General features: G+C 42.0%; 2 protein-coding genes across 3 annotated transcripts; one reads left to right on the top strand and one right to left on the bottom strand.

Annotated features, from left to right (window-relative positions):
- Positions 1-45299: 45299 nt before the first annotated feature.
- pfdn4.L (prefoldin subunit 4 L homeolog) lies at positions 45300-55166 on the bottom strand. The gene is made up of 4 exons (XM_018234946.2): positions 55023-55166; positions 51659-51766; positions 47375-47512; positions 45300-45526 (listed from the first exon to the last, which is right to left on the bottom strand). Exons 1-4 carry the CDS (start codon positions 55044-55046, stop codon positions 45395-45397), a joined length of 402 nt encoding a protein of 133 aa, XP_018090435.1. The 5' UTR covers positions 55047-55166; the 3' UTR covers positions 45300-45394.
- On the top strand, positions 55114-101375 carry cyp24a1.L (cytochrome P450 family 24 subfamily A member 1 L homeolog). 2 transcript variants are annotated; one of them, XM_018234944.2, is made up of 12 exons: positions 55114-55193; positions 78082-78272; positions 80679-80772; positions 81795-81891; positions 82424-82515; positions 83066-83177; positions 84684-84829; positions 86061-86227; positions 86905-86983; positions 95035-95232; positions 96968-97084; positions 100181-101374. In XM_018234944.2, the coding sequence occupies exons 2-11, from the start codon at positions 78118-78120 to the stop codon at positions 97076-97078; spliced, it is 1251 nt and encodes a 416-aa protein (XP_018090433.1). In that variant the 5' UTR covers positions 55114-55193; positions 78082-78117; the 3' UTR covers positions 97079-97084; positions 100181-101374. The 2 variants fall into 2 exon arrangements, with proteins under 2 accessions (XP_018090433.1, XP_018090434.1); XM_018234945.2 differs by lacking the exon at positions 55114-55193 and adding an exon at positions 75468-75707 and having other exon boundaries at positions 100181-101375.
- The last annotated feature ends 37459 nt before the right edge of the window (positions 101376-138834 follow it).

The following is a 138834-nucleotide window of genomic DNA, read 5'->3' as shown; positions in this document are numbered from 1 at the left end:
CAGATACATGGCAGCCAATCAGGAAGCTCTCCCTCCTGGACCACCCCCACACCCCCTGGACCACTCCCCTTCCATATATAAACTGAAGCCCTGCAGCGTTTTTTCATTCTGCCTGTGTGTGCTTGGAAGAGCTAGTGTAGGGAGAGAGCTGTTAGTGATTTGAGGGACAGTTGATAGTAACTTTGCTGGCTAGTAATCTACTTGATACTGCTCTGTATTGTAGGGACAGAACTCTGCAGGGATTTGAGGGACATTTTAGGTTAGGTAGCTTTGCTGGCTTTGCTGGCACTTCTACTGCAGTGCTCTGTATGTAGCTGCTGTGGGCAGCTGTCCTGCTGCTGATCTCTCATCTGCTGCCTGTAACCCAATAGTCCTTGTAAGGACTGCTTTTATTTTCTTTTTTGTTTTTTTACTTTGCTAGTTGCTACTATAAGAGCCCAGTGCTATTAGTATAGCTGTGTTGGGGTGGGGAGTGGGACTGGTGTGCTGCTCCTAGTAGTTCAGCACCAACCAGAGTAATTTTTTTTTTTAATATATATATATATATATATATATATATATATATATTTTTATTTTACTTATCTCACTGTTCTTTAACGTGTCCAGTGCTGTTTGCTGTTCTTCATAGTAGTGCACCAATAGTAGTGCACTTGCAGGCATTATTTGCCCAGTGTGTTCTTCAAACAACGGCCACCTAGCTGTGTGAGCTTGTTCACATTCTGTCTTAATATCAATAATAATAACGTCTCCAGAAACACCACCTGAGTGACGTTTTTCAAGCAGCAATAATATATTCCGTATCCACTGCTGTAGTGTATACATTGACCTTGCAGGCATTGTTTCAATTTGTTTGCCCAGTGTGTTCTTCATTTTTCAAACAACGGCCACCTAGCTGTGTGAGCTTGTTCACATTCTGTCTTAATATCAATAATAATACCGTCTCCAGAAACACCACCTGAGTGACGTTTTTCAAGCAGCAATAATATATTCCGTATCCACTGCTGTAGTGTATACGTTGACCTTGCAGGCATTGCTTGCCCAGTGTGTTCTTCATTTTTCAAACAACGGCCACCTAGCTGTGTGAGCTTGTTCACATTCTGTCTAAATATCAATAATAATACCGTCTCCAGAAACACCACCTGAGTTGTTGTTGTTGTTTTAAAAAAAATGCCAGGCAAAGGCAGGCCGCCACGCAGAGGCACTAGGGGCCGTGCTGCTATGCTATCCTGTGGCCCTAGGAAATTGCCCAGTTTTACAAAGGCAATTACCCTGAACTCCCAAAATGCTGAAGAGGTAGTTGACTGGCTTACACAGCACACCCCATCCTCTACCGTTTCTAACTTTGCCACAACATCCTCATCCTCCTCTGCTATGGGCACCCCACGTAACACTTCCTCCACCACCGGCGCCCCTTCTTCACTGGAGTCAGAGGAGTTATTTACACATGAGTTTTTTGAACTGAGTGATGCGCAACCATTATTGGCAGAAGAAGATGAAGGAGATGAGGACGTTACACCAGATATAATTCTGGCAGACAACACAACAGAGATGGACATAATGAGTGATGAGGAGGTCCCCGCTGCTGCTTCCTTCTGTGAGCTGTTAGAAGAAATTGATGCATCTGAGGAGAATGATGATGAGGAGATTGATGTTTTGTGGGTGCCCAGTAGAAGAGAGCAAGAGGAGGATAGTTCAGATGGAGAGACGGAGAGTCAGAGAGGCAGGAGGAGAATAAGACTTAGAAGAAGCAGGGAGGACAGCTCGCAGGGAACAGTAGGGCAACAACATGTATCGCCACCTGTGGTCAGCCGGCCAACGCACCCGCCATTGCCGCCAACTTCTACTGTTACCGCCAGATTGCCAGCTTCAAATAGGTCAGCAGTGTGGGATTTTTTTAATGTGTGTGCCTCTGACAAAAGCGTTTTAATTTGCAATGAGTGCAGTCAGAAACTGAGTCTTGGGAAGCCCAACACCCACATAGGTACAACTTCTATGCAAAGGCACATGAACGGCAAGCACAAAGCACTATGGGAGCAACACCTCAAAGGCAGCAGACAAACTAAAAGCCACCCTCCTTCTGATCCAGCATCTTACTGCTCTACCTCTGCTGTCCTTGACCCGTCTGAACCACCCTCCACTCCGCCTTCTACCTTGACCACCAGTTCCCAGTCATCTGCCCCCAGCCAAGTTTCTGTGAGGGCCATGTTTGAGCGTAAGAAGCTAATGTCTGCGAGTCACCCCCTTACCCGGCGTCTGACAGCTGGCTTGTCTGCACTCTTAGCACGCCAGCTTTTACCATACCAGCTGGTGGACTCTGAGGCCTTCCGCAAATTTGTAGCAATTGGGACACCGCAGTGGAAGGTACCCAGCCGCAATTTTTTCTCCAAGAAGGGAATACCACACCTGTACCACCATGTGCAGAGCCAAGTCACCGCATCTCTGTCACTTAGTGTTGGGGCAAAGGTCCATATGACTACTGACGCATGGTCCTCCAAGCATGGTCAGGGCAGGTATGTCACCTACACTGCCCACTGGGTGAACTTGCTTATGGCTGGGAAGCAGGGAATGCGTGGCTCAACAACAACAGTGGAGTTGGTGTCACCGCCACGGATTGCACGCGGTTCTGCCACCACCTCTACTCCTCCTTCGCTCTCTACCTCGTCTTCTTCCTCTGCTTCCTCCTCCTCTGCTGCTGGGTCCTCCTCCTACACACCTGTGTACCCCCAGCCCCCCCTAGGCTATTCGACTTGCCAGGTACGCCGTTGTCATGCTGTCTTGGGGATGACGTGCCTGGAAAGCAGAAACCATACCGGATCTGTACATCCTGACCCCACACCAACTGAAGATCGGAAAAGTGGTGTGTGACAACGGAAGCAATCTGTTGGCAGCACTGAGACTGGGCAATTTAACACATGTGCCCTGCATGGCACATGTTCTGAATTTAATAGTCCAACGTTTTATCTCGAAGTACCCAGGATTCCAGGACGTTCTCAGGCAGTCCAGGAAGGTGTCGGCCCATTTCAGACGTTCCTACACAGCCATGGCACGCCTTGCTGACATTCAGCAGCGGTACAACATGCCAGTCAGGCGTTTAATTTGCAACAGCCAGACTCGCTGGAATTCAACGCTCCTCATGTTGGAACGTCTGCTGCAACAACAAAGAGCCGTCAATGAATACCTGTTTGAACTGGGTGGTAGGACTGGATCTGCAGAGCTGGGGAATTTTTTCCCACGTTACTGGGTGCTTATGCGCGATGCCTGCAGGCTCATGCGCCCTTTTGAAGAGGTTACAAACATGGTCAGTCGCACCGAAGGCACCATCAGCGACCTAATACCCTTTGCTTTCTTCCTGGAGCGTGCCGTGCGACGAGTGACAGATGAGGCTGTAGACCAGCGTGACGAGGAGCAGGAAGCGCACGATTTCTGGTCGGAATCACCAGAACGAGCCCAGGCACCTGCCGCAACGCAGGGAGAGGTGTCAGAAGTGGAGTCAGAGGAGGAAGGTGGCTTTGTGGAGGAGGAGGACCAACAGGAGCAGGCTTCCCAGGGGGCTTGTGGTGACCGTTTGGGGACCCCTGGTCTTGTACGTGGCTGGGGGGAGGAGACCGTGGATGATGTAGTCCTTGATAACGAGGAAGCAGAGATGGATACCTCTGCATCCAACCTTGTGAGAATGGGGTCTTTCATGCTGTCATGCCTGTTGAAGGACCCCCGTATCAAGAGGCTTAAGGAGAAGGACCTGTACTGGGTCGCAACGCTACTAGACCCTCGGTACAAGCATAAAGTGGCAGAAATGTTACCAACGTACCACAAGTCCGAAAGGATGCTGCATTTACAAACCAGCCTGCAAAACATGTTGTACAATGCTTTTAAGGGTGATGTCACTTCAGGAACTCATCAACATTCCAGGGGCAGAGGTGCCAGTAATCCTGCCACGAGCGCACCTGCAAGGACAAAGCACTTTGGCCACTCTGTAACGTCAGACATGCAAATGTTTTTCAGTCCAAGGCAGCGCCAGAACCCTTCGGGATCCACCCTCAAAGAACGCCTCAACCGGCAGGTAGCGGACTACCTGGCATTAACTGCAGATATCGACACTCTGAGGAGCGATGAACCCCTGGACTACTGGGTGCGCAGGCTTGATCTGTGGCCAGAGCTGTCACAATTTGCCATGAACCTCTTGTCTTGCCCCGCCTCAAGTGTCCTCTCAGAAAGGACCTTCAGTGCAGCAGGAGGGATTGTAACTGAGAAGAGAACTCGCCTAGGTCACAAAAGTGTGGATTACCTGACCTTTATTAAAATGAACGAGGCGTGGATCTCGGAGGGTTACTGCACGCCGGAAGACTTGTTCTGACTCCCCATGCAGCTGTCCTTCTCTGCACGCCGCATGACTCCACACACAGCTGTCCTTTAGCGTCCTCCTCCCTCCGCCACCGTTACAAACTAGGGTGCAAACCCTACTGGTTTGGTTTCATTTGAATCAAAACTTTTTGGACAGGTAAATCCTGAGTTTTTCTGGCCTCTGTGCTTCAGTGGCTGCGACAAAAAAATGACTATTTTTAGCATTTATATGGCATATTTTTTCTGGCCTCTGTGCTTCAGTGGCTGCGACAAAAAAAATGACTATTTTTAGCATTTATATGGCATATTTTTTCTGGCCTCTGTGCTTCAGTGGCTGCGACAAAAAAAATGACTATTTTTTGCATTTATATGGCATATTTTTTCTGGCCTTTGTGCTTCAGTGGCTGCGACAAAAAAAATGACTATTTTTAGCATTTATATGGCATATTTTTTCTGGCCTCTGTGCTTCAGTGTGTCAGGGAACCGGGAGTTCCCTCTGGGGAGTTGTCCGGATATAGGAGGAAGCCCCTCAGGAGGGATCAGGATCGTGGTATCCAGGGATTCAGCAGAAGGGGTAATCAAGTTCAGGCAACAGGTCAAAAGGCAGGCAGAATATAAACAGAGTCCAAAGTCCAGGCAGGGGGTCAACAACAAGAGATCAATCAATAGAATACTCAGGGAAAACAGCAACAGGGAACCCAGGAATCAAATCAGGAACAAGATCCTATTTTCGGGCGCCATCTTGGCGTCTCGGGCGTCCTTTTAAAGGGGTTTTTTGGCGCCCTTGCGTCGGCGTCAGCACGTCTGCGACCGACGCGCTGCGCCTGCGTCCGTCGCACCATTGTGACGTCTTCGCGCCTGCGCACTTGCGCGCAGGCGTCTCTGCGCCGGCGCCGCTACCCACGTGGCGGCCATGGGCGCCGCCATTTTGGGAGCGGCGTCGGAGGAAGTAGTTGCGCCGCCCGGAGCTCCTGGTCCTGCTCCGGGCGGCGATCGTGACAGTACCCCCCCCTCACGGGGGGCCTCAGGACCACCGAGACAAGGCTTCTGGGGAAACTTGGCGTGAAAATCCCTCACCAGACGAGGAGCGTGAACATCACGATGTCCTTCCCAGGAGCATTCTTCAGGACCGAAGCCCCTCCACTGAATGAGGTACTGAAGGGACCCTCTGGAGATCCTGGAGTCTAGGATTTTCTCCACCTCGTACTCGAGTTGACCCTCCACAGAGATGGCAGGAGGAGGAGATTGACCACCAGAGAACCGGTTGGTGATAGCGGGTTTCACCAGAGACACGTGGAACACGTTGGGGATTCTCATCTCTGGTGGAAGCTGAAGTCTGACAGCCACAGGGTTGATTATCTCCAAGATGGGAAATGGACCCACGAATTTTGGACCCAACTTGGGAGATGGGATCTTCAACCGGATATTCCTGGAAGAGAGCCAGACATTATCACCCACCTTGTAGGGAGGAGAGGATCTTCGACGACGATCCGCGAAAGTCTTATGAACAAGAGCGCTCTTCTCTAGGTTCAACTTGGTAGCAGCCCAAATAGCAGACATATGGGCTGCGGAATCGTCAGCAGCCGGGACGTCAGAAAGTACAAAGTCTTGGGGAAAAGCTTGAGGATGCTGCCCATACACCGACATGAACGGAGACCTTCCTGTAGAGGAATGACAAGCATTATTATGAGCGAATTCCGCCCATGGGAGGAGATCAGACCAGTCATCCTGGCAGAGGGATACGTGGTTCCTCAGGAACTGTTCCAGGGCTTGGTTGACACGTTCAGCTGCCCCATTCGTCTGCGGATGGTATGCAGATGAAAACTGAAGAACAATTCCCAGGTCTTTGCATAGGGAACGCCAGAATTTGGCAGTAAACTGGGTGCCTCTATCGGAGACGATTTCCACCGGGAACCCATGCAGGCGGAAGATGTACTGGATAAATAGCTGGGACAACTCCACCGCAGAGGGCAACTTCTTCAGAGGGATGAAATGGGCCATTTTGGAGAATCGATCAATGACAACCCAGATCACAGTGTTCCCACAAGAGGGAGGAAGTTCGACAATGAAGTCCATGGACAGGTGGGTCCAGGGACGGGAAGGAACCGGCAATGGCTGTAGTAACCCACTGGGGCGGGAATGGCTTGAATTAGATGTGGCACAAACATTACAAGCAGCAACAAAGTCCTTCACATCTTTGCGGATATCAGGCCACCAGACCAGGCGTCGTAATAGTTCAAGAGTCTTAGCTGGACCAGGGTGTCCGGCTTGCCTGGAGCAATGGGTCTGTTGCAGAATAGGCAGACACAGCTCAGGAGGAACAAATGCCATTCCAATGGGAGTATCTGAAGGAGCAGAAGACTGACCAGCCAGGATTTGGTCAGCAAACTGTGGATACAGGGAGGCAATAATCTTGACTGGAGGGATGATTGGCTCTTGTCCCTCAGGAGAGCGGTCCACCGGAGTGAAGCTACGAGACAAGGCATCGGCCTTCTGATTCTTGGAACCTGGGCGATAAGTCAAGATAAAATTAAACCGAGAGAAGAAGAGAGCCCACCTTGCTTGTCTGGGGTTTAGCCTCTTGAGGGACTGGATAAACTCGAGATTCTTATGATCGGTGAAAATCTGAACAGGAATCAGAGAACCCTCCAGGAGGTGACGCCACTCTTCAAGGGCAAGTTTAACAGCCAAGAGTTCTCGGTTCCCGACATCGTAGTTCTGCTCTGCGGACGAGAACTTCTTGGAGAAATAAGCACAGGGATGCAACTTCCCATCAGCGGGATGTCTCTGAGACAGGATGGCTCCGGCTCCGACTTCAGAAGCATCTACTTCGATGCAGAAGGGTAGTTCAGGATTGGGGTGTCGGAGGACAGAAGCGGACGTGAAGGCCTCTTTCAAAGACTGAAAAGCTTCAATGGCAGATGGGGGCCACAAGCTGGGTTTACCCCCTTTCCGGATGAGGGCCAGGATAGGTGCAATGCGGGAAGAGAACCCCCGGATGAACTGCCGATAGTAGTTAGCAAATCCGATAAATCTCTGGATTGCCTTGGTACTCAACGGGATAGGCCACTCCTGGATGGCAGACACTTTCACGGGATCCATCTCAAAACCTTCAGGAGAGATAATGTATCCTAGGAAGGGGATCTTAGACACCTCGAAGACGCACTTCTCCAACTTGGCGAAGAGAGAGTTCTTCCTCAGACGAGAGAGTACCTCCTTCACCTGGGAGCGATGGCTTTCTAGGTCTTTAGAGAAGATCAGGATGTCGTCCAGGTATACGACTACGAACCTTCCTAGGAGATCCCGGAATACATCGTTAACAAACTCCTGGAAGACGGCAGGGGCATTGCAAAGGCCGAAGGGCATAATGAGATATTCATAGTGCCCGTCACGAGTGTTGAATGCCGTCTTCCATTCATCACCCTCACGGATGCGAATGAGATTGTACGCCCCTCGGAGATCCAACTTAGAGAATATCTTCGCCCCCTTCAGCTGGTCGAAGAGCTCTACGATCAAGGGCAGAGGGTACCTGTTTTTGACAGTGATTTTATTCAGGCCCCGGTAGTCTATGCATGTCCGAAGGCCTCCGTCCTTCTTCTCCACAAAGAAGAACCCAGCCCCTGCAGGAGAGGTAGAAGGGCGGATAAACCCCCGCTGGAGATTTTCTTGGATATATTCCTTCATTGCGGAAGTCTCAGCAGGAGAAAGAGGGTAAGTGCGGCCTCTGGGGGGCATGGCTCCTGGCAGGAGTTCGACAGGACAGTCATAAGAGCGATGTGGAGGAAGGAATTCCGCAGACTTCTTACAGAACACATCGGAGAATTCCTTATAACAGGAGGGCAGAGACTTTAACTCGGTTGAGGAGATAGTTACCTTCTTGAGGGGTTTATCAGGAAGGCAATGCTGTAGGCAGAATGGGCTCCAACGAGAAACCTGCCCTGTGGACCAGTCTATGGTGGGATTGTGCAGGCGCAGCCAGGGGAGACCCAAAACAACAGGAACATCGGGACAAGAGATGATAAGAAACGAAAGTCTCTCTTTATGCAGGGTCCCAACCTGCACAAGTAGTTCGCCAGTGGTCATCGTGAGTACAGACTCCAGGGGTTTATCATCTATGGCGAAAATCCTCATGGGAGAAGGCAAAGGAAATAGGGGGATTCCCATGTACTTAGCAAAGAGAGCGTCCATGAAGTTACCCCCGGCTCCGGAATCGAGGAAAGCATTCCCGAAGATGGTCTTATCAGTCAGACGAATCTGGAAGGGAAGGAGAAACCTGTGTGAGTTTCCTTGGGTCTTCCCCTGAGACCAATCTCGAGACTTTTGAGTCGTGCCCCCTACATGAGTTACCATAGACATACCTCGGGGTACAAAACTCTTAGCCTTTGCAGGACAGGCATTAGCGAAGTGGGAATGTCCGCCACAATACATACACAGGCCTGACGTCCGTCTGCGGAGTCTCTCTTGTTCAGTGAGGCGAGTTCTTCCCACTTGCATGGGTTCCTCCTGGAGAGAAATGGATGCTTGGGCAGGCGGGGTGACAGGAGCCTGCAGGAGAGGCCTCTGGAAGCGGGGTGCCAACGTGGGTTGAAACTTCCTGACACGATCTCTCAGGGTTTGATGCTCTCTCAGAAGAGTGTCCACCTTAACAGCCAAGGCGATAAGGTCCTCAACTTGCGTGGGTAATTCCCGGGAGACCAGGTCATCTTTGATGCGGAGGGAGAGACCATTATAAAATGCAGTATGGTATGCGTCGTTGTTCCAACGAGTCTCAGCAGCAAGTGTACGGAATTCAATAGCATACTCCGCTACACTGCGACTCCCTTGGCGGATTTGGAACAGACGGGAAGCAGCGGATGTCACCCGGCCGGGAGCATCGAAAACGATCCGAAATTCTTTGAGGAATGTTTCCGCGTCATCCATCAGTGGGGACTGCTTCTCCCAGTGTGGAGATGCCCACTCGAGAGCTTTCCCTGCCAGACGAGTAATCACAAACCCCACCTTGGCACGTTCAGAGTCAAATTCAGTGGGGTGTAGGGCAAATCGAATCTGGCACTGATTCACGAATCCTCGACAGGCTTGAGGATCGCCATCGTAGAGAGGCGGAGCAGGAATATGTGGACCAGAGGTAGAGGGCTGGGTAGCCTTGGCAGCAGCCGCTTGCGGAGGAGGTGCCGGCAGGGGGGTCGCTGGTGTCAACAAGGAGAGCTTTTCCAAGATCGCCTCCAGCGTGTGTCCCACGTAATTCTGCCGGGCTTCATACGCCTCCATGCGGGAATGTAGGCCCCGAAAGGCCCTGCCGAAATCTGGCTGAGCTTCCTCAGAGGAATCCATGGCCCGAAAATAATGTCAGGGAACCGGGAGTTCCCTCTGGGGAGTTGTCCGGATATAGGAGGAAGCCCCTCAGGAGGGATCAGGATCGTGGTATCCAGGGATTCAGCAGAAGGGGTAATCACGTTCAGGCAACAGGTCAAAAGGCAGGCAGAATATAAACAGAGTCCAAAGTCCAGGCAGGGGGTCAACAACAAGAGATCAATCAATAGAATACTCAGGGAAAACAGCAACAGGGAACCCAGGAATCAAATCAGGAACAAGATCCTATTTTCGGGCGCCATCTTGGCGTCTCGGGCGTCCTTTTAAAGGGGTTTTTTGGCGCCCTTGCGTCGGCGTCAGCACGTCTGCGACCGACGCGCTGCGCCTGCGTCCGTCGCACCGTTGTGACGTCTTCGCGCCTGCGCACTTGCGGCCTTGGGCGCCGCCTTTTTGGGAGCGGCGTCGGAGGAAGTAGTTGCGCCGCCCGGAGCTCCTGGTCCTGCTCCGGGCGGCGATCGTGACACAGTGGCTGCGACAAAAAAAAAGACTATTTTCAGCATTTATATGGCATATTTTTTCTGGCCTCTGTGCTTCAGTGGCTGCGACCAAAAAAAATTCATATTTTCAGCATTTATATGGCATATTTTTTCTGGCCTCTGTGCTTCAGTGGCTGTGACAAAAAAAAAGACTATTTTTAGCATTTATATGGCATATTTTTTCTGGCCTCTGTGCTTCAGTGGCTGCGACAAAAAAAAATGACTATTTTTAGCATTTATATGGCATATTTTTTCCGGCCTCTGTGCTTCAGTGGCTGCGACCAAAAAAAATGACTATTTTCAGCATTTATATGGCATATTTTTTCTGGCCTCTGTGCTTCAGTGGCTGCGACAAAAAAAATGACTATTTTTAGCATTCATATGGCATATTTTTTCTGGCCTCTGTGCTTCAGTGGCTGCGACAAAAAAAATGACTATTTTTAGCATTCATATGGCATATTTTTTCTGGCCTCTGTGCTTCAGTGGCTGCGACAAAAAAAAAATCATATTTTCAGCATTTATATGGCATATTTTTTCGGGCCTCTGTGCTTCAGTGGCTGCGACCAAAAAAAATCATATTTTCAGCATTTATATGGCATATTTTTTCTGGCCTCTGTGCTTCAGTGGTTGCGACAAAAAAAAATTATATTTTTAGCATTCATATGGCATATTTTTTCTGGCCTCTGTGCTTCAGTGGCTGCGACAAAATTTTTTTTATATTTTTAGCATTCATATGGCATATTTTTTCTGGCCTCTGTGCTTCAGTGGCTGCGACAAAAAAAACATAATTTTTCAGGAAAGTACACATGACTAATTTTTCAGGGTTCTGCAACAGTGGCAAAATCGCATCTTTTATGGTCACCGCAGGTGATCAATAAAGTAGACCAAAACTGGGCCCACACTGCAGAATCAGTGTTTTTTGGTTCACTTCATTGTACATTGAATTACCTCTGCCTGACCGTGCACGTGCGCACAAGCACGGTGACTGCTAAACACACCACTACAGAAATATTGCCACCAACAGGACGAACATCCTGGAGGTGACAAGCTCAACTAGTAATTAACAACTATTATTTGCTCACTTGACGGTATCATTCATGAAAGCTCTTTGCGTTTTTTTGCGTTGCAGTAAGCGCCGCGTTTCGTCTTTGCGTGTGAACAGGCTGTAAACTTTACACGACTTGATTGGCATGTAGACGCCGGACGTTTTAAAGCAGTTTATTACACAAGTTTAGAAATGTAGTGTGATTTCTGCCCTTTACAGCACAAAACGCAGCGCTGTGTCAACAATGTATTTTTCAGATACATTTTTGCCCTTGATCCCCCTCTGGCATGGCACTGTCCAGGTCGTTGCACCCTTTAAACAACTTTAAAATCATTTTTCTGGCCAGAAATGTCTTTTCTAGCTTTTAAAATTCGCCTTCCCATTGAAGTCTATGGGGTTCGCGACGTTCGCGAACCGTTCGCATTTTTGACGCAAGTTCGCGAATATGTTCGCGAACATTTTTTCCGACGTTCGCTACATCCCTACTCTGGTGCACTCATCTCGGCACATTTTGCCGTAGATATATGTTTAGGTATTGACATACAGCATTTAGGCTACAGCATACTGACTTGTTGTGCAAATTTATGCCACTTTGAGCTCTCTCTTTGAATAGTATTTTCCAGTATTGACCTTCCGCCTTCATTTTTGGATCTTGAACCTTGTAGCAAACGTGTGCCTGACCTGATTCAGATTTTTGCCTTCTGACATGGATTTGACACCTGGAATCTTTTTCAGCACTCATGACTATTGATAGGCGAATTTCTCCTGAAAAATTAGCAAAACTCGAAATTTGAATTTTATGGGGCAAATTCACCAAGGGTCAAATATCGAGGGTTAATTAACCCTCGATATTCGACTGGGAATTAAAATCCTTCGACTTCGAATATCGAAGTCAAGGGATTTTAGCGCAAATAGTTCAATCGAACGATCGAAGGTATAATCCTTCGATCGAACGATTAAATCCTTCGAATCGAATAATTCGAAAGATTTTAATCCAACGATCGAAGGATTATCCTTTGATCAAAAAAACTTAGGATAGCCATTCGATGGTCGAAGTAGTCCAAAAAACCCTTCGAAATTCGAAGTTTTTTTTACTTCGAATCCTTCACTCGAGCTTGGTGAATTGGCTCCTTAAAGTCAATGGGCTTCCAAATAGTGTTGACGCGCTATGGTTTTGACGCAATCGACTTTTCCAACGCATGTCCAAATTTTTTAGACGCAGACAAATTTTTGTGGGAGTTTGGCAAATTTATTCGGTGCGTATTTGTGCCTGGTGAATTTTTTCACCCATCACTACTCTTCCACTTGGTACTGTCCTGTTTCCACCTTCAGTGGATGTATACCCCTAAGGGGCTCATTTACTAACAACCGGATTTCAATTTTTTCCCACAAATTTCTAAAAAGTCATGGCTTTCTCATTATTTTTAAAAGCTCTAAAAATTTGAGATTTATGAAGTGTAAAAAAAAAACAAAACCCACCAAAACTTTGCCAGGTAAAAGTTGTTGAGGTTGCGTTGAGATCCTATAGAAGTCAATGGGAACTCTGCTGATCTTTTTGGACATCCATCAAACAATTTGCTAGGAATTGTCATGACATTCGTAGTTTTAGAGATTCTGAGTTTAGTCATGTTTTTAAAAACCATGAAAATTAGACTGTTAATAAATAGGCCCCCACATGTTATTAGTGGAAACAGTTTCTTAAGCAACCAATACTATATAGAATTTTATGAGTAAGACCATTCTCCTTCAATGAGACATTATCATAAAATGGGGTCGATGGTTCAATTTCATAGACAGGATATACAATGTCTACACAATGCTTAGTTCAAAAGTTATTACTTCATAAAGTACTAATATTTTGATTAATTAATGTATTCCATTAGAAGTGCTGTTTATCAAGGCTATGGGGCAAATTCACTAACCAGCGGAAATTCGCCAGCGACGGCTTCGCTCACATCGCCACACTTTGCCAGGCGAAAATTTGCCAGGACAACGCTAATTCACAAAAATGCGAAGTTGCACCCAGGGCACCAAATGATGGCGAAGTTTCGCTAGCGTTAATTCGGCAAGCAAAGTGAAGTTGCGCTAGCGTTGGCTAATTTGCATATGGTTGAATTTCAACGGACGTATATGTTGCAGCAAATACATTACACTACACAAGCCCAGGGAACCTTAATAAAATAAAGTTGTTATATTGCCCTACACATGAGCCCAGTGTATAGTTTATGTGCCATATGTAAGGAAATGTACCCTAAAAAAAATGTACAATCTTTTTCAGCCTATCACCCTCTAAAAAGTAAACTTTTTTTTGAGGACCTCCTATCTACTCTATTGTACTTCGACTGGTCTGAGGTGGCGAAGCCAAGTCTGGCGCAAGCGGTAACATTCAGTAAAATCTGCATCTTAGTGAATTTGCGTAGTTACGTCCATTCGCCAGAGTGAAAATTCGCCTGCCGTTAAGAGTGCGAAGTAGCGCTAGAGTCTATCTCCTTCGATAGCAAATTGACGCCAGCGCACGTTTGTAAATCAGCAAAGTTCCGAAATGACGTCACGCTTTCTAATTTTCGCCAGCGTTCACTTCACCCTTTAATAAATTTGCCCCTAAGAGTGCTAGCTGAAACATTAGCTTTCTGCTCTTATAAACACAAGAATTTTTGCATTAAGTCCTGTGAGTGCGATCCCCTGTTTACATTATATAGTGAATAAAGTACCCCCTCTTGTAAAATATAAGGATATTATAAGTTACCGAGGAGTCATGACCATATAAAAACACGAGGCCGAAGGAACCCCGAGGTAACTTCCAATATCCTCATATTTTACAACTGGGGGTACTTTATTTATTATAATACACAAGTTTCAGTGAGTCATTTGACAGAAATGACATCAGAACTCACCGTTTATAACTGATGACATCAGAACTCACCGTTTATAAGGATGTAATTTACATGATATTCATGGCTGTTGTGTATTATATATATACACAGAGCTCTACAAAGCATAAACACACACAAGGTATAATTATTATTATTAGACATTGTGAATAAATTAAGTGCCAGGAGTTTCAATACACAATTGGAATGAGATCCGTGCTCTATAGAGATAACAAGCTATTGTAGCAGTAACCCTATTGCACTAGGAATAAAATGGCTTCCAAGTAATGCGGCAGCACTAAGTCTTCTTCTCGTAGGAGCAAATTAATTGATACTCAGTAATGATAGTGATGTGGCTCTAGACAGCTCAGTTAATCATTTTTGTCTTTTTCTCTCCCTGAGATGTTGATTTACTGTGTGGTGTTAAATAAAGAGACATGAGCAGAGGATAAGGACAGAGTATATATTTGTTCTGCTCTGTTCCTTCATTTGATTCACAAATAACTTAATTCAACAGAACTTTGCAATTGTTGCTGAAGTGTAAAGTGCTAATTATGCTCATTGTTCATTCAACTGGATCAGTTGTAAATCTGCTAAACTCAACTCTAAAATATAATAGGATACGAATAATCTTAATCATGTAGTATTTTACAAACTGGCAGGTCAAGAAAGCTGCCATAATATTTTTCAATTTAATTTGCTAATTGTATGCAATGTCTTGTGCCCCCCATTATCCAGATACCCATTATCCAGGAAGCTCCAAATTAAGGAAAGGAACCCCTAAATTTAAATCTAATAGTCCTGACCCAAAAACTGGAATGGAATTCGAATCAAGTTTTCCTCTGGAAAAACTAAACTTTTGTGCGTCAATTTTTTTTTCTTCCATCGGAGTCTATGGGGTCATTTTTGCAGCAAAAGTTTGGCTCAAAATTTTCATATAGTTTAAGGGACCTCTGCCATTGACTTCTACGTGACTCGGCAGGTTTTAATTGGAGAATAGTCGAATACGAATTTTTGAAGGGTCTGATTGTAATAAATCTCACAATCGAATTTTTTACCAAAAATTTCAACTCAAAAATATAAACCTTATTAAATCTGCCCCTAAATGATTTTCAAAGTAGGAAGTAGAGCTCTGTCTATTATATTAGACATCTGTTCACTCCAGTCTGTATAGATTAAATTTTTGGCTAACTAACTATATTAGAAACATTTTTTATTTTGCACAGCCTGTCTATTTACACAGTTTTTATTTTTACACTGAACAATCCGATCATTTGGCCTTCAGACAATGGTAGATGCAGGTCACTCAATTGAGGACAGTATCAAAAAGCTGATGTGGACCTCACCCTGATGGGATTCAAAACCTTCCAGATAATGGTTGGGTAGGCCCATCAGAGGAACGTATACATGACCCAATAAGCTGCTGACTCAAGTAGGAAGGTCTGAATCAGCTGCTCCTTTATTTGAAAAACTTGATGGCCATTCAAAGTCGCCCTACTGAAACAATAAAAAATCACGTGAGTCGCAACCACGTTAATGCTTTAAAAGAAATGTATAAAAATAAGTGATCTCGCTTGAAAATAGCGCTCTTCACATGCGCTTACCCTGGAGGAGAGTTTATTTTCGGAATTTCCGCAAGGGCTATATTTCTATAGGCATATTTTCTATAGACATTCATTAAAGGGTGAATTTTCGCCTGGAATGGCTTTGCCACACTCTGTCAGACGTTAATTTGCAGTGCATACGCTAATGTGAAGTTGCATCACTGTATCCGAACGCTGGCAAAGTTTTGCTAGCATTAATTCGTCAGCGCGAGCATTTCATAGCAAACGTTAGGCTTATGCATGTCCTAATAAAGCTTTTTTAATTTTATAAATATTTTGGCTACTACTTTACTATTGGATGGCCTCTACCATATTTGAATTTTCTATATATTGCAAAACTGGTCGGCCAATCCTTGGACTGGGGGTTACCTGGGTAAGAGACCACCTCATAAACGACACCATTATTATTTTATTTCTTTTCTTTGATTAATACCAGAGCCACATACCATTGTCTATGCGACTAAAAACATATTCACTTAAGCCATGAGCAATCTTAAGAACAATCCACACTGACAATAAGAGGGTAAGGGCACGGTTACAAGAGGCACAAATTACTTACTTTTAAAGGATTTCTTTAAAAAAACAAAACAAAAACAAGACAAAGACGAAAAATTGCTGTTTTATCAAGCAGCAAATTAACAGTCATCAGAAGCAATACACGTTATGGAAGGCATTTATTTTTACCTTCAAACAGTGATTTGGGTAGAGGCAGAATGGCGTGAGAATACAAATGGCTGCTGTCTGTTTTCTTTTAAGTTTATATTCTTAATTGTCAGCCACAAACCCATTCTCTCCTCTCTGGGGATGATATATATAAAATCGAGGGAAGGGTGGCACTTTCTTATATTTGCCCAGACCACTTGGCATTTCATTAAACAATAGAGATTTTACCTTTTGGTTTTTTTAATCCTAACTTTTAGGGGCAGATTTATTTAGGATCGAATAGTAAATTTGAATTTTTACAAAATTGTTTATGGTGTCAAAATTCGCACATTAGAATTTTAATCCCCCAATTCCAATGTAAATTAGAATATGAGATTGATCCAACTTCGACAATGTTCTTATTTGAATATTTGCCACCCAAAACCTGCCGAGTTCAATTACAAGTCAATGGTAGAGGTCAGTTGAACCATTTGAATATGTCAATTGCTTTCCTGACATTCGAGTTTTTTTCAGCGGGAAAACTCGATTCAAATTCGATTTGAATTCGATTTGAATTCAATTAAGAATTTCAGAACGGTTTGATCAAATATTAGATGTTTACATTTTTTCTTAAATAACCTCCCATTCAAATTGTGAGCATATTCGAATTCATTAGAGTAAAAAAAAAAATTCACATAAATTCGAAATTTGACCTTTGATAAATCTACCCATTAGACTCATGGAGAAGAACATAGGGAATAAGCAAAATTATTTTGTACGATTTCAAAATTTTAAGAACTAGAGCACGTTATCATGGATCTGCTAGCCATGTCTGTAGCTACCTGGACCCCTTGGACTTTTACAGCAGAAGAAGACATTGGATAGACTTTTAGGAGTAGATTTATCAAGGGTCGAAGTGAATTCAAGGGAATTTTCGAAGTAAAAAAATTCGAAATTCAAAGTATTTTTTGGATACTTCGACCATCGAATAGGATACGTTCGAATATTCGACCATTCGATAATCGAAGTACTGTCTCTTTAAAAAAACGTTGACTTCAATACTTTGCCAAATTAAACCTGCCGAAGTGCTATGTTAGCCTATGGGGACCTTCTAGAGCATTTTTCTAAGTCTTTACACATCAAAAGTACAATCGTTTGATCGTACGCCAAAATTGTTCGAATCGTTTTATTTCGATCGCTTGATGGCCAAATTCGGTGAAAAATACCTCGACTTTGATATTCTAATTTGAGGTATTTTAATTCGAAATTTCAAAGTATTTTTTACTTTGAAATTCGACCCTTGATAAATATGCCCCTTACAGTAGAAGAAGACCTTGGATAGACTGTTACAGTAGAAGAAGACATTGGGTAGACTGTTACAGCAGAAGAAGACCTTGGGTAGACTGTTACAGCAGAGGAATGATCTGTTTTCCTGCAGCAGCAACAGAGAAAAATCTGGCTAAAGACAAAGTTGCGCCCAGGGCTCCTATTAGAAATCACGGGGGCTTCTGCTGCTACTTCAGTGACTCAAGGGGGAGCAGCTAATTTGAGAAGTGCAGTACCAAAGAGACCATAGAAAAAACCACCAAAGAGACCATAGAGCTTAGCTGTCTGAAAAGGGCATATAGGAGATAATCATAGGTTTCTACAATATTTTTACCAGTATTCTAGGCAGGACTTTGACATATAACTACATAAAAGTGGCTGCTATGGGATCTGTTATCCAGAAAGCTACTAATTATGGGAAGGTTGTCTCCAATAGACTCCGTTTTAATCAAATAGCTCATAGTTTTTAAAATGATTTACTTTTTTTCTGTAATAATACAACAGTACCTTGTACGTGAGCCCAATAATGAACCCATATTGATGGCAAAACAATCCTGTTGGGTTTATTTAATGTTTCAGTGATTTTTTTAGTATGGTTATCCAAATTACGGAAAGATCCATAAAACGTCATGCCCCGAGCATTCTGGATAACTGGTTCCATACTTGTATTGTATGTTGCCTATATAGGGGTTGACATGTCTTCAAGTGATGACCTTTTTGAGTAAACTGGCAATGGCTAGTGATGAGCGAATAAATTCACCAGGCTTGGATTCAAGTGCGCCGGAAATTCGCCGGTGAAAAATTCACTGCGACAAAAACAATTGGCACATGCATAAAAATTGATGAGCCTTGAAATTATTCGGATGCCCATTTCCTTTAATACATTTGGACAAAATAGTCGTACGTATAAAAATCGTTGCTCGCGTCAAAATTGTCAACTGTCAAAATTATTTTGATGCCCATTGACGTCAATGCATTTTGCGAATTTTTAGCTGTTTCACAAATTTTTAGCTGTTTTACGAATTTTTCCACCGTTTCCCGAATTTTTTGGCAAAGCAAAATGGATTCCCCCATCCCCCCAATACAGCTTCCCCCATCACTACCAATGGCATATTGTCTGCCTTATTATAGAATAAAGATAATATTCCCTGTGTCTATTTCTATGCTATTTTATATGGAGGAGCAATGGTCAGTAGGCACCAGGTCCCTGGTTCTAAACCAGGGAGTTCTTGTAATCATGCTTTGTTGGGCTGGAGAGGTGGGAAATCATGTTTTCTTAAAGCGTTGTTCACCTTTAAATACATTTTTAGTATGATGTAGATGAGTGATATTCTGAGACAATTGGCAGTTGGTTTTCATTGTGTATTATTTGTAATTTATTTAGCTTTTAAGTCAGTAGCCCTCCAGTTTGCAATTTGAGCAATGTGGTTGCTAAGGTCCAAAATTACACTATCTACCGTGCATTGATTTGAATAAGAGACTGATATATGAATAGGAGAGAAATGTGTAGCCTTACAGAGCATTTGTTTTTAGATAGGGTCAGTGACCCACATTTGGAAGCTAGAAAGAGTTAGAAGAAACAGGCAAATCATTAAAAAACTATAAAAAAGAAAAAAACGAAAAGTTGCTTAGAATGAGCCATTCTATAACATATTGAAAGTTAACGGAAAGGTGAAATACCCTTTTAAAAAAGAAAAAAATCAGATGTTTATGAAGAATACTATTCCATTAAGATAGTAATAATGTTTACAGTAATAATGTATTACTATAATTATAGCCATGAATACCCTGTAAATTATAAATGGTAATGGTGCTTAGTTATAAATGGTGCTTAGTGATGTCATTGGTTATAATCGGAGCTTAGTGATGTCATTTCTGTCACATGACTCAATGAAACTTGTGTAGTGATGGGCGAATTTATTCGCCAGGCGAGAATTTGCGGCGAATTCCCGCGATTCGTCGCCAGCAAATAAATTTGCGTCAGCGTCAAAAACCGGAGGCCGGCCTAAAAAAAACGGACGCCGGCCTCAAAAACGAGCCGCTGGCACCGTTTTCAAGAATTTTTCGCCGTTTTTCACTGTAAATTCGCTAATTTTTCAGAGAAATGCCCCATATTCTCCTATCACTAAACTTGTGTATTATAGTAAATGAAATATCCCCTGTTGCAAAATATGAGGATAGTAAGAAGTAACCTTGGAGTTCCATCACCTGGAAATGTTGTGGACCTCCTCTGTAACTTATAGTATTCTTTTATTTTACAATAGCGGCTACTTTATTTACTGTATAATAATGTATAATAATCATACATTATTATACTAATACCTTTAGTAATCATTTCTAAAATTCTTAAGAATTTTTTTACTTAAAGGATTAGGAAAGCTATGGAGGCATTTAATTGCCAACAGATAGTGCAAGCTAGAATGCTATATTTTTTCTGTAGAATGTTTTACCAAACCTTAGAAAAAAGCTCTCTGTTTGTTTAGGATAGCAGCTGCAGTATTAGCTTTGTGCCACATCACTTCCTGCCTGTCTCTCCCTGCTCACTTATAGCTCTGGACTCAGATTACAGCAGATAAGGGAAGGGGGAGGAAGAGAAGCAAACTGAGCATGCTCACGCCAAGGGCAAGGAGGTTTAAGCTGAAAACAGGAAGTCTGATAGAGAAGCCCATGTGTACTCAATAAAATGAAAGAAATGCATTTTTTCTTCTGACAGAGGACTCAGAGCAGCATTACTTTAAGAGTTTACTGGTATATTTAGGTGGACCTTCTGATGAGGCTTTCTCAGTTTTAACCTTTCCTTCTCCTTTAATAATGTTATTTTCTCGCATTCTCTTTTATACACCCAACCTGCCACTTTAACAATATATATATATATATATATATATATATATATATATATATATATATATATATATATATATATATATATATATATATATATATATATATATATATATATATATGACAGGCTTGTGAATATCAAGTGGATATTAATTTCTTAATTCGTTTGGAATGCATTAACCTTCAAGGGAAATTAAACCAATTAAGAAAACTTACAAGGTCTCGTCTATCTGGTTGTGCTGGTAATTTGGCGTACTGTACATTATGTGATGGGAATTTACAAGGCAAATAGTCGGGATTGATGACACTTTATTTATTGTCCACATTTTCTTCAATGTGCCAATGTTATTCCCCTGCATAAAATCTTGCAAAAGCAGGAAAACGAAGGGGCGAACTAAATATAAGTCATCATATTCCGCCAGAGCTGAAGTGGGTATTATGTGATTTGTTGCCCGATGCAAGCATTACGATAGGAGAAGCGTATAAATTGGCCACCTTTGCTGTCAAGTCAATTTGGCTCTCAATATTTGTGCTATCTAGCGCTGCAGCTGATTTTAATAATTAGGAGGACGGCACAGTTTTAGCATCAGAGGCACCGGTGAAATAAGCCGGCTTCTGAAAATCAGTTCTGAATAATAAAATATCGTTCTACTTACAGAGTCCCTACGAAATGTATGCAGTGCTGGTAATGGAAAATCATAAACAATTTAAAGGGAAGGTGCACGCGGTAGCATAGTGTGAGACATACTAATCAGGTTTGGTGCATCTTAAATTAATGGGCTTTTTTACCCTACATAATTTATATTATGAGAATAATATCATTATTATGAGACTATACGAAATAATTATGAGAATAATTTTTAAAATGAGAATCAACTGCATTATTTAATAGAACATCAATATAAATGATAGTTTTAAGGTGAGCTTTTTGATTAAACCTTCCTGTGGTTGAGATCCACCAAGAATCCTGAGGTCAGACTACTCACCAAAATATTTTCCTTACCCCCATTCACTTATGCTATCCATTCTCTCTTCTCCACTTATTATTCTCTATCTACGGTAAAGAATAACAATGACCTAACAGAAGCATGCCTGGACCCTGAAAAGCAGTGATCCCCCAACCAGTAGCTTGTGAGCAACATGTTGCTCTCCAACCCCTTGGATGTTGCTCTCAGGGTCCTCAAAGCAGGTGCTTATTTTTGAATTCCAAGCTTGAAAGCAAGTTTAATCGCGTAAAAACCAAGTATAGTGCCAAGTAGAGCCTCTTGTAGGCTGCCAGTCCACATAGGGGCTACCAGATAGCCAATTACAGCCCATATTTGGCACCCAAGGGACTTTTTCATGCTTGTGTTGCTCCCCAACTCTTTTTTTACATTTAAATGGCTCATGGGTTAAAAAGGTTGGGGACCCCTGCTGAAGAGTAACCATGTGGCATTTTTATCTCTTTCATTTGTAAAGCCCAATGGTAACACAGCAGCAAAAAAATATTCTATGCAAGTAGAATAGAAATAGAAACGATGTGCAGGAGTCCTTTCTTCTCTCTATGAAGATTCACCTCCAAGTCTCACCTTGTGGCTATTTTAATGCCCCTATTGGCCCAGCCTCCCAGCATGTCCCCAGAAACTTCTTAAACCCTGGGTGCCTGGATTATCTCCCTTCTTTCTATTGTTCTCATTCTGGCATATGCAGACTTGTTGCAGCTACTAGGCATTGAGTTATTATCTCATTCCAATTGTCTATACAGACATACCTTGGACATGTTTCTCTTTGAAAGACATCAGATCATTTGTAGTTTTCACATATCTGTCAAAAGCCCCTTTTGTCATTCCCTTTTCTGATTTCCCAACCTTCCCCTTTATTAACTTTTTCCATTTATGTTAGATTGAAAGTTGAAAGAAGAAGTAGTAGTAGTATAAGCAGGAAGAGAGGAAAGATGGGTATTCCCCTTAAGTCCTACAATGATTTAATATTTGGAACACAAACCCAACTTCATGGAAAATTAAAGGATTTGAATGTGTCCTACACAACTTGAGCTGTGACCTAGGCTTGATACTTGGTTCATCCATAATGGCAGCACATAAAATAAATTATTTCACACTTGAAAATTCTTTCATGAAGATGCAAGACTTTTCCTCAAACTACATAATAAGTAGAAAACATTTACAACTCTTTATATTTTTGTGTTCCAGTTGTAAAGTCAGGGTTGACTTACCCTGTCACTTTAAGTTGAAGACCACAGTTGACCTTTCCAGGGTTCATTTACCTCCATTGCAATGACGTATCCTTGATGGATGATTGAGGGATATTGGTCCTGCACTTCTGAGTTCAATAATTACCCCATGGGTAGACACGTATTTAAGTAGTAAATGGTTGCTCAAAAGCGCAACACCATCTTCACACAGTTGTGAAACAGGTCAGTGTACTTACACAATCCGACCAAAAGACCCAAACAGAAAGATAAGTTATAAAGAATAAGGATCGAAAGAGTCTTCTTTGTGATTTACAGAATATGGCAGGTTAGAGAGTTGCACAATAGAAGGACATATAATTCATAAAAAGACCAGATGGCCCTACAGTATCAAAGTCATCAGAACAATAAACCTAAGATGAACTCCTTTTTTCAAGAATTGTTTGGGAGGTGGTATCTGCTTTATATGAATGAAGAGATAAAATATTAGAATGGGTTTGATGATTTTAGTGAGCTGCCAATAATTCATTGCATCCCCGCTCATCAATTATTTCTGGTTTTCTGTGACTTACTGCATTTCTGTAGCAGGGAGCAATCACTTACCTTGACATTTCTATGGCAGGAGAATTGACACAGAATTATGACTTTAATCCCACGTAAGCTCTAAAGTACTTAATAGAACTTAATATCAGTAATCAGGAGCGATACAGACCGGACTTGCAGAGAATTTCTCATCTCGTTATGTCTCATAAAGCAGCCCCGAGTGTATCGTTCCACAAAGCTCTGGAGGCTCCCATTCTGTCTGATGAATTCACTGTTCCCAAGTTAAAAGGCAAGAAGAGAATAGATTAAATTGGTTCTTCTACTGCAATAAACTAGAAGAAATGGCACCTTTGAGAATTAACTGTTTCTTTTTTGAGGAGGAGACCATGAATAAGCACTAAAAAGACTGCCAAGTGCATTGTGACCGTCGGACAGATCGTCGTTTAGGGTAGTGAAAAAGAAATGTTTTTATCTGTTTCAGGCTATTTTGAGGTTAGAACTATAAATTAAGATTCACATCAGACCAGCTGGAAAAATGTACTGATTTGATAAATAATTAACCTGGAGCGGAGAATTAGATTTGGCATCAACTGAGGGTGAATCGGTGTCACACTGATTTAACTCTACTATTGCTTAATTATTTCTCCTATGTGCACGTAAAATTGAAATATTTAGAGGTGAATGTGTAGTCATTTGCCTTTTCTTCTCCTATTGCTGATATGAGTTTATAACCTTGTAATTTTATCTTTGCCAATGTCTATAATCCTATCACTGTATTAGAATTGCAAAAAGCTCACTGGGGTAGTGGCCTTCTAGGCATAGAAAAGTCGTATGATGTGATTTAGGTTGTAGTCAGTCAGAAAAGATCAAAGCAAGAATTTTAGAGGCTCGGTATTAACAGGAACAAAACCCAAGGTTACTGATTCTATTCTATTCTACTATTCTACTGAGTCTAGTCACGGAGAACATAAATATATGGCAGCATAGTTATTCCCCTGTACTAACGTTTCCTTATAGCCTGTACAGAGAGAAAAACGATACCAAACAAAATGATACTAAAACTTATTACATAGTAAATGAGGTTGATAAAAGCCAAGTTCATCAAGTACAACTTTTTGTCCAAGTGAAACCTGTTTAACCTCTAGATAAGTGATCCCCAACCAGTGACAACATTTTTCCCTCCGACTCCTTGGCTGCTGCTGCCAGGGTCCTCATTTTTGAATTCTAGGCTTGGAGGAAAGTTTTAGTTGCATAAAAACCATGTGTACTGCCAAACAGAGCCTCCACATGGGGCTACCAACAGCCAATTACAACCCAGGAACTTTTTACATGATTATGTTGCTTTCCAACTTTTTTACATTTGAATGTGGCTCACGCGTAAAAAAAAGGTTTGGGACCCCTGCGCTAAATAATCCAGAGAAAGGTACAGAAACAGTATCCATGTTGCAGAATGGAATTTTAAGTGCCATTTGCTAAGCTCTTTAACAAGCATTATATATTAAAATGGACATCCTACTAGTGTCTACATCAAAGGTGGTTAGCACCATAACTAAGACACTGAAACCAACCACCATCTTACCAACAGCTGTCTCTGAAAGAAGACTTTCTTTCATCCTAAGGAACTGCGCTACCAAATTCTGTTCATCTGACCATGGAGTAGAGTCAACGATTCTCCAACATTCATCATCAAAAATGGAGCACTGTTGACAATAACCTTGATCTCCTAGTCCACACCCAATACAGACTCTTCCACCTTATCAGAAGGAAAACTGTGAACAGAGATGGTAATTGTGAAGAAATAGCAATGTAAGTAATATTGCAGTTGTACTTTATTAGTTTTGATTTTATATTTGCTTTTGTTTTCTACATTGTACACCTCTCTACACTGCTAGTTGCATTGCTATGCAGGTGTTCGAGCAACTGTCCTTTAAAACCATAAAATTGTATAAAATAAATAGTTCTTAATCACTAAGCTTCTGATTTAGTCCTTTTCTTTTGGCATTTAAGTCTCTATCGGGTTGTTTTAATTTTACTTTAATTTAAAATGAATAAAACAGTTAAAAGGAACACAAAAAAAACCCAAAAGGGCAACTAAGTGTGTGTTATAATGAATCATTGCGTATTATGTGGGCTTGACTTTTGGCATAGTCCCTGCTTTTTAATTAGAAGTTGTCTGTAGGCTTTAATAGGATAGTTAAGGTCAAGACCAGACAGGAAACATTTCTTACAAAGTTTTAACACAATAAAAAAATTATAAACGTACCTGGTCGGGTGCCAGTATGGCCAGAAAATGCTGTTGCTCGAGAAGGAGTCAGTGGACACCCTAGTGGGAGGCTAATCTTCATAGATGATCATAGATCATGAATGGAGATTGCAATAAGCTTCTTTTTTTTCTGCATCCCCTACAGGAAGTCTTCTCCATGCTCCGTGATCATGCAGTTCACTTTTGTCAAAAATTGGCCGAAAACCCATGTGTGGTTCTGGCTTAAGTATATGTTGTTATTTAGCGATCACCCAACAGAAAAAAATATAGTGCTTAAAAAAGATCAGATACATGAATAAATTCAATATAACTTGAATAAATTCAATATGTGACTTTCAAGCCAACCGCAATGAATGGACAAATCTGTATACAGAAGAAGCAAAACGTGAATCGATTGGTACAGAGCAAATGTCTTCAGTCAATGCATTATACCTCAGATCATAAATTAAATTAGAATTCATACAAATTTCACCTGTAATTATGTTTTTGATGCTTTAAAGATATTTGATCCAGCAAAAATGTAGACACATTTTGATTTCTCCTAATCAGCTAATGGAACACTACAGAATTGAGATCTATCTAGAACAATGGAATCCGTTTCCGGGAGTCCCTAGTATTTCTCTGATTTTCAGCATCATTAACGATACAGCATTTTCTAAACTAATTCTAATGACAAACCCTCTCATTTGTGTTCCTGATGGAAAAGTAAACACTACAGCATGGGATAGACCAAATGCTCAAGACTTCTCTTTATTTGATGAAAAGCTCAGCCTAGAAAAGATGAAGTTGGGGCGTGAAACTGCTTGTTTGCTGATTTGCTCAAGGTCCATCAGGAACAGGAATGTTTGTCCTTGTCAACTGAAACTATTGCTTTATAAATGGCCAAATTTGTCCTGCCAATAAGCCAATAATGTGTTCATGATAAATTGCAGACATGAGAGAGCTACATTAGTCTAAGAACTGAGATTCCAACCAACCTATTCTCAAAAGGTGTATGAACATGAGATATGTTCATTCAATAACCTAAACACTTTATACTCTCCACCTATGAAAAAACATGGGTAGTCCAGAAGAATAAAGCTTTACAGCATTCCTCCATGGAGATGAAAAACCTGCTGAAGAACGTCATTTGGCAGAGCAAAAATGCAGTAATTCAGTTATAAATTATGTTTCACCTCTTGTTCCGATGACCTATGATCTCCTAAAGCTTTTTGCCACCTTTAAAAATAGGTCACGAGCAATGCATTTAACACTCTTGTTTTCTCAGCAAAATACATTAACATGTAGAGCCACCACAGCAAGCCTCGTATAGCCTATGCCACCAAAGAGGAACCCATCACAATGATGCGATTGTAGTTTGCAGGTTAATTCACTAGAATTTACTGCAAAATAGAGATGCCGCCAAAGCGTATGTAAAAAAGATTGGAAATGATTAATTTCATACCTAGAAAAATGAGGCACCTCAGCAGTATGCATTCTTTTGACAGCACAAATATGTTCTTGTCAGGCGATCAGGATTTGACATGGAATATAACAGACGGATGATGCATCTGAGATTAACGCAACACATCAATCAGGTTACATTAAGTGCCATTATCTATCCATTTTCAGTAAATACCTGGCTCTGCTGGAAACCTTGCTAATACTGCAAAGCCTTCTTAGAGGTGCATTGGAGCTTTGTTTGGAAACATTCTGATGTGATTTGAATCAATAAACCCCAAGATATTCAAAAATGTGCCTTGTGTATATACTGAATTACAAGTGACACTTCAATAGCTCTTTGTACACACAGTGTGTATAAGAATTTCATATTTCATTCAGTCTCGACGATTCCTCCATACTTTTGTCAATATGATGCTTGCCAAGGCTACCATATTTTGTTTAAAGGTCCACATCAAAGGTCCACAAACAAAGGTTTGACATCATGTTATAACCACATCTTCATAAATTCATAATTTTCATAGACAGGGCTGCTCTTCTTGAGCCAGAAAGGGAAAAGAGGCAGTTGTTCAAAAACCTAGACAAACTACGATCTAACGTGTGAAAAGAAAAAAAAGAAAGTTGTGTGGAATTTGGAACACCCCTAAAGATTGGATATGGACCTCCTAGATTGTATTCATCAGGAATGTTGGGAAGTATGCTGGTATATGTCCAAGAGTGGTTATTGCTCCTCACAGTTTTAGTCATGGTGCTAAGAACGAACATTGAAATAAAAATACAGCCACTGGGGCAGGTTTACTAAAGGGCAAAGTGGCTATCGCGAGTGAATTTTGGCCAGAAATCACATCCGCAGGGACATCATCAATAGGCACAAGCGACAATTCGATAGCGAAAGAGGTCTGTCAGGAGCTGCCCGGAATCAAACTCTGAACTGTACGCTTGCAAGATCCTGCATTGCTTCATTGAGCCACTGGAGACCTTTGGAGTCTGATCCTACTTGCATGATTAAAAACCTTATACCTTATACATTTGCTCACCTCCTCCTTGCTCTACCAGGTGTTTGAAATTTGCTAATCACGGGGCTTTATACGCCTGTTGCAAACGATACCCCAATGCTTGATCATTGAAGCTCCCGAGCTAGATCCAGTGTACTACTTATTCCTTTGACGCCTTGTTCTTGTGACTTCTTGTTGCTGTGACTCCTGTGCCTGATTCCTGCCTTGTTCCCTGTTCCTGTCCTTGTCCTGCATGGTTCTCCGCTCCCTGCTCCCATTAACTATTGGATTTCCTGGTATTTGACCCCGACTTGTCTCTTCGACCATTCTCTGCCTTCAGCTTGCCCCTGACCTCAGCCAGTTTACCGGACTCTTCAAGTTTGCCGCCAGTCCTGACCTTTTTGCTTATTCTTCGGATCACTCTTGCCTGCAGCCTGCCTCTGACCACTGACCCAGTAAAAGGACTTCTGTTTTTCTTGCAAATAACCAGTTGTGTTGCCTGCACTTCACTTTAATAATTCTTTCCATGCTACAACATGTTTCCTGTGAATCAGCACCTTAAATACCTGCTGTTTCCATGTTACACAGCACCTAGGCTCTTACCTGTAAGCCACTCACCTGTGGCCCAGCCTGACAAGGCTGTTGCTAGCGTTCGTTCGCACTCTATCGTTCGCACTCAATCGTTCGCACTCTATCGTTCGCACTCTATCGTTCGCACTCTATCGTTCGCACTCTATCGTTCGCACTCTATCGTTCGCACTCTATCGTTCGCACTCTATCGTTCGCACTCTATCGTTCTGGTGAAAGGTCATTGCTCCTCATATTCACAATTGCGAATTTTACTGAACGTTACCTATTTTGTCAGAGTTTCCTTCATAAAAGTCATTAAAAGCGTATAAAACACTGGCGACTTTTCTATTTTTAAAGCGGGATTGCCTTCAAAAGTCCGAACTATTGAAGATTTTTGTGTGAACATTTTTTTAACACATTTTATGGGCCACATATATTTCTATATGTCTTTATCAAGCTCCATTGGACATTTGTAATAATAAGTGGCCACTTCAAGCATTTAAACCAACATCTCTTAAAAAGACGCGTATACGACTTTTATACGCCTCCCCTATTCAAATTGACCTAAGCGTAAGATTACTAGCGAATTTTCACTAGGCACAAATGAACACTATTGAATCTTCGCTATAAAATGCTCGCACTGAAGAAGTATCGCTATCGAAAAGTCGCCTGCGTTTTCGGCTCCCAGGACGCAACCTTGCATTTTAGTGAATTAGCATAGTGGTAACGAATTTGCGCCTGGCGCAGTGTGCGAAGCGGTCGCTGGCGACAATTTGCCCTTTTAGTGAATCTGCCCCACTGTGTCTACTGGCTTCAATTTATGGACCCCCTGGGCCCACATATCCTGGCAAGGGACTAAATACCATGGTTAAAAAGGTTTATTGTTTTAAGAATTTAAAAAGTAGAATTTCATATGGCTTATCTGTGCTTTTGAGCCATAGACCACAAAGTCATCTACCACTGTTCAAGATCTTACAGTTATAAATCAAGGTTGTCCTTCTTGCATCTGTGTTTGAGCCAACCACAGAGCTGGAGGCCAACCATGTTCTTAAATGATACCAAAGTCTCTGAAGGAAAAGGATCAGTGAATTTATTAGATTTCAAAAGAAATGATTAGTGGTGTTCCAAAGAAATAAAAAAAAAATTGATATTAATGTCATCAAGAAAATATGGAAATCCTCCTATTTCACAACACCCACATTTCATTGTTACTGTTTTTTAGGGAGCTGTTTATTTAGGCAGCGACTCTGGGATACTAGGCATCGAATTTTTTTTCCCTTCTTGATTCAGAGTGATATGAGACAAATGAGATGCTGGTGGAGAGAACTGAGTTATGGAATTTATCTTGGAAACCTCGTTTACACAAATCTCAGAGTTTATATTTTTCAAAAGTCATAGGAAATTGGTTTCATACAGAACACTGGGAATCACATGTGTTTGCTTAGCAAACTTCTAAAGATGTGCTATTGTAGCACGATGGAGCCAAGTCATAAGAATTACAGTTTCTTCATAATAAACAGTAAAGAGCCATCAAGGGCATGAAATTTATTAATAAGCCAAGGGCTCCAATAATTCATAGCTTTGCTTTGAAAAATGTCATCAAAAAAAATATTTCCAGATTCCTGCACAATCAAAGGAAAATACTTAATATCCATTTCTTAAACAAATGTTTATTGACTTCAGGTGGCCTGTTGGAAGAAAATGTTGGTCAGTTTTAGCCTATATTTGGGCCCCTTAAGAGGCAACATTGTGATTGATAAATCCATTGGCAGATGATGTGTTCCCAGAATATTATTTATATTTATACATATGCGGAGTGCCCATATTGTTTCCCTTAGACAGTACAGTATGAGGGTATAGCTTATTGTGTGCCCAGAACATTCCTTCTCTGTATATTTGTATTTATACATATGGGAAGGAGGTGCCATATTGTTTCCCTTAGACAGTACAGTATGAGGGTATAGCTTATTGTGTGCCCAGAACATTCCTTCTCTGTATATTTGTATTTATACATATGGGAAGGAAGTGCCATATTGTTTCCTTAGACAGTACAGTATGAGGGTATAGCTTATTGTGTGCCCAGAACATTCCTTCTCTGTATATTTGTATTTATACATATGGGAAGGAGGTGCCATATTGTTTCCCTTAGACAGTACAGTATGAGGGTATACCTTATTGTGTGCCCAGAACATTCCTTCTCTGTATATTTGTATTTATACATATGGGAAGGAGGTGCCATATTGTTTCCCTTAGACAGTACAGTATGAGGGTATAGCTTATTGTGTGCCCAGAACATTCCTTCTCTGTATATTTGTATTTATACATATGGGAAGGAGGTTTCATATTGTTTCCCTTAGACAGTACAGTATGAGGGTATAGCTTATTGTGTGCCCAGAACATTCCTTCTCTGTATATTTGTATTTATACATATGGGAAGGAGGTGCCATATTGTTTCCCTTAGACAGTACAGTATGAGGGTATAGCTTATTGTGTGCCCAGAACATTCCTTCTCTGTATATTTGTATTTATACATATGGGAAGGAGGTGCCATATTGTTTCCATTAGACAGTAGAGTATGAGGGTATAGCTTATTGTGTGCCCAGAACATTCCTTCCCTGTATATTTGTATTTATACATATGGGAAGGAGGTGCCATATTGTTTCCCTTAGACAGTACAGTATGAGGGTATAGCTTATTGTGTGCCCAGAACATTCCTTCTCTGTATATTTGTATTTATACATATGGGAAGGAGGTGCCATATTGTTTCCCTTAGACAGTACAATATGAGGGTATAGCTTATTGTGTGCCCAGAACATTCTTTCTCTGTATATTTGTATTTATATAAATGGGAGGGAGCTCTTTGATTGTTTCCCTTAGAGACAGTAAATGAAAAGACACTAATAAAACATAAAAATTAAACGTTGAGGTAAAAGGAGGATGATAGCATCTCTTTAATACTACTCCACAATGCTTAAGTAACAGTTACCATTAATATGATACTTAACATGCGAATCGCCCTAATGCTCCATGTTGTATGTCAATAACCGCATCAACTTTCAACCACCAGAAACGTCTCATTGTTTCTTAATTTGCGTTCACTAAGGCGAACAGCGCTCTTTGTGCAACGATGGAAACTGGGGATGCTTAGCTGGGACAAAATGAAAAGTGATTAACTGAATTTTAATGCAGACTGGGAGACCTATTGATTCTCAGTGCAATAAAAATTCTATCCCCGGAGGGTCGTGCATTAGGCAAACACCGAATATCACTCGGTGTGTTCTCTCTGCCTAAGGAAATCTGCTGAGCCTAGCGACATTTCACTCAGTATTAATGCGGGAATGTGATTTTGTTCTCATCATTCTGACTTTTATTGGCAAGTGTAAGCATTACAGTATTGAGTGTATAATATTGCCATTAAACAAGCACCAATAACTGCACTGTGCTCAAATTCCTCGCCAGCTTTTATTTCTCTACTGCACAAAGATCTGTGAAGGCGCCCGATTGTTGCAGGATTTAGAATAGCGATTATTTCAGGACTAGGGTAATTTATGGCATTTTCTAAAAGATGATGATTACAATACACAAATTGCAGCAGTGGGTAACAAAGTCGTTGCTAGTAATGGATAGGGATTGTGGGAATAACAAGTGTGAAGAGCAAAGCCAGAGGCCCAGAAACCCTGGAGCGTATTAAGGAGCCCATTTAGTAAACCTCGAATTTTCTCGTCGAGTTTTTAAAAGGGAAAACTTAGGGGCCGATTCACTAAGGGTCGAATATCGAAGGTTAATTAACCCTCGATATTCGACTAGGAATTAAAATCCTTCGACTTCGAATGTCGAAGGATTTAGCGCAGATAGTTCGATCGAAGGATCGAAGGATAATTCCTTCGATCGAACGATTAAATCCTTCGAATCGAACGATTCGAAGGATTTAAATCCAACGATCTAAGGAATATCCTTCGATCAAAAAAAGTTAGCCAAGACTATGGGGACCTTCCCCCAAGGCTAACATTGAGTTCGGTAGCTTTTAGATGGCGAACTAGGGGGTTGAAGTTTTTTTTAAAGAGACAGTACTTCGACTATCGAATGGTCGAATAGTCGAACGTTTTTTACTTCGAATCCTTCGATTCGAAGTCGTAGTCGATGGTCGAAGTAGCCCATTCGATGGTCGAAGTAGCCCAAAAAAACCTTCGAAATTCGAAGTTTTTTAACTTCGAATCCTTCACTCGAAGTTAATGAATCGGCCCCTTAAAATTTTTAGAGGGAAAAAAACCTCACATTTTTAGTGATTTATTTTACCCCAAATCTGAAAAACTAAAACCTGTCAAGGTCATGTAGACATCAATGGCAGATGAAGTTGTTACTCAACATCGTGGTCTGCGCTGGATAATAATAATCTGTGTTTTTGCCCGATAATCACATAAAGTCGAGTTTTCGCAGAGACAATTGACTTTTTCGAGAAGAATTATTGATAAACGAGTTCAATTCGTGGTTATATAATAATAATCTGGGTTTTTGCCCGATAATCAGATAAAGTCGAGTTTTCGCAGAGACAATTAAATAAAGTTGAGTATTCAGAGCGTCAATCGTACGATTCAAATTGACGCTCGTTTTTTTCGTTTTTACTTTTTCTAGAAGAATTATTGATAAATGAGTTCAATTCGTGGTTATATAATAATAATCTGGGTTTTTGCCCGATAATCAGATAGAATCGAGTTTTCGCAGAGACAATTAAATAAAGTTGAGCATTCAGAGCGTCAATCGTACGATTCAAATTAACGCTTGTTTTTTTTTCATTTTGACTTTTTCGAGAAGAATTATTGATAAATCAGTTCAATTCGTGGTTATATAATAATAATCTGGGGTTTTGCCTGATAATCAATCGAGTTTTCGCAGAGACAATTGAATAAAGTTGAGCATTCAGAGCGTCAATCGTACGATTCAAATTGACGCTTGTTTTTTTTAGTTTTGACTTTTTCGAGAAGAATTATTGATAAATGAGTTCAATTCGTGGTTATATAATAATAATCTGGGTTTTTGCCCGATAATCAGATAAAGTCGAGTTTTCGCAGATGCAATTAAATAAAGTTGAGCATTCAGAGCGTCAATCGTACGATTCAAATTGACGCTTGTTTTTTTCGTTTTGACTTTTTCGAGAAGACTTATTGATAAATGAGTTCAATTCGTGGTTGGGAGTTTGGATGACTTTGTTTTAATAAAAAACTAAAAAAAACTCGAGTTTTAGTAAATAATCCCCTTAATGTCATAGACCTGGCCATTTTGCATAATGTTAGTTGCTGTGCTATGTTCATACGTTGGTTGCACTTTATATGCATGACTGTACTGACTCTTGCAGACATATAGAGGGTCTTCTATATAACTTTTACCTTTCTTCGGCCTTTGAAGTCCTGTGTAGCCTTTCAGAGAGCACTGCTATTTGAACTAGAACTTTATGAGTATCTCAAGCAAAAGACCCTGATCTACCACTAAGGTAGTTGGCAATACTCAACAGTCTCAAGAATCACTACTCTCTAAAACTGTAAATTTCTTAAAGCTTGTAATGTAATAGGTAAAAGTGTCCAATTAAGACTTATTTTAAAGAAGGAAATGTCCAATCAGTGAGGGTTGCCAAATATTATGGCACCCCAAAACCCAGAAAAGCGCACCAGCCGTGCAATCCTCTTCTTTCCTTCTTTACTAGGGCGTGCAAGTGCAATAGAGTTAAACGCCAGACTTTAACAAAAAAGACAGTTTCTTTGCTCTACTGTGCATGTGTCAGTTGCTGGATATTGAAGAAAGAAGGGATGAAGAGAAGAAGTCATTATAATCCTTGGGGGTGTCCTAACATTTGGCACCCCCATGGGTTGGTCCTTTCCTTTTCCTTTTAGTAGCTGAAAAATAGTTAGAGACCAAATCAAATCACACTGAATATGATTCCATATCATTTTACTATAGTTGGGAGTTTTGGAGGAATCTTATGTTCTAAGTAAATTTAGGACTAGAACATAGATCCCCAACCTTTTTACACATGAGCCACATTCAAATGTAAGATGAGTTGGGGAGCAACACAAGCATGAAAAATATTCCTGGGTGATGCCAAATAAAGGCTGTGATTGGCTTATGGTAGCCCCTATGTGGACTGGTAGTGTGAGAACGCACGCTTGCGTCCTGTCCGGCGCAGGCGCGGACGCGCTAATGCGCGTCTGATGCGGGACGCTGGCGACGGTCGCGGACGCGGAGGCGCCGGTCGCGGGCGCAAGGACGTAGGCGAAAACGCCTGTGACGGATGTGCTGGCGTCAGTTCCGCGACGTCAGCGCAATGACGTCAGTTTGGCGCCAAAACTTCTGTATTTAAACCCAAACCAGATTAACATGCATTGCCTGGTTATTAGGTTATTTTGACTGAAACCCTAGCGACTCTGAACTTGGATTCCCGATTATTGACCCTTGCCTGAACCCGGACTTTGATTACTGCCGCCTGTCTCGACCTTCTTGCCTGTTTATCGATTACGAATATTGCTGCCTGCCTTTTGACCTCGGATCTCCTGACTACGACTCTTGCCTAATCCCTTGTACTTCGCTGACCGTCTCACTGGCTACTCTCCACAACCCTGCTCCCTGTTCCACTCCAGGTGGGTAGCGGTTGTGTGAGGCGCTTGTGGGTTCATTAACTTCTGCTCCAGCCTCTTTTACGTCTGGATTATACTGGTAAGTCCTGACAGTATAACCAGGCCAAAAGATGGATCCAGCTGAAGGGGCGTCCCCGTTTGCAGTCCTGACGCAACAATTATCTTCTCTTACGCAAGCCGTCCGGGAGCTGCAAAGTGGCTATGCTCAGCTACAGGAGCACATTAGGACCCAACCACCGGTTGTTCTCCCTTCCACGGCCGCTGCAACTCCTCCGGTTCCAGCGGAAGTCCAGGTGATAACTTCTGAAATTTTGGAACCTAAGGTGGCCTTTCCGGAGAAGTTTGCGGGTGACTGAAAGTTGTTCCGGAATTTTAGGAGCAATTGTAAGCTACTGTTTACACTCAAGCCTCATACCTATCCCTCTGAGCAGACCCGGGTCGGGGTGATTATCTCTTTTCTGACGGGAGAACCACAGACGTGGGCCTTTCGTCTTATGGATCGCCACAGTCCTGCATTGGCCACAGTAGACTCCTTCTTTGATGCCATGGCAGTTCTTTTTGACGATCCGCACAGAGCCACTACTGCTGAAGCCGCCCTTCGTGCCTTGAAGCAAGGTAGCCGCCCAGCGGAAGACTACACCCTGGAATTCCGGCAATGGGCAGATGACACGGAGTGGAATCCGGCTGCGCTTAAGAACCAGTATCGCTTCGGCCTTTCTTCTGAACTAAAAAATGAATTGGCCCGTACTGGCATTCCCGACAGTCTGGAAGACCTCATCTGTCTGGCCATCCAACTCGATCGGAGGCTCAGGGAGCGCAGAGAGGAGGAAGAGGCAGAGAGAGCAGGTCTTCCACCTCAGTCTTGGATGTTACCAACCGCTCCACCTCCTATCCGAATGCCTTCCACTTTTCCTCCAGCTGTTCCGCCACCCGTCTTCAGTGCAGCCCCAGAGCCGATGCAGATTGGAGCCATTAGATCTACGTTAACTCCAGAGGAACAGATCAGACGTCGCAGACTCAACCTCTGCCTTTATTGTGGACAAGCAGGTCACTTGCTTCGGGGTTGTCCGATTCGTCCAACGGGTAAGAGGATTTTCGAAAGAGACTTTTCCAGTTGCCATGTTCCCGTGCCTCTCCTGACTGTCTCTTTATCTTTGCAGTGGGGAGACAAGCGGGTAGAGCTTCAAGCAATCCTTGATTCTGGGGCCAGCGGGTGTTTCCTGGACAATAAAGTGGCGCTACAGTTCCAGATCCCACTCCAGTCCAAAAAGAACCCCATAGCCCTCCGTGTGGCAGATGGTTCTCTGATTACCTCGGGCCCTGTGGTGCAAGAGACCGTCTCACTTTTTGTTGTGTTAAATAAAGGGCATGCTGAAGTCATGAACTTTGATGTGGTTTCTTCGCCTCTATTTCCCGTCATTCTGGGTCTACCCTGGTTGCAGAAACACAACCCGTCCATCAACTGGACTACCGGTGAAGTGAACTTTCTTTCAAATTTTTGTTCCTCTCAATGCATTTTCTCTTTCAATAGAGTCTGTTCTTTATCTCCTGCTTCCGAAATTCATAATCTTCTTCCTCAAGCTTACTGGGAGTTTACGGACGTTTTCAATAAGAAAGGGGCAGACAAGTTGCCTCCTCATCGTATTTATGATTGCCCTATTAACCTTCTTCCAGGGGCTCAGATTCCTTTTGGACGAGTTTATCCGTTGTCCGAGTCTGAACTATCGGAACTTCGTTCTTATTTAGATCAGAATCTAGCCAAAGGCTTCATTCGATAATCTTCTTCTCCAGCAGGGGCTGGGATCTTCTTTGTTGAAAAAAAAGATCATTCTTTAAGGCCGTGTATTGATTACCGGGATCTGAACAAGATTACTGTTAAGAATCGTTATCCACTTCCTCTTATTCCTGAACTTTTTCAACGTTTGGCGGAGGCTAAGATCTTTTCTAAACTGGATCTCCGTGGCGCATACAATCTCGTCAGAATAAGAGAAGGTGATGAGTGGAAGACGGCTTTTCGTACTCGTTATGGGGATTTTGAATACCTGGTCATGCCCTTTGGTCTTTGCAACGCTCCTGCAACGTTTCAACATTTTGTCAATGATGTTTTCAGAGACTTCCTCGACATATTCGTTATCATATATTTGGATGATATCCTTGTTTTCTCTAATTCTTTGGAGGAACACAGATCACATTTAAAAAAGGTGCTGGCTCGTCTACGTATTCATCAGCTTTATGCTAAGATTGAGTAATGTGTCTTTGAACAAACATATGTGGACTTTTTGGGTTTTCTCCTTTCTCCGCAGGGAATTCAGATGGACTCCAGGAAGATCTCCGCAATTCTTGATTGGCCAATTCCTTCTTCCTAGAAAGCTGTCCAACGTTTTATTGGTTTTGCAAATTTTTATAGGAAATTTATAAAGAATTTTTCCCAGGTTATTCTTCCAATTACTGAGTTGAATCGTAACAATCAAAAGTTTTGTTGGTCACCACAAGCTCAGGCGGCCTTTGAGAAATTGAAGGCACTCTTCACTTCAGGCCCAATTCTTCATCATCCTGACGTTTCCCTTCCTTTCATCCTGGAAGTTGACGCTTCAGAGCTTGCGGTGGGTGCTGTGTTATCGCAAAGAGCTGGGTTTCAGGAGGATCTGCATCCTGTTGCTTTTTTTTCTCGTAAACTGGCCAAGAGCGAATGTAACTATGATGTTGCCGATCGTGAACTACTTGCCATTAAGTTAGCACTTGAAGAGTGGAGGTATCTCCTTGAAGGATCTAAACATCCAATCCTCATCTTTACGGATCATAGGAATCTGGAGTATTTACGTTCGGCCAAGAGGTTGAGACCCAGACAAGCAAGGTGGGCTTTATTCTTCATGAGAATCAATTTTCATCTCACATATCGACCTGGGTCTAAGAATGTTAAAGCAGATGCTTTGTCCCGTATGTTTTCATCTGAAGACGAGTCTTCCTTGGTTCCTGAAACAATTTTAAACTCTAATAATTTTCTCCTGCTACAGTCTACCCTGGTTGATGGAATTAAAAACGCTTCCTTAAATCTCTCTGAACCATCGTTAGTTTCCAAGGAGGGTCTTCTTCTTCATCAAGGTAAAATTTTTGTTCCTGAACCTATGCGCTTAGAGGTCCTCAAGAATGTTCATGATTCTAAATTGGCAGGTCATCCAGGTATCAAGAAAACTATTATCCTGGCTAAGAGACTATTTTGGTGGCCTGGGTTGGCTAAGGACTGTTTTCAATTTGTTACTTCTTGTGAAGTTTGCTCTAGGTCCAAGGACTCTCATTCTCGGCCTATTGGTCTTCTACAACCTCTGCCTGTGCCTTCTCGTCCATGGGGTTCGGTTTCTTTGGATTTCATTTCTGATTTGCCATTGTCTTGTGATTGTTCCACTATTGTCGTTTTTGTGGACCGTTTAACAAAAATGGCTCATTTCAAGTCGTTACCTAGACTTCCTTCTGCCTCTGAGACTGCTGATACCTTCATTAAGGAAGTAGTAAGGCTTCATGGTCTTCCGGATGAGGTGGTGTCGGATCGAGGACCACAATTCACTTCTCAGTTTTGGAGATCGTTGTGTGGAGCACTCAAGATTTCGGTGTCCCTTTCCTCTGCCTTTCACCCTCAGTCCAATGGTCAGACCGAACGAACTAATCAGACTCTCGAGCAATATCTGAGATGTTATTCTTCATACCTCCAAGATGACTGGGTGAATCTTCTTCCTTTAGCCGAGTTCGCTTATAATAATTCCCATCATTCCTCAATCAATCAGTCCCCTTTCTTCGCAAATTATGGTCTTCATCCAGTAACTTTTCCCTCTGCCATTGTTTCTGACATTCTAGTTCCTGCTGTCAAAGACCGATTAACTTTCTTATCCAATAATTTTCAAAAGATCCAGGAAAACATGAAGCAGGCCCAACAAAATTTCAAGATTTATGCCGATCGGAGACGGAGAGGTGACCCAGAGTTCAAGGTGGGTGACCGTGTTTGGTTATCAACTGTTAACCTTAAGCTTTCTTGTCCCAGTAGGAAGTTGGGTCAACGTTTCCTGGGGCCCTTCCTTATTATTCGCCAAGTCAATCCTGTGGCTTTTCAACTTAAACTTCCAGCTTCCTGGCACATCCATCCAGTGTTTCATGCTGTTCTTCTAAAACCAGCCTCAACATTCCGATTTCCTGGGCGTTCGGCTCCTCCTCCGCTACCTGTGGTGGTCAACGGTCAGGAAGAATTTGAAGTTGAGGAGATCCTGGATTCCAGACTAAGAGGCAAGCGGCTCCAGTACCTGGTGAGGTGGAAGGGTTACGGTCCAGAAGAAAATTCCTGGGAACCAACGTCTAATATCCACGCTCCTGAGTTGCTGGAGAAATTCCATAGAACTCACCCTGGTAAGCCTTCTGGTGGTCGCGTCCTGAGGCCGCTCCTTGATGGGGGGCAATGTGAGAACGCACGCTTGCGTCCTGTCCGGCGCAGGCGCGGACGCGCTAATGCGCGTCGGCGTCTGACGCGGGACGCTGGCGATGGTCGCGGGCGCAAGGACGTAGGCGGAAACGCCTGTGACGGACGTGCTGGCGTCAGTTCCGCGACGTCAGCGCAATGACGCCAGTTTGGCGCCAAAACTTCTGTATTTAAACCCAAACCAGATTAACATGCATTGCCTGGTTATTAGGTTATTTTGACTGAAACCCTAGCGACTCTGAACTTGGATTCCCGATTATTGACCCTTGCCTGAACCCGGACTTTGATTACTGCCGCCTGTCTTGACCTTCTTGCCTGTTTATCGATTACGAATATTGCTGCCTGCCTTTTGACCTCGGATCTCCTGACTACGACTCTTGCCTAATCCCTTGTACTTCGCTGACCGTCTCACTGGCTACTCTCCACAACTCTGCTCCCTGTTCCACTCCAGGTGGGTAGCGGTTGTGTGAGGCGCTTGTGGGTTCATTAACTTCTGCTCCAGTCTCTTCTACGTCTGGATTATACTGGTAAGTCCTGACAGGTAGCCTACAGGAGACTCTGTTTGACAGTACACTTGGTTTTTAAGCAACCAAAACTTGCCTCCAAGCCTGGAATTTAAAAATAAGCACCTGCTTTGAGGCCACTGGGGGGTTGGTGAGCAACATGTTGCTTGGGAGCCACTGGGCTAGTGCATCCTTTATCCAAGAACATATTAGTGTTAAACTAACTTGTTACCTAGCACACAGTCCTTACTAACATAGTGATGAAGATGTTGTGGTGGTGGAAGAAAGTTCATATTAAAAGACTTGGCTTGGCCAAGTATAGACAAAAGTTTTGGCCGAAACGAACACCCAAATGTGTATGTCTGATCAAACATAGATGGTGCACCACGTGATTATCTATGAGCAAAATCCAACCATTAAAACCATAGAGAAAAGACATTTATGTCTAATTCTATGCTTCCACCTTAAACGTACACATGGATATTATTAGCAGCAGAGTGGTCTTGTTCATAATCTTATTATTGCATGCCCAAGGCAGATCTAAATAACATGACTTCTTAAGACCACAAAGAGCCTCGATTTGTATTGAAAAAAAAAAAAAAAACAGGATCATCTACTCCGAAGATGATTACTAGACTAATCCTTCCAAGTAGCATCTTCAACACTTGGGGGCCCATTTACTTAGCTCGAGTAAAGGAATGAATAAAAAAAACTTCGAATTTCGAATGTTTTTTTTTGGCTACTTCGACCATCGAATGGGCTACTTCGACCTAAAAATTGTTAGACTATTCGACCATTCGATAGTCAAAGTACTGTATCTTTAAGAAAAATCCCCATAGGCATCCTAATCATTTTTTGGTCGAAGAAAAATCGTTCAATCGATGGATTAAAATCTTTCGAATCGAACGATTCGAAGGATTTAATCGTTCAATGGAACGATTTTTCGTTCGATGGAACGAATAGCGCTAAATCCTTCGACTTCGATATTCAAAGTCAAAGGATTTAACTTCGACAGTCGAATATCGAGGGTTAATTAACCCTCGATATTCGACCTTAAGTAAATTTGCCCCTTGCTCTCTTGACCGACCCATAATGGTATTTTCTCTCAATTCCTCAATTTTCCACAATTCTTATGTCTGTTGCTTGCATATATTTACAGACGACATATATTGGAGGAGGGTTGACCACCTAATCAGCAAACTCTCTTTGTCTAAAGCAAATAGCTTTTTGTCTCCAATCTGACACCATAATTAACATCTTCTCCAGACTCCAAAATGCAGCCATGCCTCTAAGAATTCATGGAACTCTCTCGTTCGTTACGAAATAAAGAAAGTAAAACAGAAATCCCAAAAAAGTCATCGGCATTCCCCCCTATGGAATATGATACAGAAGAATTCAGGGCTGTCTGCAGGCAAGAATTGGTAAATGGTTCTGCTCGGGACTTTAAACAATTTCATGCTGTGGGATTCTGCCGTCTCGTAGGCTTAACATATGCACTTAGTTATTCGCTGTGGTTTTTCTTTCCCTTTTTTCCTCCCCAGCCCTTGTTGCTTGAAGCCTTTTAATGTCAGAACCAATGTAATCACAAAGCGAATATGCTAAAAATGAGATCTGAAAACGATTCCTGGAGAAATACGACGTCTCAACGTAGATTATACAGGCCCGGCGGCTGATTATGACCCCGTGTCTTTGTACATTAGAAGCGCCACTTAAAAGGAAGGGAGTCGTAGAAATATAAAGCTGGGGAAGGAGCTGGGCGATGACTGTAAAGAGATATTTCACTGGAAGGTAGGAATGTTATGGATAACACAGCGCTGGGTATAAATAGGGTCTGATGATGTGATTGGTGGTGATGTAACCTAAGTCAGTTTTGCAGTGACTTAAAGCAATATTTTATATTAAAGGGGAACTTCACACAAACATAACTTTTTGAAAAGTAAACATAATGTCAAGCAACTTTCCAATATTCATCAATTTAAAAATATGCAGACTTTTCATGATTTTTAATGGTTTGGAACAGTTCCCTAAGCCTAGCCCCCTGCTGACTACTTTGCTGAGCTGGCTGACTACTGTTACTTTGTATCAACAACCGTCTGTCCTCAGCCTGCATCCTCCAAACCCCACAATTCCCTGCACAAGTAATTTGAATAGGGTTAGGAACATCACGGTGCAATGCATTGTGGGTTATGTAGTTCCTGCATGCCGTCTGTAGGCTGTGGAGCAGTTGTTACAATTTGTTATATCAGTGTTTAGTCCCTCCTTCCCTGCCAGGATTTCAAATGATGCAGAAAGAGCAGAACTGTTAAACAGCCGGATTTCAGCATAGAAAATGGCATTTATTCATACTTTTTGAAGGAACAGGTAAGTGTGATGGGTATATTAGGGGTTTCTGTGTTATGTGGGCCTCATTATCAAATTTGGGTTTGGAAGCAGGAGCCCCTTTAAGAGCCTGCAGTCATGGTTTATTAAATATATATATAATATATATATAATCGGAGGTGCAACAAGTGTGACCACAACATTCATAAAAGGACAAGAAATCACCCGATACCCCCTTCTATCAAAACAGGTTTTGTTTGTACATATATTGCACTACAGTCAATGTACAGCATATTTATTAGTTTCAGCAAGGATAGGGGTAACCTACCTGCCGGTTTTCTCCAATCAGCTGCAGAGAGAGTATTTTTATAGAAATTTAATTATTTGATTAAAATAGAGTCTGTGGGAGACGGCCTTTCCGTAATTCAGAGCTTTCTGGATAATAGACTGGATAATAGACTTTCTTCCAGAATCGCATAATTTTTTTGGGCTTAAAACCCAGAATTTTTCGGAACATCGGGCTAAACTCAGCTCAAACCACGATATCTTCAAACTGGGATAGGGACATCATTGACTTATACGGGACCTCGACAAGTCTGGGATGGTGGATTTTCGAATTTTGGCTTTTTGCAGCGGGGTATAATAGATCTCAAAAAATGTGAGTTTTCGTTTTCCACAAAATAGTTTTTTGCCCCAAAAAGCCAGAACAGATAAATGTGGTTTAGTAAATAACCCCCGTAAATGTAATCCCTTTAGCCCCTCATGTCACCCTCCAGTCATTACCCGAAAAAAAAGTATTATTTTTCATACTAAAATAGGAATATGAGGCTTTGGTAGGCTGTGAGTAGGAATTGTGGAGGCCTGTAAGGGTATATTTTGCAGGTCTCAAAGAAGAAAATAATCTACCTGAGCCCACCTTCAGATGAAATCATATCCTGGTTTATCATCACTTCATAGGTTATATTGAGTAGCCGGTTTGAATGGTTTAACATAGAGGTTGTGGATCAAATCTACTTGATTACCCTGCACGGGTGACTAGTTTATGCAGAGGGTAAACACTTTTATACCACAGGGCAGATGAGCAATCTTCTACCATCCTCCTACTGCTGCTGCTTCAGTAGCTACTGCCATTACTTATTATTTTTTATTATTTTTTGGGGACCAGTAACATCAAAAAAAAAATGTAAAAAATTTGTTAGTAAACATTGAGAAAAAAAACCAAGACAAATTAAACTTTAAAATCGCAAAGTTTTTATTAAGAAATAACTTACCAAAACTCCTCTTCAGAAACCGATTGGGCGATCCATCGTGCGGCGATCGATTTCTCCTCCCTGCCTTCTTTATAGGCGATAGCCGGGGAGGCGAAATCGAGCGCCGCACGATGGATCGTCGCCGTGTCACATTTTCTGAAGAGGACCGGAAGCAGAGTTTCGGTGTTATTTCTTAATAAAGACATCACAATTTTGAAGTTTCATTTGTCCATCTTGGTAGGTGTCTATGTATACTAACAATATTTTCAAAACATTTTTTGGATGTTACTGGTCCTTTAACATTTAGAGGTTATTTATCAAAGTTCCAGTTTTTTTATACCTTGAATGAACTCACAACTTGAATGGTTTCTTATTTAAAGGGATACTGTCATGGGAAAAAAAACATTTTTTCAAAATGAATCAGTTAATAGTGCTGCTCCAGCAGAATTCTGCACTGAAATCCGTTTCTCAAAAGAGCAAACAGATTTTTTTATATTCAATTTTGAAATCTGACATGGGGCTAGACATATTGTCAATTTCCCAGCTGCTCCAAGTCATGTGACTTATGCTCTGATAAACTTCAATCACTCTTTACTGCTGTACTGCAAGTTGGAGGGATATTACCCCCCCCCAGCAGCCAAACAAAAGAACAATGGGAAGGTAACCAGATAGCAGCTCCCTAACACAAGATAACAGCTGCCTGGTAGATCTAAGAACAACACTCAATAGTAAAAACCCATGTCCCACTGAGACACATTCAGTTACATTGAGAAGGAAAAACAGCAGCCTGCCAGAAAGCATTTCTCTCCTAAAGTGCAGGCACAAGTCACATGATCAGGGGCAGCTGGGAAATTGACAAAATGTCTAGCCCCATGTCAGATTTCAAAATTGAATATAAAAAAATCTGTTTGCTCTTTTGAGAAATGGATTTCAGTGCAGAATTCTGCTGGAGTAGCACTATTAACTGATGCGTTTTGAAAAAAACACGTTTTCCGATGACAGGATCCCTTTACGAAAAAACTGAAGTTCAGGGTAAACAACCCCAAAAAAAACTTGTTTTCGGCAAAACTCTCTGAAAAAAACTCAAGCATCTTCAAATGGTTTAAGGCTCTGCCACTGACTCCTACATGACCTCGACAGGTTTTAGATGGTGTACTTTTGGATTCAAGCTATTTCCAGGGTCGGGGTATCATAAATTTTGAAAAACGTGAGTTTTTTTTGAAGGATTATGCTGCTAAATCTCTGTATGCTTAGTAAATATGCTGTGGCTTGCTTCCCTGAGCCTGGCTTTGTAAGTAAATCTTAATCTAGGCAGTCAGTAATTTCAACGTTTCCTGTCCAGGTATCTGCCAGTTAAATTCCGCCAGTGCCGATTTAGGTTTAACGAATGGCCAAGAAAAACTCCCTGTGGAAATAAGAAACATGGCAGCAGCCTATTTTGCAAAGTACTTTGTATTGTTTTGATATCCATATAATAAAGCAATTTGTATGTTGCTTAACCACTACCTTACCCAATCAATGTCCTAAGTGGATTTATAGGTTGAAATCTTGGTAGGTCCCTTGTTGCCGACCTACAACCCTCCTATACTGTTACATCACCATTTGCATCAGAAAAAAAAAATCACCACACTTCAAAAGATTTATTGCTGGAACAAAAAAAAGTTCATTTTATTTTTTTTCCAATCAATAAAATTAAAGAACAAAAATTCGAATAAATTATTTAATTTTCATCTGCCTCCAGGTTTATGTTGTTCCCAAACTTGGCATACAGCTGGACTTTAAGGTCGGAGAGCACTTGATGGATGGATTCTACGCGCGACTGTAAACATTCGATTTCTTCCTCCATTTGTTTCTAGTGATGGTGAGAAGAGAAAGATTCAGATATAACCTACCCTGTTGCACCAGTTAATAAGTTGAGGGTTCATTTATAGAAAATTGTGTGCCTTGCACCGATCGATAAACCAATCTCGAGTTCCCTTGAATGTGCCGATTTTGGAAATATCTTGAATGTGTGCATCGCAATCGTGGTTGATCAAAGAGACTATGCTCAAACGTTTGTGGCAATCCTAGAATTCCTTGCGCCATTCCACTGAAGATGGCAGTTTCAAAAAAACGGAAATATTCAAGTTTTTGAGAAGCAAAAAATTGAATATCCAAATTCCGCAAGAAGAATATCCAGTTCCCATTTCTTTTAAAGGAGAAGGAAAAGCGCTCTTTTTATGGTGCCAAAAGTTAGGCACCCCAAGTGATTGTATTTACTTACCTGACACCCCAGACCGATGCCCTATCAGCAGAAAACGACACCGGCCCAGGGTTATTCCAGCGAGCACCACAATACGATCGGCTTCCGGGTTTTCCTTTCTACGCACAGGTGCGCATGTGTGGTAGAGCTCATTCTACTGCGCATGCGTCTGCCCCGGGAAATTTGAAGAAAGAAGACGATCGATTTGTTGTGAACCCGCCGGACTGGTGCAGTTTTCTCCTGATAGGAGCACTAGCCCGGAGTGTGACGTAAGTATATATAATCACTTGGGGTGCCTAACTTTTGGCACTCCAAGTAACGAGTGCTTTTCTTCTCCTTTAAAAGAAATGGGAACTGGATATTCTTCTTGCGGGATTTGGATATTCCATTATTTGCTTCGCAAAAACTTGAATATTTCCGTTTTTTGAAACTGCCATCTGCAGTGAGAAGGTGCAAGGAATTCTAGGATTGCCACAAATGTTTGAGCATAGTCTCTTTCATTAACCACAATTGGGATGCACCCATATTTCCAAAACTTTGGGCACCCCCAATTAAATATGCCTTTTAAGGTACCTCTGCAGGCCTCGGCTAGAGCGAGGAAACTTCTGGATCAATTTGAGTTTGTTATACAGGTATAGGACCGGTTATCCAGAATGCTCAGGACCTGGTATTTTCTGGATAAAGGATTTTGCTGTAATTTGGATCACCATATTTTAAGTCTACTAGAAAATCGTGTAAACATAAAATAGGCTGGTTTTACCTCCAATAAGGATTAATTATATCTTAGTTGGGATCAAGTACAGGTATGGAACCTGTTATCCAGAATGCTCGGAACCTGCATAATTTGGATCTTGATACCTTAAGTCTACTAGAAAATCATATAAACATTAAATAAACCCAATAAGCTGGATTGGCTTCCAATAAGGATTAATTATATCTTAGTTGGGATCAAGTACAAGCTACTGTTTTATTATTATAGAGAAAAAGGAAATTGTTTATAAAAATGTGGATTATTTGTATAAAACGGAGACTTTGGATAAAATGGGCCTTTCTTTAATTCAGAGCTTTCTGGCTAACGGATCCCATACCTGTATCATCAATTTCAGGATTGAGAAAACTGAAATCCCATGACATCAATTGGCAAATCGTTCATAAATCAAGGGGAAACTCGATGAGTTTGCATTAAACATGCATTTCTGTGCCTCTACATTTTTATAGTAACAGTTGGCTGGAATGTTCTAATGGCTACAAGCAGCGGTGATATCTGCTGTTTAAAGCGATTATTTCTAAAATCCAAACTGTTCCTGCACCTTTATTAATTTAAAGGGTGAAAGTCAACCTCTACAAACCAACAGAAGAAAAAAAAACAAGACCACGCAAGGGGTATTTGGTGCCTGAACTGTTTTGACCTTTCCCATATTAAATGAGGGGATTCTGGCTGCTCCACTTCTTACGGACCTTTGCAGCTTCCAGCATCTCCTGAGTCTCCTCCTGGGAGTGACTTATGAACACATCTCCAATCTGGTAGGGAACCAGCAGGGAATCTTCAAGCATCATTATCTCCTCGCAGGCGTCTTCCAGGTTCTGAAGCTGTTTCTATACGAGCCGGGGAGAAAAACAGAACAAAGCTTCTAACTCCGGGCCGGTTCCAATTATATTTGTTCTATAGACAGTTACACGGCGCCATTTTATTCAGTTGGACAATAAAGAAGCTGCTTCATGTACAGCGGCTCCATAGGGGACTCGTTTCACTTTCGAGGGTCAACAGAGAGAGAATAATAGGGGCAATGTTTATAGAACAAGAAAATCTGAGGTTTTTAGGAAAATATTTCCATTGAGCTGTTATTTTCTTTATCCTAGTATCGGCAAACCTTTCCTGTTTTGTTTTGGACTACAAAGATCAAATAGATCAAAATTAGAGTTTCGGCCAAATCCCGAATCCTTTGTGAAGGATTCACAGAATACCGAAGCGAATCCTAATTTGCAAATTAGGGAAAGTAGGAGGGAAAATAATTTTCTGACTTCCTTGTTTATGTGACGAAAAGCCGCGTGATTTTTTTTGGAATCGCCAGGCATTTAGATCGATACTGAAACAGATCGAATCCGGAACCAAATCTTGGATTAATCAAAAAATGAAGCAATGGCATGTAACGTTTTACTATTTCAATAGGGTTTCCATTTTGATATTAATAACCGTAACAATTTTTATGGATACGCTTACATGCCATATAAACAGGCCGTTCTATTTTCTCAAAACCCATCAGCGGGCATTAAAATCGGTTTCTGTTCTAGGCAGCTGTGCGCCAAATCCATTATCTCTTGATCCTGAAGAATGCAAAAGCCACCACAAAGACGCAGGCAAATACAAACCTTCATTTACATGAAAAAAAAAATCGCCAAAACTTGGTGATTTATCAATCTAAACAATTCTGAAAATGGGAAAAGTAATTTCAACAATTAAATCAGATTTTTTTAAGTTTTTTTTTTTAAGAGACAAATTTGGGAATTGGGTTTAACCCCTTCACTGCTAATGCTTTCCACACTTGTCGGACATTGCTTCTGCTTTACTTTAAATGATAAGAATGCCAGCGCTGCATCATACAGGACTTTCAGAAATCTCTGTACATTCCCAGGAATTCAAAGGCAGACAAAATAAACTATTTTCCCTTTGAATTTGTGTAATGGAAATATTACACATAACTATTTCCCCCTGCTATGTTCCCCTGACTTATATTAGAGGAGTTGTTCAGCTTTAAAGGGATACTGTCATGGGAAAAAAAAAAATTCAAAATGAATCAGTTAATAGTGCTGCTCCAGTAGAAATTGTGCACTGAAATCCATTTCTCAAAAGAGCAAACAGATTTTTTATATTCAATTTTGAAATCTGACATGGGGCTAGACATATTGTCAATTTCCCTGCTGCTCCAAGTCATGTGACTTGTGCTCTGATAAACTTCAATCACTCTTTACTGCTGTACTGCAAGTTGGAGTGATATCACCCCCTCCCTTCCCCCCCCCCCAGCAGCCAAACAAAAGAACAATGGGAAGGTAACCAGATAACAGCTCCCTAACACAAGATAACAGCTGCCTGGTAGATCTAAGAACAACACTCAATAGTAAAAACCCATGTCCCACTGAGACACATTCAGTTACATTGAGAAGGAAAAACAGCAGCCTGCCAGAAAGCATTTCTCTCCTAATGTGCAGGCACAAGTCACATGACCAGGGGCAGCTGGGAAATTGACAAAATGTCCAGCCCCATGTCAGATTTCAAAATTGAATATAAAAAAATATGCTTGCTCTTTTGAGAAATGTTTTCCGATGACAGGATCCCTTTAAGTTACTTTTAGTATGACATAGAGAGTGATATTCTGAGAGCATTTGTAATTGGTTGTAATTTTTTTATTATTTGTGGTTTTTAAGTTGTTAAGCTTTTTATTCTGCAGATCTCCAGTTTGCAATTTCAGCAATCTGATTGCTAGGGTTTAAATTACTAGGGATGCAACGAATCCACTTTTTTGGATTCAGCCGAACCCCCGAATCCTTCGTGAAAGATTTGGCTGAATACCGAACTAAATCCAAACCCTAATTTGCATATGCAAATCAGTGAGGGGCAGGGAAAAATAGAGCCGAACGAAGTGCGCGGCAAAAGTTTTTTTTGCTTCCTTGTTTTGTGACGAAAAGTCACATGATTTAAAGGATTCGCTTCGGCCAGGCACAAGGATTCGGCAGAATCCGAATCCTGGGCCGAATACTGGATTCGGTGCATCCCTGCTCAACCATGCATTGATTTGACTGAATAGAAAAATACTCGCCTCCATTGTTCCCTAAAAGGTGGACCATAGTCCTCTTGTTGTGTTACAATTTCCTTGCAAGAAGGTCGGAGGAGAAATAACAGAGCCGCCCACAACTCAGGGGAAACTCTACCCCCTGATTCCATGATGCAAAGCTTCTAAAAGGCTATAGAAGCAGCTATATGTACGACTGGCTGACCTCTGGCAAGGAAAAGGTGCTTTAAATGGGAAAACAATATCTGGAAACCACAATGAGCACAAAAGCACAGTAATTGTCATTTTATGCAATACAACTGCATTAACAATCATTACTGCCGCCATTCCTCGTTTATGGAGGGAACCCATTTCAGGCTAATTGGCCCTTCAGCGCCTTTACAAAGGGGACTGATGTAATTTAAGTGCAGAGCAGATGGATAAGTGGGACTGCGCTTTTATCCGCGCACGCATTTCAAGTTGCTATGGAACCGAGACATAAAATTATTGTTGGAAGTTGCCGTTTCTCGATGATGTTTCATTTCAATGTTAGTGCTGCTCAGTAAAGTAGCTACACATCGCGGGGCCCGGTTGCAGGCCGTACAGACCCCTCCAGAAATGATCTTTGCGGCATATTCGTGTGAACCACCAGCAGGTTCTGAGAGGGGTGCGGACCCTCCACCCCCTGTTAGTTCCACCACTGGTGTTGCGTGAATTCGTTCACCTGCAGTTCCCCTCTGTTTATAGACCTATGCCGACAAGCTGTGATGTCACAAAAGGGATGGGGGCGAGTCTATAAATTTAGGGGCCGAAAGTAGGGATGTACTAAATCCTTCGCGAAAAATTAGGCCGAATACCAAATCAAATCCTAATTTGCATATGCAAACATTTTTTACTTCTTTGTTTTGTGACAAAAAGTCACGCGATTTCCCTGCCCGCCACTAATTTGCATATGCAAAATATAGATTTGGTTCGGCCGGGCAGAAGGATTTGGCTGACTACGAATCCTGCTAAAAAAGGACGAATCCTGGTGGAATCCCAAACTGAATCCTGGATTCAGTGCATCTGTAGCCGGAAGTACTGGGTAGTGGGGAGAGCAGGAGTAAAGCTCATCCCAGACCTGTCCACAACCCGAAGATTTTGTGCAGGAGCCGACCCGAAACTGCCCGACCCACAGATCACTAGCTTGAATTTATTCTATATGACATTTACTTCCCTGTGAATTGCATATTGCTGCCTCCAGCAGGAAGGAAATGGTACTGCATGTCGCATAGTGATATGTGAACCAGAGTAACACAAGACATGGCGTTTCTGTTTATTAAAGGAGAACTAAACCCTAAAAATTAAAATGGCTAAGAATGCCATATTTCATATACTGAACTAATTGCACTAACCTAAAGTTTCAGCTTGTCAATAGCAGCAATGATCCAGGACTTCAAACTTGTCACAGGGGGTCACCATCTTGGAAAGTGTCTGTGACACTCACATGCTCAGTGGGCTCTGAGCAGCTGTTGAGAAGCTGAGCTTAGGGGTCGTCACTAATTATCCAGCAGAAAATGAGCTTCCCCTGTAATATAAGCCGATGCTACAGGTTTGCTGATTATTAAATTCTGATGCTAATTGCACTGGTTTCTGTGCTGCCATGTAGTAATTATCTGTCTTAATTACTAATCGGCCTTATATTGTGACATTTCTATTCTACGTGTACTGTATATTGTGAGTGGGTCCCTAAGCTCAGTAAGGGACAGCAGCACAGAGCATGTGCAGTGAATCAGCAGAAAAGAAGATGGGGAGCTACTGGGGCATCTTTGGAGACACAGATCTTGACTGCTAAAGGGCTGTGGTTGCATTGGGCTGGTACAGAAGCACAAAACATCATGTACAATATTTCTACCTACTTCTTTAGTTATCACTTCCCCTTTAACAAAAGCAAAACCTTTTCCTAGTAAACTTTGAAGTTCATTTGTTGCTTTACCTTTTTGACTTCGATTTCATCCTTCAGCTCCGTCGCTCGGTTTGTATTTCTCGCAAAGATGTTGATTTTCTGTTGGTCCTCTAAAGTGACGTTCACATCTTCCGCAACCTGGAACGCAAACAGGACAGGTTCTGATGCCGATGCATAAAGGCCTCTTATTCTCGTATCAGCAAATGTGAGGATCTGCTGGCCGTCAGTTTTATTGATCGTGGCCGTATTTGTAAAGACCATTCTAGTTATTTATAAAATGTTAAACGTTGCCCTTTAGCAAATTCAGCTGATTTAAGCGACGAGTTCGAGGGATTCTGGCTCATTAGGGAGTCTTCCTCAATAACAAGAATTCTAGTAATCATATTCATTTAGCGGCAGCAAATTATCGACATGTAACTGTCACCCACTGACCTCTCAGGACATCATTAAACAGCCAAATTGTTTCGGGTAATACTGTTCCATGTCTTTATCTGAATCAATTGGCTGTTTTCCCTATTTTTTTCCCCCATTGGGGATAATTAATTCAGGATTTGATTAGCAGCAAGTAAAACTATAGACTGTGTCAACCTTTTATAATATTAAAAATACATATACGGGAAGGCCATCCCCCATAAACTCCATTGTTATCAAATAATTACTACAGGTACTGGGCCTGTTATCCTGAATGCTCAGGACCTTGGGTTTTCCGGATAACAGATCTTTCCATGATTTGGATCTTCATACCTTAAGTCTTCAATAAAATCATATAAACATTAAATAAACCCAATAAGCCGGTTTTGCTTCCAATAAGGATTAATTATATCTTAGTTGGGATCAAGTACAAGCTACTGTTTTATTATTACACAGAAAAAGGAAATCATTTTTAAACATTTGGAGTATTTGAAAGTCTATGGGAGACGGCCTTTCGGTAATTTGGAGCTTTCTAGATACCGGGTTTCCAGATAAGGGGTCCCACACCTGTTATTATTCATTTTTAAAATGATTTCCTTTTTCTGTGTAATAATAAAACAGTAGCTTGTACTTCATCCCAACTCAGATATAATTAATCCTTATTGGAAGCAGAACTAGCCTATTGGGTTTATTTAATGTTTACATGATTTTCTAGTAGACTTATGGAGATCTAAATTAGGGAAAGATCTGGTACCCAGAAAAAACCAGGTCCTGAGCATTTTGGATAACAGGTTCCATACTTGTAAAATAAAATAATAATAAAAATAATGATTTTATTTTTGTAATTCATTGTTGGCATTTGAGTCAGGGCCATGGGATTATAGGAAAGAGATTCTTTGGGAGGATGTATTATTATTCAGAGCAGCCTGCACCCCTGTAGAGTTAATTTAATTTCCCAATGGCAGAAACATATACACAACCAAGGGACAATTATATCAGGAACTGGGATTCTGTCGGTGTACAGGAGATGGTGAGGGGCATGTGGTGAAATTGACATTAAAGGGATACTGTCATCGGAAAACATGTTTTTTTTCAAAACACATCAGTTAATAGTGCTACTCCAGCAGAATTCTACACTGAAATCCATTTCTCAAAAGAGCAAACAGATTTTTTTATATTCAATTTTGAAATCTGACATGGGGCTAGACATTTTGTCAATTTCCCAGCTGCCCCTGGTCATGTGACTTGTGCCTGTACTTTAGGAGAGAAATGCTTTCTGGCAGGCTGCTGTTTTTCCTTCTCAATGTAACTGAATGTGTCTCAGTGGGACATGGGTTTTTACTATTGAGTGCTGTTCTTAGATCTACCAGGCAGCTGTTATCTTGTGTTAGGGAGCTGCTATCTGGTTACCTTCCCATTGTTCTTTTGTTAGGCTGCTGGGGGGAAAAGGGAGGGGTGATATTACTCTAACTTGCAGTACAGCAGTAAAGAGTGACTGAAGTTTATCAGAGCACAAGTCACATGACTTGGGGCAGCTGGGAAATTGACAATATGTCTAGCCCCATGTCAGATTTTAAAATTGAATATAAAAAAATCTGTTTGCTCTTTTGAGAAATGGATTTCAGTGCAGCATTCTGCTGGAGCAGCACTATTAATAGATTCATTTTGATTCATTCTACTCCTTTCCTTTCAGTCCATTACTGGCTTTCAGCTCTGCTCAGTGCTTGAGATGTAATGAGCAGGGCCCTCTAGATGACTGCCAGAAAGTGATTAAAATGCAATTAGCAGGGTACCAGGCTTGCAAGGTCTCATATAATCGCTGCTATTTATAATCCCAACTCATTGCATGTCACCCAGTGCTATATTTGAGTTCCGGTGCTACCCTAGGCCACAGGCCTAAACATCCTGACCCCCAGCAAACTGTGCATGACATCACTTCCTCCTAGACACACGCTATTCTTCACCCCCACCCCAAGCTCCACTGGCAGACTAAGGAGTAACGAAAATAAGTTGGTGGAGGGCACTCCCAATATTCACAATAGAAAAAATACTTTTTTAAGATATATGAGGGGCAAATAACCCCAGGTAATCCCACAGTCAGTTGCCCAAAACAGTATATAGAAATGGAGAGGGTTGCACACTCAATGAGACTTAGTAGACAAAGGTGGTATTAAAAAAATGTTCTTTTATAGTAAATGGCAATTTTTTTTTATATCAAATACAACAGTATTAGCAGAAATATATACATACCACCAAGTAACAAGATCGAGGCAAAAAGAATTCCCCTTGACAAAGACTTTAGTGCCGAAACGTTTGGTTGTTCTCATTTTTGGCAAGTGTATCTGCTCCCTGTGGTTTGTCTCTTTTTGCCTTGATCTTGTTACTTGGTGGTATGTATATATTTCTGCTAATACTAATAATGTTGTATTTGATATACCAGCCTGTCTGATGTACAAAACCATCTCTGCTACTTGTGTCTCACACCCCGGTCTCCTTTTAGAGTGCAAGCTCTTTTTAACTTCTCTATCAGCCATTTCTATACAATCTATACGATTGCTGGACACATCCTCTTGTTGTACAGATCTGCTGAATGTATTTATATATCAGAATTATATATACTGGCTCTTTATCAATTGATAAATAAAGCTGCCAGCAAACACCACACCCCATTCACACAGCCCCACTATCAGGGGATCCATAGGAATAAGACATGACCCTTAGACAAACAATATCCCCATGTGTATAGTTATAAGCTTGTGGTTGAATTCTGATGTATAGAAAGCAGTAGAGTCTGCAGCACATGGCAGCCTGACACAATGCTCCTACAGGGATGGATGTGAGAGAGGTAAATCTAATAATATTCACCCCTAACATTCCTTCCCGACCCCACCGTAACCCTAGTCCCCTATATATCACACCCCATGACAGAAACTCCCTGTAACACCCCTAATTTCCCTCGGCCCGCCGCACAATGCAGCATTACCGCTTTCTTCATGGTGGCCGCCATCTTGGGATAGAACCAACTTCCGGGCGGGGGCGGTGCCACTCGACTTACTTTTACTTAATTAGGCTAACGGGGGAAAGATACAGTCCCATTCACAGAACCGTGGCGCATCCAGCCCTGAAATTCACGATCATTACAAAATAACCGAAGGTAACGAAGGGTATAGAGCCATCTGCATTTTATGTAATAAATGGTACGGTCCAAAGCGGAAATCAATGTTGTAGCTAGAACTGGAAGGAAACCAATGTTGGTTCTAAAAGGCCACTAGATGGTGCAAGAGGATGGGAGTGTAGTGCTTAGTGACAGTGATTAAATAGTGCTGCTGCTGGGAGTTGTAGTACTGACACAACTAAATATTGTGTAGCATCATAGTATATATTTTGTAATATCAAGTGGGGATTATATTAGCGAGCTGCATTCCTGATACACCCAGTAGTATGTTTAATATTGCCTTGTGCCTTTATATGGTCACAGAACAACCCCTCAGTGACTTCTAATATCCTTATAATTTACAGTAGGGGGTACATTATCCCTTATAATACATGAGTGATACTCAGAGTTCCCTGTATAACTCAGCCTGCAGCCTTGTGTCTTTATATGGTCACAGAACCCCTTTGTGGCTTCTTATATCCTTATCATTTACAATAGGGGGTACATTATCCCTAATGGCATTTTCAGCTTGGTTATAGGAATATAACATAAAATCTTGTGATAGTGAAGCAATACCGTGACTTCACTGTCCTAATAATTACCCCTTACCCTTCATCTTCTCTCAGTCAATCATTTCCCTCTGTTTATTAATTGCCTTTTCGAGTAGAAATACCCTGTACTTTCCAGGATAAGGGTGGGAGGGGGTTATTGTTTTCTGTCTCCTCGTCTACAAAATACAATTTATTATGTTCCCAGAAATCGTTCATGGAGAAGCAACTGACCTGTATATATGGGTAAATCACAAGGAAACCATAGGATGGAAATCACCTTTTATTCCGCATTTCTAACTTTAAATAATGATATGCCGAGGCAAGCAAAGCCCAGTTGAGTGCCAGCTGTTGGGTGCTACAGGAGCCTTACAGTAGGCTGACAGGATTCCCATTGAGCTGCTAACTGTATGATTAGTTAGTAGCCTTACAGTAGGAAAGCCGGAGCATTCTCCCTATGAACAGTATACAAATACAGCGAGGAGCTCAGGACACAATTAACAATTAATCATGTTTATCATATCCAGTTCCAGATTTAGTTGTCTAATATCTTACAGCAGCCGCAGACTAAACATTTTGTCGTTCTGCCAAAGACAAAACCTCTTTTTTAAATGCCTCTCCCCTCAGCCCCCCAAGTTGGAACCACATTGTGGTAAATAAAGTAGTAGCTCCAGATGAAAAGAAATCCACCCCCATGCACTGAAGTGATTCCTGGGAACCAGCTGAGAGATTTAGACAGAAACCGACATTGTTCTGCCTGTGAATTGGGTCAGAATGGTTCCGGCTAGATTCTTATTCCAAGAACATATTGAGCCCTTGTTCTTGATGAGTGCCAGCACCAGGGCCGAGTAGGAGGGAGGCTTCAGTGTAGGTGGGAGGATTTAGTGTAGGAGTACCAGGGGCCCCCCATTATTAGACCACTGATCACCTGGATAAACTGGGTAATGGGCTCTCTCAGCAAGTAGAATGGTGCCCAATGAAAAAATATGCCCTACACCCACCTTGTCTTAACCTTGATCCACCACTGCCATGAGCCATTATGTGAAAACCCCCATCGGTGGCTTGCAACTTACATCTTTGGTGTCTCTGGGGTCCCTCACTCAGGGCCACTAAACTGAGTTCTCCCTGTACCCCCCTGCAAAGCCCTTTGCCCTGGCATAAGGGTTGGTCTGGGATTTGCAAGGCCCACTGGGGCTGCTAGGATCCCAGGGGCCCCAACACCCCCTCTGAGGACCTCCAGCCCCTCCACAACCATGCATGTACCTTAATGTACTTTTTACAAGATCAGGGATGGGAGGACAGGCAGAAATTAGTGCTACGCAATATGTCCGCGCTATATAAATACATGTTAATAAAAATGGGCAGGGCAGAGTCGGATTGGGGGGCCCAGGGCTCACCGGGCCGGCAGCCTCAGGGGCCCGACACTCCTTCCCCCCAGGGCCCCTAGGGTTGCCACCTGTCTGGATTTCACCCGGATAGCTCGGTTTTTGGAAGGGCTACCCGGGTGAAAAGTTCCTGTTCCAAATAAGGACTTTGAAGTGAATGACATGGCGATCAGCTTATCGCTGATTGCCGCATCATCAGTCCCACCTCTGACGTCAAGCACCCGCCTCCCTACGTCACCCACCCCTGATGTCACCACCCTGCCCCCCAATGTCACAACCAACCCCCTGCTCATGTTCGTCCAAAAAAAGTGGCACCGCTACCAGCCCCCCAGCCGCATCCTCTCTGCCGCGTGTCAGCACGACCCGGTCAGGGAGGGAGGTAAGGAGAGGGAGTGCTGACCAAAAGAGCCGGGGTCCACCAGGTTTTTACCGGGTTCCCGCAAGCCCAGTTCAACTCTGGGTCTGCAGGGCCTACCGTTTTTTTTCTCACACGCTTACTTTACTATACACACATGCCTGTGGTTCAAGGCCTTCCCCTTATACCATTTTGTCTTATACTGTACATTATTGCACATTTATTGCCCCTGACTTACTTGCCTGTCGATCACAGCCCTTTCTGTGTGGCCCCACGGAAAATGGGCCAGATGTGATCACCCTGATTTCCCTTTCCAAAGGGACCCCTCTGCATATGGAGGGAGAATACCGAAAACAGACACTGATCCTCCCACTCCCAAGAATGGCCCAATTGCTTATATAAACCAAGTGCTTTGCTTGCAAGAAATCCCTGGCACCTGCACGGCTGATGGAATCTCCCAAAATAATTGTTATTCTCAAAGGAACCAAATTTGCCAAATGAGTTTCGGGAAAAGTCTGTTTTTTAAATGTATTTATTTACGTTTTATCAGCAAGTTCATTACTAGGGGAAACTTGATCAATTGCACAACAACAGGGGTTATCAACCCGTGAGCCAAACTCCTACACGTTCCCAGGCGCTTTCTAGTCTTCAGTCTGAGTTTCATTTTTTTCCATATGCGTAGGAAGGAGCCAAAACTGCCTCCAGTGGCCTCAGTCCCAGGAAGTAAGCACATTTCTGGCCAAAAAATGCTTAGTGCTTAGTACAGGGAATACCTATACTGCCATAGTTTTATGGTATCTCTCTCTGTACAGACTATGAGCAAACTTAGGGGGCTGTTCCTGCTGAATTGTGCTTAGTACAGGAGAATATCCAATTCTGCCATAGTTTTATGGTATCTCTATGTACAGACTATGAGCAAACTTAGGGAACTGTTCCTGCTGAATTGTGCTTAGTATAGCGGAATACCTATGTTGCCATAGTTTTATGGTATCTCTCTGTACAGACTATGAGCAAACTTAGAGACTGTTCCTGCTGAATTGTGCTGCGTACAGGGGAATACCTATGCTGCCTTAGTTTTATGGGATTTCTCTGTACAGAGTATGAGCAAACTTAGGGAACTGTTCCTGCTGAATTGTGCTTAGTATAGGGGAATACCTATGTTGCCATAGTTTCATGGTATCTCTCTGTACAGACTATGAGCAAATTTAGGGGGCTGTTCCTGCTGAATTGTGCTTAGTACAGGAGAATACCTATGCTTCTTTTGTATTGTTCTATGGTATCTCTCTGTACAGACTGCGAGCAAAGGAAAATACCTATGTGGGTATAGTTTCATATTAGTGTGTGCTTTATACACAGAACTACTGTACCTTGGCTTATTGGTTGGAGATACTATAGATTTTGCTGAACTACAGTTCCCAGCATGCTTTCCCAAGAACCAACTAATATGGGAAGCTGCTGTATTAATATAAGGATAAGCACTGGTGTCATATTCCCAGTACAGAGGACAGGATTAGGACATGTACAGAAGAAGTGCTGCAGGATCTTAGGTTTGGTTCCATATTTCCGTAGGGCTGTTCCCTCTGTACATTTAGCAGACAAGTGCCTATTATCTCATAAAACTTCATATGTCTTGTGGTTAAATAACAATTATTAGGGCACAGTCATTATCTATATCACACCCCTCATTTTTTGTTGCATTCAAGTAGGTACACATTTCCCGGAGGACAATCACAAATCGTTAAAGGTAAAGCTAAGGGAATGGGCTGCAGTTCTTCTCATTGATTGATCTGGGTGGATTCCTGTACTGCTTATCTCTAACAAACCTTATGCTAAATTAGTTTTCCTTTAAAGAGACTGTGCAGTGAGTGTGTTTGATCTGTTGGTTTCGCCTATACAGCCTGGTTGTTAGGACAGCAGGGCGCTAGCAACCCCATAATTTAGCAGCTAAGATAAAAAATAATAGCAGGCGCTCACAGGTTATTATAGAGCCTCGACTCTCACCTTAATATGAGGGTTCCAGCTATTGGATATGGTTTTTGGCAAAAGTTGGTTGGCGGCCACCCACTCTCCCAATTTTCTATGGGATAAGGGTAACTGTTAGTTCCATAATATTTTGCATATCCCACTCTCCGTGGCCCTGCATTCAGCTGAGGGTCCAAACATACAGGCTTGGAGTGAGATTTCCATTTTTGCATGAAGCAAAAAAAAGTCACCCTGTACTGCTGTTTTTGTTTATGAGTCAAGAACACAGACGTATAGACACGTCCAAGTCTGCCATAAATTACATTTACCTTTTACCCATAAAACTACCCTGCCAGGTCTTCTGTGCCAGAGGAGATCAAAATAGTGCCAAGCCAGCACCACCCTTTGTTTGCCCAAGGTGCAAATGTTACAGTCTGAGATTCTTCTCTTTCTTGTGTTAATACGAAGTTTTAAGGGCCATTACACTTCTACTGTTCTCTGTACAGACTATGAGCAAACTAAGGGGGCTGTTCCTGCTGAATTGTGCTTAGTACAGGGGAATACCTATGCTGCCATAGTTTTATGGGATCTCTCTGTACAGACTATGAGCAAACTTAGGGGACTGTTCCTGCTGAATTGTGCTTAATACAGGGGAATACCTATGCTGTCATAGTTTTATGGTATCTCTCTGTACAGACTATGAGCAATCTTAGGGGCTGTTCCTGCTGAATTGTGCTTAGTACAGAGGAATACCTATGCTGTCATAGTTTTATGGTATCTCTCTGTACAGACTATGAGCAAACTTAGGGGACTGTTCCTGCTGAATTGTGCTTAGTACAGAGGAATACCTATGCTGTCATAGTTTTATGGGATCTCTCTGTACAGACTATGAGCAATCTTAGGGGCTGTTCCTGCTGAATTGTGCTTAATACAGGGAATACCTATGCTGCCATAGTTTTATGGGATCTCGCTGTACAGACTATGAGCAAACTTAGGGGACTGTTCCTGCTGAATTGTGCTTAGTACAGGGGAATACCTATGCTGCCATAGTTTTATGGGATCTCTCTGTACAGACTATGAGCAAACTTAGGGGACTGTTCCTGCTGAATAGTGATGGGCGAATTTATTCGGCAGGCGCGAATTTGCACGATTCGCGGCAGGCGAATAAATTCGCGAAACGCCCGCGAAAATTCGCGGGAAAAATTCGCCGGCGTCAAAATTTTTTTTTAGAAAAAACAGACGCCGGCGTAAAAAACGGGCGCCGGCGTCAAAAAACGGGCGCCGGCGTCGAAAAAACAGGCGCCGGTGTCAAAAACGAGACCCCGGCGCCGTTTCGCGAATTTTTTGCCGTTTCGCGAACAAGCTATGAGCAAACTTAGGGGACTGTTCCTGCTGAATTGTGCTTAGTACAGGGGAATATCTATGCTGCCATAGTTTTATGGTATCTCTCTGTACAGACTATGAGCAAATTTAGGGGACTGTTCCTGCTGAATACCTATGCTGCCATAGTTTTATGTTCTCTCTCTGTACAGGCAACTTAGGTATGAAGTTGTATTGGTTTCTCTTTATGGTTCTATTAGGAGCCCAGGCCACATGGACCCGCTCACCTAAGTCTATCATTATTTTATTGCCTATTGCAACAGATGAATAGATAAAAGCAAGTGCTTGGAATAAGACATTTATTTTATTCCACTACAGAAAGTTTATAACTTCCCCTTAACTCTGTCACCTTCAGCCACATCACCCGTCACCTTCATCCTGTGACTCAGGAGAGAACCATTAATAAAATACATTGACTTTCTCACGAGAGACAGTCTGTTCAAGTGACTGCTGATGCCTTTTTTAGCACTCAGGGCTCTAATGGGAATGGAGGAAAGAGAAACAATTTCTGCTTTGTGCTCTTCATCTTTATCTTATAAAGGCTCAGATTCCCCCCAGCACCCATGATAAATGAGTAGTGGGTACCCCCCTTACAGCAAAGGCAGAAGGTAAGGTGGGAGGGCGCTATATTTATAGGGTTGACTTACATTCCTTTTCTATGTATTGAGAAAAAGATTCAAATGAATAATTATTGCCTTCTCCAAGTGTCTCTGAAGATTAGAATTATCTTTTATTTATGGTTATAGATCTTCCCCATCAGCCCCTGCCCCAGTGGAGCTTACAATCTAAGGTCCCTATCACACACGCACACACACTTTATCAGGAGCCAATTAACCTGCCCATGCCTGAGAATGGAATTTGGAAATGTAAACGTTAATAAAAGTTTAATAAAAAGTTTGGTTAAAGGCTAAAGGTTAAAGTTCAGCGATACTTTAGTCTATTCTGTACCAGTTATAAAATACATGTACACTAAGGGGGTTATTTATTAAAGTCAGAATCCCAAAAACTTGTTTTCTATAAAATCTGGAAAAGCTAACATTTTTCAGAATTTATTATACCCTAGGATGGAAAAAGTCAAAATTCGAGAATCCGGCATCTCAGACCTGCTGAGGTTGTATATAAGTCAATGGGAGAAAACCCAAAGATATCCTCATCTGCGTTGGGATCCGTGCAATAATCTGAAGATTTTGTGGTTTTCGGGCAAAAAAATCTGAAAAAAATGAATTTTCGGGCGAAAAATACGTACAATCCGATGATTTTTTTGAATTCTTTCCCGCACATGAAATTTTCGGAAAAATTTATTTATAAATAAGGGGGAAAAACCTGTGTGGATTTGTTCAGAGTAGTTTTCCGAAAATACTCCGATTTTTGATAAATAACTCCCTAAATTTTAGTTCTGTTTTATACTCAGACAGAAGCTGTTAAATGTCTGGAGTCAAGCTGTAATTGGGTAGTGAACCATAGCAGTACAGGGTGTTTGCCAACTGCCTTTGCCTTTGAACAGTCAATCCCTCTGGACATTTTCCCCGCTTTAATTCTAGGGATGGGCGCCAGCCGCCTATTATTTGCTTGTTATTATTGTGCTTGGGTCTGACAGCCTATCTATCACAGAACTTACCAGAATCCCCAGCTTTTCTCCCATACTCCGAGCAACGAACCAACTCAGCTAATAACATCCACTCCTAGATTAGTCTAAACTGCCGGAAATTTCAGCAGGATAAGCCCATTCCTTGGCTTACCTAGTGCAGAACCTCGACCACATAAATAGTTTTCCTTTGTCTCTCAAACCTTGTTTTTATGTTATCCAAGCCAAAAAGTCTATTCCATCTGATACATAGTCTTAGTCAACCCAATAGATATAAATACAGTATCATAAGGGGTTTCTGCATAGTTCCAGTCCTGTTTTGAACATTGGAAAAACTGTGGATCATAAGCCAATGCTATAAATTAGCTTCCATCTATCACTTTTTCGTAGAGGATGAAGCTCGCCCAATGGGCAGAAATTGATTTTTTAGAATTTTCATAAACCCAGGGTGGTGGGGAAGGATCTTGGGCATCTTGGATGACCTTGAGCCTATAAGGTATTCCATGGAAAAGGACAATTTTAAGAATGATTTACCAGCATTCCTTCAATCTGAGTTGATGACATGAAACTAATATTGTCAAGACTAGTATTGAGCCATAGTTAAGAATAATTTCAAGAACCAGACTGGTGACCTCCTCTCCATCTTGTATATTCAATTATTTCTCCATCTTGAATAGGGATGAACAAAATATTATGCTGCAAAAAAAAAAAACGCCTATAGTTGCATGAAAAAAACGGCATTGACTTCAATTTTCGGTGACCCGCCCTTGGACCTTCACTAATAGTAAATAATTACAACCCAGTATCAGATAAGACTGATATGCAGGTTTAGACAATGTTTGCCATTATGAGCCTCAATAAGTCGTTGTCATGATGAAAAGCCAACTTGCTTTTCTGTCCTGTTGGTATCAAGTTTAATAAGACCCTGGCCTCAACTGTTAGACCTGCTTGTGGGAACTTGCCAATATCAAAGTTTCTTATCACCAATCTCACCTTTCTGCTACCCTGGTCTAACATAAAGATCGACCCTCCTAGTCTTTGCCTTGATGTGGTTTTCAACATGGCATGGTCTTGAGCCTCCTAGGTTTCATTACTTGACTTCTAGTCAAGTCAAGTAAACTCTCTCACTCTGTTTTCTTGCTAGCAAATCCAATAAGGCCATCAAAGTCTTGGTCTTGTAAGCTTACTTCCAGGACCATGCTGTAACATCCTACCTGGAGTTGAACCAGGGAGCTGGCATTTCTGATTTGTCTGCATTGCCACTGCTCTATGTGAGCACACAGCTAAGGCCCTGGTTCACTCCTATTGCTATCTTTGTAATTGCACGTAGGCATGCCTTGATTCACTTTTTGCCAATCTGGCCACAGGTGATCTGTGTAAGACATTAGTCTGGCTATAAAACCCGTACAATGCACTGGCTCATTGCCCAACGTAAGTCTATTTCCTGAAAGTTCCTGGGCGTGTTTCAGGTCTGTTTATCTGTTCCTGACCCTTGCCTGTTTTTGACCTTTGCTGTATCGCTGCCTGAACTAACCCTTGCCTGTTATTTACCACTCTTCTGGATCCTGACTCTGTACCATGTTATCAATTGGTTTTGACCCCGGCCTGTTTATCCTGACTATGCTCCTGGTTCGTGATCCTGTACTCTACTGTACTGTACTGTCCCAACCCATTCCATGTCTTTGTTTCCCATCCTTCCTGTATATGTTACAGTTCCTTTGCCTGCCCAGAACTCCCCCCTTGGTCCTCTCACTTTAAGACCTGGTGGCATCCGAGAAGTGAAAGTAACAAAGCAAAAGGCATTTGTTAGAGGCAGAAGTGTGAGCCGAGACCAGGACCTTGGGGTTTGTTCTGGGTTTTGGGATACCATACGTTACACATGCAAGACTAATACAATATTATTTTCAGTCTTGTTATGGTTTCTGCCACCAGTTTTAGTCTACCCTCCTACTCTCAGTCTGGCTGTTGATCTTGTCTCCAACATGGACTTGGGTCTCATCACCTATCTTTGCTTCTGACTAGGTGGTATTATGTGAAATCAGTCTGGGTTAAAAGCCTTAAAGCCCTTTGCTCTACATTAGTGAGAAACTCATAAGCCAGAAACTACAAGTCACAGTTAGTATTTGAACCCATATCTTAAACTCCATTCATTATTAGTTGAAATACAGTAGACCTGATGGAGCTAATCTTCATTTAGCCGTCGTCGTCTTTTGTTCCCTTACTCAAAGCACAATTAAAGTCTTACACAAATACTACTCCTGGTACAACCTATATAGAAAAACTACTTATTATACAATACACACACCAACACTACCCATGATACAACCTATACGCAACTACTACTTATTATACAATGTTTTATTTGCTAAAAAAACAAGAACTTTCTTCTGTAAAATAGAATAACCACACTTCTCGTTATGTGCATTCATATCACTTCCCAGAACTATGCCTGAAATGGAACCCTTTAATCCTTTGTGAATATGTGGTTATTCATTATACTGAATTGCTGGCCTCGGAAGTCCATTTCTTTATTTGCAGAGCATTTTGTTGGGTAAGCCAAGTTATTGTCCAAGGATATTTGGCTGAAGACGAATCGCTGTCTTCACTCCACAGCATTCAAGCTAAGTACCTCTGATGAGTGCTTATTGACAAAGGAGATCTTTTCTTTTGCTTTAGAAGATCTGGTGGTTACCCAGAATTCTTTGTGATGGGTCAGCATGTTGTTTCATCCAGAAAATCAGCTTTTATCAATAAACAGCCAGATTAACTGGACTGTCCCCCTCAAATTAATGTCTTTGGATATGAATTTGTAATAGCTTTAGGTATTCATACACTATGGTATGAGGCAGAGACCTTAGTAGCTCCAATGACTTAGATACTATGATGTTACTGGTATACACTTCATATGTTCATAGTCTGTTTCTATAGGCAGGCATTTGTCTTTCCAAAGTAATTAAGCTATTGCAGTCCCGTTATGACTAGGGCCATGTACCATGGCCAGAAGAATAGACTCCTGGTGTTGGTGGACTGGTGGAAAGCTTAAAAGGTGATAGAGTGTTGAAAGCCAAGATGGCCACTACAATGGCTGCATTGATGAAGATGCACAAGTAACAGTGGTTAAGGCAGTGAGTACCAGACTATGGAGCTAGTCCCATTGGTAGTGTCTTCGAGCTTTAGCATTGCTTTAACAGAACAAAGAACAGTTAAGATCAAAATTGGGGAGCATGGCCATTTTATTTCCTAGATCTGCTTGAAAGCCCACATTGAAGATCATTTACAGTGAGAAGTCCTAGAAATTCTTGCCAGGCTTTGAAGCTGGCCCCATCATTCCAAACAAGCCCTGCCACATCTCCAAGACCTTACGTTCTTGGAGCCATGTCAGGATTTACTGAGAACGAGGGACAGTTAGGAAGAAAATAGGGAGCATGGTCATTTTCTTTCCTAGATCTGCTTGAAAGCCCACCTTGAAGATGATTTACAGTGACAATTGAGTCCTGGAACTAGGGCTGAAAGACTTGGTACTTATTTATGGAAAAATAACTCTGTTTCGTTGAGGTTACCGAGCCAAGCACTGCACCCAGTTTACAACTACATGGAATTTAATTATTTCATGTAAATATAAATTGGACAAGTACTTTCTGTTCTCTTCTCTGTTACAAATCTATAAAATACCATCAAGTATTTGTTTTTTAAAACCTATGTTGCCATGGAAATGACTCTTGCGCGTCTGTGCGTACGAGGGGCGGGACTGCATAAAAGTGACGCTAACAAGCTCCACTTACTCCTATTACCTGGGAGACATTTTCCACCATAGTTGTTGTTGTATCTCAAAATTCCTTTCAGTCACGTTACAAATGTCTGAGATAAAATAAAAACGCAACGATAAGATGTAAAAGAGAGAAGCAGAAAATGTACAAATTCCTCAACACATAGTAACTCGGAATGTGTGACAGCAGATAAGGACGTCATGGTCTGTTTAATCTGCTCTTAATTAAGGCTAAAACAATAATTCATGCTTGACCTTACTTTCTGCTCCAGAAAACTACACTCCTCTTCCAGAAATGCCCTTTTCCTTCCTGTACAGTTACTGCATATATTGTTTCCTGCTCTCATTACACGCTATTCTATCCCCCACAGAGCTTACAATCTATGCATGGCATATTAGGTACAGAGATATTTAGGGTGATTATAGGGAAATTCTCCTATTATTATACTGCCCATAATAGCCAGGATGCAAGAGAATGCACCATTATAATGGAAAGCAGGTCCGGACTGAGAATAAAAATAGGCCCTGGCATTTCTGGTACACAGAGGCCCAATCAGCCCACATAGAGGCCCAAACAGCCCCCACCAGCCCACTAGCTACTGATTTTCTATTGGACATTATAGCAGCCCCTCTGGCATTTGCCAGAACCCACAGATTGCCAGTCTGGGCCTGATGGAAAGGTACTTTTGCCTTTATTAACCCATCAAAATCAAGCAGGGGGTACTAGGTATAAATAAGGTGAACACCTCATTGATGTTGGGACATGACTGAGTAATTATGGCTTTATTTGTGATACTGTTATAAAAATCTAAATTAATACTGAAAAAAATGAACTACCCTAGAGTACCTCTCTGGGGACCACTTTGGCACCATTTTTCTTCACCTTTACCCCAAGTGTTTTCAGGTGTTGGTTTGGGGAGGGACAGGCATGCACAGTACACTCCCCTTCTAACAATTTTCTATACTGCACGTGAGCCCAACTCAAACACGAGAAAGAGTTGCTAAGGAACTGAAGAAACATGGTGCTCCCCATGCAAGTAACAAGGTTCTTTTTTTATTAAATAGGCAGGCAGCCTGGGGCAAAAAGTAAGCAATTCTTCTTAACTGGGGGTACCCAACAAATTAGAGCCCCAAAATGATATACTCTTTCAAAAGGAGCAGGTTGATAACAAATTAAATTGAATATACGTTGGATACTTTTCTCTGCAGAACTTCCTATTTTACTACAGTTCAAACAATGATATCACTAGAGCAATCATAATTGCACCTCCTTCCCATATGTATAAATACAAATATACAGAGAAGGAATGTTCTGGGCACACAATAAGCTATACCCTCATACTGTACTGTCTAAGGGAAACAATATGGCACCTCCTTCCCATATGTATAAATACAAATATACAGAGAAGGAATGTTCTGGGCACACAATAAGCTATACCCTCATACTGTACTGTCTAAGGGAAACAATATGGCACCTCCTTCCCATATGTATAAATACAAATATACAGAGAAGGAATGTTCTGGGCACACAATAAGCTATATCCTCATACTGTACTGTCTAAGTGTCAGGCCCTTACCGTTTGCGCAGGTCCGTGCGTTCCAGCGTGCGTTCCAGCGTCATCATGGAGGACGCGCGTCGACGCGGGTGCGCGTCCGTCGCGACGTAATGACGCCGACGCAAGCGCGCCAAACGTGCGCAGCGTCTGACGCTGGCGCTGGTATTTCTTTCCGCTCCGAATTCCTCTCAGTGCTCGGACATCGCTCTAAGCTGTTGTTAAGAAGCCTTTGAATTATTCTACTTGAAATACTGGTTTTTGACCCTGCTACTGCTTTCGACTCCTCTTTTGTGACAACCCTTGGAATTTCGCTGGATCTTCTGACTCCCTGTTGCCGACTTCTGCTTCTCGTTTGACTAACGCCTTTGCTTGAACCTTGGTGCCTCGCTGAACTGGATACCTGTTGCCAACCCCTTGCCTGTCTCTGATTACGGTCTGTGTTTAACCCTTGATTGACTGTTGCTTTTGAAACCTCTGCCTGCCTATAACTAAAGCCGTGTTTAATTGACTAAATCTAACCTACTTACTCGCTGGCAATTCTACTGCTGTCTACACTTCGCTAGCTGGGAAATACCAACTCCTGTGGCATTAACACCTAAACCGCTGTGCCATTATCAACGTACTGTTGTATCCTGCATCTCTATCAACGTACTGTTGTATCCTGCATCTTCGCTCACAGTACATCCAGGCACAAGTCTTTACACTTCACTAGCCACAGGCTCCCATACTACACCCCCATTGGTCTCCCTAGTTCCCAGCCAAGGGTGTATTAGTGGGGGAGCCGTAAGGGTTGCCTTCTTACCACGCCAGTTTCCAGCTCCTCCTCATCCGTGGTTCCGCCTGGTTCGGTAAGTCTGACAGTATGTCCGAGCCATATCAACATGAACCACTGGAGGAAGCTGGCATTCTAGAGACTTTGTCCCAGCAGATGTCGGTTTTGACCAGAGCTGTACAAGATTTGCAAGGTGGTTACCAGGACCTCCGTGCCCGCTTAACCGATCTTCCTGCTGATGAGGCTGGGGCATCCTCTCCCGGGCGTCTGGAGCCGAAGATTTGTTTACCAGAGAGATTTGGTGGGGATCGCAAGCAATTTCGGTCCTTTTTAAATAGCTGCAAATTGTTGTTCGCTATGAAGCCTAGAACCTATCCCGATGAAAAAGTCAAGGTGGGAGCAGTCATTTCTTTTCTACAAGGCGAACCCCAAACTTGGGCTCATCGCCTTCTGGAGTTGAATAGTCCCCTCCTGAAAGATGTAGAGACTTTCTTTGCCACAATGGCATCCTTATATGATGATCCGCAGCGTCCAGAGACCGCAGAAGCTGCCTTACATGCCCTTACACAGGGGAAACGTCCAGTGGAAGACTATGCGGCTGAATTCCGAAGATGGGCGGTCGACACGACTTGGAATGAGTCTGCCCTCAGACACCATTACCGAGTGTGGCTCTCAACTCAGTTAAAGGATGAGCTAGCTCGAGTAGGTGTTCCGGTGGCTTTAGATGAATTAATTCTACTCACCATTCAACTCGATAGACGCCTAAGAGAAAGAAGTGCTGAGAAGTCTCCTTCATCTGTATCTCCTGTATCCTGGATGGTCCCTAGGGCACCCCTTCTGGGTACCTCGGTTGCTCCTCCCTCTGTTTCAGCAGCCGAGCCAATGCAACTTGGTTTGACTCGTCCCAGCTTGACTCCTGAGGAAAGGTTAAAGAGAAGACGCCTGAATTTGTGTCTTTATTGTGGTGCTGCTGGACATTTGCTGCGGACTTGTCCCCTTCGTCCTGATGGTAACATTTTTTCTACAGACTGTGGTACTAAAGTTTCTGTTCAGTCTAAAGATACACACTTTTCACTTTTGCTCTCTCTGCAGTGGACAAGAAGACGAGTGCAAGTCTCGGCGATCATTGATTCCGGGGCTAGTGGTTGCTTTATCGATTCTACCTTTGCCCGCAAGCATGACATTCCCTTGCACCCTAAATCCAGATTAGTGATGGTTCGGATGGCGGACGGCTCACCCCTCAGTTCTGGACCTGTTTCTCTAGAGACTGAACCTCTAAATGTGTCAATAAACGGGTCACATCATGAAATCCTTAGTTTTGACGTGGTTCCTTCGCCTCTGTTTCCAGTTATTATTGGGCTACCGTGGTTAAGGGTTCATAACCCATTTATTGACTGGGGCTCTGGAAAGTTATCTTTGTCTTCTTCCTTTTTGTCAGGCCCGTAGGCGCAGTTTAGGTGAGGACCAAGGAGGAAGGTACAGTTCGTGGTACAGGAGGGAGTGGCAGGAGAATGGTCGAAGACAGGCAGAGGTCGGTTCAGGCAGCAAACAGGCAAAGTCGTAATCCAGGCAGAGGTCGGTACAGGCGGCAAACAAGCAGAGTCGTAATCCAGGCAGAGGTCGGTACAGGCGGCAAACAAGCGTAGTCAAAATCAAGGCAGGAGTCGAAACCAGAAGTCAGAATAACAATATAGCACCCAGGAACTTGACAAGAAGGAACCTATAAACGGGCATAGGCTGAATCTTGCAGCGCCCTTAAATAATCATATCTTCGCGCCAAGATGCGCAGGATTGCGTCAGACGCCGAGCGTCAATACGCTGCGTCGGCGTCAGCGTCATCACTGGGCGCGGACGGTACGCGCTGGCGTCCGGCGGCCACGTGGCTTCCCGTGGGCGCCGCCATCTTGCCCATGCCGTCGGACGCTCCTTACACTTTTGTGTTAAGAATTGTGTCCAAGTGAAGTCATCCTCTCCTCAGCAAGCCTTAGTTTGTGTGACCAAAGATAATCGAGACATATTAACTTTGATTCCAGCTGCGTATCATGAATTCTTAGACGTCTTTAATGAAGAACAAGCTGACATTCTTCCTCCTCACCGGCCTTACGATTGCCCTATTGACTTGCTACCTGGTTCACCCATTCCATTTGGTCGCATTTTTCACCTTTCTGAACCTGAGCTTAAGGTATTACAGGAATACATTGATGCAAACCTCGAAAAAGGGTTTATCAGACCCTCTACTTCTCCAGCTGGGGCAGGAATTTTTTTTGTGGAGAAGAAAGACAAGTCGTTGCGCCCCTGCATTGATTATCGGGAACTGAATAAGGTCACCATCAAGAACAGGTACCCGCTTCCCCTTATTCATGAACTTTTTCAAAGATTACGTTCTGCTACTATTTTTTCAAAACTAGATTTGAAAGGGGCCTACAACTTGATTCGTGTAAGAGAAGGGGATGAGTGGAAGATGGCTTTCCGAACTCGATATGGACACTACAAGTATCTGGTTATGCCGTTTGGGTTGTGTAACGCGCCCGCAACGTTCCAACACTTCATTAACGACATTTTTCGGGACATCTTGGACGCTTATGTTGTGGCATATTTAGATGACATTTTGATCTATTCTTCCTCTTTAGAAGAACACCGCAGACATATGCGGGAGGTTTTTCTTCGTCTTCGTGCACACTCTCTGGTGGTTAAAGCAGAAAAATGTGTGTTTGAGAAAGAACAAATTGAATTCCTGGGCTTTGTCATCTCTACTGGTGGTGTGGTCATGGATGCAAAGAAGGTTTCAGCTATCCTGGATTGGCCAATTCCAAAGGATCGCAAAGCAGTTCAGAGATTCATTGGGTTTTCCAACTTTTATCGTAAGTTTATACGAAATTTTTCTGGTATCATCAAACCTCTTACTGACCTTACCAAACAAAAGATTAAGTTTCAGTGGTCGGTGGCGGCACAATCAGCCTTTGATCGCCTGAAGGAAGCGTTCACCTCAGCTCCAATTCTCGTTCATCCGGAACCATCTCTTCCTTTCATTGTGGAAGTGGATGCGTCAGAAGTAGCAGTTGGAGCTGTCCTATCTCAACGATCTATTCCACAAGGGTCGTTACATCCAGTAGCCTTCTTTTCAAGGAAATTGTCAGGAACGGAACAAAACTATGATGTGGCTGACAGAGAATTATTATCGATCAAGTGGGCCTTAGAAGAATGGAGGCACTTTCTGGAAGGTGCGGCGCATCCAGTTTTGGTTCTTACCGACCATAAGAATTTAGAGTACTTACGCTCCGCCAAAAGACTCAGACCTAGACAAGCTCGTTGGGCACTTTTCTTTTCACGTTTTCAGCTCCACATAACTTATCGTCCGGGATCAAAGAACATTAAAGCTGATGCACTGTCTCGGATGTTTTCGCAAGAGTCCTCCCAGCCTTTGGAAGCAGACCCGGTTCTTCAGCCAAAATTTTTTCTTTTGCTGCAGAATTCTTTTCTTCAAAGGGTGAGAGAATGTTGTACTCCGAATTCTATTCCCAGTAACCCGATATTAATAGCCCAAGATGGGTTGTTTTATTTCAAGAACAGACTTTTTGTGCCATCGACTCTCAGGGTAGAAGCTTTAAGTTTGGTTCATGATCTTCCACTTGCAGGACATTCTGGGTTTCGTAAAACTCTTGATTTGGCACAACGTCATTTCTGGTGGCCCACGTTGGGAAGCGATTGTGCAAGATTTGTACGCTCCTGTGAGATCTGTGCTAGATGCAAAGGAATCTCCTCCAAACCTTCAGGTCTCCTTCATCCTCTACCTGTGCCAGATCGTCTTTGGAGCTCAATTTCAATGTATTTTATCACAGATCTTCCACATTCTGAAGGTTGTTCTGTTATATTTGTAGTCGTTGATAGACTGTCCAAAATGGCTCATTTTGTTCCTCTCTCTAGCATTCCTTCAGCTTCTGCATTGGCCAAGACGTTTATTCAAGAGATCGTCCGCTTGCATGGAATTCCGAAGAACATCGTCTCAGATAGAGGGGTGCAATTTACATCAAGATTTTGGCGAGCACTATGTGAAGGTTTACGCATTGACCTGTCCTTTTCTTCTGGTTATCATCCCCAAACGAATGGACAGACAGAGAGGACGAATCAGACGCTGGAACAATACCTGCGATGTTTTTCGTCTTTTCTTCAGGATGATTGGTTCTCACTCCTTCCTCTAGCAGAATTTGCCTACAACAATTCCATACACTCCTCCACCAAACAGTCTCCTTTTTTTGCCAATTTTGGGTTTCACCCAACGATGATTCCCGGGATTTGTCAGACGGTTTCTGTTCCGGCGGCTCAAGAGAGACTTCAGTTTTTTTCATCTAACATTGAGACCATTCGCCAAAATCTGCAAAAGGCTCAGTCAAACTATAAATTCTTCGCTGACAAGAAGAGAGCTCCGGATCCAGGATTTAAGGTGGGGGACAAGGTTTGGCTTTCAACTAATAACCTCAAGATTAGTTGTCCCTCTAGGAAACTGGCCCAACGTTTCATTGGTCCTTTTAAGATCATTCAGAAAATTAATGCTGTTGCTTTCAAACTTGCTCTTCCAGAATCCTTGAAGGTTCACCCTGTGTTTCATACAGCATTACTAAAACCTGTGGTTCCGAACCAGTTTGTGGGGAGAAGATCTTTTGCTCCTGATCCTGTTGTCATTTCAGATCACGAGGAATATGAAGTTCTGGACTCCAGGGTTAGAGGCAAGAAGCTTCAATACCTAATTAAATGGAAAGGGTATGGGCTAGAAGAAAATTCGTGGGAACCCGCTTCACATCTTCATGCTGCTGACCTTGTAAAGGATTTCCATCGAAGATTTCCAGCCAAGCCCTCTCAAGTTCAAGTCCAGAGGCCGCTCCTAAGGGGGGGGCAATGTCAGGCCCTTACCGTTTGTGCAGGTCCGTGCGTTCCAGCGTGCGTTCCAGCGTCATCATGGAGGACACGCGTCGACGCGGGTGCGCGTACGTCGCGACGTAATGACGCCGACGCAAGCGCGCCAAACGTGCGCAGCGTCTGACGCTGGCGCTGGTATTTCTTTCCGCTCCGAATTCCTCTCAGTGCTCGGACATCGCTCTAAGCTGTTGTTAAGAAGCCTTTGAATTATTCTACTTGAAATACTGGTTTTTGACCCTGCTACTGCTTTCGACTCCTCTTTTGTGACAACCCTTGGAACTTCGCTGGATCTTCTGACTCCCTGTTGCCGACTTCTGCTTCTCGTTTGACTAACGCCTTTGCTTGAACCTTGGTGCCTCGCTGAACTGGATACCTGTTGCCAAACCCTTGCCTGTCTCTGATTACGGTCTGTGTTTAACCCTTGATTGACTGTTGCTTTTGAAACCTCTGCCTGCCTATAACTAAAGCCGTGTTTAATTGACTAAATCTAACCTGCTTACTCGCTGGCAATTCTACTGCTGTCTACACTTCGCTAGCTGGGAAATACCAACTCCTGTGGCATTAACACCTAAACCGCTGTGCCATTATCAACGTACTGTTGTATCCTGCATCTCTATCAACGTACTGTTGTATCCTGCATCTTCGCTCACAGTACATCCAGGCACAAGTCTTTACACTTCACTAGCCACAGGCTCCCATACTACACCCCCATTGGTCTCCCTAGTTCCCAGCCAAGGGTGTATTAGTGGGGGAGCCGTAAGGGTTGCCTTCTTACCACGCCAGTTTCCAGCTCCTCCTCATCCGTGGTTCCGCCTGGTTCGGTAAGTCTGACACTAAGGGAAACAATATGGCACCTCCTTCCCATATGTATAAATACAAATATACAGAGAAGGAATGTTCTGGGCACACAATAAGCTATACCCTCATACTGTACTGTCTAAGGGAAACAATATGGCACCTCCTTCCCATATGTATAAATACAAATATACAGAGAAGGAATGTTCTGGGCACACAATAAGCTATACCCTCATACTGTACTGTCTAAGGGAAACAATATGGCACCTCCTTCCCATATGTATAAATACAAATATACAGAGAAGGAATGTTCTGGGCACACAATAAGCTATACCCTCATACTGTACTGTCTAAGGGAAACAATATGGCACCTCCTTCCCATATATATAAATACAAATATACAGAGAAGGAATGTTCTGGGCACACAATAAGCTATACCCTCATACTGTACTGTCTAAGCGAAACAATATGGCACCTCCTTCCCATATGTATAAATACAAATATACAGAGAAGGAATGTTCTGGGCACACAATAATCTATACCCTCATACTGTACTGTCTAAGGGAAACAATATGGCACCTCCTTCCCATATGTATAAATACAAATATACAGAGAAGGAATGTTCTGGGCACACAATAAACTATGCTCTTGTACTGTGAAAATGAAACAATGTGGCCACGTTCATTTGCAGAAATATGCAGATAATCTATGTTATGTGCACCCAGTGCCCTTTACATTCTGCATGCAGCCAGTGCAAGAAACATGGATAGAGAAAGCTGGTTGTAAATGGGTTAATAGCCTGGGGAAGCTCGGGCAGCCTAGGAAAGAGCAGTGGGGCAGAAGTGACAGAGGCATTACACACCAGGTGACAGAGTTCAGCGTGTCTGCTTGTTACCTTTCAGTTCCAAACAATGTGAAAAAGGAACAAAACAAACCACGAAACTTGCAGCAAAGTCCAAACCTATAAGCAGCAAGTAACCCGTGCAAGTTCACTTTAACCTGCTTTTATCTAGAATTCTGGCTGAAGCTTGTGATTCTCATGCCAAAAAAAATCTCTTTAATGAACTCTGAGTACTACAGCACCTTCCGGCACACTGGATACACACCAGCAAACTGAGACTTCTCATTGGCCAGGGAAGGAAACTCCAGCAAAGAGAATTAAGGCGAGGGCTATATAAACCTCTGCAAGATGCAGCCCTTTACAAACCCACTAACTACTCCTGACCAGAGGGGTACAGACTCTCCCACTTCTCAATATGACTTCCAGAATAAAGAGAGATTTCTTGGGGATGCTGCTGAAATCCAGATCGATCAGCGTTCAGCACAGCATCCCCACTGCAAGTGCTGTCTGCGATTTTAAGGAAAAAGAACTCCCAGCACCCTCCTCCTGCCCCCATTCACTGGCATCCCTGCCTGGACCAACCAAATTGCCCATACTGGGGAGTTTGCTAGATATTTTAAGGAAAGGAGGGTTGAAAAGGCAACATGAAGCCCTGGTGAGTATAAATGTACTGGGGTAAATGGTCAATCTTAAGAAGGATACCCCCCCCAAAAAAAATTGCCAAATAAAAATAATTTAATTCTAAGCAATTTTCCAATATACATTCATTAGATTTATTTGTAAATGTGATACCTATTGCATGCTGTTTTCTTTCTGCACTGCTGCTCTTTCTCACCTGCTCGCCTCGCAAAAACCGCTATTTGGAAAACTGTGTGTGTGTTTGTGTAGTTAGTCATACTTCTGATTCATTGGGTCAAGAATATCTGGCATAAACGTGATCCAATAACACCTCCCAGAATGGCCAAACAGACCCTAGCTGTCTCCTGCATCAACACAGCACTAGCTTTAGATGCTGTAAACGACACTTAAAAAGCATTTAAAGCTATTTATTTTGTGCTAGTCAGTCATATGTAACGAAAAATTTCTTTTTGTACACTTTTAAATGTACTGTGGTTTTGCTAATCTTTCTTATCTGACTCTGCTGTTAATTCAATTAAGAGATCAATATCCCACAATCATGTAAACAGAAGGTTTAAGAAAAGAGCTTGGACCTTTGTGGTCTGAATATTCTTTTATACAGATAGCTAGAATCTCAGCCATAAAGCAGGACAGGACTGCTGCTTACAATGGGGATCAGCTAAGATCTGTGCAGCCACTGGGACAGAATGCTCTTTTATACAGATAGCTAGAATCTCAGCCATAAAGCAGGACAGGACTGCTGCTTACAATGGGGATCAGATAGGATCTGTGCAGCCACTGGGACAGAATGCTCTGTTATACAGATAGCTAGAATCTCAGCCATAAAGCAGGGCAGGACTGCTGCTTACAATGGGGATCAGATAGGATCTGTGCAGCCACTGGGACAGAATGCTCTGTTATACAGATAGCTAGAATCTCAGCCATAAAGCAGGGCAGGACTGCTGCTTACAATGGGGATCAGCTAAGATCTGTGCAGCCACTGGGACAGAATGCTCTTTTATACAGATAGCTAGAATCTCAGCCATAAAGCAGGACAGGACTGCTGCTTACAATGGGGATCAGATAGGATCTGTGCAGCCACTGGGACAGAATGCTCTGTTATACAGATAGCTAGAATCTCAACCATAAAGCAGGGCAGGACTGCTGCTTCCAATCGGGATCACATAAGATCTGTGCAGCCACTGGGACAGAATGTTCTGTTATACAGATAGCTAGAATCTCAGCCATAAAGCAGGGCAAGACTGCTGCTTACAATGGGGATAAGTTAGAATCTTTGCAGCCACTGGGACAGAATGCTCTGTTATACAGATAGCTAGAATATCAGCCATAAAGCAGGGCAGGACTGCTGCTTACAATGGGGATCAGCTAAGATCTGTGCAGCCACTGGGACAGAATGCTCTTTTATACAGATAGCTAGAATCTCAGCCATAAAGCAGGACAGGACTGCTGCTTACAATGGGGATCAGATAGGATCTGTGCAGCCACTGGGACAGAATGCTCTGTTATACAGATAGCTAGAATCTCAACCATAAAGCAGGGCAGGACTGCTGCTTCCAATCGGGATCACATAAGATCTGTGCAGCCACTGGGACAGAATGTTCTGTTATACAGATAGCTAGAATCTCAGCCATAAAGCAGGGCAGGACTGCTGCTTACAATGGGGATCAGATAGGATCTGTGCAGCCACTGGGACAGAATGCTCTGTTATACAGATAGCTAGAATCTCAACCATAAAGCAGGGCAGGACTGCTGCTTCCAATCGGGATCACATAAGATCTGTGCAGCCACTGGGACAGAATGTTCTGTTATACAGATAGCTAGAATCTCAGCTGCCATAAAGCAGGACAGGACTGCTGCTTACAATGGGGATCAGATAGGATCTGTGCAGCCACTGGGACAGAATGCTCTGTTATACAGATAGCTAGAATCTCAGCCATAAAGCAGGGCAGGACTGCTACTTTGGAAAAAAAGGAAGCAGACATAGAACTAAGTACAGTTTGGATACTAGCACAGAATTTTCTGACTACACTAAAATTTACACTAAAACCAACTCTGAGTACAATGTCCTTTTAAATTGGCCTATCACTCTATATACCTTCCATTGCTCCAGTGTTCCAGGGATATGAACTTAATTTGACTGAATCTCTGAGGGAACTGAAGAAAATGGCAAGACGTGAGATGAAATGAGAGGAAGATTGTCACGGAGACTAAACCTTCTCCTTTATGTAACTTAATTCGACACCATGAGGAGCAAGTGAAACTCCTGCTCAATGATAGGGTTAATCTGTAGAGGTTAATCATTATTTTAATTTCCATGCAGATTTCTACTACTAGAAATTGAAATGACCTTTAATAGATAAATATTGAATCAGCTCTGGTTTATTTCTCAGGCAAGTTACCACAAGCAGTTTGGCAAGATCTTCCGTATGAAGCTTGGATCCTTTGATTCTGTCCATATCGGCGCTCCTTGTCTCCTTGAAGCGCTCTACAGGGAAGAAAGCAATTACCCCAAAAGACTAGAGATAAAGCCATGGAAAGCCTACAGAGATTATCGTGACGAAGCTTATGGATTGCTAATACTGTAGGTGACCTGATGATCAGTTTTCATTTATGTTGAAAAAGGTCCACAGTTCCTAAAACTCTGCAACCCTCAGCAAACCTGCTATTGATTAAACGTTGATGGGTGCTGGGTAATCCTGCAACAGAATTTGCCCCTTCCTTATATTCTACGGAGTTAAAATAGACCTAGAATCATACACATATTTTCTTTCTTGCTAAAAATTATTTCAACCCATATTGAACCCCACTGGTAAATGCCATGACATTCTATTCGTTGGTATCGACCTCCATAACAAGAATACCCACCCTGTTATTTACATGCTGATGCTGTACTTTACATTCTTCTAGTCCCTATGAATGTCCTATTGGCACCAATTCCATACAGATTTCTACTTTGATATCTGCATGGACATGTGCAATATAAGTTAGGTCTTAGGAAAGATATTAGATCTAATGACCTACACCAATGATCTCCATCCTGTAGTCCAGGAGTCCCCAACCTTTTTTTTACCCATATCCAAATGTAAAAAGGAGTTGGGGAGCAACACAAGCATCCTGGGGGTGTTAAACATGGGCTGTTATTGGCTATTTGGTAGCCCCATGTAGACTGGCAGCCGGAAGGATGCTCTGTTTGACAGTACACCTGTTTTTTATGCAACTAAATCTTCCCTCCAAGCCTGAAATTCAAAAATAAGCACCTGCTTTGAGGCCACTGGGAGCGAAATCCAAGGGTTGGTGAGTAACATGTTGCTCATGAGCAAATGGTTGGGGATCAATGCTGTAGTCCAACAACTGTTACCAAAACCCTGCCCACTTACTTGACCTGAAGCTTTGCACCATTTGGTAGGTCTCCACTCTAGTAGTTATGGATGTGTTGTTCCACAATTCTGTTTCTAGAATGTAAATCGCCGGCAGGATGGCACTAGGAGTGATTCATTTTCTGAAGTTGCTTCACCAGGTGAAAAGACAAAAAAATTGCCTTACAAATAAAAAAATTGCCTTACAAATAAAACTGGTTGATTTGGAAGAAAGTCAGCCTATCAAGGCAGGTTTTTTCAAACATTTAATGTATTGTCTAGAAGGATTTTCTGGTGAATGAGTTCAAGGAGATTTTAAAGGTATTTAAGCTAATACCCTCCAGCTGCTTTAGTCATCAATGTATCTTCCCAACGATTACTCACTTTGGAGTTTTGTAATGTTATCTAGTGAATTATGACACTTTGTATAGCTCTGGGAGATCTTTGAGTGGTCCAAAACTTGGTCGTCAGAGAATGCACATAATCCTTTTGTTAGCTGCTGTCTAGTAACTAATGACATGTGTTAGCATACATGTTCTCCAGTCCCTCCAGTGGTTGATGCGAGGCTGTGCTGGGGTTTGAACCAGGGACCTCCTGTTGGTCGGCTGTTCTCCCTGATCACTGGAGCAGAAGGACAATATAACCCACCCCTCCGATCGGCCATCTAATCTTACCTCCAGACACGCTGACCGGTGGGTTCGGGTGGAGGTGCCAGTGGCGAATTCTCTTCCGCACTTAGGCGTCCAGCAGTGATGCGCTCAGAGCACTTGGGTTCACAAATTGGTCCCCTTTAATGTCCATTTCTGATTCCTGTCTCCAATTAGGCCCTTTTGCCTTAAAGGAGAATTCAACCCTTAACTAAAAAAAACCCTACCCCCCTACCCTACGTAGGGGTGACCTTGTTCACTGAAAGGTAATTTTTAGCGGTCTCCTTGGGTTCCTTGTCAACTACCATTACAGACAGTTGATGATTACGAAAGACAACTTCTCTTTATGCAGAGTAAATTCAAGAGTAATTCCCCTGTCATCTCAGAGATGATTTAGAGCCCTGACTTCCAAAACCATCTCTGAGATGATGGGACAATTACCCTTGACAGTGGGGTCTCTGCATAGAGAGAAGTTGTATTCCCTCATCATCAACTGCCCTACTGCTTCAGTGACCTACCGCTGTGTCAAAAAAATTGGCTTGTGTCAAAAGTTTTCGGACGCCCATTGACTTTAATGCATTTGGACCAAATAGTCACGCGTATAACAATTGATGCTCGCGTCAAAATTGACACCATTGAATTCAAAAACATTTTTTGTAAATTTGCAATTTTTTGGCGAAGCGAAACTGAACAGATTCGTCCATCACTACCACCCACCATTGTGTATGTAAGAATCTAACAGCTTCTTCAAAAAAACAGGTATCTTCTTTACCCTGCATATCTTATCATTACTGATAAATAATAATTGTTCTGTATTTGAAGAGAAGAATTTCAATGAATTGTTCATTTTGGGAAGGTTAACAAGTGACTAATAGAGCTCTTGGCTGACTGAGATATTTCTTTTTCATTCTGCTAATTTAATTGAAGGGTTATAAATATAATGGTTCTTTTTTTTCCTCTTCCCTTCCTATTCATTTTATGTAGAGAAGGAAAGGACTGGCAGAGAGTTCGAAGTGCCTTTCAGCAGAAGCTAATGAAGCCAACAGAAGTTGGGAAATTAGATACTAAAATCAATGAGGTAATAGGATTGATATTCTTAATGTGTGTTCCTTCTGTCTAATTGTGCTGTGATATATTCCGTTAACATCTTCCAACGAGATATCATTTTATTTGATGGTCAAATGTAATTATTTGTGAATGTCTCGTGTCAGAGAAAAGGATATTCAAAGTCTGGTTTGCCATAGTCGTGGTGGGATTATATGTGTGTGCACTTAGTTGGGTTGGGCATTGTAATTGATGGTTATGGTCTAGCTTCTCTCAGCCTGTTGCAATATGACCTTCATATTATACACGGACCTAAAGTAGCCATAGATCTGCAGTCCATGGCTTTAATAAAATATGTAACTACAGCTCTATGTAGTCTTTACAAGTCAAAGACTGGAGCTATAGTAGATTAACACTTATAGATATATCCAACTTTGGGGTTGGGGTACTTTTTATAGATTGCAAATAAGTGAATACTTATCTGGAACATTCTGGCAACATTGGTTCTTGATCTAGAGCAGTGTTTGCCTTGTTTTTTAAGTTCAACCTCTACTTGAAGGTCCAGCCGTTGGTCAGGGTCTCTTTGAAGGTCTAGTCTAATGAGTTATTCAGTAATAGAATAATAGAATATTAAAAATACATATTAACCCCAACTGACCTTCAAACTGGGCTTTTAGATATATCAAAGAAAGCAAATGGCCACTCTCACTATAACTGACCTTCAGACTTAGCCTCTCCTGCCATATCTCCAAGCTCACCCTGGTGGGACAGCCCAACAGTTCAATATCTATTGGCCTAGAGTGTCCAACTACGGACAACTCGTCATAGAGAAAGAAAACAGAATAACTATACACCTTCCTCTTAATATTTCCATTATACAAAAGAAATATAGTCTAACTGAGGGTGGGGAACTGGTTAGTTACCCATCAAGATGCCACTCAATGTCCTTTGAAGATGACTTGTATTAGAAATAATATATCATCAAACATCAAGGCAAGTCAAATATTTTCCAATTGTTTTAAACTAAAGATTTAATATCATTTCGTGTCTTTTCAGGTTTTAGTGGACTTTATGCAAAGAATTGACAGTGTTTGTGATGAGGATGGAACAATAGAAGATTTATATTGTGAACTTAATAAATGGTCACTTGAAAGTAAGATCTCCCACTGGAAACATTTTCTATCACTTAATAAGGACTTATTTTCACCTGGTCAGAGCCAAGCCAATTTCCAAGGTGGGATTTAATATCCAGAATGCCTGGGGTTTTTCTGGATACCTCTTATTGGGGACACCATGCTTAAGGCCACAAAAAATGTAACATGTTGCGGTTGGACACACTGTTGGGTTATCGTCCAAATTAATGCTTCCTAAGGGCAGAGATACAAGTGGAGATTTGGGGAGATTCAATCGCCCGGTGACAAATCGCCTCTTCTTTGGGCGACTAATCTCCCCGAACTGCAGGATGGCACTCAGAGCGATTCGTTTTCCGAAGTCGTCCAAAGTTGCCTCACACGGAAAGGACGAAGAAGGGACGATTTGTTGCCAAGCAAATTAATCTCCTCTAACATTCCTACAATTGTTATTTAACTACACTCCCAATATCTCCTGGCATCTTTTTCAGCGTCTCCATATAAGTAATGATACCTGGGTATTTATTTTACTTTTTCCAACTTTCTCTGTTTCAGGTATTTGTCTTGTGCTTTATGAGAAAAGATTTGGATTTCTACAAGCAAATTTAGGGGCGGAGGCCCTGAACTTTATTACAGCCATAAAAAAGGTACAGCCAATCACAGCCTTGCATACAATCAAAAGTAATTCAGACAATAAAGTTCCCTTGTTATCCTCAGGGTCTAATGTATTGGGAAGGGCATTGTGTTTAAGAAAAATTACAAAAAAAAGGGGCCTTTGGCAAGTTAATTTTTTTGCAACTTTTCTGAATTTGGAAATTAAGTTGAGCAAATAAGAAGAGGCTAGTGAGTAAATTATACAGGTATGGGACCTGTTATCCAGAATGCTCGGGACCTGGGGCTTTCTGGATAATGGATCTTTCGGTAATTTGGATTTCAATACCTTAAGTCTACTAGAAGATCACGTAAACGTTATATAACCCCAATAGGCTGGTTCTGCTTCAATCAGGATTAATTATATCTTAGTTGGGATTATTACAGAGAAACATTAAATAATTTTTAAAAATGTGGATTATTTGGATAAAATGGAGTCTATGGGAGACAGCCTTTCCATAATTCAGAGCTTTCTGGATAACGGGTTTCCAGATAATGAATCCCATACCTATAATAAGAATGTGTCTCTTTGTAACCAACCATCAGATGTTGAGCACCTTTGGACTGATGATGGTGACACCAGTTGAACTCCACAAAAGCCTGAATACTAAAATATGGAAAGACCACACTCACGCCTGGGATAGCATCTTCAAAACTGGTATGAGAATAAGCGTTATAGAAACCTATCTGAGACGAAAATACAAGAAAGGAGATCTCTTGGATTTCAGAATATTGTTGGTGGGGTTTTGCTTCCATTGAGCTACAAGAGCATTAGTGAGGTTGGTCCCGGATGTTGGCTCACATTGGGTTTCTAATTCATCCCACAGGGGTTCAGTTGGGTTGAGATCATGGCTCATGCAGTCACGTTCTTCCCATCTCAGCAAACCCATTCTGTATGGACCTGGCTTTATGCATTATTGCGCTTTAAGGCCTTAAATGTGATTATTCTGTAATTCACTGCATTCTAGGTAAATTCATTCTGCAGATGCTTGTTTTTATTACTGGAGGAACTCCACTACGTACACAAACCTCATAAAAAGGGCTGACTCACCACTTGGTGTTATGACATACTGTAGTATACATATTTATGATTCAACATTTTTTTTTGCTTTAAGATTTAGAAAAAAACGATCTTCTTAGTTTCTGCTTTGTCAGTTAATAAAGCAGCACAGGCGGCCGTTTGTACATAACCCAGGAAACTGCCACGAGGCTCAAAAGTCAAGATACTAAAAGATAGGAAAAAGTCAACATCAGATGAGATATTTTTTACCTTCACAAATACTTCAGATATTTTCTGGCTTTTTTATAAAAAAAAAAAAAAGAAAACACATATGACTGAGACAAAATATGTACAAATTAAACTGTCTGCCAAAAGATTAAGAATACATGTAAGTTTGAGTTACTGGGTTTCTCTCAGCCCCAGGCTATTGCCTGTTACAAACTCACTGTCTTTCCGACTGTAAGCTGCCATCAGAGTGTTTTAGCCTCACCCACTGCTTGAGTCACAGACTCCCTGCCCCTCCCCTGTAAGTTTCCATTCTGATATGTCTTAAAGGAGAAGGAAAGCTCCAAGACAGTTTATTGCCAACAGATTAGCCACAATAGTGCAAGCTAGAACGCTATATTAATTCTGCAGAATGCTTTACCATACCCGAGTAAACAGCTCTAGACACTGTCTCTTGTTTAGGATAGAAGCTGCCATATAAACTTGGTGTGACATCACTTCCTGCCTGAGTCTCTCCCTGCTCACTTACAGCTCTGAGCTCAGATTACAGCAGGGATGGGAGGAGGGAGGGGGAGAGGAACAAACTGAGCATGCTCAAGCCCTAGCCCTGGAGGTTTAAGCTGAAAACAGGAAGTCTGATACAGAAGTCCATGAGTACACAATAGAAGGAAAGAAATGCTGTGTTTCTTTTGAGGACTCAGAGCAGCATTACTTTGAGGATTTACTGGTGTATTTATTTATACCTTTATGATAAAGCTTACTTAATTTTAGACTTTCCTTCTCCTTTAAAGACTCACTGCCCATCTTAGCTACAGTAATTCTTTCTCTCAGATTTAGTCTTACACTAAACTGAAAGCATCAAAATTTCCTTTGGTAAGTCCTTCTGTAACCCCTGTTGTAGCTTAGGGTTTTCAAAGATAATCTTTCCATTTGTTGCAGCAAAATGTCACATTGACAGGAGACTAACAAAACAGTCATCTGAAAGCTCAGAAGATTTTCTGTGCACCATCTACAATGACAGCAAGTTATCCAAAAAAGAAATGTACGCGACCATCACCGAAATGCTCATCGGGGCAGTGGAAACTGTAAGGAAAATAAATTCTTCCACTCATTTTTTATTCATACAGTCACCTATGCTGTGTCTACACAGAGAGCTACTATAAAACTATGGCAGCGTAGTTACAGTATTCCCCTGTACTAAGCACAATTCAGCAGGAACAGTCCCCTAAGTTTGCTCATAGTCTGTACAGAGAGATCCCATAAAACTATGGCAGCATAGGTATCCCCTGTACTAAGCACAATTCAGCAGGAACAGTCCCTAAGTTTGCTCATAGTCTGTACAGAGAGATCCCATAAAACTATGGCAGCAAATGTATTCCCCTGTACTAAGCACAAATCAGCAGGAACAGCCCCTAAGTTTGCTCATAGTCTGTACAGAGAGATACCATAAAACTATGGCAGCATAGGTATTTCCCTGTACTAAGCACAAATCAGCAGGAACAGCCCCTAAGTTTGCTCATAGTCTGTACAGAGAGATACCATAAAACTATGGCAGCATAGGTATTCCCCTGTACTAAGCACAAATCAGCAGGAACAGCCCCTAAGTTTGCTCATAGTCTGTACTGAGAGATACCATAAAATGATGGCAGCATAGGTATTCCCCTGTACTAAGCACAATTCAGCAGGAACAGTCCCCTAAGTTTGCTCATAGTCTGTACAGAGAGATCCCATAAAACTATGGCAGCATAGGTATTCCTTTGTATAAAGCAAAATTCAGCAAGAACAGAAACCTAAGATTTCTCATGTTTAGTGCAGGAGTTACATTTACTTTATGATTTATGATACTGCTGTGAACTAAGATTCCTTTGGATACGTTTAATAGATGCCTAATGATTCACTGAGCAACATTCGCTGTGTTCTTCTGACTTGTGCCTATGTGATTTACAACTGCTCTGATTTCCAGCTAATAATTAGGTATTTAGGTGCCCATCTCGGCACTGCATATAAAAGCTGTCATTTCAAGCCAATTTAGGCTGAGTACACAGAGATCAGAATTAAATGAAATATGCAGAGAGCATACCGTTCTCACTAATGGGAATATGCCCTTGACTTTATTATATCCTACACTTTGTTGGAACTGGTGTCTCAAGGCTTATTTTGCCATCTGTGACTCAAGTTCTATTTGATATCAAATTTTATTGTCGCCGTACACTGGTCGACAGTCCTTGGTCTTTTGTTTTTCTAGTTCACAGAAATATAGACATTTCCCTTTGGATTCATTTCAATAATACTTTTTCTGGGTTCTATGTCTTCTAGACAGCCAACAGTTTGCTTTGGGCAATATTCAACATCTCCCGTCACCCACACATTCAGAAGAAACTTCTAGAAGAAATTCAGAGCATATTGTTACCAAACCAGATCCCCACAGCAGATTCTATCAGAAACATGCCATATCTAAAGGCCTGCTTGAAAGAGTCAATGAGGTGAGTGTCCTCTGAGAATGAAAAATCAATAATTTGATATAACATACGTTTATTTTTATACTGTCCACATAAAGACCTTAGGGGAAGTGGCAGTAGGGCAAGATGGAGAAAGAAGGACATTATGGTGACAGGTGACAGTAGGGCATGATAAAGACAGAGAAAGTAGGGTAGATAAATCAAGATTGTAGTATGAAGGAGAAACGACAAGTAGGGAAAACAGAAGGTCATGATGGAGACTATTGGGAACGTTTGAGACCGCAGGGGAAGATGGCGAAAGTAAGTTAAGATGGAGACAGTAGGGGAAGATGGAGAAAGTAGGGTAAGATGGAGAAAGGGCAAGTAGGGAAAACAGTAGGGCAAGATGGAGACAATTGAGGAAGATGGAGACAGTAGGGTAGGTTTGAGACAGTTGGGGAAGATGAAGACAGTAGAGGAAGATGGAGACAGTAGGTAAAGATGGAGAAAATAGGGCAAGATAGAGAGAGGAGAACAAGACAGAAACAATAGGATAAGCTCTAGATCATAGCGCAAGAAGTCAACAGCTAAAGGGTGATAGGATGGATAATCTTGTTTCATATAAACAATGTGGCCCCACAATATTGGTGTTACCTCAGGCCAGAAGACTAAAAAAAAACAAACTCGTTTGGATAATTTCATATACATCTTCATCTTCACAGGATTACTCCATCGGTTCCCTTCACAACCCGAACCCTGGATAAAGAAACTGTTCTTGGAGATTACAAGTTGCCAAAGGGGGTGAGTCGTGGGTGAAAGGATTAAACGGACATTGTACAACTGAGTAGAGATGTCGCGAACTGTTCGCCGGCGAACTTGTTCGCGCGAACATCGGGTGTTCGCGCTCGCCGGAAGTTCGCGAACGTCGCGCGACGTTCGCCATTGTTGGCGCTTTTTTTTGCCCTCTCACCCCAGACCAGCAGGTACATGGCAGCCAATCAGGAAGCTCTCCCCTGGACCACTCCCCTTCCCTATAAAAACCGAAGCCCTGCAGCGTTTTTTCACTCTGCCTGTGTGTGCTGAAGAGATAGTGTAGGGAGAGAGCTGCTGCCTGTTAGTGATTTCAGGGACAGTTGAAAGTTTGCTGGCTAGTAATCGTTTTGATACTGCTCTGTTATTGGAGGGACAGAAGTCTGCAGGGGTTTGAGGGACATTTAAACTTAGGTAGCTTTGCTGGCTAGTAATCTACCTTCTACTGCAGTGCTCTGTATGTAGCTGCAGTGGGCAGCTGTCCTGCTTCTGATCTCATCTGCTGACTGCTGCAATAACAGTAGTCCTTGTAAGGACTGCTTTTATTTATTTTTTTGTTGTTTTACTACTACTACTACTACTACTACTATAAGAGCCCAGTGCTATTAGTCTAGCAGTGTTGGGGAGTGGGACTGGTGTGCTAATCTGCTGCTCCTAGTAGTTCAGCAGCACCAACTTTAATTTTTTTTTTTAATATTCATTTTTTTTTATTTTACTTTTTTTTATTTTACTACCGCTGTAGTAGTGTATAAGTTGACCTTTTAGGCATTATTTGCCCTGTAGGCATTATTTGCACAGTGTTTTCTTCAACCCGCCATCGAGCTGTGTGACCTTGTTCACATTCTGTCTAAATATCCATAATATTACCGTCTCCAGAAAAAACACCGGAGTCACTTTTTTCAAGCAGCCATAATATATTTTACGTAATCCGTATCCACCGCTGTAGTAGTGTATACGTTGGCCTTGTAGGCATTATTTGCACACTGTTTTCTTCAACCCGCCATCGAGCTGTGTGACCTTGTTCCCATTCTGTCTAAATATCCATAATATTACCGTCTCCAGAAAAAACACCGGAGTCACTTTTTCAAGCAGCATTCATATATTTTACGTAATCCGTATCCACCGCTGTAGTAGTGTATACGTTGGCCTTGTAGGCATTATTTGCACAGTGTTTTCTTCAACCCGCCATCGAGCTGTGTGAGCTTGTTCACATTTTGTCTAAATATTGATAATATTATCGTCTCTAGAAAAACCACTTGAGTTACTTTTTTTCAAGCAGCATTCATATATTTTACGTAATCCGTATCCACCGCTGTAGTAGTGTATACGTTGACCTTGTAGGCATTATTTGCACACTGTTTTCTTCAACCCGCCATCGAGCTGTGTGACCTTGTTCCCATTCTGTCTAAATATCCATAATATTACCGTCTCCAGAAAAAACACCGGAGTCACTTTTTTCAAGCAGCATTCATATATTTTACGTAATCCGTATCCACCGCTGTAGTAGTGTATACGTTGGCCTTGTAGGCATTATTTGCACACTGTTTTCTTCAACCCGCCATCGAGCTGTGTGACCTTGTTCCCATTCTGTCTAAATATCCATAATATTACCGTCTCCAGAAAAAACACCGGAGTCACTTTTTTCAAGCAGCATTCATATATTTTACGTAATCCGTATCCACCGCTGTAGTAGTGTATACGTTGGCCTTGTAGGCATTATTTGCACAGTGTTTTCTTCAACCCGCCATCGAGCTGTGTGAGCTTGTTCACATTTTGTCTAAATATTGATAATATTATCGTCTCTAGAAAAACCACTTGAGTTACTTTTTTTCAAGCAGCATTCATATATTTTACGTAATCCGTATCCACCGCTGTAGTAGTGTATACGTTGACCTTGTAGGCATTATTTGCACACTGTTTTCTTCAACCCGCCATCGAGCTGTGTGACCTTGTTCACATTTTGTCTAAATATTGATAATATTATCGTCTCTAGAAAAACCACTTGAGTTACTTTTTTTCAAGCAGCATTCATATATTTTACGTAATCCGTATCCACCGCTGTAGTAGTGTATACGTTGACCTTGTAGGCATTATTTGCACACTGTTTTCTTCAACCCGCCATCGAGCTGTGTGACCTTGTTCACATTTTGTCTAAATATTGATAATATTATCGTCTCTAGAAAAACCACTTGAGTTACTTTTTTTCAAGCAGCATTCATATATTTTACGTAATCCGTATCCACCGCTGTAGTAGTGTATACGTTGACTTTGTAGGCATTATTTGCACAGTGTTTTCTTCAACCCGCCATCTAGCTGTGTGTATTATCGTTTCCAGAAAAACCAACTGAGTTTTTGTTGTTGTTGTTGTTTTTTTAAAAATAATGCCAGGCAAAGGCAGGCCGCCACGCAGAGGCCGTGCTAGGGGCCGTGCTGCTATGCAATCCTGTGGCCCTAGCAAATTGCCCAGTTTTAAAAAGCCAATGACCCTGAACTCCCAAAATGCTGAAGAGGTAGTTGACTGGCTTACACAGCACACCCCATCCTCTACCGTTTCTAAACTTTACCACAACATCCTCCTCATCCTCCACTGCTATGGCCACCCCACGTAACACTTCCTCCACCACCGGTGCCCCTTCTTCACTGGGGTCAGAGGAGTTATTTTCCAATGAGTTTCTTGAACTGAGTAATGCGCAACCATTATTGCCAGAAGAAGATGAAGGAGATGAGGACCTTACACCAGATTTAATTCTGGCAGAGAACACGATAGAGATGGACATAATGAGTGATGAGGAGGAGGTCCCCGCTGCTGCTTCCTTCTGTGATGTGTCAGAAGAAATTGATGCATCTGAGGAGAATGATGATGAGGAGATTGATGTTTTGTGGGTGCCTAGTAGAAGAGAGCAAGAGGAGGGTAGTTCAGATGGAGAGACGGAGAGTCAGAGAGGCAGTAGGAGAATAAGACTTAGAAGAAGCAGGGAGGACAGCCCGCAGGGATCAGCAGGGCAACAACATGTATCGGCACCTGTGTTCAGCCGGCCAACGCACCCGCCATTGCCGCCAATACCGCCAACTCCGCCAACTTCTACTGTTACCGCCAGATCGCACACTTCCAAAAAGTCAGCAGTGTGGGATTTTTTTAATGTGTGTGCCTCTGACAAAAGCATTGTAATTTGCAATGAGTGCAGTCAGAAACTGAGCCTTGGTAAGCCCAACAGCCACATAGGTACAACTTCTATGCGAAGGCACATGAGCGGCAAGCACAAAGCACTTTGGGAGCAACACCTCAAAGGCAACAGGCAAACTAAAAGCCACACTCCTTCTGGTCCAGCATCTTACTGCTCTACCTCTGCTCTCCTTGACCCGTCTGAACCACCCTCCACTCCGCCTTCCACCTTGACCACCTGTTCCCATTCCCAGTCATCTGCCACCAGCCAAGTTTCTGTGAAGGCCATGTTTGAGCGTAAGAAGCCAATGTCTGACTGTCACCCCTTGCCCGGCGTCTGACAGCTGGCTTGTCTGCACTCTTAGCCCGCCAGCTTTTACCATACCAGCTGGTGGACTCTGAGGCCTTCCGCAAATTTGTAGCAATTGGGACACCGCAGTGGAAGGTACCCAGCCGCAATTTTTTTTCTAAAAAGGGAATACCACACCTGTACCAACATGTGCAGAGCCAAGTTACCGCATCTCTGTCACTTAGTGTTGGGCCAAAGGTCCATATGACTACTGACGCATGGTCCTCCAAGCATGGTCAGGGCAGGTATGTCACCTACACTGCCCACTGGGTGAACTTGGTAATGGCTGGGAAGCAGGGAATGGGTAGCTCAACAACAACAGTGGAGTTGGTGTCACCGCCACGGATTGCACGCGGTTCTGCCACCACCTCTACTCCTCCATCGCTCTCTACCTCGTCTTCTTCTTCTTCTTACTCTGCTGCTGGGTCCTCCTTCTCCTCCTCCACACCTGTGCACCCCCAGCTCCCCCTAGGCTATTCGACGTGCCAGGTACGCCGTTGTCACGCTGTCTTGGGGATGACGTGCCTGGAAAGCAAAAACCATACCGGATCTGTACTCCTGTCATCTCTGCAGTCACAGGCCGATCGGTGGCTGACCCCACACCAACTGCAGATCGGAAAAGTGGTGTGTGACAATGGAAGCAATCTGTTGGCAGCGTTGAGACTAGGCAATTTAACACATGTGCCCTGCATGGCACATGTGTTAAATTTAATAGTCCAACGTTTTGTCTCCAAGTACCCAGGATTCCAGGACGTTCTCACCCAGTCCAGAAAGGTGTCGGCCCATTTCAGACGTTCCTACACAGCCATGGCACGCCTTGCTGACATTCAGCAGCGCTACAACATGCCAGTCAGGCGTTTGATTTCTGACAGCCAGACTCGCTGGAATTCAACGCTCCTTATGTTGGAACGTCTGCTGCAACAACAAAGGGCCGTCAACGAGTACCTTTTTGAACTGGGTGGTAGGACTGGATCTGCACAGCTGGGGATTTTTTTCCCCCGTTACTGGGTGCTTATGCGCGATGCCTGCAGGCTCATGCGACCTTTTGAAGAGGTGACAAATATGGTCAGTCGCACCGAAGGCACCATCAGCGACCTAATACCCTTCGCTTTCTTCCTGGAGCGTGCCGTGCGACGAGTGACAGATGAGGCTGTAGACCAGCGTGACGAGGAGCTGGAAGCGCACGATTTCTGGTCGGAATCACCAGAACGAACCCAGGCACCTGCTGCAACGCAGGGAGAGGTGCCAGAAGTGGAGTCAGAGGAGGAAGGTGGCTTTGTGGAGGAGGAGGAGGAGGACCAACAGGAGCAGGCTTCCCAGGGGGCTAGTGGTGACCTTTTGGGGACCCCTGGTCTTGTACGTGGCTGGGGGGAGGAGACCGTGGATGATGCAGTCCTTGATAATGAGGAAGCGGAGATGGATAGCTCTGCATCCAACCTTGTGAGAATGGGGTCTTTCATGCTGTCATGCCTGTTGAAGGACCCCCGTATCAAGAGGCTTAAGGAGAAGGACCTGTACTGGGTCGCAACGCTACTAGACCCTCGGTACAAGCATAAAGTGTCAGAAATGTTACCAACATACCACAAGTCCGAAAAGATGCGGCATTTACAAACCAGCCTGCAAAACATGTTGTACAATGCTTTTAAGGGTGATGTCACTTCAGGAACTCATCAACATTCCAGGGGCAGAGGTGCCAGTAATCCTGCCACGAGCACACCTGCAAGGACAAAGCCCTTTGGCCAGTCTGTAACGTCAGACATGCAAATGTTTTTCTGTCCAAGGCAGCGCCACAACCCTTCTGGATCCACCCTCAAAGAACGCCTCGACCGGCAGGTAGCGGACTACCTGGCATTAACTGCAGATATCGACACTCTGAGGAGCGATGAACCCCTGGACTACTGGGTGCGCAGGCTTGATCTGTGGCCAGAGCTGTCACAATTTGCCATGAACCTCTTGTCTTGCCCAGCCTCAAGTGTGCTCTCAGAAAGGACCTTCAGTGCAGCAGGAGGGATTGTAACTGAGAAGAGAACTCGCCTAGGTCACAAAAGTGTCGATTACCTGACCTTTATTAAAATGAATGAGGGGTGGATCTCGGAGGGTTACTGCACGCCGGAAGACTTGTTCTGACTTCTATGCAGCTGTCCTTCTCTTCAAGCCTCATGACTCCACACACAGCTGTCCTTTAGCGTCCTCCTCCTCCCTCCGCCACCGTTACAAACTAGGGTGCAAACCCTACTGGTTTAATTTTTTCTGGCCTCTGTGCTTCAGTGGCTGCAACCAAAAAAACTGGGCAAACAATGTCTACAAGGTCAACGTATGGCAAAAAATGACTATTTTCAGCATTTATATGGCATATTTTTTCTGGCAACTGTGCTTCAGTGGCTGCATCCAAAAAAATGCATATTTTCTGCATTTATATGGCATAATTTTTCTGGCCTCTGTGCTTCAGTGGCTGCAACCAAAAAAATGCATATTTTCTGCATTTATATGGCATAATTTTTCTGGCCTCTGTGCTTCAGTGGCTGCAACCAAAAAAATTTATATTTTCAGCATTTATATGGCATAATTTTTCTGGCAACTGTGCTTCAGTGGCTGCGACCAAAAAAATGACTATTTTCAGCATTTATATGGCATATTTTTCTGGCCTCTGTGCTTCAGTGGCTGCGGCCAAAAAAACTGGGCAAACAATGCCTACAAGGTCAACGACGTTGACCTTGTAGGCATTGTTTGCCCAGTTTTTTTGGCCGCAGCCACTGAAGCACAGAGGCCAGAAAAAATATGCCATATAAATGCTGAAAATAGTCATTTTTTGCCATACGTTGACTCAACGTATATGGCAAAAAATGACTATTTTCAGCATTTATATGGCATATTTTTTTCTGGCAACTGTGCTTCAGTGGCTGCGACCAAAAAAATGCATATTTTCTGCATTTATATGGCATAATTTTTCTGGCCTCTGTGCTTCAGTGGCTGCAACCAAAAAAATTTATATTTTCAGCATTTATATGGCATAATTTTTCTGTCAACTGTGCTTCAGTGGCTGCGACCAAAAAAATGCATGTTTTCTGCATTTATATGGCATAATTTTTCTGGCCTCTGTGCTTCAGTGGCTGCAACCAAAAAAGTTTATATTTTCAGCATTTATATGGCATAATTTTTCTGTCAACTGTGCTTCAGTGGCTGCGACCAAAAAAATGCATATTTTCTGCATTTATATGGCATAATTTTTCTGGCCTCTGTGCTTCAGTGGCTGCAACCAAAAAAATTTATATTTTCAGCATTTATATGGCATAATTTTTCTGGCAACTGTGCTTCAGTGGCTGCGTCCAAAAAAACTGGGCAAACAATGTCTACAAGGTCAACGTATGGCGAAAAATGACTATTTTCAGCATTTATATGGCATATTTTTTCTGGCAACTGTGCTTCAGTGGCTGCGTCCAAAAAAACTGGGCAAACAATGCCTACAAGGTCAACGTATGGCAGTTGTTTAAAGAGAACAGCAGATTACTAGCCAGCAAAGCTACCTAAGCTAAAATGTCCCTCAAATCCCTGCAGACTTCTGTCCCTCCAATACAGAGCAGTATCAAGCAGATTACTAGCCAGCAAACTTACTATCATCTGTCCCTGAAATCACTAACAGCTCTCCCCCTACACTATCTCTTCCAAGCACACACAGGCAGATTTTTCAGATACATTTTTGCCCTTGATCCCCCTCTGGCATGCCACTGTCCAGGTCGTTGCACCCTTTAAACAACTTTAAAATCATTTTTCTGGCCAGAAATGTCTTTTCTAGATGTTAAAGTTCGCCTTCCCATTGAAGTCTATGGGGTTCGCGAACCGTTCGCGAACCGCTCGCGTTTTTGCGCAAGTTCGCGAATATGTTCGCGAACTTTTTTTCCGACGTTCGCTACATCCCTACAACTGAGTTATGAATTTCCTGAGCAGAATAAAAATGATTTTAGTAAGAAGTAGTTTTAATTTAATATTAAAAATTTAAATCTTCCTTTTTTAATGCTACATTTGGAGAATTTTTATCCTTAGGCTTTTGGTGGTCTACAGGGTTAGTCTTTTAGTTTCTCTTGGCAAACTCACGTGGCAGAAGCAGTAGTAGGGCTGACTATGGGTATTTTGGGAAATATTATATAACTGCTAAACAAGGATTAAGAAAGATATTGGGCTCTCTGAAGCCTCAGGGAAGGAATTTGAGACAAATATCAAATTACTCATATGTCTTAGTTTCACAGACTCCTTGGCCTACAGCTCATATAAACTCACTAACCTATCCAGGTCTTGACTAGACCAGACACTTGAGTTTTTATAAAAAGTTAAGGTATATTGCCAGAATAACCAGGGCAGCCTCATCTCTTCAAGCCACATGCAGAGTGCACAGAGAACTTCTAGACGTTATGACTTTGTGACTTTATATTTGTGCCCAAACTCGGTAGTGGTTATTTAATAAATAAGGCACCATGGCTAAAATAAATTTTTGGAAGTTTATATACAATAACCAAGAAATGTGTCCTTTTTTAGACTGTACTGACCATAAACAGTCATGTTCTGGGATCGAACCAAGAATGCTTTGATGACTGGAACCAGTTCCGACCTGAGCGTTGGCTTGAGGAGAAGAACTCTATTAACCCCTTTGCTTACATCCCATTTGGCATCGGGAAAAGAATGTGTATCGGACGGCGACTGGCTGAGCTGCAGCTCCAGTTAACACTGTGTTGGGTAAGAGCTCATCATAATTAGCTGCGTATCAAGTTTGATAGCCAGAACTGTCAGCAGTTGTGTCTTTATGATATCTCTAGGCAAACCCCGCGAACCCCTTGCTTTTCTTTAGAAAGTGTTGAACCTAATGACTTCTTTAAAATAAACAAAGAGCTGTATGTGCTTCTCAGATCTCATCATGGCACAACTGCTTCTGAGAAACATTTTTGTCATCATTTTTTTGAAGGGATCCTGTCATCGGAAAACATGTTTTTTTTCCAAAACGCATCAGTTAATAGTGCTACTCCAGCAGAATTCTGCACCGAAATCCATTTCTCAAAAGAGCAAACAGATTTTTTATATTCAATTTTGAAATCTGACATGGGGCTAGACATTTTGTCAATTTTTCCAGCTGCCCCCAGTCATGTGACTTGTGCCTGCACTTTAGGAGAGAAATGCTTTCTGGCAGGCTGCTGTTTTTCCTTCTCAATGTAACTGAATGTGTCTCAGTGGGACATGGGTTTTTACTATTGAGTGTTGTTCTTAGATCCACCAGGCAGCTGTTATCTTGTGTTAGGGAGCTGTTATCTGGTTACCTTCCTATTGTTCTGTTGTTTGGCTGCTGGGGGGGAAAGGGAGGGGTGATATCACTCCAACTTGCAGTACAGCGGTAAAGAGTGATTGAAGTTTATCAGAGCACAAGTCACATGACTTGGGGCAGCTGGGAAATTGACAAAATATCTAGCCCCATGTCAGATTTCAAAATTGAATATAAAAAAAATCTGTTTGCTCTTTTGAGAAATGGATTTCAGTGCAGAATTCTGCTGGAGCAGCACTATTAACTGATTCATTTTGAAAACATTTTTTTTTTCCCATGACAGTATCCCTTTAAACTATTTCTAAATGTTATTTTAACAAATTCTTTTTTTGTTTTTTTTTTAAATGACTGTTCCAACCTTGTTAATGTTTTCAATAAAATGACATTTGTTCTCCAGATATGGGCAAAAACACTATTTTCTGTAGGGAGATTAATTGTTATTTTTGACAAAATGGAAGAAAAAAACAGCCTACCCTATAGTTATCCATGCAGTTCCATTAGATGTGAGGATAGGTTTGGTTTAATTTATAATGGGTGGCAAGAGCCCCGTTGAGTTGGAGGCATACCCTAGGATGTTAGGGAGGTCCTCATTGGTGAACCACCTCTGCATGGAGGTGGTATACAAATAAGTAATTAGCAATGTTTATTCTCTTGGATAGTCCACTTGGAAGAGAATAGATGATACAGGGAAGTTCTGGTGAAGAACCCTGGAGTAAGGAAAAAGATTCCAAAAGGGGGGGGCCATATGAACAAGGACTAGACTTGATAGTCAGGGCTATTTTCTAGGGCAGCATGCAGCTTCACCAAGGAGTGTAGAGGGTCAATACCCTGCACAAGAATCTTGTGTGCTGTGTGACTATTATTTCACTGCGTCTTTAATGAGCTATTAATTAATAAGCATATGGCAACATTTACCTTTACAGGATACATTGAAACCATAAAAATCCCATTCATGTTACACCACTTTGATGATATCAATAAAGTGTCCCCATCAAACTATGGTTTTAACACATTTTAATACATTCAGCTGGTGTTTTCTGCTAATTTTGCTAAATTGAGAAATTTATGGGCCTCCAATAGGCAGGAGATATTTTTTTTCCTAGCAAATTGTTAAGAGGAGGAAGATGGACAGTAATATTGCTTCAATGTCCATTTCAGCTGATTAGGAAATACAACATTGTGGCAACTGATAGCGACCCAGTGGAGACACTACACTTGGGGACGCTGATGCCCAGCCGAGAGCTTCCAGTAGCGTTCCACAGGAGATAAAGGAAGGTGAGTTCATTATTTTCAATTAGCCTTGACTATATTTTGACTTCAAATGACAACCTAAAGGTTCTAAATGTTCTCCAAACAAGCAGATCAGTTCTGAATTTGATTTCCAGCTAATCTAGGTTGCAATCTGATTGGCAGAACCTACTGGCTTTAAACTCTTTATTTACATTTTGATTACTCTCAATGCTAGTATGCCAGATCGATTTCCAACTGCACATCAGACCTAATGCCCTTATGCCCATTATATCTGTTATACAGCTATGGGATCTGTTATCTGGAAACCCACTATCCAGAAAGCTCTGTATTACGGAAAGGCCATCTCCCTTAGACACCATTTTATCCAAATAATCCAAATTTTCTCTGTAATAATAAAACAGTAGCTTGTACTTGATCCCAACTAAGATATAATTAATCCTTATTGGAAGCAAAACCAGCCTATTGGGGTTATTTAATGTTTACACGATTTTCTAGTAGTCTTAAAGTGTGAAGATTCAAATTATGTAAAAATACATTATCCGGAAAACCCCAGGTCCCAGGCATTCTGGAATTCAGTTCCTATACCTGTAGTAGAATACTTGAAAGCATTTTCATGACTTCAGTTAAGAGGTCAGTCTGATGCTAAATAAGGGTGAGATTTGGGGTGAGTGCTTATTTGTGCCCTGGGTACCCCTGGAACTATAGCAGGGTGACTGTTACCCCAAAGTTTCTATATATCTGTAACCTTGTTATGAGCTAAGGGGACCCAGTCTGAAGGTCAGTTAGGGGGAGATTTGGGGTGAGTGCTTATTTGTGCCCTGGGTACCCCTGGAACTATAGCAGGGTGACTGTTACCCCAATGTTTCTATATATCTGTAACCTTGTTATGAGCTAAGGGGGCCCAGTCTGAAGGCCAGTTAGGGAGAGATTTGGGGTGAGTGCTTATTTGTGCCCTGGGTACCCCTGGATCTATAGCAGGATGACTGTTACCCCAATGTTTCTTTATATCTGTAACTTTGTTATGAGCTAAGGGGGCCCAGCCTGAAGGTCAGTTAGGGGAAGATTTGGGGTGAGTGCTTATTTGTACCCTGGGTACCCCTGGAACTATAGCAGGGTGACTGTTACCCCAATGCTTCTATATATCTGTAACCTTGTTATGAGCTAAGGGGGCCCAGTCTGAAGGCCAGTTAGGGGGAGATTTGGGGTGAGTGCTTATTTGTGCCCTGGGTACCCCTTGAACTATAGCAGGTAACTGTTACCCCAATTTTTTTTATATATTTGTAATCTTGTTACAAGGTAGTGGAGCCCAACCTATATATATATAGCACAATTTTTTATGATTTTTTTTTTTTTAGATCTGTAAAATTCTAGAAGATTCAGAAGGGCAACTTTTTAGGGAACAAATGAATTGAATATGAATTGTAAAGCTACCCTAAATCATTTAAGTTCCCCTTTACACACAGCTGTTTTGGCACAGTAATAGAGAGAGAGAAAGAGAATATAACCTTTATTTCTGGGAACCAATCTATTATATTGAGCTGCTGGACAAGCTGTACCGTGAAGGTTCAGTAGCTGGGAGCACGTCGGATCACTTGTAGCTTTTATTTAAGGATCATTTTTCAGGTTTATGACTTATACGTGTGCTTGTATCATAAAAGCATCAGGGGCATCAAGGTTCGTGAATGGTTCCTGGAATCCAGATTTGCACTGAGCCCTCTGTGAACTTGTTGTGCGGAGTTTTATTTGCAACAGCAGATTTTGGTCATTTCCAGTATTGCCCTTGGATGAAGTTACCAACACCAGAACATGCTGTAATTGCTCTTATCTTTCTCTTTCCTTTTTTTATACTTTTTTTTTGCTTGTGAAGAGAAACAGATTATAAACCAATGGACTAGTTTTATTTTGCATACAGAATATTTGTTTGTCTGCTTTAAGGGAAAATATGCCCCATGTTGACACGAGATCATTCATTTGAGGTTATGCAGGAACCTGATTCTACAGATTGAAAAGAAACCATGAAATGTCTGTCTCTGCTAACTGGAACCAGTTCCCCACCCCCTTTAGCTCACAGTGTAATGCAACCCCTTCATCAGCTTCTTCATCTTGAACTGATGGATTCTGGGACTTGAAGTCCTTCTGCTTTCAATAGTGGGTGATGCACAGATTCTCTAGAAAGCAGAGGGACCTCAAGGTGCATAGGGTCGGACTAGGCCGACGGGACACCTGGAAAAAATTCAGTGGGCCCGGCTCTTGGGGAGTCCTGCAGCGGGTCCGCAGTAACCCGTGGGTTACCCGCAAAAACCCATCGGTACCCTGCGGGTTGCGGGTAGAAGTTCCGGTGCAGGTAAAGACACGGGTCGGCGGTTCTGCAGGTTTGTGGGCAGCAGGTCTTCTCAATATCGATATTTACTCCTTTTTTCTGGTCATGTCTACTTCTGATGACGTCACTTTGGGTTTACAATGACAGCACTTCCTGTTTTACTCATTTTTTTCTGATCGGTACCCTGCGGGTTGCGGGTAGAAGTTCCGGGTGCGGGTGAAGACGTGGGTCGGCGGTTCTGCAGGTTTGTGGGCAGCAGGTCTTCTCAATATCGATACTTACTTCTTTTTTCTGGTCACGTCTACTTCCGATGGGTTTACAATGACAGCACTTCCTGATTCTTGATGGTCAGCGGGTCGTAGGTCCAGGTTGCGAATAAGGTACTTGCGGGTCGGGTAGTGGCTCTAATCGGATAAGAATGCGGGTTGCGGGTCCGGGTTACGGATCACAGGTTGCGAGTACGGGTGCCAAAAAATGGACCCGCGCAGGACTCTACCAGAGGGCCCAGACCTGCACCCTTTAAACATGAACTTCAGGTCTCGAAAAAAAATAGTACGCTTGTACATGTGTAATTGCGACAAAAACCCAGTAGAGGGGAGAAGAAGCTATTACGGGTTGAATTCTCCTTTAAGGGCAGCTCTTCTGGCTGCCACTACCTCCCTGAAAACACCAGTATGATGGATATTATTTAGGGGTACGATGTTGATAGACATTTATGCAATTTGCCACCATTGTGACACTGGCTATACAAACTCCCTATTCCTTTTCCACTAACTCACTATTTTATTGTGTATTTGCAGGTGAGGAATGAAGGGAATTTGTTTACACGCGCTCCTATACTCTTCGGCACTGACGTTCATGGACAATAATGTTACCAGGCTTTAAACTGGCGAGCAGGATATGTTTACAGGCAGTCACAATGCTGAAGTCAACTGATGGCACTGACGGGAAAATGGGACGGTCCATGTGTAAAACCACGTAGCACAACTATGCAACGTGTTTGCTAAAAAGATATGCATGGTATTTGCTCAGCTGAAAGTAGGCCAAACTATGTTGTCGAAGGCTACAGCCGTTCACATTTGCTGCAGAGATAAAAGGAGCCCTCTACCTGCCAAGTGATTATATCTAGAGGGCAACTATAATAAAACAAACAAACAGCCACCCAACCCTTTTATGAGAACTCGCTGGCTGGTGTTTATTGTATATTGTGCTCAGTTTACAAAACCATATTTAACATACAAAAATGAAATCATGTTTTTGGGACACTGCTCTTTAGATTTGCCACTGGCTTATTTTTAACAGAATTTCAGAGCAGAGACCCTGAACTGTAGCCAAAAAGTTGATTATTTGTTAAAACGATGTCGTGGAACAGAAACTGCTCTTCTGGCTATATTTGTGGCTCAATCTGGTGATCTATAAATTTGAACTTTGCCTGAAGTGTGATGTCTTTCCACACCAAATTGTTGACTCTAAAAAGGTTAGATAAAATGGCAAATTGGCTGTGTTTTTACATAGTTTTAGGGTCAGGGCACACGCTCAGGTTCGGGGAGATTAGTCGCTTAAGTTGCACAAAAAACCATGTGTACTGCAACGTAATATAGGGGCTACCAATTGCTAATAACATTCCACATTTTGCACAGCCAAACTTTAATTTTTTTTTTTAAATGACTCAAAATGCTATGGTCTCAAATTATTTGTGAAAAAACAATCATAAAATTTTCCAGAATTAGTCCCACTTCCAGTTCACTGGCTTAGGTGGCATTTGAAAGAAATGGGAATTTGTCTTTTTTGGTCTTTGTATTAAAAAAAGCATGAAAAATCATTATTCCTCAAAAAAAAAAAAAAATTAAAGCGAATCATGCAAATTGCTCATGTAAAATGACCACACGATTTGGTTAAGTTTTTTTTTTAAACAACTGTATTTGTATTGTAATTCGTATAGAAAAACAAATAAGATTAAGGGGGTTATTTATCAAAGTCCGAATTTATCTCAATATTTTCTGCTTCAAACTCGGGTTTTTTACGCTTATGTATTACATTTTACCGAAAATTTTGATTCGATTTTCAAGATTTTTTTCGGATTTTTTACTCGAAAACTCAAATTTTTGGCCTAAAACTTCAGGATATTGCACGAAACCCAGCGCACATCAAAAAATTATGGGGACTTCTCCCATTGACTTATATACAACCTCGACAGGTCTGAGATGCCAGCTTTTCTGATTCTGACTTTTCCATCCTCAGGATTTAATAAATTCCGAAAAATTCTTGATTTTTTAAAGCCCAATTTTATAAAAAAAAATTTTTTGCATTCGGAGTTTAGTAAATAACCCCCTTAATCTTTTTCAACAATATTTATATGGACTGACGTAACTCTGGCTTCTGCATGTTTAGAATGACTTTTCAATTGGACTTTGTTGTTACGCTGTAAATATGTTTATGTATGTTTGATATTGTGCTCTGAATAAAACACTTATTTTGAACTTTGTGTAAACTGCGTCGAGAGGTTGTGCAAGTACTGGTTGTATGAAAACTGGCAACAATCCTATATCAATTTCTGTTGAAAAGTCAAATAGTTTTCCCAACTATTTCTCCCTAAATTGTGCTTATTTAAGGGGAATACTTGTGCTCATATAGTTTTTATAGTATCTCTCTGTACAGGGTATTAGCAAACCTCTAGAAAAGCTGCTATTACTCTTGAGGCTTATTCTATGTAAACATATCAATTTGCACTTCCCTTACCAAGGAACTTTCTGAGATTTCTCCTGGTTGCTAAGATAGTACATATTATGGCTGATATGGGGAACTTTAGGGGTACATGAGTATAATGGTGGCAACATCGAGCTTCCACTATTATGGGAGAACTGTGTTTATGTTTGGAGGCAATGCATTTGTATTTCTGAGTTGCCTAATAGGACTGAAAGACCCATTAGTGTGAGACATGGCACTGAATGTGTATTTACTGTTAGTTAAGTGCCCAGTTAGGGTGAGATATGGGATAAGTGCAGATGTGTGAACTGGGTACCCCTGGAACTATAGCAGGGTGACTGTTACCCCAATGTTTCTATATATCTGTAACCTTGTTATGAGCTAAGGGGGCCCAGTCTGAAGGTCAGTTAGGGTTAGATTTGGGGTGAGTGCTTATTTGTGCCCTGGGTACCCCTGGAACTATAGCAGGGTGGATGTTACCCCAATGTTTCTATATATCTGTAACATTGTTATGAGCTAAGGGGGCCAGGCCTAAAAGCCAGTTAGGGTGAGATTTGGGGTGAGTGCTTATTTGTACCCTGGGTACCCCTGTAACTATAGCAGGATGACTGTTACCCCAATGTTTTTTATATATCTGTAACCTTGTTATGAGCTAAGGGGGCCCAGTCTGAAGGCCAGTTAGGGTGAGATTTGGGGTGAGAGCTTATTTGTGCCCTGGGTACCCCTGTAACTATAGCAGGATGACTGTTACCCCAATGTTTTTTATATATCTGTAACCTTGTTATGAGCTAAGGGGGCCCAGCCTGAAGGTTGGTTAGGGTGAGATTTGGGGTGAGTGCTTATTTGTGCCCTGGGTACCCCTGGAACTATAGCAGGGTGACTGTTACCCCAATGTTTCTATATATCTGTAACCTTGTTATGAGCTAAGGGGGCCCAGTCTGAAGGTCAGTTAGGGGGAGATTTGGGGTGAGTGCTTATTTGTGTCCTGGGTACCCCTGGAACTATAGCAGGGTGACTGTCACCCCAATGTTTCTATATATCTGTAACCTTGTTATGAGCTAAGGGGTCCCAGCCTGAAGGCCAATTAAGGGAGATTTGGGGTGAGTGCTTATTTGTGCCCTGGGCACCCCTGGAACTATATCAGGGTGACTGTTACCCTAATGTTTCTATATATCTTTGTCATGAGCTAAGGGGGCCCAGCTTGAAGGCCAGTTAGGATGAGATTTGGGGTGACTAGGGTAAAAGTTGATAATGAATGCTAATTTGCCCTCCACTTCAAATATGCTTTGATAAGGAATTTGATGGAAAATAATTATTATAAGTACCATGGTCACCTCAGTGAAACGCTTTTGTTTTGCTGTTTTGTACAAGTATCTCTGAATTACAGGCAAATAAGATCTGTTGAAACATTATCCTGACTAACAGAGAGGACAGCAATTAGCAATGATCCAGTTAAATCCGTTTAATATTTAGAAGTAGAAGTTTCCAGTCCACACCATTAAAGGGACTAAAATAGCACTAGTAGGAAATGAATAGGTGTCCTGGAACTAGGGGTTAAACAGTGAAGGGTGAAATAGCTGAGCTCCGTAATGAGAATTTTGGATTTGACTCCGAGCACACAATACTTGTGTTTTGTTTTCAGAGTTTATTAATAGAAAATCAAAGTAAACACATTGTATGGCCATTCAGCATAAGGAGTTTGTTCTTACCTATTAATAGGTAGTGACGCACACTACCTATTAGGTGGTTAAAAAATGAATAGAAGTTAAGGCCTTCAGGGCACGTTTAGCCAAAGAAGTGCAGCACATTCCTTCCCCATTATATAAATGATTTGTGAACTCAAGACCTTTTGGGTTTTTTTTAAAGCAAACATAGACAATGATCTCAGTGAACCGTGGTTATTTACTATTTTAAACTTATTAAAATGTCAGTAGGTTTAAGGGTGGGAGGGTACAGTAGGCAATGGCTTTCTTAGCACTGGGTTAACATTTTTCTGTTTGACGTATCCTTGTAAGATTATTTGCTTATAGGAAAGGTAGGGGGCGCTAAGTAGGAAGAAGTATGGAAGGCTAATCCTTCAGATAGGAGCTGATACTGTGTAGACAGGATAGAAAAGGATGGAGCGGGTGAAGAATCTGTGACTGGACAGAAAGGGATGAAGAATATGTGGTTGGACTGAAGCAGGGTGAAGAGTCTGGGATAGAACAAGATGGTGCAGGATAGTGATGTGCGGGCCAGCCCGATACCTGCGGAACCCACGGGTTGGAAGGGTTCGGGTTGACCTTGCACTCTTCTTCGTGGGTGGCCACAGTCAAATGCCAGCTTTCCAACTTCCGGGTTCGTCTTTTAAAGACGCCTGCTGCATCGCCGGGGTGGCGTGAGTCTTTAAAAGCAACCCGGAAGTCATATGCGTGTGGTTGTGGGCTAAGGTAGGGCGGGTTATGGTTGGGTCTGGGAAATTCCAACCTGCACATCACTAGTGAAGGAGTAGAACCAGAACAGGTCTAGATGTAACAAAAAAGAATGGAGCAGGAAGACAGAATGGGACGGTGCGGGCGTAGAAAAAGATCAGGATGGGGGTGAGCAGGAGGACTGAGGCAGGACAGACAGGAACAGAACTAGGACAGGGTGCAAGAAAAAAAAAAGCAGAAAACAGGATAGGAACTAGGCAAGGCATGGCCAGAGGCCAGAGCATTAAACAAAAGGCAGGGACAGTGCCTCAGTGCTCAAGGAAGGCCAATCAGGAATGGTCTGTGAGGAGGGCTGGGCTTATATAGGACAGGGTCAGCCCTAATTGGCTGATCCCAACACGACAATAAGTATCCTGGGGTGAAATAGCTAAACCCGAGACCCATATGACAAGGGAATGAGACTTGCTGACTGCTCTCCTGGCCCGGTTAGGGTGCGCAACCAGGAATTCCCAGGATCAAACCCCAGCAAAGCCTGACATGTTGCTCCTTAATGTGCCTCAGTGGATAAGTCAATAGACCCCAGACCAGTAGAGAAGAGTTATTTCACTGTGAATGGATTGTGATCTGTATGTAATTTAATGTTTCTACAACTCATTTATTTGCCATATTAACTCTACCTAAGAAGCTCTATATTCTTTCTCTTTACAATCAATGACCCATTTAAGGGGTTGTGTTTGTTCCCCATTGCCTACTCTCTATCATTACTTGTCCTTAAGATTTTGATGACACTGTCATTATGGTGTTTGCCTGAGTTGGTATGATGTATGAATATTAGGTATTTCTGTTTTCAGTACCATCAAAATATGTATAGTGTTTCAAACTTTGATCTCATAAACAAAGAACATGGAACTGGAGGTACATGAGCAAACAGGTTCTAATTGGAGGATCCGCTTGGATTGCACCAGAGATTTGTGTCCCATTCTAACCATGAAGCTTCAGCAATCCATTTCAGATATTGCCGGACATCTCCCTGAATACTTTAAAGGAGAAGGAAAGGCTTTGTGCACTTGGGGGTGGCAAATGTTATGCACCCCAAGTGATTGTATTGACTTACCTGAAACCCCCGGTGCTCCTTTCAATAGAAAACTGAACCGGCCCGGGATTATACCAGTGAGCACCAGTGAGTGATCCTCTTCCGGCTTCTTCTTTCTTGAAGTTTCCCGGAGCAGACGCATGCGCAGTTGAACGAAATAGCTGACTTTTTAGTTAAAGTTCAGCTCGTTCTACTGCGCATGCGCAGTTGCACGAATAAAGATGAAGATAGAAGACGATCGCTCCGTGGTGCTCACTGGTACAACCGTGGGTCGGTGCACTTTTCTACTGTTAGGAGCACCTGCCCGGGGTTTCAGGTAAGTCAATACAATCACGTGGGGGTGCCAAATGTTAGGCACCCTCAAGTGCACAAAGCCTTCCCTTCTCCTTTAACTCTTAATAATTTGTTGGGGTATTCGGAAAACTGTAGTTTGTTAAGGATTGGACAGTTTATGAATAAGCAACATTACAACATCACATCTGAGAGCTAAGTGATACTTCAAAATGTTAAAAGACATGACCTTAAGTAAGAGACGAGGTTAGAGCCTCGGATAATGATTGTCAGCGATGCCTGACCTTACAGGCTCATTCAGTCTTGTTTATGTAACATAAAAAAACAGGTTGCAGCTACTTTCAGAGGCCAAAGCACTAAAAATAACCGACACTGAACAGGGAGTGACTATAGTTCAGATGGTAGATCACTAGTGCACTTTGAAATGAAGAAGCCAATAAGACCCTGAGATATATCTATGGTCATTAGTTCCAAATCCTTATGATTTAGACGAGGATGTTCAACTGAAAATATTACAATATGTTGTACACAGTGATGAGGTGCAATTGCCCTTTAATGTGCTCAAGGTGGCTTTTCTATCAATAAAACTATGTCTGGTGTTGTAGCACTAAGATGTTGTGTGGTTCTTCTAAGACCAACAAGCATTCCTTAAAGTGCTTGAAAAACTGCCTTTTGTCTCAAGTATTTTTGGCTTCATCAAGGTAGAGTGCAGAATACTTCATTACCCTGGTATCAATTTCTAGTTACAGGTCATCCTTAAAGAGATTAACTTTCTTTAAGACACTCACATTGCACTGCCCAAATATCCAAAGTAGATGGCCAAAATGTAATTAGAGATGCAACGAGAAATCACCGCAAGATTGTTGTGCAATTTATTCTCCGCAATCTAGTACCGGAATGGGAGACATCATTTGGATTTGGAGGTACAAAAATGTAATTAATGCACAAATAATGAACAAATAATGGAGATCCAGGAGGCGCCGGTCAGATTCTCAAAAGGGGCTCTTTGTGCATTAAGGGGCCTACGATTGAATCTCAATTGCTCCAACGTTTGCCTAAAATTTCAGCTTAAATTCTGAATTTCAATTCTGATTTCAAGCCTCTGCTTTTCCAAGAAATAGAAAACTCTATGTATAGAAAGAAAACATATATAAAATGCACGTTCCTAGCATTTTGCCAAAATCTCAGTGGAGAATGTTTTTATTTCAGCAACGTACGTTTAATAGGTAATAATTAATATGACACGCCTGGCCATGCGAAACAGCACATTTCTGAGTCATTCTACGCGGAGTACAGAACAGACATTAGCACCTGTAGACATGTTTTATGTCAAGACAAAGTTTTAGCCCGAGGGAGAGAGAATTGTACTGGGGAAAAGGAAGAGGAATTTCCAACACATAACCTTGTTTTTTTTTAACCTAGGTGGTTAGAAGAATTTATTTGTGCAATACCTCTGCAAATAAGCTGCAAGCAAATCCACTGGTATAAATGCATGGCGGATTTTAGAATTCTTAAAACTTATTAAAATTTTAGGAGATAGGTTTGCTGGTTTATTCCTTGGTACCTGCCTGAGCTATTAAGTTCTTAATTAACTCAGGTATTTAACATGCAAATTATTATTATTATTTAATTTCCGTTTCTTAATAGGATCTTTGATTTCTCTGCTCTTTCCAGTTTATTACTTAATTGCTTATATGAATATAACTAATTATATGGCAGCATATACTGTATGTACGTCTCACTTTATTGCGCTTCCTATTTACCATGATTAGCAATGGGCGAATTTCGCTTCGGCGAAAAATTCTTGAATTTAGACGTCAAAATAATTTTCTGCTCCTGCAACACGCTCCTATTTTGTCCAAATGCATTAAAGTCAAGGGACGTCCGAATGATTCGGACAATTTTTATGCGTGTGACTATTCTGATGCGCGGCCACATTTATTTTTGACGCAGCGGATTTTTCGGTGGCCAATTTTCTCCGCAAATGTATTCGCCGCCGGCGAAACGTGGAAATTCGCTGCAAATTCACACCTGCCGAATTTCTTCGTCCATCACTAACCATGATATGTTTATAGCCTGAATGAATCAGGAAATAAGTGACCACTGTCCCATTTTAACATCCCTACTCTTTATTATTCAAGGCTTCTCAGGATTTCAGGCACAAACAACAACAACCTGTTATTTCTAAGATAGTCCTCCCACCTTTGAACCTTTTTCCCCTTAATTCTCCAAAGCAAGCATAATATTTATGTATATATATATTGTGAGAGAAATGCTGGATTAGAGGTGGAAGGGTGTATTAGCAGGGGAATCTGATGAGGTAGACCCGTTGGAGGAAGACAATGACATGCCTGACTTGGAGATTAGGAGGGATAATTTTGCTTCAGAGCAGTTAAAGGATCCCACACTGTCTAGAGCAAGGGCCAATGTAAAAATGATAGATGGGAAATCTATAGATTCTGACTCTAGACCCTCTTGTCCCTACTTAGCCCTCCAAAATGACCTACTATATCAGGTAGTAGAAAAGGGAAATGACCGGGTAGAGCAGCTGCTTGTCCCAAAACCATACCGGCGTATGGTACTTGACCTCGCACATAAACATGTGATGGGCGGACATTTAGGTGTAGAGAAGACCAAAGAGCGAATTTTGCAACGGTTTTCTGGCCAGGAATACATGGTGAAGTCGAGCAATACTGTAGTTCCTGTCCAGACTGTCAGTATTCGGCTCCTAAGCCGCATTTTCGGAGCCCTTTGGTCCCTCTCCCTGTGATAGAGACACCATTTGAGAGGATAGCCATGGATTTGGTGGGCCCAATAGTAAAGTCTGCACGGGGACACCAACATATATTAGTAATAATGGATTATGCTACCCGATACCCCGAGGCCATTCCTCTACGTAATACCTCCTCTAAATCCATTGCTAGAGAGTTGGTACATGTCTTTAGCAGGGTAGGAATCCCAAAGGAAATACTCACTGACGAAGGCACCCCGTTTATGTCCCGGGTCATGAAGGATCTGTGCAAGCTGTTTAAAGTAGTCCAACTTCGCACTTCAGTATACCACCCCCAGACTGATGGATTAGTGGAAAGGTTCAATAAAACGCTCAAAAATATGCTTAAGAAGGTGGTAGACAAGGATGGGAAAAATTGGGATTACCTGTTACCCTATTTGATGTTTGCCATAAGGGAGGTCCCTCAATCCTCTACGGGATACTCACCGTTTGAGTTGCTATATGGTAGGCACCCTAGGGGCTTGTTGGACATAGCAAAGGAGACTTGGGAGGGACAACCCACCCCCTTTAAAAGTGTCATTGAGCATGTATGCCAAATGCAGGACAGGATCACCGCGGTGATGCCCATAGTAAGAGAGCACATGGAGCAGGCGCAAGAAGCTCAACAGAGGGTGTATAATAGGGGTGCCAGAGTACGCAATTTTTCCCCTGGTGATCGTGTACTTGTGTTAATACCCACGGTAGAAAGCAAATTTTTGGCAAAGTGGCAAGGACCCTTTGAGATCCTTGAAAAGATTGGTGAAGTAAATTATAAGGTTCGCCAACCAGGTAAAAGAAAACCCGAGCAAATTTACCATGTCAATCTTATAAAACCCTGGAAAGAAAGAATGTCATTGTTCACCAAACCTACTTCATCTCTAAGGGCAGAACCCTTAGTGCCAGAGGTTAACGTATCAGACTCCTTGTCAGACACTCAGAGGAAAGAAGTACAGACCTTTGTAACCCAGAATAGGGATGTTTTTTCTGAGAAACCTGGACGAACCTCTTTGGTAAAGCATGACATCATAACTGAACCTGGGGTAAAGGTTAACGTAAAACCTTATAGGGTGCCTGAAGCTAGACGAGAAGCCATATCTCAGGAAGTTAAAAAGATGTTAGAGTTGGGAGTCATTGAGGAGTCGCATAGCGAGTGGTCCAGTCCCATTGTTTTAATACCTAAACCGGATGGGAGCTGGCGCTTCTGTAACGACTTTCGAAAATTAAATACGGTCTCCAAATTTGATGCCTACCCTATGCCTCGTGTGGACGAGTTAATTGAGAGATTAGGGACGGCTAGATACCTGACAACCTTAGATTTGACCAAGGGCTATTGGCAGATTCCCCTGACGGATCAAGCCAAAGAGAAAACTGCTTTTAGTACTCCTGAAGGTCTGTTCCAGTATGTAGTGTTGCCGTTTGGGTTACATGGAGCCCCGGCAACCTTCCAACGTACCATGGACCAAATCTTAAGGCCCCATAGGCACTACGCAGCAGCGTACCTTGATGACGTCGTTATCCATAGCTCGGATTGGCAATCCCATCTACCTAGGGTACAGGCCGTGCTTGATTCCATACGAATGGCCGGTTTGACGGCTAACCCAAAAAAATGTAGCATAGGCCTGGAAGAAGCCAAGTATTTGGGGTATAACATTGGTAGAGGGCTAGTTAAGCCTCAGCTTAACAAGGTGCAGGCCATTCAAGAATGGCCTAGGCCAGTCACAAAAAAACAGGTTCGAGCTTTTTTGGGGATCACTGGTTACTATAGACGGTTCATAGCTAACTTTGCTACTATAGCTGTCCCTCTGACTGACCTTACAAAAGGGACCAAGTCCATAATGATCAAGTGGAACTCTGAGGCAGAGCAGGCCTTTCAGACCCTGAAAAAAGCCTTATGTAGCCAACCAGTACTGATAACCCCAGACTTCACACAGACATTTATTGTACAGACTGATGCATCCGATGTGGGGGTCGGAGCAGTACTATCCCAAATCAGAGAAGGTGCAGAGCATCCTATAGTTTTCCTGAGTAAAAAGTTGAACATCCATGAGAGAAACTATGCTACAGTAGAGAAGGAATGCTTAGCAGTGAAGTGGGCTCTGGAGGAGCTTAGATACTATCTGTTAGGCCGCCAGTTTACATTAATTACTGACCACGCCCCCCTTAAATGGATGTGTGAAAATCGTGAAAAGAATAGAAGGGTGACAAGATGGTTCCTGGCCCTTCAGAACTACAAGTTCACAGTGGAGCATAGACCGGGGTCCCAGCTGGGAAATGCAGATGCCTTATCCCGGGTACACTGTCTTGAGGCTAATTGTGTTCCGACCCCTACGTCGAAACAGAGGGGGAGGGTGTGTGAGAGAAATGCTGGATTAGAGGTGGAAGGTGTTTATATTTCTCCCAGATTTCTCTCTTATATATACTAAGCTCCAGGGAAAGTATGTCAGCAGTGAAAGAGTGTTCTTTCACTGCATTTGGCTTTTGGAAAAGCCGGTAAAAAGGGCCCTGGAGTGAATGGAAGTGAGCGGGTGGGACTTCCATTCACCAGGCTATCCAGGTTTTGGTGAAGCCTGGCTAATTAGTGGCCTCGTTAGACTTCAGGGGAAACCCCTTTAAACAGTGTGTCTCAAAGTTACTCTCTCTCTCTCTTCCTGGGGAACTGCCTGCATGCAGTAAGGGGAGAGCCGGACACAGTGAGTAACCAAACAAACAACTGTTTTTTGTAGAGTTGGATGCTAGATCCTCTCTATTGTATAGAGAGGGAGCGACTGTATGTTAGTTAGAGCCGGACAGGCTAGGATTTCTTTTTATGTTTTGTTTTCCAATATGCTCCTGTGTGCCGGTTATATGTGAATAAAGCTGATTGCGGTCAGCCTAATGAGTGTGAACTGTGGTTTTCTGAGACCAATCCGATCCCTGCAATCTACCTAAACCCCCCGAGACGGCACCGTTTGGACGAGTGACGTTACAATATATATATATATATATATATATATATATATATATATATATATATATATATATATATCCCCCAAATTCCCAGCACTCACGATAAATGTCATTTCGTTGCCTGGGTGCATCCCTCAAAATAACTTCATACGATCCTCTCCAGAAGAAGCCGCACAACACAGGACTTATAATAAAGTGTTAAATTTATTTGGACACACTAACGTTTCGGCTGCCACACCAGCCTTTGTCAAAGTAACAAACATTTCAAATTTTACCCTTAAATACCCCAGCTATGGCGGGAAAATGATACAGACCCTCCCCTTTCTAACATGCAAACGTGTAATTACGCTAATAGAGAACACACATGTCGTAAGATAGATAAAGTGCATACAATATACCTCAAAGATGATCAAATTAAACTTTGTAGCATAAACTACTTCACCAATCAGGTGAACAATGTAGCAACCATCAAGACAATCAGTAACATAAAAATCGCATCAGTATCAGAGCGGCTGTCATCTGAATAGCAATCCGTTACATTGTGAGATCAGTATTCAAACCCGAATGTGCAAAGTGACGACTCTCCTTGGAAAGCCTAAAAAAACCATTAAAACACCAGCTTAAAAATAAATCCAAGGAGTTAATCTGATCCGTGTGCCACCACCACCAGCGTGACATCGTAGCGCGCTACTTACTGTCAGTGAATACAAGGATAGCCACCATTCTACCTGCTGCGTGATCGCTGTGAAAACAAACTCAATCGGATCGCCCGTCAGTGACAGTGTCAACGTAGCTTACCCCCGTTGTCTTGGTGAGTGGACAGTGCGCACAGTATATACGTCATCCCAGTGTTAGCGTGCAGCAAGTTAACGTGATTCGTTCATCATTCCCATGTGGTGCATGTGAGAGGCAACCTTAACCCCTTCATGTGCAACATAAAAATATTAAAAAGTGTTAATACTGCTGACGTCCTGTGTGTGTCATACATATTAACGTCACTGCGCTACATAATCACAGGACTCCCTGTGTTAGGTCCCTCAGTGAGGACAACTATAATAATGAGTCTGTCAATATACTCATAATTCTTTCGGAAGCCACTCCACTGTACAACCTCATGTCAAGGGATCTTGAGAGCAACTCAGAGGTAACCTAAAAAGAAAAAGAAAAAATACACACTAACAAAAAACATTTTATGTAAGGCAGTTATATAGGGTATAAACTTACATATAATTAGTATCGGGTCCTGAGGTCTTAAAGCCATATTAAACCATCCCCAATTAAAACTCAGATTAAAATTACTCAAATAATTAAAAACAATCACCCAATTCATATGTTATACGTGTTAGACCACGCAGCATATAATCCAGAGAGCACTATGCCTCTTAAGTATTGGAATAAGTAGAAAAATGACAAAAGCATATAATAGTCTCATATCCTTTACATACTTTAAATACTGAGTCCTAGATTATCAAAATACCCCTTTAAGGTTAAACTCCACTCATTGAATCAACTCGACATATTGTATTCTGACACCCCTTAATAAAAAGGGGAATAAGACACCATTTCATTGAGACCTCCTGGGCTGATCGTGTTAAGTCTGTGGATCCATCTCAGTTCGGCTTGTAATAATAATTTTTCTCGATCACCACCTCTCACTGGTATAGGAATGTGATCAATGATCATACAGCGGAAACTCGCTAATGTATGTTTGTGTTTTAGGAAGTGCGTGGCCACAGGGGTCTCAGCCCTGCCCGTCTCCAATGCTTGTCGTATTGAACTTCTATGATTAGCCATACGATCCCGTAGATTGGTGATTGTTTTGCCCACGTAAAAAAGTCCACAAGGGCACTTAATGAAATAAATCAAGAATTTAGATGTACAAGTGAGTCTATATTTTATTTCAATCTTCTTCCCTGTATGTGGGTGGTTGAATGAAGACCCCACTATCAAATGACTACAGGTGATACATGAGGGGCATCGGTAACAACCGTTCTTAGCTACCGACAGCCACGTACTGGTTCCACCACTCTGATAGCAATGAGTTGGATCAGTCTTAACTAGAAGATCACGTAGGTTCCGTCCCCTTTTATATGAAATCCGAGGTTTGTTTCTGAATATAGGAGGTAATGTTCTGTCCCTCTCTGAATATGGCAAATTAAGAAACTGTTGAAATGGTGAAACATTGGCCTGGTGGGATCATTAATGGTCATAAAGGTTTGAAAAGGTCTTCATGGTCCATGGCACAGATTAATCTTCTGCTCGATCCTTTACTCTCCACATGGACCAATCATGAAAGAGAAAAGGACTAATATAGTGCATGGTGACCTTCACCAATTTCAGCAGCTCAAACTAACATTATGTAAGACTGGAGGTTCTCCATCTCTCCTGCCTGATGTGATGCTTTTTGGTGTCCCCCTCTGCTCCCCTATTCATGGAGGGGTGCTGAAACTAGAACTAATTTAGGTTCCCATTACTGGAGTGAAGCCTCAAAACTCTGGAATTTGGACACATTTTCTCATTTTTTTATAAAAATTGCCACAATTGGCCATGCTTTTACCCCCAATGCAACATTGCCAGGGACACTTATACATACCTCCTGGCCAAGGTAAGTGTTATGTAAAGGACATTGTTGCATTTAATTTTTCATGCACCAAAGTGAGTGCAACAGGGAAAATATGGACAATTCCCATATTTTAATTAATGGGCTCAATTCAAGGCCATTTTTGTCAATGCCCCAATTGTTTATAATATAATAAGCCCAGTGTTCTCCTCCTCACAACTGAGAAGATAGCAATAGGTGGAGCCAGTTTATATTAATTAATAAAGCTTTGCTAATTTCTTACAAATTCTCATACCCACTAACGACTGCTGCAGTCACTGGGGCTCATTTATCAACACTTGGCAAAGTTGCCCATAGGCAGTTACCTATAGCAACCAATTAGAGATTAGCTTTTTAAAGCCAGCTGCAGGTAGGACAATGAAAGCAGCAATCTGATTGTTTTGCTATGGGTTACTGCCCATGGGCAAATTTGCCCAGTGTTGATAAATGACCCTCAGAGTGTGTGTGGTGTCAATTTGTACTGGTACACATTGTGATCAGAAACTATACAAGTTCAACGACCTTGGAGTAGATTTCCCCATAAATAATGGCATTATTTAATGCCCGGGGCTGCCATGCTTATACTTATATTTACCCATTAAAGAGGAAAGAAGTCAACTATAACCTTGACATTGTCAACTTGATTTGCAGCCCTATGAATCTGAATTTACTAGAATTTTGCCGCAGTCACGGTAAAAAATGTAGGCGTATTTAGGTGGTCAGTTCAAGAGTAACAGGGAACTGGGTCTACAGAGAACAGGCAGGATTCTCATTGGAGGAACCTCTTGAATTAATGATGTCACTGGCTCTGGAACAATGTTGCTGTATCAATCCATCCCTGGTGTTGCTGAACTACAACCACTACAGTGTTGGTGTATGCTGGAACTTTTGCTTTGGCAAGGTTTACGATAGCAACTTTTGAGGGAATCAAAGATGTCATGGAAGGTCTACCTTGCCTTTCATTACCATTAGCCCAGCAAAAAAAGATTTGTGTTTGTGTGTACGAGTGTGTGAGAAGGTGGATCTTATTTACCCACTAAGATTAAAAATACAAATGTCAGGAGCTTAAGCCTTGATCCATAGCAGTAAGACCAGTGACATATCGCCAAACTGGAGGCAGGAGAATCAATAGGAAATGACCGAATGCATGTGAAGAGATTAAAATATCAATAGCTCAAAGGCGGTCGGCTTTCATCAAGTTATTTATTTCCACAGTCACTTTGGAGTTGGAGAGGGCTGAAGAGTTGCATATTTAATCCTTTTTTATTGATGTACATTTAATCCTGCTTAAAAAAAAAACACCGAGCTAGCAAGAAATGATCAGTCTGTTCAGAACAGATGAAACTGAACACCTTTTAGCCCCAAAACTTTGAAGATGTGGAAAGTTAAGAAATACATTCTGCTGCTGCTGAACAAGTGAAGTCTCGGAGAGAGAATTGCAGTCATAGGTTTTGTTATTGTGAAACGCTAAAACAAGATTTCTTATTTACCTACAGTAAACATTCTATTCTATTTGACCGAAAGTAACCAGAAAGCCAAAAGTGCTGTATCTGAACACTCCATATAAAATGTCCTCTGATGAAACACATGCTGTCCAGTAGAGGAACTCTACGTAGGGAATACAGGTATAGGATGCCTTATCCGGAAACCCGATATCCAGAAAGCCCGGAATTACGAAATGGCTATGTCTCCCATAGACTCCATTTTATCCAAATAATCCAAATTTTTAAAAATGATTTCCTTTTTCTGTGTAATAATAAAACAGTAGCTTGTACTTGATCCCAACTAAGATATAATTAATCCTTATTGGAAGAAAAAACCAGCCTATTGGGTTTATTTCATGTTTCAATGAATTTCTAGTAGACTTAAGGCATGGAGACCCAAATTACAGAAAGATCCATTATCCAGAAAACACCAGGTCCCAAGCATTCTGGATAACAGGTCCCATACCTGTATGGCATTTTTAAGGATTATCAGAGGCAAACAAATGTGCCAAGCGTCAGCTGGGGTGGTGAAAAGGGCATTGACACTGGACTTTGGAGCAGTGAAAATAAGGATAAGTAGCATTTCACAAACTGGCAGTCCAAAGGAAAAGTTTGGGTTTAGCAGATGCCAGGAGGAGAACATAATAAATGGTTGGGGTGTCTCCATGTTTTGGACCTGTGGTTCCAATAAAAACTAAAGGCTACAGTGTACAATGACAATACTGACAATTCCATGCTTCCTACACATTTTTTTCAGTTGAGGAACAATAATGTCCACATGCACAAAGCCAAGTCCATACAGAATGGGTTTGCTGAGATGGGAAGAACCTGACTGCACAGAGCCCTGACCTCAACCCAACTGAAAATCAGCGGGATGAATTGGAACCCCAACTGTGAGCCAGTCCTTATCCCTAACATTAGTGTCCAACCTCATGAATGCTCTTGTGGTTGGAAGCAACTCCCACCAACAATGATACTACAACTAGGGTGCCTAGCCGGTAAAATACCTGCCAAGGCCGGAGCCGGTATTACAAATTTACCGGCAATGTAACTGCCGGTAAATTTGTAATACGATCAAAAGGAGCCCTTGGCCTGCCCCCAATCCCCTGCAATTTACCTTTTCTTTTGCCTCTTCTATCGTCCGTGGTGTCTGTGGCGTGGCCCCACCCCTTTTGACATCACGTCCCGCCCCTTTTGACATCACATCCCGCCCCTTTGAGGCCCCGCCCCCCAGCAGCCGGTAATTTTTTTATAAAAGGTGGCAACCCTAGATACAACATCTAGATTAATCCTTCCAAGAAGAGTAGGTGTCCCAATACTTTTGCTTAAACCGTGTAATTTATTTAGTAAGAACCTACAAGGCATCTGTTTAGTTCCCTTCCAAGTTATCTGCAAAAAAACATTCGAATCCAGTTACCCTTTAAAATAGGCATATCGCAGAATTAGAACTGGATTTATGTTACACCTTTCTCCCCAAATTCATGTATTTCTTGTTGGATCTCCGTTCCCACCATTAGAGAGTCAACTCAGGAACATGGTCTTATCACTGTGGTCAGGTCATGTTATTGCTGACGGATGGTGGCCTGATGATGTTGTTAATTGAGTTTTGTTGCTGGGATGGTTCATAAGGAACGAGAAGTGGAAGAGCTGGAGCCATTCTGGCAAGAACAAGGAGGTCTACACTTTACATATTCGTAAAAAGACAAATTGGATAAACTTGGAGCATTTTAACTCCTCCTCCCAAGTAAATGAAGCCAAAATAAGGGCAAGGGATCAAGCTGGTGGAACCTCTTATTCTATTGTTTACTCAAAAATGTAGCTTTGTTTTGGAAAAAAAATGAAAGCCACAAATTGGACGATGAGCTTTAGTACATCAACAATCTGTTCTGTTGATCTGCACCCGCTGACCTCTCATAAGCTTCTTTATGAGTTGCAGAGCAAGTTGTTGCCAGCTTTTGATTGAGGACAGATGAGAACGGTTCCCCAGTGTGCTTCCCCATGGAATGTCTCATTCAACAGCGATGTATTATTATGTACTTATCCAGAATCTTTACAAGAACACGTTCCATGCTATTGAAACATGTTTCCTCCTGCACAGCAATCTCGTGGACAGACTTCTGCAACCATGTTTATATAATAAAGAACACATTTAAATATAGATGTACTTTCAGTTTTAATCCCCCAACTAGAAAGTTATTAGGAAATTGCATTCAGAGTTCAACAGGTTCATATAAGAAATAGTTGTTGTGTGAACTTGTTTTCCCCATTTGCTATACAATATGCATAACCTTGTTATGAGCTAAGGGGGCCCAGTCTGAAGGCCATTTAGGGGGAGATTTGGGGTGAGAGCTTGTTTGTACCCTGGGTACCCCTGGAACTATAGCAGGGTGACTGTTACCCCAATGTTTCTATATATCTGTAACCTTGTTATGAGCTGAGGGGGCCCAGCCTGAAGGCCAGTTAGGGGGAGATTTGGGGTGAGTGCTTATTTGTGCCCTGGGTACCCCTGGAACTATAGCAGGGTGACTGTTACCCCAATGTTTCTATATATCTGTAACCTTGTTATGAGCTAAGGGGGCCCAGTCTGAAGGCCAGTTAGGGGGAGATTTGGGGTGAGTGCTTATTTGTACCCTGGGTACCCCTGGAACTATAGCAGGGTGACTGTTACCCCAATGTTTCTATATATCTGTAACCTTGTTATGAGCTAAGGGGCCCAGCCTGAAGGCCAGTTAGGGAGAGATTTGGGGTGAGTGCTTATTTGTACCCTGGGTACCCCTGGAACTATAGCAGGGTGACTGTTCCCCAATGTTTCTATATATCTGTAACTTTGTTATGAGCTAAGGGGGCCCAGCCTGAAGGCCAGTTAGGGGGAGATTTGGGGTGAGTGCTTATTTGTGCCCTGGGTACCCCTGGAACTGTAGCAGGGACAATGTTACCCAATGTTTCTATATATCTGTAACCTTGTTATGAACTAAGTGATACCAACCTGAAGGCCATTTAGGGTGAGATTCGGAGTGAGTGTTTATTTGGTACTCATAACATTTCTAATCCACTGCCTTAATGAGATTGGTTTGGATATATGTATCTTAAAAACAAACAACACTGGGCATTTATTATTCCTAACAATTTCTCACTCCTAGTGTCTGGGAAGCATGATATCTGCAGATAAGGACTTTCTTTTATTTATGGGAAATAATCTCTCTGTACACATTGTCAGGGATACAGGAGAACATAAATAGTTGTATTTATATCATGTCAGATGGTAGGGCTGCACAGGTAAGCTCTTGTCTTTGCAATAACTAGAGAAAATAAGCTGGGATGATTTATTGTTGGTTTCTACAAGGCGAATGCTCTCACAGCGCTGGAGATTCCAAAGGAAATCTGATTGTTTTAATAAAAGGAGGATTTGAGTATAATAATATTTGTTTGAACCTTCTGCAGGCCAAGGTAAGTAACTGGCAAAGTGGACAGTTCACATACATGAGAAGTTTCTGTACCCGTTTGCCCATCTGCCATCCCTCTGCAACACTATCAGTGCTATCTCACTCCGGGGATTATAATTATATAAAGAGGATTTAGACATTTCATAACAGCAGAGAATCATATGCTGGACGGTTTTTGGGTCAGCTTTCCCACTCCCTTAAAGTCTCAAAGTCATCCACTGCCTTCCCAATTCACTGACAGGCCAGCACAGAACTGTGGGTGCCCCTTTTGTTTATTATAAATATATATATGAATATCTTGTAAATGATATCCTTATAAATGGTGACTAGTGATGTCATCAGTTATAAACGGTGAGTTCTGATGTCATTTTTGTCACATGACTCACTAAAACTTGTGTATTATAATAAATAAACTCAGTGGTGTAACTAAATATCACTGGGCCCCACAGCAAATAATTTTATAGGCCCCAAAAATGTCTAGAGATTGACTTGTTTTACCAAGTTTTATTGAATTTGTATATGAATTAGAGCCTCATGGGGCCCCTATACCTTCTGGGCCCCCTGCAGCCGCAGGGTCTGCTTCCTCTATAGTTACGCCCCTGAATAAAGTACCCCTTGTTGGAAAATCTGAGGATATTAGAAGTAACCTGTATAAGGTCATGAAACTCCTCAGTGACTTATAATATCCTTATATTTTACAATAGGGGGTACTTTATTCACTATATACTGTAAATGGTAAAGACCACTGTGCTGGCTCTACTTCAGTGATTCTTTAACTGCAGTTACATGGAACAGAATGCCAGGGTCAGACTGGAGCATTGGGGGCTCACCGGGTTCCAAACCTTCGGGGCATAAGCAAACGCCGGTGAGTGGTGCCGCACATTATTTTTTGGGGGGGCTGGCAGATCGGGGGAGCAGGTCTGGGCCGGCGGTTGACCATGAGCGGGTGAGATTTCCCTGTGTATCGCCCCGAGGCCGCAGGGTTCTGACGCCCAATCGCTGTGAGCAGAACCAGTGACGTAACTACCAGGGGAGCAGGGAGTGTGATTGAGCCAGGGAGGCTCAAGGCAGAAAATAATGTAAGGAGGGGGGCGGGGTCTGGCTGCACGTCTCTCGCCAGTGCCCGCCCCTCTCTAGTCACGTTACTGACCAGAAATCCCCCCACCCAACCCCCGTCGCAATCGCACATGCATCATATCGAAGTGATACTCAGAGTTTGGTACTCAGAGTTCCCAAGTTAGATTAAGATGCATGCTGCACCTAAAATTGTGCCACCCTAGGCCTGAGCCTTTGTGGCTTCGCCACTAATCCGGGGCCGCCCATGAGGGCCAGGGCCCACCGGGTTTTTTCCGGGGGTCCCGCAGGCCCAGTCCATCCCTGCAGAATGCTGTACTGGTCCAAGTAATGTTTACATGCACTGCCTGACTTTATTTGCCTTGTATGATGTGACATTTAAAGGGGATATGAACAATCCCACTGTTGCCCTAACTTATTAAAAGAGGTGCGTTTAACTAATTAAAGATGCAATCATTTTTGCCAATGAGAATCCTTCTTACCAGCACTATTTCGTCTTGTTGTTATTTAACATAGGGAGATAACTGTAATCAAATATGAGAAAGACCTCTTATAACGCAGCTTAGGTGCTAAATCGGAGCTCTGGTACAGGTGAATTACCAGCAAAGTGTGGGGTTGCTTCCATCCACACAGATGGACCAAGACATATGGCCCCTACTCTACATTGAGTTTATCACTCACTTTGAAAGGCAGGACTGCATAACCGTCCAATGACTGATGCCTCATCTGCTATCAGACGTGCAGGTCCTGAGCATTCTGGATAACAGAACTAAACCAATCCTTCTCCTACATGGGGTCAAATTATATACCCGCCAGCGATTTTCTGTGGATGTTGGTTCAGCCAAACCTATATGAGAATATATATATATATATGTTTGAGCTCACTTTTTTAGCCAACATTTAAAAGGGGTGGTTCACCTTTAAGTTAACTTGTAGGGGGTTATTTACTAAACTCTGAATGCAAAAGTGTTTTTTTAGTATAAAATTGTGATTTTAAAAAAAAAACGAAATTTTCAGAAATTATTAAACCCCAGAGGATGGAAAAGTCAGAATCCAAAAATCCTGCATCTCAGACCTGCCGAGGTTGCATATAAGTCAATGGGAGAAGTCCCAAAGTTGTTTTTGATCTGCGCTTGGTTCGCATAATAAATAATCCGAAGTTTTCGGGGTTTTTGGCAAAAAAAAATTCAGGAAAGTGTATTGATAAATACGAAGAAAAACCCCATAAAGATTTTTTTTCAGTTAATGTTGAGATAAATTCGGACTTTGATAAATGGGCCTCCCAGTATGTTATAGAATGGCTAAATCTAAGCAACTTTTCAATTGGCATTTTTATTTTCTTTTATATAGTTTTTTAGTTATTTGCTTTCTTCTTCTGATTCTTTCAAGCATTCAAATGGGGGTCACTGACCCCATGTGTTAATTGGCAGGGTGATGCTGCGCCCATCAGAATCAATCTGTTGTGAACAACTTGTGGCTCTGGGTGTTTTCACATAAGGTGCATTTCCCAGATATGGGATTTTATCTCGGTGGTGCAGATTATACAATCAGGGAATTCAATTGCTGGGGAATTAGTAAATAATCCGCCCTGATGAGTAGAACAGACAGAAGCTTTTTTTTACACGTGTTTGAGCAAGTGGATGTTTCATTGTTCCAAACTCAGTCAACACGTTTTATAATCTATTGGCTCTGCACAACAACCCACGGGAACTCTGGTTATATTTATTGATACAGCTTTGTTTTTAGGTTTTATTTAAAGGGATCCTGTCATGGGAAAAAAAATTTTTTCAAATTGAATCAGTTAACAGTGCTGCTCCAGCAGAATTCTGCACTGAAATCCATTTCTCAAAAGAGCAAACAGATTTTTTTATATTCAATTTTGAAATCTGACATGGGGCTAGACATATTGTCAGTTTCCCAGCTGCCCCATGTCATGTGCTTTCTGGCAGGCTGCTGTTTTTCCTTCTCAATGTAACTGAATGTGTCTCAGTGGGACATGGGTTTTTACTATTGAGTGTTGTTCTTAGATCTACCAGGCAGCTGTTATCTTGTGTTAGGGAGCTGTTATCTGGTTACCTTCCCATTGTTCTTTTGTTTGGCTGCTGCGGGGGAAAAGGGAGGGTGTGATATCACTCCAACTTGCAGTACAGCAGTAAAGAGTGATTGAAGTTGTACAGGAGATGGTGAGGGGCATGTGGTGAAATTGACATTAAAGGGATACTGTCATCGGAAAACATGTTTTTTTCAAAACACAAATCAGTTAATAGTGCTACTCCAGCAGAATTCTACACTGAAATCCATTTCTCAAAAGAGCAAACAGATTTTTTTATATTCAATTTTGAAATCTGACATGGGGCTAGACATTTTGTCAATTTCCCAGCTGCCCCTGGTCATGTGACTTGTGCCTGTACTTTAGGAGAGAAATGCTTTCTGGCAGGCTGCTGTTTTTTGTTCTCAATGTAACTGAATGTGTCTCAGTGGGACATGGATTTTTACTATTGAGTGTTGTTCTTAGATCTACCAGGCAGCTGTTATCTTGTGTTAGGGAGCTGCTATCTGGTTACCTTCCCATTGTTCTTTTGTTAGGCTGCTGGGGGGAAAAGGGAGGTGTGATATCACTCCAACTTGCAGTACAGCAGTAAAGAGTGACTGAAGTTTATCAGAGCACAAGTCACATGACTGGGGGCAGCTGGGAAATTGACAATATGTCTAGCCCCATGTCAGATTTCAAAATTGAATATAAAAAATCTGTTTGCTCTTTTGAGAAATGGATTTCAGTGCAGAATTCTGCTGGAGTAGCACTATCAACTGATTCATTTTGAAAAAAATTTTTTTATAGTTTTTTAATTATTTGCCTTCTTCCTCTGACTCTTTCCAGCTTTCAAATAGGGGTCACTGACCCCATCTACAACAAACAAATGCTCTGTAAGGCTACACAGGGGGTTATTTATCAAAGTCCAAATTTATCTCAATATTTTCTGAAGAAAACTCAAACCAAATCTGCATGGGTTTTTACGGCTTACTTTTCTCGAAAATTTGGTTGCTGAAAAAATCTAAAAAAATCAGATTTTTCAGGATTTTTTTTCAGATTGTTTTGCCTGATTTTCACGTTTTTTTCGGATTTTTTTTCACATTAAAGTCAATGTGCATCTGAATAATTTTTACGCCCGACAATGTTTATGTCTGCAGCTATTCTGACGCGTGCCCAAATTTTTTCGACGAGGCAGGTTTTTCGCTGGTGAATATTCATTGCAGTTTCGCAAATTTATTAGTCATGGCAAAACGTGGTATATTGCTGCGAATTTGCGCCTGCCGAACTTATTCGCCCATCACTAGTCACGGATCATTTCTGAAGTTTTTCTGTTCCTGGGAATTTTTCCTTTTGTTTCTTGAATTTTTTTTTTCTAGTGTAAAAAATTTCAGGAATAGTGCTAAAATTTAGGGTAACCTTGATGGTCTTGGCAGGACTGAGCTTCAGAATATTTTAGATTAAATAAAGGCAAAATAAGACATTTTAAAAAACAGAAAAAAATGTTATTTACTGAAAAAAACATTCACAGCTACATCGATAAATATGTCATCCATTACTTTATGTTTTATTTATGACCTCCCCCAACCTCGGATTTGTTTCCTGCTGGATACAGGCTTAATCTGTTTCTGTATTTCAGAACATTGAGGGTTAAGTAAATTGACCTCCCATATATAGAAAGTATCATTTGTCCATGGAATAACAGATACAGTCTATTGACTGCTGGCCGGTGAGGCAGAACCCATAGCATTGCACATACCTAGAGTGGCATGTTCTTTGACTAAAGGTGCCCATACACGGAGAGATCCGCTTGTTTGGCGATGTTGCCAAACGAGCAGATCTCTCTCCGATATCTCAGGTGGGCAATATCGGGCTGATCCTGGGCCTAACGAATGGGAACGGGCGGTCGGGATTTTTTGTCCCATCCAATCGAGATCTGGACGACTTTCGGCCAGATCTCGTTCGGGGAAGCCTGTCGGGGGGCCCCATACACGGGCCAATAAGCTGCCGACTCGGTCTGTCGGTAGCTTTTATCAACCCGTGTATGGCCACCTTAAGCAGAAATACTGTGCTGCAACATTTCTAAAGCTAAAAATGATAACTGGATTTATACTGCCACCTGTTAGTTCAGCTCTGCACTGCAACAAGGGGAACCAGCTCAGTCACTTGTTCTAACTAGCGATGGGCGAATTTGTTCCGTTTTGCTGAAATATTTGTGAATTTCCCACGAAATTCACGAAATGGCGTAAAATTTGCGAAACAAGAATTTTGACACCCAAATAATGTTGACGCGTGACGGTTTTTACAGGAACAACTTTTCCGGCGCGTGTCCAAAAAATTTTGAAATGCGTTAATTTGCGAATGGTGAATTTATTCGTCCGTCAGTAGTTCTAACAGCACAGGGTAATTCTATAACCAGGCACAAGTGCCATGACAGGGGCAGCGTCAATTTGACAAGCCCCTCCCATCAACACCAAGGTTCTCCCCCCCCCCACTTTCCTAAAATAACAAACCAACCACGTGTGATATCATCGGGTAAAAAGGGCGCAGCTTATTTATTAAATCACATCAATAACAATCAACATAAACCAAAACTATTGAGTGTAGGGCAATCAAATGTATAAAATATTTAATTATTAACTTTCTTAACATCAGATAGCCGCTGAAGGCTGCAAAGAAATGTATCCAAGAGTGAGGGGCCCGCCTGCTGTCCTTCCTATCTGCAGATTTCCTCCGTAACGCTCGCTACTTCCATCACTTGGCCCCAGGCCTAACCCCTGTTACGTTCTACACTTGTTACCACTAACACCGGCGGCTCGTAGCGAGGCCTGGAGGTAGGGTTGCCACCTGGCCAGTATTTTTCTAGGAGATGTTTAAGGTAAAAAAGAACGCTCCCTTCAATTCCTTCCTCCTTTAACCCCTTGTGTCTCCACCCATCCCAATTGTAATCCAAGAACTACAACCCCCATAATCCCTATCCTCCTCTTCCAGTTTCCTCATTCCTGGCCCTGTCATTGGCCCTGTCATTCCCAGTTCCTGGCTCCCCTCCCCGGGTGTTCTTTCTCTTTCCCATGTGCAAGCCCCCCAGCACCACATAACCTTCAATCAATAGCAGCTCTTTAGCTCCCCAAAATTAACCTACGCCTATTGAGCGTATTCCCTATTTCCCTATTCCATATTGAACCACTAAACTCCCCTTTGGTGCCATAACTGCCCGTGTCTTGCTCTAAAGTGAACTTTACCAGATCAATCCTGCCGGCCTTTTCTGCACCCTCCAGGTAGGGTTGCCACATTTTTTTGGAAAAAAATACTGACCTTCCTATATATTTCGATTTTTTTCCCTATTAATAACTTTGGGGTCAGGCATTATTTTTCATACAATATTGGCCATGTGGCAACTCTACCTCCAGGCCTCGCCACGAGAATCACTTAAATTACTGGATCTTACTGGATCTTACTGGATCTTACTACCCAAGATACTATATAAGAGGCCTTTACTTTTCCCTTTCGGTTACATCAGACACTCATATTTTTGCAGCCCTGAAGGCCACAAAGAAGCTTATTATATTCTTATAATATAAACTGAAAAATCATTAGTATGTTTCCAGTCTATTGGGCGTTTCTTTAGGTGTTTTGGCACCAAAATAGCCATTTCTGCAAATGCTGTAACACCCTCCCTCCCTCCACACACCATTACCAGAAACTTCCAGCGAAAGCCTTGATAGTTTCTGCCACCTAGTGGCCACACTGAAAAAGGCACAACCATAGCATTTGCCCAAAGGAGCACTGGCATTTGGGAGCTGCAGTCCAGCAATATTTGTGTTAAGTTAATTTTCCCAGCTCTCCCTATATCAATCTTAACATAGTTCCCTGTATAACTCAGCCTGCAGCCTTGTGCCTTTATATGATCACAGAACCCCTCAGTGACTTCTAATATCCTTATCATTTACAGTAGGGGTACATTATCCCTTATAATACATGAGTGATACTCAGAGTTCCCTGTATAACTCAGCCTGTAGCCTTGTGCCTTTATATGGTCACAGAACAACCCCTCAGTGATTTCTAATATCCTTATCATTTACAGTAGGGGGTACATTATCCCTTATAATACATGAGTGATACTCAGAGTTCCCTGTATAACTCAGCCTGCAGCCTTGTGCCTTTATATGGTCACAGAACCCCTCAGTGACTTCTAATATCCTTATCATTTACAGTAGGGGGTACATTATCCCTTACAATACATGAGTGATACTCAGAGTCCCCTGTATAACTCAGCCTGCAGCCTTGTGCCTTTATATGGTCACAGAACCCCTCAGTGACTTCTAATATCCTTATCATTTACAGTAGGGGGTACATTATCCCTTATAATAAACCAGTGTATGTGTGACCAGTATATGGTCACAGAACCCCTCATTATTACAAGAGGCACTGTCAATCCATTAGGTTGCTCTTTGTTTGCTTGTAGGATGTTGTATTTGAACATCCGGAAACACACAACAAAAAGAAGCATGGCAACAAACGCAACTAACCTCTGATTCTAACCTGAACACTTCCGAAAATAATGTCATCAATTTGTCTAGTTATAGACTCACTAGGGAGGAAACTAAAGTTTTGAATTATGGCTTGAATTTCGTTCCTGAATATGATCAACAGATTTTTGATATGATTCTGGAAATTAACAACTTTATTCGTAAATTAACATTAATGAGACACTTCAATGTAGAGTCTATTCCTGGCGATGACCACTCTGTGGACATTTCGCCCACTTCTGATAATGATAATAGTCTTTCCCACAGTGCTCTTGATAGAGGTAATAATGCTAGTAGTATACAGGGGCTATGTACATTTGAAGAATTGTGTACTTTGAATATTATGGAAGATCTTTTGTGTGAATCAGGGGCAGTGCCACATTTGGATGGTTCAGCTATACACACTGGTCTCAGCAATAAATCTAAGTTTTATCCGATCCAGAGCAGAGGGTTTTATATTGACACTTTTCAGAAATTGGTAACCAAGGATCTTTGTAAACTCAAAGGCAGCTGTGGTTCTGATAATTTAAGTAAAGGTGAAATCCTAGCTATTTCTAGACTTAAGCAAAACAAAACCATTGTAGTCAAGAATGCGGATAAGGGTGGATTAGTAGTGGTCTTGGATGCAGAGTATTACAAAGTAGAGGCATATAGACAACTTGGAGATAGGGATACCTATGAACCTTTGGATGGTGATCCTACCAAAGAGTTTAAGAATACATTACAACGCTTATTGGAGGGAGCCAAATATGATTGTATCTTGAGTGACAAGGAATTTGATTATCTTAAATGTGATTCCCCCCGTATACCTATCTTCCACTGGCTGCCTAAGGTTCACAAGACTCTTGTGAATGTTCAGGGTAGACCCATTGTTTCTGGTATAGGCTCCTTGAATGAGCACCTTTCTGAATATGTTGATTGTCTTCTTTTACCTATGGTTTTTGGCCTACCGAGCTATCTTCGGGACAGTACAGACTGCATCAATAAAATTCAGCAGATACGGTGGGACCCCTCTTACTTGTGGGTCACCATGGACGTCACCTCACTTTACTCCTCAATTGAACACACTCGCGGATTATCTGCCATTCGGTTTTGGTTGTCACACGTGAAATTATACCCAGAGGTTCAGAATGATTTCCTGTTACGAGCATTGCAATATCTCCTCACTTCAAATTACTTCATGTTTAATGGGGCATTTTTTCTTCAAAAGAGAGGAGCGGCTATGGGGGCGCGATTTGCGCCCTCATATGCCAATTTGTTTATGGGGTTTTGGGAGCGTTGTTTCGTCTATGGAGAACAGAATCCATTCCGGTGCCATATTGTTTCTTTTTTTAGGTTTATCGACGATTTGATTTTGATATGGAGGGGGGATGAGACAACTGTGAGCGAATTTGTTAGATATTGCAATGACTCAGAATGGGGGATAACGTTTACTAGTGAATGTAATCCCACCACCATGTCCTACCTAGATATCAAGTTCTATGTTGAAGGTGATACAATACTCACTGATCTGTACCGGAAACCGATAACCCGCAACACTTTGTTACATGCGGCCAGCTGTCACCCCAAAAGTGTGTTACGTGGCGTCCCAGTGGGCCAGTTCCTGCGTTTACGCAGGATCTGTACCACTTGGGACTCCTTTAATGAACAAGCTATGCTCCTATGGGATAGGTTTATCCAACGGGGTTATGACTTCTGGGATGTTAAATCAGCCTATGATAGAGCTGTGGGCACGAGTCGGAGTGATTTATTGGCCTCCCAATTCAAGAAGGCAGCTCATTTGGGTCCAAACAGGAACTCTAGATGCCAAGGTCGTAATCGAAATGAATGTCCTAGGATTATCACCTCTTACTCCCGCAACAGTGCCCAATTACGGGGCATTGTACAGAAATACTGGAATATCTTGGGCCAGGATCCCAGATTAAGGGATTCGTTACCTTCTCAACCCAGTTTTGCTTTTAAAAAGGGTCCCTGTCTGGGGTCGATTTTGTCCCCTAGCCTCTTTTCAGAGTCCGAGTCCCCCGGGCCTACACATTGGCTAACAGTTAAAGGGTGCTACAGGTGTGGTGTCAGTCGCTGCGGCACATGCCGGTATATGAAACCCTCAAAAACTTTTTGTGGTAGATTGGATCGGAGGAGTTATAATATCAATTTCTACGCAAACTGCGGTATGTGCAATATTGTATATCTTATTACTTGTCAGTGCGGTCTGCAGTATGTAGGTAAGACTACCCGTCCCCTTAGGAAGCGAGTATCGGAACATTTGAGTAGCATCACACGTGGTGATTGTAGTTCTGCGGTTTCCAAACATTTGATTGATAGACATGACAGTAAAGCATGTATTACAGTTCAGGTAATTGATAGGGTAGTAGCAAACATACGCAGGGGGGAAATTGACAATTCCCTCCTTAGGAAAGAAGCCTACTGGATCTTTAAGCTAAATACGGTGATCCCACATGGGCTAAATCGAGAATGGGAATTGACATGTTTCATTGACTGCTAGTTTATTACTCTCTTCAAAAGTTTTTTCCCGATTTCTCTCTCTCTTTTTTCAGCGTATTTTACTCTTTAGCTGCCTTTTTCCCGTTTTCCCGTGATTTTTTGATTTATTGATTTATTGATTTTTTGATGTTTTGATTTTTCCGAATATTTGATGATTTTTGGGCCTTTATAAGTTTGCATAACTTTGTATGGTTTTTCCAATTTCATAATTTTGGTGCTGCTTGCACTCCTCGACTTGATATCCCTATAATTATTCTTATAAATAAGTATTCTTATTAAACATTTATATAACCATGTTTACAATATATTATAATGACCTTGCAGTACATACGTTGTTGCTGTTAAATATGCTTATCATTATATATGTTTACCATTATTTGAATACAGAGTGTACCTGTTACGTGACTTTTAACATATGTTCTCAATGTTCTTAATTATGGGTGTTATTTCAGTGAGGTTCCAGCAGGGGGCCTTTAAGCTTCTGATGAAGTGACCTAGACGTCACGAAACGCGTCAAGCCTGTTCTCCTTTCCCCTGCCCGCTATTTTTAAATTGTCTAATAAAGATGGATTTGTTTTAATACGTTCCGGTTCGCATTTACTAATATCAGCTGGCGGTGTCCGCAACCCCCATATCCTTGGATCGTATTTGAACATCTGCCTGTGGAGCTCAGGGGAGAATACCAAGTATAACCAAGGACATATTATGCATAGAGTGAAAAAGCACAGAATGCTTGGCAGAAAGTAAATCCAGTTATTTTTTATTATAGGAAGCTCATTAAAGCACTTACAGACACCTAAAAACAAAATTTATGGCCTTGAAGTATTAAATAGTTTATAAAAATGAATTTAACAGAAATTTATAAAACCATTAAAATAAGATGACAGGCTGGTCATAAAATGCAGTCTGCTTACAATATTTCTTTTCCATAGGAACATGAAGATGTTGGGAATAGAATCCATACTGTTCCTCTTAGACAGTACAGTATGAGGGTATAGCTTATTGTGTGCCCAGAACATTCCTTCTCTGTATATTTGTATTTATACATATGGGAAGGAGGTGCCATATTGTTTCCCTTAGACAGTACAGTATGAGGATATAGCTTATTGTGTGCCCAGAACATTCCTTCTCTGAATATTTGTATTTATACATATGGGAAGGAGGTGCCATATTGTTTCCCTTAGACAGTACAGTATGAGGGTATAGCTTATTGTGTGCCCAGAACATTCCTTCTCTGTATATTTGTATTTATACATATGGGAAGGAGGTGCCATATTGTTTCCCTTAGACAGTACAGTATGAGGGTATAGTTTATTGTGTGCCCAGAACATTCCTTCTCTGTATATTTGTATTTATACATATGGGAAGGAGGTGCCATATTGTTTCCCTTAGACAGTACAGTATGAGGGTATAGCTTATTGTGTGCCCAGAACATTCCTTCTCTGTATATTTGTATTTATACATATGGGAAGGAGGTGCCATATTGTTTCCCTTAGACAGTACAGTATGAGGGTATAGCTTATTGTGTACCCAGAACATTCCTTCTGTATATTTGTATTTATACATATGGGAAGGAGGTGCCATATTGTTTCCCGTAGACAGTACAGTATGAGGGTATAGCTTATTGTGTGCCCAGAACATTCTTTCTCTGTATATTTGTATTTATACATATGGGAAGGAGGTGCCATATTGTTTCCCTTAGACAGTACAGTATGAGGGTATAGCTTATTGTGTGCCCAGAACATTCCTTCTCTGTATATTTGTATTTATACATATGGGAAGGAGGTGCCATATTGTTTCCCTTAGACAGTACAGTATGAGGGTATAGCTTATTGTGTGTCCAGAACATTCCTTCTCTGTATATTTGTATTTATACATATGGGAAGGAGGTGCCATATTGTTTCCCTTAGACAGTACAGTGTGAGGGTATAGCTTATTGTGTGCCCAGAACATTCCTTCTCTGTATATTTGTATTTATACATATGGGAAGGAGGTGCCATATTGTTTCCCTTAGACAGTACAGTATGAGGGTATAGCTTATTGTGTGCCCAGAACATTCCTTCTCTGTATATTTGTATTTATACATATGGGAAGGAGGTGCCATATTGTTTCCCTTAGACTGTACTTATATAAGTCCTGATATCACAGGGCAGAAAGAGATGGGTATTATTGTAGCTACAGTTACACCAACTGTTTTATTGCAGCCAGATCTCAGGACATTATGGTCACTTTTATCTCTGAGAATTAAGGGCTGTAATTGGGACTCTCTGGCCCCGGAGCTATAGCAGCTACATATTCAGCGTGGGAACCTTCAGCTTGATGGGCAACTTCACCAAAACAATTTTATTCAATAGAATTAAAGGGGCTGTTTGCCTTTGAGTTGTAGAGAGTGATATTCTGGGTTTCATTTTTTATAATTTGTGGTTTTTAATTATTTAGATTTTTATTCAGCAGCTCTCCAGTTTGCAAAGTCAGCAATCTTGTTGCTAGAGTCCAAATTCCCCTAGCAACCATGCATTGATTCGAATAAGAGACTGGAATATGAATAGGAGAGGCCTGAATAGAAAGACGAGTAATAAAAGTAGCAATAACAATAAGGGGCAGATTTATCAAGGGTCAAAGTGAATTCGAGTGAATTTTCGAAATTCGAGGGAATTTTCTAAGTATATAAATTCGAAATTCAAAGTAATTATTTGGATACTTCGACCATTGAATAGGATACTACGACTCTGAATTTACTTCGACTTCGTTTCAAGGTAAAAATCGTTAGAATATTCGACCATTCGATAATCGAAGTACTGTCTCTCTAAGAAAACTTCGACTTCAATACTTCGCCAAATTAAACCTGCCCAAGTGCTATGTTAGCCTATGGGGACCTTCTAATGCATTTTTCTACGTTTAAAGTAAAATCATTCGATTGATCGCTGAAATTCTTCGGATCGTTAGATTCAAAGGATTTATTCGTTTGATCGAACGATTTTACTTCAACCGCAGGATACCCAAATTCGGTGAAAAAAACTTTGACTTCGATATTCAAATTCGAAGTATTTCAATTCGATGGTTTAATTTCAAAGTATTTTTTACTTCGAAATTTGATCCTTGATAAAACTGCCCCTAAATGTATAGCCTTACAGAGCATTTGTTTTTTTTTGATGGGGTCAGTGACCCCCATTTGAAAGTTGCAAATTCAAAAACTTTAAAAAATTCACAAACTATAAAAAATAAACAATGAAGACCAATTGAAAAGTTCTATAATACTCAAAGTTAACTAAAAGGAGAACTAAACCCAAAAATGAATGTGGCTAAAAAAAGCCATATTTTATATAGTGAACTTACTGCACGAGGCTAAAGTTTCAGCTTGTCAATAGCAGCAATGATCCAGGACTTCAAACTTGTCACAGGGGGTCACCATCTTGGAAAGTGTCTGTGACACTCACATGCTCAGTGGGCTCTGAGCAGCTGTTGAGAAGCTAAGCTTAGGGCTCGTCACTAATTATCCAGCAGAAAATGAGCTTCCCTGTAATATAAGCTGATGCTACAGGTTTGCTGATTATTAAATTCTGATGCTAATTACACTGGTTTCTGTGCTGCCATGTAGTATCTGTATTAATTACTAATCAGCCTTATATTGTGACATTTCTATTCTATGTGTACTGTATATTGTGAGTGGGTCCCTAAGCTCAGTAAGTGACAGCAGCACAGAGCATGTGCAGTGAATCAGCAGAAAAGAAGATGGGGAGCTACTGGGGCATCTTTGGAGACACAGATCTTTACTGCTAAAGGGCTGTGATTGCCTTGGGCTGGTACAGAAGCACAAAACATCATGTACAACATTTCTAGCTACTTCTTTAGTTTGGCTTTATTTCTCCTTTAAGGTGAACCACCCCTTTTAACAACGTTTTTATAGAAAGAAAATGAAATTGACACATTTACATCAATTACTGCTGTGTAACTACAATTATTATCTGTAGCTCTATAGTCTGTCTGGCTCTTGTTCAGCAGAACATTGAAACCATTTCCACCAGCTCATGAATGTGACAACAATTCTTTTTGCATCTGTAATACGAGACAGAAATATTTGGGGTTATACGTTTATCCTGATTGGTGGAAGCAGGGACGCTACAAATGTTTTCCCCACCCACTGCAGACCCCAGTGTGAACAATCCCTCAGTCTGTGCCAAGTGACCTTGAACCTCCTGCGGACAAAAAGGGTCTTGTTTGTACATGAGCTGAGCAGAGAGGCTAATGACTCAATAAGAGGGTTAGTTATCAAAGTTTGTGAGGTTTATTTCTACCTTGAATAAACTCACAACTTGAATATTTGCTTATTAATGAAAAAACTTGCATGTAAAAACTCGATTGAATGTAATTGGGGGAAAAAAACTCAAATACCTCGAATTTCTCAAGTTATAGGCTAAAAAAACCTTGAATACCTCGAATTTCTCATGTTATAGGCTAAAAAAACTTGAATACCTCGAATTTATCAAGTTATAGGTTAAAAAACCTTGAATACCTTGAATTTATCAAGTTATAGGCTAAAAAACCTCGAATACCTCGAATTTATCAAGTTCTAGGCTAAAAAACTTTAAATGCCTTGAATTTATCAAGTTATAGGCTAAAAAACCTTGAATACCTCAAATTTATCAAGTTATAAGCTAAAAAACCTCGAATACCTTGAATTTATCAAATTATAGGCTAAAAAATCTTGAGTACCTCGAATTTATCAAGTTATAGGCTAAAAAACCTTGAATACCTCAAATGTATCAAGTTATAGGCTAAAAAACCTTGAATACCTCAAATGTATCAAGGTATAGGCTAAAAAACCTTGAATACCTCAAATTTATCAAGTTATAAGCTAAAAAAACCTCGAATACCTTGAATTTATCAAGTTATAGGCTAAAAAATCTTGAGTACCTCGAATTTATCAAGTTATAGGCTAAAAAACCTTGAATACCTCAAATGTATCAAGTTATAGGCTAAAAAACCTCGAATACCTCCAATTTATCAAGGTATAGGCTAAAAAACCTTGAGTACCTCAAATTTATCAAGTTTTCGAGCCCAAACAACTGTAAAAAACGAAAATCATGAAGGCAAAGGCTTTGGGGCATAATAAATCTCGAAAGATTTGAGTTTTTTTTATCCTGAAAAATTTGAGTTATTCGTGAAACTACCCTTGAAAAAACTGAATTTTTCAGAAAAACACAACTAGAACTTTAATAAATTGGGGCTAAGCCATCAAAATACCACAGTCCTCCCCCAACACAATCATTTTTTTAGGCAAAACTACATGAAAATCTGCCAGGTCTGCATCTTCCCATGATTCCCTTTGACGTGTATAGGAGGATCCTGCTGGCAGGATGAGGCCATACTCCAGGGGGGTTATTTACTAAACTCCATATCCGGCATCTGAGACCTGTCGAGGTTACATATAAGTCAATGGAAGAAGTCCCAACGATTTTTTATGTGCGCTGGGTTTTGCACAATACCCCAAAGTTTTGTGCAAAAATCAGTTTTCGGGTGAAACATCTGAAAACATTGCATAAGAAATCAAAAAAAAAAATTTGAAAATCGGATAAAAAAATCCCAAAAAATCTTGAAAATCGGATTTTGTCCCGCAATGCAAATTTTCGGGAAAATGTAATAATAAATAAGTGTAAAAAACACGAGCAGATTTGATCGTAGTTTGTAGCAGAAAATATTGAGATAAATTCGGACTTTGATAAATAACCCCCTAGGTCTACTCAATGAGTGCCATCATATTCCAGTAATTACGGCCGCCATTCTCACCATGTATGGGAACATTGTAGCACCGAGATTGTGGTTGAGGCTTGACCAGGTGTGGGCAACACAACAGAATGTGGTTGAGGAATGGGAGGGGTTGGTATAGTATAATGGAATCTGACCAACAATGTGCAACATTTAGATGCTTGTGCAGTACCAGCCTGACATTGAGCACTCTCTCTTTGAAGCATAGAGCCAATACTGAAAAACCGAACATTTTAAGAAGGGGAAAAAAAAATCATTGTCCTTTGTGCAAAGATCCTAAAGTTGGTTTGGCAGCCGCCCTGTATATTTTATATTTCAGTAAGATTTATTTCTTGACGTATATCATTCTCTTTAACTGGCAGTGTAGGTCGGTTTCCCATGTGCCGCCATTGTGTCATTTACTCCTGCACAATTACTTTCTCCTTTGTTTAGATACTGAAACAAATTAGAGTACTTGGAAAATGTACAAGACGGCAAATGCATCACAAGGATCAACCAACTTGTACATATCCTGTTCCATTGTCTTTGAAGTCTTGTTTTTCTATATAACAGTTTTTCTCTTTGTTCTTAAGTCTCATATCTGCTCTTCCACAGTCACACTCCCTTCCCAGAGACTATTATCCACTGTTACTATAGGCACCATCTCTCCCTACTATACCTGCTATAAACACAGTCACACTCCCTTCCCAGAGACTATTATCCACTGTTACTATAGGCACCATCTCTCCCTACTATACCTGCTATCCCACAGTCACACTCCCTTCCCAGAGACTATTATCCACTGTTACTATAGACACCATCTCTCCCTACTATACCTGCTATCCCACAGTCACACTCCCTTCCCAGAGACTATTATCCACTGTTACTATAGGCACCATCTCTCCCTACCATACCTGCTATCCCACAGACACACTCCCTTCCCAGAGACTATTATCCACTGTTACTATAGACACCATCTCTCCCTACTATACCTGCTATCCCACAGTCACACTCCCTTCCCAGAGACTATTATCCCACTGTTACTATAGGCACCATCTCTCCCTACTATACCTGCTATCCACAGTCACACTCCCTTCCCAGAGACTATTATCCCACTGTTACTATAGGCACCATCTCTCCCTACTATACCTACTATCTCACAGTCACACTCCCTTCCCAGAGACTATTATCCACTGTTACTATAGGCACCACCTCTCCCTACTATACCTGCTATTCCACAGTCACACTCCCTTCCCAGAGACTATTATCCCACTGTTACTAAAGGCACCATCTCTCCTTACTATACCTGCTATCCCACAGTCACACTCCCTTCCCAGAGACTATTATCCACTGTTACTATAGACACCATCTCTCCCTACTATACCTGCTATCCCACAGTCACACTCCCTTCCCAGAGACTATTATCCACTGTTACTATAGGCACCATCTCTCCCTACCATACCTGCTATCCCACAGACACACTCCCTTCCCAGAGACTATTATCCACTGTTACTATAGACACCATCTCTCCCTACTATACCTGCTATCCCACAGTCACACTCCCTTCCCAGAGACTATTATCCACGGTTACTATAGACACCATCTCTCCCTACTATACCTGCTATCCCACAGTCACACTCCCTTCCCAGAGACTATTATCCACTGTTACTATAGGCACCATCTCTCCCTACTATACCTGCTATCCCACAGTCACACTCCCTTCCCAGAGACTATTATCCACGGTTACTATAGACACCATCTCTCCCTACTATACCTGCTATCCCACAGTCACACTCCCTTCCCAGAGACTATTATCCCACTGTTACTATAGGCACCATCTCTCCCTACTATACCTGCTATCCCACAGTCACACTCCCTTCCCAGAGACTATTATCCCACTGTTACTATAGGCACCATCTCTCCCTACTATACCTACTATCTCACAGTCACACTCCCTTCCCAGAGACTATTATCCGCTGTTACTATAGGCACCACCTCTCCCTACTATACCTGCTATTCCACAGTCACACTCCCTTCCCAGAGACTATTATCCCACTGTTACTAAAGGCACCATCTCTCCTTACTATACCTGCTATCCCACAGTCACACTCCCTTCCCAGAGACTATTATCCACTGTTACTATAGACACCATCTCTCCCTACTATACCTGCTATCCCACAGTCACACTCCCTTCCCAGAGACTATTATCCCACTGTTACTATAGGCACCATCTCTCCCTACTATACCTGCTATCCCTTAGTCACACTCCCTTCCCAGAGACTATTATCCACTGTTACTATAGGCACCATCTCTCCCTACTATACCTGCTATCCCACAGTCACACTCCCTTCTCAGAGACTATTATCCACTGTTTCTATAGGCATCATCTCTCCCTACTATACCTGCTATCCCACAGTCACACTCCCTTCTCAGAGACTATTATCCACTGTTACTATAGACACCATCTCTCCCTACTATACCTGCTATCCCACAGTCACACTCCCTTCCCAGAGACTATTATCCACTGTTACTATAGACACCATCTCTCCCTACTATACCTGCTATCCCACAGCCATAGTCTCTTCCACACTGTTTCCAAAAACATACAAACAGGTTAACTGGATCCTGGTGAAATTGTTATTAGTGTGTGAATGTGATAAGGGCCTTAGATTGTAAGCACCACTGGGACAGGTACTGATATAAATGCTGAATAATCTCTGTTGGATGCTGAGTATATTTGTCAGCACTACAGACATAGGATATTAAATAAAAAAGCAAACGAGTGTGCTGGGAAATATTAACAGAGGAGTATGCCCTGGGGCGGCGATGCTAAGAAGGAACAATGCGATATCAGGTTAAACAAACCAGGAACACAGTTGTTAATGATGTGTGGATCTGTCCCAATTTCCAGGTTTCTTTTCAATATTTACTCGGTTTGCAGGGTGTGACCGAAGAAAGATTTCAAGAAGTGTCAGTGAGTTGTGCCGGATTCCTGTATGCCACCCATCTCTCCGCAGCTGAGCAGAAACAAACACAAAAATTTTCCAAAATAATTTTATGGCAAAGTCTAGGCACTTGTGCAACATTCTCTTAAAGGAGCTGTATTGTGTTACCACCTTTTGCTAATGCCAAGAGCAGGACAGTCGCGGGAAGATCAGGAGTGCACGCAGTTTCAGCTCTAATGACCCGGGCCTCACCATGCTGGTGGAAATGTGATGACCACTTCCGGTGACCTGGTTTTCCCATGCTTTCCAACCATGCAAGAAGAAGTTATTTGGTGAACTGTGACTGGGCTAACATGAGAATTAACCCATTCTATTGCTAGGCTGTGACCATAAATATAGGTGTCCTTATGTACGAAAGATGTTAAGTTTTCCATTGGTGCCTCACTGCCCCCAAAAAGTGAATTACAGAGCCCATTGTGTTACCAAAAGTGCAGAGCCCATACTGTGTCCTCAGAACCCACAGCAAAACAGTAGGACCCAAAAGTAATTTCTATAAATCATAAGAACTCATTTACCAACTGAAAGGCAGGGTGCAAAACGCAAAAAACTTGGGCACAATCCTACCTTCCTCCCTTGATGAGCTGAAGGTCTATGTGCTTCGTTTTAGAGCACAGAGACATGGCTGCCCCCATGGATACAGTGATTTTAACAGGGTTGTATTTAGGTGGAAGACAGAGGAGGCACGTAGGCATCCAGGAACATCATAAATGACCTCTATAGACTTTCAGAGAAGTGTCACAGAGCTGAGGAACACAAGTATGACAGCTTATTTTTCTTCAGATCTTTGAAACCCAAAGAGTCTTTATAGAACTGCAGTGTTTTCTATT

The sequence above is a fragment of the Xenopus laevis genome, chromosome 9_10L (assembly GCF_017654675.1).
Source record: "Xenopus laevis strain J_2021 chromosome 9_10L, Xenopus_laevis_v10.1, whole genome shotgun sequence".
In the NCBI taxonomy this organism is placed as follows: domain Eukaryota; kingdom Metazoa; phylum Chordata; class Amphibia; order Anura; family Pipidae; genus Xenopus; species Xenopus laevis.
This window is presented reverse-complemented; position numbering and strand designations above follow the sequence as displayed.

Excerpts from the sequence above, each read along its gene's own strand:
- pfdn4.L (XM_018234946.2), bottom strand. The coding sequence starts at position 55,046 with ATGGCGGCCACCATGAAGAAAGCG. Across the intron at positions 51,767-55,022 it reads CGGCCACCATGAAGAAAGCG|GTTGCGGAAGATGTGAACGT; the intron begins GTAATGCTGCAT and ends TTTGCGTTCCAG. Across the intron at positions 47,513-51,658 it reads ATGAAATCGAAGTCAAAAAG|AAACAGCTTCAGAACCTGGA; the intron begins GTAAAGCAACAA and ends CGGCTCGTATAG.
- cyp24a1.L (XM_018234945.2), top strand. The coding sequence starts at position 75,468 with ATGACTTCCAGAATAAAGAGAGATTTCTTGGGGATGCTGCTGAAATCC. Across the intron at positions 81,892-82,423 it reads TAATAAATGGTCACTTGAAA|GTATTTGTCTTGTGCTTTAT; the intron begins GTAAGATCTCCC and ends TCTCTGTTTCAG. Across the intron at positions 83,178-84,683 it reads GGATAGCATCTTCAAAACTG|CAAAATGTCACATTGACAGG; the intron begins GTATGAGAATAA and ends CATTTGTTGCAG.